At 43.0% G+C, this 144,179-nt stretch overlaps 3 protein-coding genes and 1 pseudogene across 5 annotated transcripts in view; 2 read left to right on the forward strand and 2 right to left on the reverse strand.

The window, feature by feature from the left end:
• Positions 1-1,317, forward strand: part of LOC118400454 (coiled-coil domain-containing protein 63-like) — an 8,606-nt gene extending 7,289 nt beyond the window's left edge. Inside the window, exon 10 of the mRNA XM_035797344.2 lies at positions 1-1,317. This exon is cut by the window's left edge and continues 79 nt beyond it. Within this exon, the coding sequence (XP_035653237.1) occupies positions 1-67 (67 nt within the window). The 3' untranslated portion in view covers positions 68-1,317.
• A 3,712-nt stretch (positions 1,318-5,029) lies between these two features.
• Positions 5,030-93,337, reverse strand: LOC118399893 (citron Rho-interacting kinase-like; annotated as a pseudogene).
• Positions 90,367-96,407, reverse strand: LOC118400456 (cysteinyl leukotriene receptor 2-like). Of its 2 annotated transcripts, XM_035797349.2 has the most exons (4): positions 96,152-96,407; positions 95,394-95,456; positions 95,066-95,189; positions 90,367-94,959 (listed from the first exon to the last, which is right to left on the reverse strand). In XM_035797349.2, the coding sequence occupies exons 1-4, from the start codon at positions 96,168-96,170 to the stop codon at positions 93,831-93,833; spliced, it is 1,335 nt and encodes a 444-aa protein (XP_035653242.1). In that variant the 5' UTR covers positions 96,171-96,407; the 3' UTR covers positions 90,367-93,830. The 2 variants fall into 2 exon arrangements, with proteins under 2 accessions (XP_035653242.1, XP_035653241.1); XM_035797348.2 differs by having other exon boundaries at positions 95,066-95,456.
• Positions 96,408-106,296: 9,889 nt separating this feature from the next.
• On the forward strand, positions 106,297-114,718 carry LOC118400455 (myogenesis-regulating glycosidase-like). Of its 2 annotated transcripts, none has more exons than XM_035797345.2 (3): positions 106,297-106,451; positions 108,557-109,063; positions 109,437-114,718. In XM_035797345.2, exons 2-3 carry the CDS (start codon positions 108,798-108,800, stop codon positions 111,223-111,225), a joined length of 2,055 nt encoding a protein of 684 aa, XP_035653238.1. In that variant the 5' UTR covers positions 106,297-106,451; positions 108,557-108,797; the 3' UTR covers positions 111,226-114,718. The 2 variants fall into 2 exon arrangements, with proteins under 2 accessions (XP_035653238.1, XP_035653240.1); XM_035797347.2 differs by having other exon boundaries at positions 106,336-106,451; positions 108,561-109,063.
• The last annotated feature ends 29,461 nt before the right edge of the window (positions 114,719-144,179 follow it).

The following is a 144,179-nucleotide window of genomic DNA, read 5'->3' on the forward strand; positions in this document are numbered from 1 at the left end:
GCCCAAGGCCCCATCTGCCCCCCTAAGAGGAAAGAAGAAGGTGGGCTTCAACCCCAAGTCTGCCTGAGCAGGAGCCTCTGACGCTCACAAGACATGGTGCTCACATACTGCGTTGTTTTAATGTCAAAGAAACCATTACAGCATTTAGCTTTAGTCCTTGGTCTCAGTAATCTGTTCATTGTTCAACGTGTCCTTTGCCCCCCACCCCCACCACTGCTTTTGAACAGGTTTGTTCTCATTGTTGGAGGAAATAACACAGCTCATCTAGACCCTTATCCCTAGTCTCCCACCCCAGGAAAGATACTTAGTTTTGTGCAATGAAATAACAAATGGTGGGTGGCTCAGGGCTTTGCACCTCTGCGTCAAGGTCTCTCAGCATGGCCAGGCACCACCTCAGTGGAGTAACAACAGGCTTTACGGGGATCACTGGCTGACAGCTTAGTGTCTGCCCTGCCTTTGGAATGCATCATGCGGTGTAACGTTACCCCGTAACCTCATGACATGCACTAAAATGAACACTGGGGCTTTGTCTTTACAAACCAAACCCCATGTTTTGATGGAGAGTGTTAGGCCCCTCTGTACCTTGAAGACCAGTGTGATGCCAGAAGACGGCCATCTCTGCTACATCCCTGGCTCTCATTGCTCCTCTCTAAATACAGAAGGCTACATGCTCTTAGTCTTAGGGGATCCATAATGTTCTCAGCTGCTGGGCAGGACTGCTACCAAAACAAAACAAAAACCCTGAATCAGTTTACAAACCAATAGAAAAGCTCTCCCTCACTGAACAGATAATTTGAACCTCACAAACTCTCCTCTTGGGCTGTTTGTGCGTAAGCAGCATTTTCCTAATACTATTTTCAACCCATACTGATGTCATTAACCTCTGATGTAAACTCCTGCTAGTGATGAAACCTTACAGATTAAAAGGTATTGATTTTGTGTATTACTTATTTACAACACAGTGTGGTGCAACAGTTATGTGATCAACTTGGGCAAAATAATTGAGGGAAGCACACACCCATTGATGCATAGACTTGATTTGTTGAGTTGATATTTGTAAGTCGCTCTGGATAAGAGCGTCTGCTAAATGACTTAAATGTAAATGTAAATGTAATGATACAGGGCACGCTTCTTCACTAAACTGGATCTCAGGAGTGCGTACAACCTGGTGCGTATCAGAGAGGGAGACGAGTAGAAGATTGCATTTAGTACCACCTCAGGGCATTATGAGTACCTCGTCATGCCATACGGGTTGATGAATGCTCCATCAGTCTTTCAATCCTTTGTAGACAAGATTCATTTGCAAATAAATTCATTAAAAATCCTACAATGTGATTTTCTGGATTATTTTTTCTAATTTTGTCTGTCATAGTTGAAGAGTACCTATGATGAAAATTACAGGCCTCTCATCTTTTTAAGTGGGAGAACTTGCACAATTGGTGGCTGACTAAATACTTTTTTTGCCCCACTGTATGTACTTTGGTTTTGGAGTTTTGTTTTACGTTATTAAACTACTCCATTATACCAAGTTTGATTGTCCTGCGCCTGACTTCCCTGCCACCTACAAACACGCCATGACAGAAAGACTGTCCTGTTTGACATAATTGAGTGTGAGAGATCAAACAGTGGAACAGCACAGCACGGGGCAGGCGCTTACCATGGCTGGAGCTGGAGGAGAGAGGAGATGGGTGTGTGATGAGCAGAACAATGGGACTCCCAAAGTGCCACTGAACAATGGAGAGGGATTTGTCTTGTCTTATGTAGCCTACATGTACTCCATTCTACTGGCTGATATAAATAAACCATGCCTTGTTTAGGAAGTGACAGGTAACACACTCAGAGAATACTCCCTTGTGCCCCCTTCCCCAAGGTTCATTCTCAACTCTGAGTGGAATAACCGTGGTTTAGAATAGCAGGACCCTTGCATGCTGAAGGTTAACGGAACCCAATACTTAATCTCCCTTTCCTACCCCTAGAAAGCATGCCCTACCCCCCTAGCTCTCCTACTTTACTTTAAAAGTGCTGCTGACTGCCCGAGTGTGAGTGATGATGCCTCAATCCCCATATTGGGAGGGTAGACAAAACTCGAGGAACTAAAAACCAGCTGTTGAGTTGTCGTGGTTTTAACAGTGGCATAGCCCCAATTACCCAGCCAGCTACACACTTTTCACACTATTGTGCAGACCTGAACCGTACTGGATCTTCTTCACAATGTCCTTTCCAATATAGTTCCAGCAACAATGGTGGATGCGTAACCAGGCCAGCGTAGTACAGCTCAGATCTGTGAAAAAGGTTTTCAGCAGCTACTATGCTATCTTCCTCTAGTAGGGTACTACCGCTACCTCTATTCTCCTGGATGAGTTGGATGTGTGCCTATGCCCTGCCATTGATGTTTGTGTTTGTCTAAGGCCAATAAAACAATCATTTAAAAGATGAAAGGGAGTGTGGGCTTAAGATAGCTTATTAAGCCATTGTTTATTGCCCTGCTGCTGTCAGAGGAGTTTGTCTGGCAGGCTGGGTTAATGATGGAGCAAGCCCAGTCACTTCTCTTCCATGCTTCTCTACATATCACCCACTTACAGTGCACTCCATTTACTCAAGCTATCACCTTTAACTGAGAGGAGACCAGGAAAGGAAGCTGTTCAAAATAATTTACACCCAGAGTTCCACGTTCCAAACTCAGCAGTAGAACATTAGCTAGGTTCCACATACTCAACTAGGACCCTGGTGACACAGAGAACAGCACCTTAAAATGTGCTAATTATATTTAGAGTTCACAAGTTACCCAATACCAGTCTTGTCATGTCATGCTGGCAAGGGAAACTTCTAAAGTGCCAATCAGTGAATAGGAGTTTACGGGCAGGGAGATGAACTCCCAACAGTGTCTGGGGAGGGGCAGATCTATATTAAGGTCCTGAGTCTGACATGCTAAAAGCCTTCTTTACCTCGTCATTGCCATCCTTATCACGTTCAGCCAGGTGTTTAACAACTAGTCAGTGCCTCAATGGCATATGTCACATCACCTCTGTCTCTTCACAGCATGGGAAGGAATCTCTAGTAACTTCTATGAGGTTGAAAAGTCACATCTTTATTACAGCTGTCTGCATCTAAACGTTAAAGATACATGTATGAAGAGTTTGTCTGCCACTCACTCACCCAGAACAATTGTTCCTGGGCAGGCAGCTGTCTTGCTCCTCACAGTTATTCCCAGTTTAATGACAGAAATAGCTGCTGCTGCTCTGCATGCCAGTGGTTGTAGAATGGGATGGCATTGTCACAGTGGGGCTGGGGCTGTTAGTGAATTAGCAGGCTAGTGGGGGCATCAGACTACTATAAATACCCAATGTGCATTGTTATCCCAACACTCTGGACATGGATAAGTCACACACACACATGCACGCACGCACGCACGCACGCACGCACGCACGCACGCACGCACACACACACACACACACACACACACACACACACACAATCTTGTGTAGCGGTCTAACCTCCCGACCACATATGTCCCCTCGGTGACAGAGGTTTGAGCCCTCGCTCAGCCGACTGCCTGTGCCCTTAACCACTTTCTGTACCCCTCTCTATATATCCGTCTCACCATCTGCAGGTACTTACATCTGTCCCATCAAAAACAAGAAAAGTTTACATACCTTAGCCAAATACATTTAAACTCAGTTTTTCACAACTCCTGACATTTAATCCTAGTAACAATTCCCTGTCTTAGGTCAGTTAGGATCACCACTTTATTTTAATAATGTCAATTATCAGAATAATAGTAGAGAATTATTTATTTCAGCTTTTATTTATTTCATCACATTCCCAGTGGGTCAGAAGTTTACATGCTACCGAATACTAATTGAGTGTATTGCCTTTCAATTGCTACAAACTTGGGTCAAACGTTTTGGGTAGCCTTCCACAAGCTTCCCACAATACGTTGGCTGAATTTTGGCCCATTCCTCCTGACAGAGCTGGTGTAACTTGAGTTTTAGTTTATTTTATTTTTACAGGGACAGTGCACATTAATCAACGTTTCAGTAAAAGTGCCGGTTTTATCCAACCGGCTAATTTTCAAACACAGTCTCTGGGCAGGATATTAAAAACAATTACAATATAGACAATCATTGAGCAGTGAGCACACACAGGGCAACATAGGACAAGCAAGACATAGCATACAGACAGAGCAACATAGGACAAGCAAGACGTAGCATACAGACAGAGCAACATAGAACAAAAAGCAGCAAGACAACTGAGTCGGGTTTGTAAGCCTCCTTGCTCGCACATGCCTTTTCAGTTCTGCCCACACATTTTTTATGGGATTGAGGTCAGGGCTTTGTGATGGCCACTCCAATACCTCGACTTTGTTGTCCTTAAGCCATTTTGCCATTAATCAGCCATTAATCTGTCTGTAAACAATTGTTGGAAAAATGACTTGTGTCATGCACAAAGTAGATGTCCTAACTGACTTGCCAAAACTATAGTTTCTTAACAAGAAAGTGGTGAAGTGGTTGAAAAACAAGTTTTATTGACTCCGACCTAAGTGTATGTAAACTTCCGACTTCAAAACAACAGGATACGACAGTAAATAAAGACATTGGTTATGTTTAATATTGTGTGACAAAATCTACAGGGAAAGCTAGTAAATCATTTGTAAGACATCAACATCATCATATCGAGAACAGGGCGACATGTTTCTCGTCTAAACAAAATCCGTAAAATGTCCGCAAAATGCACCGATCTCACATTGGTATTCTGCCGCTAGCAAAGTTTCCAAACAGTGGAAAAGTAGAGGGATGGACTTAGGTAGCAGATGTTAAATTGATAGGCACATATGAAATGAAGTCAATTTACAACCTTGTACACTCCCGCCCAGATGCTGAGTAAAAGATGCATATAGAGGATGTGAGCAAAATGTTTATTTCACATGTAGGCTAACCTGTTCTACAAGAATTTGCTACGTGACCTTTCACTGCTACACTGAATTTTGGTCGTCATGGTCGAATATAAATCATTTGTTTGTGTTTGTGGGGGGCTGATGTTAAGCAAATATAAAGAATAAGTACATAAAAAGTAAGTTGATATATTAAAGTATAAAGAGTAGGCTTATGTGACTGAAAATACCATATGTTCTTGCTGCGTGAGGTGTTCAGCAGTAGGAAAATGTCACCCATAAAATGTCAATTTAATGCAAACTAAAACATGCAAACTAAAACATGTTTAAATATATAATATATATTCTTTCTAGCGCTCGCTTGATGATCTCTCAAGCCGCATGTTTGCTTTTGCGTGTAGAAGTGCATTACATAAGATGGGTCCAAGGCAAAATGCTCACTTGATAAAGGACGTTTTAAAACAATAATATTAATTTGACATTTAAGAAGACACATACATGTAACAATCACTTTTCGCTTTAACAAAAATAGATGTGGCTTTTCCAGCCTTGAGGTTCCCTTTCAGTATCTATAAAAAGCATGGCTCTGTCTGAAATGGTACCCTACTCCCTATATAGAGTACTACTTTTGACCAGATCCCTGTTGGTCCTGGTCAAAGTAGTGCAGTGTATAGGGAGTAGGGTGCCATTTTGGAAGAAACCTAAGTCTGCCTATTTACAGTGTCAATTCGCGTTATGGTTATTTATAAAGGTCCTGTTGCAAGAGTCAGTTGGTCCTGGGGATTGTGGGTAGTGCGGTTTTAGTGTGTTTTAGTGTAGTCATCTAGCTCAGGGATGGACTAATCCTAGAAGGCTGCAGTGTGTGTGTCGACTTTATTCCAGATAAGCTCTAACAAACACCTAATTCCACTTGATCTAAATCGAAGACTTTGATTAGTTGATTATTTGAATGAGGCGTATTAGTGCTGAGCTGTAACAAAAGCCTGCACAAAGTGTGTCCCTCTAGGACTGGAGATGCCCACCACTGATCGAGCTGACATGCACAGGGGAGAGAGAAAATCCAGGAGAACGTTTAGTTGTGTTTCTAAACTCTGAGATTTATCTGTACATTTCCAGGATTTAATTGAGCAGATATTCCAAGCGTTTATCTCAGTGTTTGTGACAAATGTTGTTTAAGGTGTTTTGGTCCTTGCAGACGTCAAATGTTGGATATAAAAAATGATTTGTTACTGTATATCAACATTACATTAACCATTATTTATTCTAGTAAAATCCCACAGTTCTGACATTCAACATTGACAGTGGGTCTTCAACGCTTTAGCTGTGCTTTTCCTATTGGACTCTCTGGGTGATGTAATACTCTAACCAACCTCCTATTCCCTAACCCAGGTAAGAGGATGTCACTCTTCTCTCTCCTCAAACAGATGATTGATCCCACACCTGTACGGAGAGATCAGAGACAGATCTGGTCAGGTGTTAGGGCACTAACACAGATGTTAGGCAGAGGAATTTACATTACTTGGTATCATTAAGGCTTGATCAAAGAAGATTCATCACTGAAATAGGAAAGTCTTACAGAAAAATACATTTTCAAGTAATTCAGCATATCCAAAGAATCTAACAAAATTATGCCATATTGAAAAAGACAGAGCTCTGGTCCAAAGTAGTGCACTAAATAGGGAAAAGGGTTCACAAGTCACCCAATACCACTCATGTTATGTCCTGTAAATCAGGCAAGGGAAATCATTGAATAGGGTATTGGGGCTATTTGGGAAGCATACATAGTCTACTCTCTAACCTTGTTGACTGTGGTGAGGGGCGTGCGTCCGGAGCTGGTGTGGAGTCTCTGACGAACTCCATGCTGCTGCTCCTCGAACCCCCCTCCCGGCGACCTCTCCCTCCTCACATCCCGGTCCATCAACCTCCCTGGGGAGCGACCGAGGCGTAGATCCCCCCCCAAGGCTCTCCCTGGAGACCTGGCCAGACGCGGGTCCATCATCATCCTGCCACTGGGAGACTTTTCCCTCTCCACCGAGTGTGGCCGGCGGCCAGGTGACTTGTCGCGGCGGAACTCGGTGCGCGCCTCGCGGTAGCGGTGTGGCGTGCCCGGGTCACCGTGCAACGCAGGGCTGGCCGCCAGGCGCTTGGTGATGTGCTCGTTGTAGGAGGGCGGCCCACGCTTGTTGGGGCTGTGGATGAAAACTAGGCATTGGAGAGACCCATTGTGGAGATGGAAAGGGCAGGGCAGGGCGCCACAGGATAAAGATGACAGGGTAAACACCATTGCATAGTGTATTGCTGCCCTGATGTGAGGGGGAGTATCTGGATGAAGTTACTGAACAGAACCATGAAACAGCAACTAATGCATTCAGCTTAAAGAAGTGATATTGGTACAAAGTGGTGCATTAAATATATATATATTTATATTAAGCTGATGTCAATCATAACTATGGCTAGTGTAATACTCTCAATAGCTATGTAAAATGAAATCAAGACAGTGGCAAGCAATGGCTTTGGATGTCGAGAAAGCAATTCTCATTGAAATCACTGAAGATTATGCAAACAGCTAATGGGTTAGCCACTGTCACAGTAGGAGACAAAACATGAGCAAGTGTACAGGACAAAAATGAGATATGGTTGATTCTGCCACTGCACATTTGTATCCATCGATGGATTGGAGAGCCAAAGACATTTTGTCATATTGTCACCATGTTCGCTCCAGAAGTAAAATGTCCCATTTTATATTATGGAGGATTATGGAGTCAATCATATGACAACTCCAGCTGGTCACTTTCCTAGCACTTTAACAAACATACATTTTTCTGTCCTAAATTGCACAGAAAGAGTACGATGTATGGATAATGCTGGCCGGTGTGTTTACGGACATATTCAATCAATCCCTATACCAGTCTGCTGTTCCCACATGCTTCAAGAGGGCCACCATTGTTCCTGTTCCCAAGAAAGCTAAGGTAACTGAGCTAAACGACTACCGCCCCGTAGCACTCACTTCCGTCATCATGAAGTGCTTTGAGAGACTAGTCAAGGACCATATCACCTCCACCCTACCTGACACCCTAGATCCACTCCAATTTGCTTACCGCCCAAATAGGTCCACAGACGATGCAATCTCAACCACACTGCACACTGCCCTAACCCTCCTGGACAAGAGGAATACCTATGTGAGAATGCTGTTCATCGACTACAGCTCGGCATTCAACACCATAGCTCGTCATCAAGCTCGAGACCCTGGGTCTCGACCCCGCCCTGTGCAACTGGGTACTGGACTTCCTGACGGGCCGCCCCCAAGTGGTGAGGGTAGGCAACAACATCTCCTCCCCGCTGATCCTCAACACGGGGGCCCCACAAGGGTGCGTTCTGAGCCCTCTCCTATACTCCCTGTTCACCCACGACTGCGTGGCCACGCACGCCTCCAACTCAATCATCAAGTTTGCGGACGACACAACAGTGGTAGGCTTGATTACCAACAACGACGAGACGGCCTACAGGGAGGAGGTGAGGGCCCTCGGAGTGTGGTGTCAGGAAAATAACCTCACACTCAACGTCAACAAAACTAAGGAGATGATTGTGGACTTCAGGAAACAGCAGAGGGAACACCCCCCTATCCACATCGATGGAACAGTAGTGGAGAGGGTAGCAAGTTTTAAGTTCCTCGGCATACACATCACAGACAAACTGAACTGGTCCACTCACACTGACAGCGTCGTGAAGAAGGCGCAGCAGCGCCTCTTCAACCTCAGGAGGCTGAAGAAATTCGGCTCGTCACCAAAAGCACTCACAAACTTCTACAGATGCACAATCGAGAGCATCCTGGCGGGCTGTATCACCGCCTGGTACGGCAACTGCTCCGCCCTCAACCGTAAGGCTCTCCAGAGGGTAGTGAGGTCTGCACAACGCATCACCGGGGCAAACTACCTGCCCTCCAGGACACCTACACCACCCGATGTTACAGGAAGGCCATAAAGATCATCAAGGACATCAACCACCCGAACCACTGCCTGTTCACCCCGCTATCATCCAGAAGGCGAGGTCAGTACAGGTGCATCAAAGCTGGGACCGAGAGACTGAAAAACAGCTTCTATCTCAAGGCCATCAGACTGTTAAACAGCCACCACTAACATTGAGTGGCTGCTGCCAACACATTGTCATTGACACTGACCCAACTCCAGCCACTTTAATCATGGGAATTGATGGGAAATGATGTAAATATATCACTAGCCACTTTAAACAATGCTACCTTATATAATGTTACTTACCCTACATTATTCATCTCATATGCATACGTATATACTGTACTCTACATCATCGACTGCATCCTTATGTAATACATGTATCACTAGCCACTTTAACTATGCCACTTTGTTTACTTTGTCTACATACTCATCTCATATGTATATACTGTACTCGATACCATCTACTGTATGCTGCTCTGTACCATCACTCATTCATATATCCTTATGTACATATTCTTTATCCCCTTACACTGTGTATAAGACAGTAGTTTTGGAATTGTTAGTTAGATTACTTGTTGGTTATCACTGCATTGTCGGAACTTGAAGCACAAGCATTTCGCTACACTCGCATTAACATCTGCTAACCATGTGTATGTGACAAATAACATTTTATTTGATTTGATAATGGCTGAATGACGGTTGACAAATTACATTTTGGATGTCCTGTCTTTTACTATAAATACATTAGAGTACAAACATATTTTTGGTGAAGATGAGAAGAATTGCAATGAACCCTATGCCACTCTTCAACCCTCTCTTCTGTACTTTAAACATAATGAAACCCACAAGGTCAAACTGTATGGGAGGGTGGTTAAAAAAAGCTAACTCTAAGCAAACTGTCACTACAATATTACATTAATGCAGCTGTTTGATTGGTAGATACAGGGAGTCTCAGAAAATACAGTAGTAGTAACCACCCTTTATTTACCATGATGTATTTTACTTATTACTTACAATGTCTAAGTAATGCCATGTTTAAGTAAAAGGCACACTTCCTCCTGCAAAGAATAAACACCAGCATTAATCCAGGTCTCAGATATGCATGGTGTATCAGATGAAAGAATACCATTACCAGAAAGCTCACAAGTTATGTATGTGTCACACCCTGACCATAGTTTGCTTTGTATGTTTCTATGTTTTGGTTGGTCAGGGTGTGATCTGAGTGGGCATTCTATGTTGGATGTCTTGTTTGTCTATATCTATGTCTGGCCTGATATGGTTCTCAATCAGAGGCAGGTGTTAGTCATTGTCTCTGATTGGGAACCATATTTAGGTAGCCTGGGTTTCACTGTGTGTTTGTGGGTGATTGTTCCTGTCTTTGTGTTTGTACCAGATGGGACTGTTTTAGGTTCTCATGTTTTTGTTAGTTATCTCATGTGTAGTTTCTTTATAAATTAAAGAACATGAATAACCACCACACTGCATTTTGGTCCGCCTCTACTTCACCTAAAGAAAGCCGTTACAGTATACCAACCTATGTCACCCGTATGCAGACAGGTGCCACCTAGTATGCCAGACTATGCCACGTGTCTGGCAACTTATGCTATGGAGCAATTTCAGCGGCAACAAAAATTGTATTAGGATATTGAACTTAATATTTTTGCATTTGTTATGCACTAATAAAATAATTGAATTCATAACTGAATTTTCATTTCATGATTTGAAACTGAATTAAATTAATATTGCATGCAGTTTTCAAATTCAGTTCTTTAAATTCAGATTCAAAACCAGACAACATCCTGGCACTTTTCCAGCCAAGAAAGGTAGAGGAGAACAGCTGGAATCAAACACTCTCTGTGGTCAACAGAAGCTTCTGCCGGTTTCTGAAGCCAACGTGACATGTTGGACTTATTTTCTTCCTATGAATTTGGCTTTAGTGTTTGAACCGTTTTGGCTATACTCTATTATAACCCCATTCCTGAAAGCTAAGACTCTCTGGAACATGGACATGTTCTGTTCCCCTCAATTCTGTTTTAACTCATGAAACACAAGTTCAATTTATGAATACAATTTGTGCATTACAAATAAGAAAGCCTCACATTCAAATTTAATATCCTAATACAAATTCAAGATAATGGAATTCAAATTCTGCTGGCACTGAAATCGCTCCATACTATGCCAACTGAATGCCAACCAGTGCCACCAGTGAGAGGCTCCAGTCCACACCACCATCGTGAACACAGTGATTACTGATGGAAATGAATCAATAGCTAAATTAAACCTAGAGAGAGGAGAAATCATAATGAAGTCATACTGTAACCACGACCGGCCCAATTCTGCCTCAACTAACCAGTTGAACCACTAACTAACCCAGCCAACAGAAGATTTAGCCCACCCAACAGAAGATTTAGCCCAGCCAACAGAAGATTTAGCCCAGCCAACAGAAGGTTTAGCCCAGCCAACAGAAGGTTTAGCCCAGCCAACAGAAGGTTTAGCCCAGCCAACAGAAGGTTTAGCCCAGCCAACAGAAGATTTAGCCCAGCCAACAGAAGGTTTAGCCCAGCCAACAGAAGATTTAGCCCACCCAAAAGAAGGTTTAGCCCACCCAACAGAAGGTTTAGCCCAGCCAACAGGGGGTTTAGCCCAGCCAACAGAAGGTTTAGCCCAGCCAACAGAAGGTTTAGCCCAGCCAACAGAAGGTTTAGCCCAGCCAACAGAAGATTTAGCCCAGCCAACAGAAGATTTATCCCAGCCAACAGAAGGTTTAGTGACAAAGAATCCCATTGTTCCTCCAATTCCCAATTGTACCACCACCAAACAAGCAATGATGGACTGTATCTCTATGCATGCAAACCCAAGTGGTGTGTATGCGTGTGTTTCTGTGTGTGTTAGGAAGTGAGTGAGTGAGTGAGTGAGTGAGTGAGTGAGTGAGTGAGTGAGTGAGTGAGTGGATGAGTGAGTGTGTAGTGCTTTTTGTGGTTGGTTTGGTTTGATTATTTTTTTTAAATCCCGGTTTTCTATTTCAATATTTTTTTAATGCACTATGCATTATGTGGGTTGAATGCTGTAACACAGAATAAAACAATGAATGAAAGCCCCATGATGGTAGTGATGGCTCATTACTCACTTATTAACCATCATTAATTCACATTACTTTAATAAAATATCCATGTCATTTTATTTGATGACTTTATTTCATGTGATCATCTCATCTCTATAGAGCTGCTGTCTATGCTCTCTGACAAAATCACAGTTTTAGTAGTTCTTCAAAGTAAATAAGGCATACTTTTATGACTGCTGAATACTGTCACGTTCTGACCATAGTTCTGTTATTTTATTCTTTGTTTTAGTATGGTCAGGGCGTGAGTTGGGGTGGGCAGTCTGTTTGTTTTTCTATGTTGGTTTTTGTGTTCGGCCTAGTATGGCAGGTGTCGTTAGTTGTCTGTGATTGAGAATCTTACTTACGTAGCCTGAGTTTCACTGTTGGGTTGTGGGTGTTTGTTTCCGTGTGATTGTTTGGGCCACATGGTACTGTTTTGGTTTTGTAAATTCACGTCATAGTTTATTGTTTTGATTCAGTGTTCAGTGCTTTCTTTAATTAAAATCATCATGCGCTTTGGTCCGATCCTTACTCCTCCTCAGACGAAGAGGAGGAAATCCGTTACAGAAACACCCACCACCAAAGGACCAAGCAGCGTGGTTACGGGCAGCAGCAGGAGAGGCAGCGATATTTGGAGAACTGGACTTGGGAGGAGATTCTGGACGGCAAAGGACCCTGCGCACAGCCAAAGGGAATATCGCCGCCCCAAAGCAGAGCTGGAGGCAGCGAAAGCAGAGAGGCACCGGTATGAGGAGGCAGCATGGCAGCTCGGCTGGAAGCCCGAGAGGCAGCCCCAAAAATGTATTGGGGGGGGGGACCACATGGGGAGTGTGGTGAAGTCAGGTAGGAGACCTGCGCCAACTTCCCGTGCTTACCGGAGAGCGAGAGGGACCCGGGCAGGCACCTTGATATGCGGTGGAGCGCACGGTGTCCCCGGTGCGTGTGCATAGCCAGGTGTGGTACATTCCAGCTCCTTGTATCGGCCGGGCTAGAGTGGGCATTGAGCCAGGTGCCATGAAGCCGGCTCTACGCATCTGGTCTCCAGTGCGTCTCCTCGGGCCGGCGTACATGGCACCAGCCTTACGCATGGTGTCCCCGGTTCGTAAGCACAGCCCAGTGCGGGCTATTCCACCTCGCCGCACTGACCTGGCTACGGGGAGCATTCAACCAGGTAAGGTTGGGCAGGCTCGGTGCTCAAGAGCTCCAGTGCGCCTGCACGGTCCGGTCTATCCGGTGCCACCTCCACGCACCAGCTCTCCGGTGGCAGCCCCCTGCACCAGGCTGTCTCTCCGTCTTCTTCCTACAGGTGCTCCCGTCTGTCCTGAGCCGCCAGAGTCTCCCGTATGTCCTGAGCCGCCAGAGTCTCCCGTCTGTCCTGAGCCGCCAGAGTCTCCCGTCTGTCCTTTTAAAAACATTTTTTTGTACCTTTATTGAACTAGGCAAGTCAGTTAAGAACAAATTCTTATTTTCAATGACGACCTAGGAACAGTGGGTTAACTGCCTGTTCATGGGCAGAACGACAGATTTGTACCTCATCACCTCGGGGACTTGAACTTGCAACCTTCCGGTTACTAATCCAACGCTCTAACCACTAGGCTACCCTGCCATCCTGAGCCGCCAGAGTCTCCCGTCTGTCCTGAGCTGCCAGAGTCTCCCGTCTGTCCTGATCCGGCAGAGTCTCTCGGTCTGTCCTGAGCTGCCAGAGCCGCCAGTCTGTCCTGAGCCGCCAGAGCTGCCATCCAGCCAGGAGCCGCCAGCCAGGAGCCGCCAGCCAGCCAGGAGCCGCCAGAGCCGTCAGCCAGCCAGGAGCTGCCAGGGCCATCAGTCAGCCAGGAGCCGCCAGGACCGTCAGTCAGCCAGGCGTTGCCAGAATCGCCCTTCACTCCGGCGCTGCCAGAGTCTCCCGCTGCCGGAGTCTCCCGCTGCTGGAGTCTCCCGCCTTCCGGCGCTGCCGGAATCTCCCGTCCATTCGGGACCCGTGGCAAGGGTCCCCAGTCCAAGGTCGGTGGCGAGGGTCGCCGCTCATAAGAGGCCACGGGAGCGGTTGAGGAGGTGGACAAAAACTATGGTGAAGTGAGCTCCACGTCCTGCACAGCAGACAGACGTCCACCCAGACCCTCCCCTATAGGTTCAGGTTTTGCGGCCGGAGTCTGCACCTTTGGGGGGGGGGGGTACTGTCACGTTCTGACCATAGTTCTGTTATTTTATTCTTTGTTTTAGTATGGTCAGGGCGTGAGTTGGGGTGGGCAGTCTGTTTGTTTTTCTATGTTGGTTTTTGTGTTCGGCCTAGTATGGCAGGTGTCGTTAGTTGTCTCTGATTGAGAATCATACTTATGTAGCCTGGGTTTCACTTTTGGTTTGTGGGTGTTTGTTTCCGTGTGATTGTTTGGGCCACATGGTACTGTTTCGGTTTTGTAAATTCACATCATTGTTTATTGTTTTGATTCAGTGTTCAGTGCTTTCTTTAATTAAAATCATCATGAACACTTACCACGCTGCGCTTTGGTCCTCCTCTCTTTCTCCCGAAGACATCCGTTACAAATACAAACTATCAATCATGTATTGTCAGGTACAGATACTGTACCTCGTCAAGCAACTGCTTTCTATCCCTCTTGATCACTTAGTCTCTCTTGTGTCTGCCCGACACTAATCTTATGTAGCAGGTGTAAAAGAAACATACCGGCGCGCAATGGATTTAGTAATTACCATGTTTTCTGAGCTAAACTATGTAGAATTTTGTCCTGTTGGAAACTACAACTCCTTAGTACATCGCATAGTTCGGGCTTGATCTGATTTTTCTCTAGAAATTAAGCAATGTGCGCATTGAGCTCACAGGAAGAAAACGAAGGAGATGGAATTCAGATAACTTAACAAAGGTCTGTCAATTGGTTGTTTAAAAAACAAAACATTTGTACCAACATTTCAGTTAATCGCTCAGCATTGGAGAGGAATGAGTGAGTGAAAGAGAGAAATAAATAAGAAAAAGTAAGAGCCATGTACCTGCGTCCAGAGCCATTCCTCTGCAGCTCCCCCTCCTGTCCCAGGTTCCCCTTACAGCAGATGACCCGGAGCTTGTTCTGGTAGGATGAAGCCAGGTAAATGGCCCCGGAGGAGATGGCTGGGCCCAGGTAGCGCGGGTTGGGGATGTCTAGGTGAGCGTACGAGTGGGCCCTGAACAAGACACAATATCTCCATTGAAAAATCTTACAATGTTATGCTAACTCATTCAGGGTTTCAGTAAACTAAAGGATCAGGGAGGTGGTATTACCCTAGAGCAGAGTGGCCCTGGACCTCAATCACATCCAACGAGTTGAAATAGGTCACAAACAGGTAGGGTTCTCTGTAGGCTGAAATGGAGAGGAGCACTGTGTTATAAGCATGTATGAGCCCTTATAATGTCTTATAACACTTTTCTAAATGGCAATGCTTCAATCCTTCCGAGATGGTCCTTATAGTGGTAAAACATTATTTGACTTACCAAATGAGAGAGGCAAACAGCTCCATTGGATGTCCTCACTTCGACTCCTGCGGCCATGCTCGTCCACAAACACCCCAAACTCTGAACATTGAATCACCACCAAGCAGAAATTAGCAATCATTCTTGCAGGTAAACTGTGTGGAAATTGGTAGTAGCACTTTCACTAATCATAATGACAGCAGAAACTCTCCCTCTCTCACAACCAGCTGCGCACACACACAAACACACACACACACACGGCCTATAGAATGTGTATGAATGTGAAAGAAACATCTGTCTGACCGTGGAAGCAGAGCAGGTACTCGTCTTTCTGCGGTGCCTGGGTGACCTGGATGATGGAGATGGGGAAACTGTGGGAGGAGGCTGCAAAGATGGCCGAGGCCAACGTCACATCATTCTTATCCAGGAACTCTGCAAGAGAGAGGTCCCCACACCAATCAATCAACCAACGATACAAAAATGTATTTTTGGACAAGTCCAGGTAGTCCTTTCCTGTTTCAGTCCATTTAACCCGAGATAAGTGTCTACCATTAACTTGCATCCTGTGTGAGGAGTCATTGACTAACCTTCAAGCATGTAGTGCTTCATCTCGATCTCGTAGAACTTGTTGGTGCCGATGATGATGCTGTAGCCTGTGAAGTGGATACAACTGCAGGGCTCTGACGTCTCAATCTCCTTCTTGATACAGAACTTATTGAGGTTGTCGTTGTAGCGCAGTATGGTGATCTTGTTGGGCATGGCTGCACATATACACGTGCCATTCTCAATCTGCACAAGGGACAAAAGCAAAACAGTCAGACAAGAATCACTCCAGAGATCAATCAGTTGTGTCTACAGTGTCAAGGAATTATCAAAATGTGTGAATAATTTGCTATGCGCTATGGCTATGACTATGACTATGACTATGACTAAGACTAAGACTAAGACTAAGACTCATTATTTGAACAGAAAACAAGGTTGCGTTCTATTCCGATAAGGTGAAAACAATCCATGAAGAGAAACGTAAATTGGTGGCTCACACCTTGCCAGAGGAGAAGAGGTGGCATCCCTTGACTGTCTCAAAGATGTATGGGCTGAGATCTGGCTGGGCCGGGAGGTGGGACTGAGACAGTGACTGCTTCACCTTCTTGATCTCCACCAGACACAGAGCCCGCTCCTCTCCTGGACCAGACATAATCCATCATTAATTTATAAAGCCCTTTTTGCATCAGCAGTTGTCACAAAGTACTTTTACAGTAAGCACAAACACCTACAGTACAAACTGCATACTCCCTCCCACACACAATAACAGATGGGATAATAAACATTACACTGTATTAACATTCTCTATAATCGTGGTATTAATATACTGTAACTGTTTCGGTGAACTACACTTGCATGCTACAGCAACCTTGCGTTGGACACAGTTTGTCCCAAACACTGACCAGTAATTATGAGCAGCTTGTCGTGCTCCTTGAGGATCCGGATCTGGAAGACGGAGGCCAGGCCGGGGATGTGAGTCAGACTGTTTTTAATGACGTTCAGGGCATACAGGCCCTCCTCAGAGCCCACCAACACTATCTATGGAGAGGGAGAGAGAAGGCCACACAGTTCGAATGGGGAAATAGCAACATAACCTATCGCATACATATTTTGTTGTTGAGAATTGAGCAAATAAAGCCATGTTTCTTTCACATTCTTTTGAGTGATCTATTTAGATCGCCAAGTATTATTCCATCCATGATAAAAGGTATACCTCAAGGCCGTAGCATGGTTTAGTTGCAGGTCCTACCTGGTCGGTGAGGGGCAGGGTGCAGTTAATATCCAGCCGGTCGTCTCCCTCCAGCTTCAGCAAAGAATTCCCTAGAAGTTTCTGTCATCATATAGGAGAGGGAAAGCAACAGGTCAGCAGGTTATATGCACAATGGCTGTGACAAGAGGCAAGAGTGTGCCAGGACAGAGCAGGTGACAACACAGACATGACTGTTAGCTGCTGGATATGGACACTTGGGGGGGAAATAAAAAAATCTAAATTAACAACAGACACTTGAAACAACTATAAAGACATAGCAATGGATGGTGAATCTATCAATCCCTAAACAATAGACGAAGCCAATTGATCAATTGTTGGGCTGCATTGTTGGGGCGTAGAGTACATGACCTTTAACATGGAAGTGCATGCATGAAGCCAGGGGACAAAGCTGCACAACAGTGCCATCTCACATACAGGTGCTGCATGAGTTCTGCATGTGTGGGCATGTGGCTGCCTTTCAGGGAGTGAGAGTGTGTGTTTGCTTTTACTGTATGCGTGATAGTGACGTGTAGTTTGTGTGCTTGGATATGTCTGTACATGTATACAGTAAGTGTGTGTCTGCATGCTCTGTTGGCCCAAGCATAAGGCAGGCTCATGCAGATCTTTACCTGGACCAATGGGGAGAGGTTCTTCTGTTTTTTAGGAACAGCTGTCTACAGTGTGGTCAACAACACCTCAGTATATTTACACATACAGTGTAAAATATGCGTAAAATATGTATTCATATATAAAAATCATTGACAACAAACACAGTAGTAGAGGGACAACATGCAGACAAAAAGAGAGGGAAAGGGGTGGGAAGAGGAGAGAAAGATACTATTGAGTGTGAATACACCTGACCCTACTCTCCAGCAAACACCAAGCAAATCTTGCTCTTTCATGTTTGAGTGTGGTTCATTTATAAACTCTACTGCACTAGCAGGAGAACTCAGATGGAGACATTAAAAGTTACAACAATACTTCAAATATCAACTGACTAGAGGTTGAAGATGGCTCTTGAGATATGCACAGACACACACTCACCGCGTCAGCCTCAACCTTGTCCTTGGAGCCCCTGCTGCCAGCTACAACTGACTCCAGGACAGCCACCCAGCGCTGCTTGTCTGGGAAGCTGGGAGCCATGAAGTATAGGGACTGGCCAGGCCAACAGGTGGTGTAGGGGTGAGACTCCAGCTTTAGGATGTATGGGATGTCTGCACAAAGAGTGAAGAAACATGACTTGATCACACACCCACACCTGATTAAGCTACTTAAATGAGTAATATCTGGAGGAGTCATCTATAACTTTTGTTAGGTTTAATGTCGGGACCATTAACTTTGTTTGTTCCAGATGGCGGAATTTTGCAAAAAAACAGAAGTTGAGACAGGTGGACCCGTACCAACACAACCTGTACAAGCACTTTGAGAATTTCTTTTAAAGCCCTTTATAAACTAAACTTATTTTCCCTTCCCTACTCCTCCTTAGACAGGCGCACTGTCACTGTACCTGACTTAGCCGTGTTGATGAGCTCCGAGGCTCCCACAGCTCCATGGATAGTCACCTCTCCATCAGGGAGACACAGTTCAAACTCCTCCTCTGGCTTCAGAGAGTCTGGTAACACACCAGGGTCATATTCATTCGAGAAAACCGCAGCAAAACGTTTTGCAATGCTAAACAAATAATTATCATTTCCTATTGGACAAGTCCCAGCAGACCATGGTCATGAAAACACTGCCAAAACAGTCTGTTGAATAAACACAAAAGGAGAGTCAAGTCAAGGAGCAGTACCTTCTCTGGGTTCAGAGTCATAGATGGACACCTTGGTCCCATCCAGCACCACATACTTCCTCTCCCAGCCTTGCTGGCCCCGCCTGGAGTTCCTGCAGACACACACACTATGAACCAGAATATTCACAGGTGTTACATTTTCCCTGTGAAGCACCATACCCAGAGCTCTTGCCCAAGGAGGAAGAGGAGGAGTAGGGAAGGAAAAACACATTTAGTTTAAAAAGGGCTTTATAATAAATTCTCAAAGTGCTCTACATAAAGCAAGGTAAGGCAGGTAAACAGAAGAATGTCCATAATAAAGTGGTTACTATTGTGACGTGGTAAAGGTTGGACCCAGGTGCAGAGGAGACCAGACAAGGAATCAGTGGTTAAGGATAAACAGTACACTTGAAAAAAAAAATAAACACTAAGTCTCGCAAACTCACTCAGGAAATGAACGCACACGGTAAACTATTCAAGCTTCAGCAAAGAGAAACAGAAAACACACCTCTTTTAAAGGGGAAATCGTAATGAGTAATAGAACACATCTGACTGTCATAATTGTCTCTAGGATGGTCTGTCCAGATGTAGGCAATCATGGCCCAATCGGTGTGGAACGAGGAGGACTGTAGCACGCACAGAGAACACTGAGCAAGGAACCCCTTGCATCCTTCCGGGTGGCCCTCGTACCGCTCGGCGGCTGGGATCTTGTGTTCCTGGTTCAGGTTCCCTGGAGGAACTATGGCGACACCTGTAGCACTGGGCAATGAGACTTCGGTATTGGCTCTTCCTGGGTTAAGGTTCGAATCTGGTTGGAGGGAGTCGGTAAGTGCCCGGAGGGTCTCTGATATTTGGGAGAGTTGTTCATGCTGTCGCCCCAGCAGTGCTCCTTGGTGGGTTACAGCATTCTTGATCTCTGTTGTGTCCATGTTTAGGCAGAAGCTTGCAGTGACGTGGTAAGGTTGGACCCAGGTGCAGAGAAGAGACCAGACGAGGAATCAGTGCTTAACTTCTTATGGGCACTTTTTACGGTAACGTCCCACCTGGCCAACATCCGGTGAAATTGCTGAATGCGAAATTGGACAGAGAGAACTTGTTGCGAAGGGGAGTGCCTCATGATACATCAGAGAGAGTGTACTTTGTTACAAAAAACTTGGCTTGACCACAAACCCAAGGGCTCCTTTAAATGTACCCATTGCAACCTTTGCAGTAATATTGCACAGAAGAAGTATTTTGTTGACACAGCTTCCAAAATGGAGTATTACATCAAGCATTTCATTAACTGTAAAAACCACTCATGTCATCTATAGATTGCAAGTGTTCTACATTGGACGGACAAAGAGACGCCTTCAAGACCACTTAGCGGAACACAATACGCCATACGGGTAGGCAATGAAGACTACCCCATGGCTAAGCACTACAAGTCCCTACACCATGGCAACCCTGCCTCCCTACAAGCTATGGGTATTGATTATATTCCGGCCTCTATTAGAAAAGGGAACCGTCTTAAACAGTTAAACCAAAGGGAAAGTTTTTGGATTTACAAACTACAGGCCACTAAATACCCTGGTTTAAATGAAGATATGGATTTACAAACTACAGGCCACTAAATACCCTGGTTTAAATGAAGATATGGATTTACAAACTACAGGCCACTAAATACCCTGGTTTAAATGAAGATATGGATTTACAAACTACAGGCCACTAAATACCCTGGTTTAAATGAAGATATGGATTTACAAACTACAGGCCACTAAATACCCTGGTTTAAATGAAGATATGGATTTACAAACTACAGGCCACTAAATACCCTGGTTTAAATGAAGATATGGATTTACAAACTACAGGCCACTAAATACCCTGGTTTAAATGAAGATATGGATTTACAAACTACACGCCAATAAAGACCCTGGTTTAAATGAAGATATGGATTTACAAACTACAGGCACCTAAATACCCTGGTTTAAATGAAGATATGGATTTACAAACTACAGGCCACTAAATACCCTGGTTTAAATGAAGATATGGATTTACAAACTACAGGCCACTAAATACCCTGGTTTAAACGAAAATATGGATTTACAAACTACAGGCCACTAAATACCCTGGTTTAAACGAAGATATGGATTTACAAACTACAGGCCACTAAGTACCCTGGTTTAAATGAAGATATGGATTTACAAACTACAGGCCACTAAATACCCTGGTTTAAATGAAGATATGGATTTACAAACTACAGGCCACTAAATACCCTGGTTTAAACGAAGATATGGATTTACAAACTACAGGCCACTAAGTACCCTGGTTTAAACGAAGATATGGATTTACAAACTACAGGCCACTAAATACCCTGGTTTAAACGAAGATATGGATTTACAAACTACAGGCCACTAAATACCCTGGTTTAAACGAAGATATGGATTTACAAACTACAGGCCACTAAATACCCTGGTTTAAACGAAGATATGGATTTACAAACTACAGGCCACTAAATACCCTGGTTTAAATGAAGATATGGATTTACAAACTACAGGCCACTAAATACCCTGGTTTAAATGAAGATATGGATTTACAAACTACAGGCCACTAAATATCCTGGTTTAAACGAAGATATGGATTTCTCACCCTTCCTGTAGGGTCGTGATGGGTCCATTTGCTGTCATCCAATGGACATTTTGCTTAATTTGCCCTCAGCTATGGTTAGACTGTTGTTGTTCATGTTTTGTTGTTCTAGTGTACTATGAAATATATTGCTTTCTTATTCTTGACACTTCTCCTAGTCATATTTAAGGTTAGAACTACCTTTTAGTCTTCTGATACTTCTAGCTTGGAGTTGTATTTTTATGATAACTTAGCTACAGTATTTCACCTTTTAATGTGTATAGTATTGCTTACTAGGTGTGTCCAATCAATTTTGTAATCACTCCCTCTTCCAATTAGGGGTAATTGGAAAAGCTGTCGGTTTAAAAAAAACTTTGTTTCTATTGAACATGCCATACTAATAAAGGCATTTAAATTAATTATATCAAGAGTGCCTTGGTCCTCCTTTCTTTTTGGTTACTAATAAACTTTTCCAAACAATTCAAACAACATTTATAATCAAACCATAGGTACCCTAATAAGTAAATAAACAATCAAATTTAAGACGGAGAATCGTTATTGTCTTTCCCGGAGAAAAATACCAAAGAACTCGCTCTCTTCCACACGCTTGGAAACACTACAGCTCAAATGGGAGCCACCTAGAAAAAATACAATTTCTGGCTCATTTTTCCAAAAACTAGCATGAAACTCTTTCTAAAGACTATTGACATCTAGTGGAAGCCCTAGGAACTGCAATCTGGGAGGATTTCGCCTTATAATAAAAGTGACAGCCATTGAAAACAGTGGTAGGCTGAATTGTTTTTTTTTTGGGGGGGGGTTGTCCTCTGGGTTTCGCCTGCCATATCCGTTCTGTTATACCTCAGACATCATTTGAACAGTTTTAGAAACTTTAGAGTGTTTCCTATCCAAATCTACCAATTATATGCATATCCTAGCTTCTGGGCCTGAGTAACAGGCAGTTGACTTTGGGCACGCTTTACATCCGGATGTGAAAATACTGCCCCGTACCAAAGGGAGGTTCAGGATAAACATAATACTTTACTGAGAAACGGTATCCACAGGATCACAGTACACTTGAAAAAACAACAAACACTAAGTCTCGAAAACTTACTCAGGAAACGAACGCACACGGTAAACAATTCTAGCTTTTGCAAAGAGAAACAGAAAATACATCTCTTTTGAAAGGGGAAAACATAATGAGTAATAGAACACACCTGACTGTCATAATTGGCTCTAGGATGGTCTCTGCCGCCCTCTGGTGACAGGTGGAACCATGACAAATATAAGTACACAGACCTGGGTTGTTTCATCCAGCCCTCCAGGCGTACATGGCCAGCAGCCTCTTTGAGCTGCAGGGGAGGGGAGTTGGCCTTCTCCCGACACAACACCTCTGAGAAATGGGTAGCATACTCCGCCGGCAGGCCGCACGTGGCAGGGAGGCAGGGCGAGCACTTGGGGTGGCACAGGGTGTGGCACTCTACAGTAGACCAGGAAGAGAGAGAAGAAAAGGCATTCATTCTGTAGGATTGATTTTAGAGTTATGGTGGCTGAAAACAAGTACTCTGAGAAGTTGTGTTGTCAATCCATTTTATCTTCATACCTGTATACAAGTGTCAGGTATAATTAAAACATTTTTCATAGAAAATAAGGACCACAAGCTAGAAAAGTTTGATTTCAAGAAAAAGTTGAAATACAGTATGGGCTCCAGACTAACATTTCCCCCTGGTGGCACTGGTTGGTGGCACCAGCTCATTATTTGGTCCCACCATTTTTTTTGCGCAGCGTCACACAATGTGATTTTTTAAAATATCATTTTAGAAAGTCATTCACTGTGCTTTATTACATTTTTTTATAGACTACTGAGATTGTATTCAAGAAATAGGTTGTTTCATCATCTTTTCATGTTGTGATTCTAAATACTTAAATTTGGTTCCTAATCCAGTGATTGTCATCTTGGGTTGACAATTAGGCTTTTGTTATAATTTAGTGTTGCCTTTTTGATTTTGTTCAATAGAGATGAATTTGCCTGCACGAATATCATAGGCTAATTTATTTAGGTCCAATTCATCACTCGAGTAAGTGGAAACTCAAAACACATTAGCTCAATCACTAACTCCAAATATAATATATTCATCTAAAAGTAAATGTAATGTCCCATTTTTTTTGCAGTTGTAGCCTACGGCCCAATGAGATCTATGCAATCGCAATGGCCAATGCACATAATAATTTTGCGCGCTCTGTGTCTCAAAGCTATATCAAATATTTCAGTTGTAAAATAGTTGCTAATCAGCACAGAGTTAAAAAACTGAAATTATAGCTACAAAAAGCTGAGAACCTCCTCTCTCCAGCAATTGGATTTCAAAATGTTATACAATCAGAACACCTTTCTTTCTCCGGGAGCATTTTTGTTCCCCAAGACAGGAGAGCGTGGCTCGATCAAAACATCAGCAAGCCAAAGCAAAAGAGGTATCCGGGCAGGTAGACACAGTCTGGAGCCTTGGTAATGAACATAATGCAGTGGTCTGGGACATTGCTAATGAGTTCAACAGCAGTGCTACCACAACAGTGATGAGGAAGAAAGGCAGTGCAGTACAGTAGGACCTACTAACCTAGGCAGGTGGCGGCCTGCCGTCCAAAGTGCACGGTGTCCAAGCAGACAGCACACTTGGTGGCCCTCATGTTGAGTCCGAAGTTGAAACGATGGGGTATGTTGCTGTGCATCCTCTCCTTCACACGACGCCCATACTCTACAACAAGATGGAGGGACAAAAATTGAGTGAAAATTTGTGAAAGCTAGAATGAATGAGTTTGAAGTGGTCTTGCACATACAGTGAATTCGGAAAGTATTCAGGCCCCTTGACTTTTTCCACATTTTGTTACGTTGCAGCCTTATTCTAAAATGGATTCAACAGTTTTTTCACCCTCATCAATCTAGACACAATACCCCATAATGACAAAGCAAAAACAGGTTTTCATAAAAAAAATGTTTTTAATCAAAAATCAAAAACTGAAATATCCCATAAGTATTTAGACCCTTTACTCAGTACTGTCTTCTTGGGTACGACACTACTGGCTTTGCACACCTGAACTTGTGAAGTTTCTCCCATTCTCCTCTGCAGATCCTCTCAAGCTCTGTCAGGTTGAATGCGGGGCGTCACTGCACAGCTATTTTCAGGTCTCTCCAGAGATGTTTGAATAGGCTCTGGCTGGGCCACTCAAGGACATTCAAAGACTTATTCCAAAGCCACTCCTGTGTTGTCTTGGCTTTGTGCTTAGGGTCATTGTCCTGTTGGAAGGGGAACCTTTGCCCCAGTTGTAGGTCCTGAGCACTCTGGAGCAGGTTTTCATCAAGGATCTCTCTGTACTTTGCTCCGTTCATCTTTCCCTCAATCCTGATTAGTCTCCCAGTCCCTGCTTCTGAAAAAATCCCCACAGCATGATGATGCCAGCACTATTCTTCTCCATATGGATGGTGCCAGGTTTCCTCCAGATGTGAAGCTTGGCATTCAGACCGAAGACTTCAATCTTGGTTTCATCAGACGAGACATTTACATTTACATTTAAGTCATTTAGCAGACGCTCTTATCCAGAGCGACTTACAAATTGGTGCATTCACCTTATGACATCCAGTGGAACAGCCACTTTACAATAGTGCATCTAAATCTTTTAAGGGGGGGTGAGAAGGATTACTTTATCCTATCCTAGGTATTCCATAAAGAGGTGGGGTTTCAGGTGTCTCCGGAAGGTGGTGATTGAGAGAATCTAGTTTTTCATGGTCTGATTGGTGAAGTACTGCAGATATGGTTGTCCTTCTCCCATTTCCACAGAGGAACTCTGGAGCTCTGTCAGAGTGACGTGTTCTTGGTAACCTCCCTGACCAAGGAACATCCACTCTGATTGCTCGGTTTGGTCGGGCAGCCAGCTCGAGGAAGAGTCTTGGTGTTTCCAAACTTCTTCAACTTCAATGCTGCAGAAAGTTTTTGATACCCTTCCCAAGGACTGTGCCTCGACACAATTCTGTCTCGGAGTTCAATGGCCAATTCCTTGGACCTCATGGTTTGGTCTTTGCTCTGACATGCACTGTCAACCATGCACATGTCCAATCAATTGAATTTACCAGAGTCTCAAAGCAAAGGGTCTGGGTAGCCTAGTGGTTAGAGTGTTGGACTAGTAACCGAAAGGTTGCAAGTTCGAATCCCCGAGCTGACAGGGTACAGATCTGTCATTCTGCCCCTGAACAGGCAGTTAACCCACTATTCCTAGGCTGTCATTGAAAATAAGAATTTGTTCTTAACTGACTTGCCTAGTAAAATAAAGGTTAAAAAAAAATACTCATGTAAATGAGGTATTTTTTTTATTTTTATATAGAAAATTGCTAATGTTTCTAAAAACCTGTTTTCACTTTGACATTATGGGGTATTGGGAATGGTCCAAACACACCAAGACAGTAGTGAAGAGGGCCCGACAAAGCTTATTCCCCCTCAGGAAACTAAAAAGATTTGGCATGGGTCCTGAGATCCTCAAAAGGTTCTACAGCTGCAACATCGAGAGCACTGGTTGCATCACTGCCTGGTATGGCAACTGCTTGGCCTCTGACTGTAAGGCACGACAGAGGGTAGTGTGTACGGCCCAGTACATCACTGGGGCTAAGCTGCCTGCCATCCAGGACCTCTACACCAGGCGGTGTCGGAGGAAGGCCCTAAAAATTGTCAAAGACCCCAGCTACCCCAGTCATAGACTGTTCTCTCTACTACCGCATGGCAAGCAGTACCGGAGTGCCAAGTCTCGGACAAAAAGGCTTCTCAACAGTTTTTACCATCAAGCCATAAGACCCCTGAACAGGTAATCAAATAGCTACCTGGACTATTTGCATTGTGTGCCCCCCCAACCCCCTTTTTACACTGCTGCTACTCTCTGTTTATCATATATGCATAGTCACTTTAACTATACATTCATGTACATACTACCTCAATTAGGCTGACCAATCAGTGCTCCCGCACAGTGGCTAACCGGGCCATCTGCATTGTGTCCCACCCACCACCCGCCAACCTCTCTTTTACGCTACTGCTACTCTCTGTTCATCATATATGCATTGTCACTTTAACCATATCTACATGTGCATACTACCTCAATCAGCCTGACTAACCGGTGTCTGTATGTAGCCTTGCTACTTTTATATCCTCACTACTTTTATAGCCTTGCTACTGTATATAGCCTGTTTTTTTTCCTGTTGTTTTATTTCTTTACCTACCTATTGTTCACCTAATACCTTTTTTGCACTATTGGTTAGAGCCTGTAAGTAAGCATTTCACTGTATTCAGCGCACGTGACAAATACATTTTTATTTGATTGTGTGTAGATTAATTAAATGTTTTCCTAATCTATTTTCGAATAAGTCTGTAACTTAACAAAATGTGGAAAAAGTCAAGGGGTCTGAATACTTTCCGAATGCACTTTATACCTTGCAAATTGTTCTTGTCACTTAAATGTTCCTGACATAAGCAGCAGTTTTTTGACAGCAAGATTAAGCAAGTATACAAGGCATAGTATACCCCAAACATTCTCTGCACTTGCATGTTCTCTGTTCTAGTGACATAACCATGACAATGAGTTGGATCATGCAGATGGCAATGTGTGTATGTGTCACGTTCTGACCTTAGTTCTTTTGTTATGTCTTTGTTTTAGTATGGTCAGGGCGTGAGTTGGGTGGGTTGTCTATGTTATTTTTTCTATAATTTGGGATTTCTGTGTTTGGCCTGGTATGGTTCTCAATCAGAGGCAGCTGTCAATCGTTGTCCCTGATTGAGAACCATACTTAGGTAGCCTGGTTGTCCCTGATTGAGAACCATACTTAGGTAGCCTGGTTGTCCCTGATTGAGAACCATACTTAGGTAGCCTGGTTGTCCCTGATTGAGAACCATACTTAGGTAGCCTGGTTGTCCCTGATTGAGAACCATACTTAGGTAGCCTGGTTTCACCTTTGAGTTGTGGGTGATTGTTTCCTGTTGGATGTTTGTTTCACATTTCAGGACTGTTTCGGTTTTCGGTTGTATCATTCACTTTGTTATTTTGTATTCTCTAGTGTTCAGTTTAATAAACTAAAATGGACACTGACCACACAGTACATTAGTCCGATCTCTACTTCTCCTCCTCGTCAGAGGAGGAAGACCGTTACAGTATGAAGACTGTTACAGTATGTATTTACAAAAGATGGCTAATGGTTTCAGATCTACTCAGTTTTGCAAAAAGAAAGGCTGGGTAACCCTTTACACTCATACCTGTATACGGGTTGAAAATGACAGAGTTGGGCAGTGATAAAGACCTAAATTGGAACGCAGTGGCTGTATGCTAACATGCTATAAATGACATCATAGCTCAGCGCCTCACAGCCCTGTATGGGTTTTGACTGACAGCCTTTCTGAACTTGAGCACCGCACATGGCAAGAAGTTGCCCCCATCATCCCTCCCATTAAATGGGCAACTTTTGCACATTTTTTGTTGTCTGAATGAGGGAATTGCTGTACATTATTTCCAAGATGAGATGTTGAGGATTATAATAAATACCGCTTTGATGTCATACAAGCAAGCCAAACAACCGTGAGTCCAAATGTGCACTTCACATTTCCAGATCATAAAGCTCATGTCATATACAGTGTCAATGTTTATGATCACTATGTTTGATGTACAGTTACAAGATGACATGGTGTCATACCCTAGGTTGTTCTGAACAGAATGAGTCTGTTTGTCTATTGTGAAGAGAATTTGCAGCGTTACATGCACCTGAATGCACACGACTACTTTATATGTGCACAAAATATATTTTCTCTGAATTGCCCTGTGAAAGCCTAACACTGTAAGATCGCATTTTATAACTTAGCTAGTCATGTTGGCAATATAAAAAGCTTTGTCCACCTGACCCAGATTGCAATTTATAAAGGGATGTTTTTGGATGGTGTGTGATTGGGTTCCAAACAAAACAACTACAAGTGTGCTTAGTCCAGTTCCTCAACGGCACAGCTAGGAGAGCTCAGAAAATCCCCTTATAGTTGAAGACTGTTCTGAAAGTGCATTGAAATTACTTTGGAGATGTGTGGGGCCACTTGGGGCCACTTGGAGACACCAGTTAGTCCTCTCACTCAAACACTTGTCATTTGTTTTGTCTTATGTTGCACCAACCCCACATTTTACATGAATATTCTTATGTTACTGAATGTATCCAGAGTATTTTCACATTTCCTTATCAACAAGTGCAGCGAACTGTAAACCAGAAGTCCTGAGCCTCACCCTCTTCTATGCGTTTGACAAAGAATCAAATATAACTCAGTGGCAGTTACATTTGCCAAGACCCACCCACATCTTGTTGACCAACTGATGGAGCATTTCCTCAGTGGATTCTGAATCATTCTCTATTTTTTGCCCACTGACACTCTAAAAATTTGTTCCTTCAGCCAATTACCCTGACAGCATCACATCATGGTTTCTTTTTGGAAACTTTGGCACCGGACAATGTGACTGGAAAGATTTCAATACACAGGACATTTGAGAAATGTACCGGACATTCATATATGCATCGGGTGCTTAACGCATTAGGGCGTACACCCAAGGTGCTCAAAATCACATTTCGATTCTTGAAATTCATTTTTACCAGAATATAAATTAGCCTGTAAAGTTTTAATAAAATAAAACAGAACAATGTTCTTATACCAACATGACAAGTTTTATTGAAAAGCAAAACATTGCCAATTGCATCTTCATCCCTGTTATAGATCAATAATAAATATCGAAAAATATACACTACCGTTCAAAAGTTTGGGGTCACTTAGAAATGTCCTTGTTTTTGAAAGAAAAGTCATTTTTTTGTCCATTTAAATAACACTAAATTGATCAGAAATTCAGTATAGACATTGTTAATGTTGTAAATGACTATTGTAGCTGGAAACGGCTGATTTTTTATGGAATATTTACATAGGTGTACTATCAGCAACAATCACTCCTGTGTTCCAATGGCACGTTGTGTTAGCTAATCCAAGTTTATCAAGGCTAATTGATCATTATAAAACCCTTTTGCAATTATGTTAGCACAGCTGAAAACTGTTGTCCTAATTAAAAAAGCAATAAACTTCCTAGAAGGCCAGCATCGCGTAGTTGCCTCTTCACTGTTGTTGTTGAGACGGGTGCTTTGCAGGTACTATTTAATGAAGCTGCCAGTTGAGGAATTGTGAGGCATTTGTTTCTCAAACTAGACACTATAATGCACTTGTCCTCTTGCTCAGTTGTGCACCGGGGCCCCCCACTCCTCTTTCTATTCTGGTTAGAGCCAGTTTGTGCTGTCATGTGAAGGGAGTAGTACACAGCATTGCACGAGATCTTCAGTTTCTTGGCAATTTCTCATATGGAATAGCCTTCATTTCTCAGAACAAGAATAGACTGATGAGTTTCAGAAGAAAGGTCTTTGTTTCTGGCCATTTTGAGCCTATAATCGAACCCACAAATGCTGATGCTCCAGATACTCAACTAGTCTAAAGAAGGCCAGGACAACAGTTTTCAGAAGGCCAGGACAGCTGTGCTAACATAATTGAAAAAGGGTTTTATAATGATCAATTAGTCTTAAAATGATAAACTTGGATTAGCTAACACAACGTGCCATTGGAACACAGGACTGAAGGTTGCTGATAATGGGCCTCTGTTTAACTATGTAGATATTCCATTTTTTTTAATCTGCCATTTCCAGCTACAATAGTCATTTACAACATTAACAATGTTTACACTGTATTTCTGATCAATTTGATGTTATTTTAATGGATAAAAATGTGCTTTTCTTTCAAAAACAAGGACATTTCTAAGTGACCCCAAACCTTTGAACGGTTGTGTATATAAAATTGAATAAATAAATAAATAATAAAACCCAACTTCCAAATATTATATTTATTTAATATAATTTGCGAACAACCCTATAGGCTATTTGTATGAAATTGTGATTAATCTTTCAAATACAATCTAGGCCTCTTTAATTTAATTTAGATTAGTCATGAACATTTGATTTAGGCCTAATAAATAACACAATATGGTTGTCTACAAACACCTGGACCAGTAGGTCATGGCGAGTAGGGATCCAGCATTCATGTCATATTTGACTTTTTGTAGCAGGTTAGGAGAATTTACGCAGCAGGTTAGGAGAATGAATGTAGCAGACTATGATAATTAGGTTAAGGTTAGGTAAAGGGTTGTGGTTAGGGTTAGCTAAAATGTACACACAAAAAAAACTTTTGATGTTTGTTTAACAAAGGCAGGACCTTTCTAGCCATGACCGGGTCGGCCAGTCACACTCTGGCTGCAGTTCAGCACCACAGCAGTGGAAAGAGATATTATCAAACTGATGTTCGACAATCAAATTCGATATGTAAATAAACAAAATTGGTTAAGGCTGGTTCATTGAGAGAAAGCTTATTTTACAATGCTCCTGCGAAACGAGGCCCCCACCATGCCTTTTTCAAGATCACAAAATATCTCCCTCTTACAGTTCTTATGGATGATGTTAATGTTATGCTTATTGTAATTGGAATTATCGCGGGGTCGTGACTTGTGTAATATACGTGGCTTATTGATAACAACTCTGTGCCTGGTGACTTCAAGTCGCTCTGGATAAGAGCGTCTGCTAAATGACTTAAATGTAAATGTAATAGTCGGCAACGATGTATTGTTTCCAAATGTTACTGAATAAGCTCAACTGAAGTGCACCAATTGCGCATGATACACATCATTACTCTAGTCTATCAATCCATTCCAATCTTCATACTATTAACATGCATTGCTGGCCCAAAACCTAATATACTACATGACACAGAGACACATCTTGCTTAGGGTGGCAGTAGAACTTCTAGGATCGGGCCTGACGAATACAAGAATTTCCCACTAATTTACTTGCGTTTGCGGCAGACGATGGCCTGCTCAAAGTGAACCGCTGCTGCTGGGAAGTCAAAACTGTCCAACTCCTTGGAGCACCCTGCGGTGCGCATCAGCCTCGTTACTTTGTCCTCAAGAAGGCGTGATCTTGAGGCAGTCTTTACTCTGTTTTGGAGAAAGAATCCCCTCACACTAGAAACATGGATAATCAACACAATCTTCGTACATGTTTCCCAGTCAGGTACACATAGCTGAAGTCCCTTATGAGGACCTTGTGTCTTTTGTGTGAGTAAACACACACCAGACACTCATTTCCAAGCAGCTTGATGATTTATTAGCCTATGAAGCATATTTGCCTTTGAAGTTGGAGCCCATCTAATGGTATTTCCATCAATTAATAAAAAGCATTATTTTGCAATGGATTATTTTTAAGACAATTTGGCTGGCAACAATTGTATATATTTGCTTTAAAAAAATTGGGGCTAAACGACAGCATTTACCGGCTAATGGAAACCCTGCATCACATGCACCTCAGATGCAGGCTAGCGTTGTAAATGTGCCCCATGAACCAGTTGAAGCGAGGAGATGAACACAAGCACAATGAGGTGGAAGATGGTGACCTCTTCAAATAACATTTTCAAACTGGGAATACACTTACTTTCAAAAGTTACTCTTCGCTTCTCTGTGAGCAGAATAAGAGGGAGAAAAAAAGAGTTCTAAAAGTGGCTAGGTGACAGCAAAAGATAGCAAGAAGAGCAAGAAAATTAGAGCGAGAGAGAGACTTACCCTCGGGCGTGGAGCTCTCCTTGCAGCGGGCAGAGCTGGATGGTGCCAGTAGAATGCTGGGGTTGGGCTGGAGCTCAGGGGACTTGACGGTGGCTGACATGAGTATCTGCTGGCGGGCAGAGGCAGGCGTGGCCGGAGCATGCTCTGAGGCTTTGAAATGGGCCGCTGGGGGGGAAAGGGTAATACCTAATCAGTTGTACAACAATGTGTTCAAAGGAAATGGGTCTTCTGCATCTCTGAATCAGAGAGGTCAGGAGGGCTGTCTTAATCGACATCCACGGCGCCCGGGGAACATTGGGTTAACTGCCTTGCTCAGGGGTAGAACAGCAAATGTTCACCATGTCAGTCCGGGGATTCGATCCAGCAACCTTTCGGTTACGGGTCCAATACTCCTACCCGCCAGGCTACCCGCCACCCCCAGGGAGGAAGGCAGGGGAAATGTTAGCCTTTGGGTACATATCTGGTACACGTCGACACACCAGAAATGTTGCCTCATGTCCCCATCATCAATATACAATGACCGTGTTCAAATACTTCAAAAACGTATTCTCACTTCCCTGAATTAAGACATCTTTCCACTGGACTGCTCTCCCCAATATTATGTTAGATCAGTGAGAAGTTCAACGAAAGGACAGGATACAGTCCAGGATTTGAACCAAACACTATGTCAACCATCAGGGCATATATTCACAAACAACTCACAGTAAGAGTGCTAATCTAGGATCAGTTTTGCCTTTTAGATCATAATGAATAATATAGCATGGACAGGGGGGAATCTGATCCTAGATTAGCACTCCTGCTCTGAGAGGCTTTATGAATATGGGTCTAGATCCTGCAATAGGTTGTTGGCGACACCACTCTTACCCTCTTCTCTTAGTGATCTCAGCTCTATCCTCATCTTCTGCAGAGCCTCCTCCAGGTCTGAGCAGCGTGTCCTCTCCTTCTCCAGGGCCACCTTCATGTCACTGTACTGCATGGGCAGTGCCGGCTGAGCCTGGGCCCCAGATCCCCCAGCTCCATTCCCATTGAGCCCCAGCTCCTCACGACGACGCCCAAAGATACCCTGGCAGGAGAAAGAGAGGGTTAGACGGAGCTTCAGAAAAAGTTAGCGTCACTCTCACACATAGTAACATTACAATGTATTGTCTCTGTTTTCATTCTCATTGACATAACTTACTTTTTATTTTTTACATTTGAGTCATTTAGCAGTTGCTCTTATCCAGAGTGACTTACAGTAGTGAGTGCATACATTTTCAGATTTGTTCCTACTGGTCCCCCATGGGAATCAAACACACAACCCTGGCATTGCAAGGCAAATGCTCTACCAATTGAGCTACACAGGACCACGATAAATGAAAAATCTGTGTGTAGTGAGTGACCTCTCGAAGAAAAAAAAATATCTGCTTCTATACAGACTGCCATTTACCACATTTCCAGCACTAAGTTCTTTCACCTTCTTTTTCTTGGTGGGCAGGTCCATTTTGGCCTGTAGAAAGTCAATCAGTTTGGTCTGCTGAGAAATGGTGCCCTCCATCTTGACTTTCTCATGAGAATAGACAGCCTGTGTGTGGTGGGAGAGGAGCAACATCTCAGAATCAGCCTCAATATAAGAGTACCAGCTAACATCTCAAACTGAACAAGCTGTAGCAGCTGCGTTCCAGCAACTATGGCGGATGTGTGCGTAATCTGGGTCATATTCATTTGGGAACATAACAGAAAACTTTTCAAAGTGTTTTGCCACAGAAAACGAAAATGAACTTTTCTTATTGGACAAGACCACGTAGTCCTTCCCTGTTTCAGTACGTTCAGTGCGTAATGAATACCTCCCAGACCAGGCCAGTACAGCTCAGCTCCGCAGTGTAATAACAGTCTAAGTGGGAGTGAGCGTAATGTCACCTGAATGTTCTCCAGCTGGTACTCCAGGTCAGTCCTCTCAGTCTTCAGCAGGTCAGTCTGGTCCAGAGCATCCTGCAGGCCCTGGGTCAGACGGAAGATGTGGCTCTTCTGTAGGTCCATCTGCTGCTGCAGCTTACCTTGCTGTGGTGGGAAGATCACCACACAAACACACATCATTCCAAGACAAGCTAAAAGCTATTTTGTTAACTCTTTATTTTACAGTCCTATCTCAATGGGGCCCGTCTTCACAAAAGGTTTCAGAGTACAGGTGATCTAGGATCATCAGCCCCCCTATGTCCATGTCACCTTATTCATTATGATTTAAAAGGCTAAACTTATCCTAGATGAGCATTGTGGGGTACTTTCTACCTCATCCATTAGCCTCTGCTTCAGCTCCCTCTCTGTCTCCAGTTTCTGCTGCAGGGTGCGGGCGTTCATCTCCAGCATGGCGTGCTTCTTCTCCAGGTCATTCAGCTGACAATAAACATTCAGATTCAAAATGTGTGTAAAATAATCATAATAATATAACATGCCATTTAGCATACATGTTTATCCAAGTGCCTTACATTGCATATTTATTTTTGTATATTTGACCCCAACAGGAATCAAACCAACAAACCTGGCATTGCTAGTGTCACGCTCTACACAAGACTCACCGTATCAGAGAGACTCTCAGCCTTCAGTCTCTGTTCTTTCAGAGCTTGCTGCAGAGACACGATCTCTGCCTTGTGCTCCCTGACAGCTAGCTCCACTGCCTGGCGAGACTCGGTACTGCGCTGGTCTGCACGCAGCCTGAGCACACAAACATAAAATTCACCATGTGTGCACAGCTGTGTGTTGGTAGGAAGCTATGTTTGTATGATTAGTCTGTGAGATGGCAGTGTGTGTTTTGTGTGCTGGCCTTTGCGAATGTCAATATGACATGAGCACGTGTGTATGTACTATGTATGGGTGTCTGTATGTATGATGGTATGGGTGTGTATGTACTATGTATGGGTGTCTGTATGTATGATGGTATGGGTGTGTATGACACATGTGAATTTGTGTACATATTAACGCTGGTGCGTATAATGCCTGCTCATGTTACATGTGTATGATACCCGGCGTGCGTGTGTGTATCTGCCTGTTCTGCTTCTCGTTGTCCATCAGGCGCTGCATGTCTCGGGTCCTCCTCTCGGCCTGATTCTTCTCGTCCTCCAGGGCTCCCCTCCAGGCCTCCCACTGTCTCTCCTTCTCCAGCAGCTCATCATTCAGACTCTCCAGCTCCACAGCCTGTTCCTCCAGCATGCTGCATGTCGTCTTCAGAGTCTCAATGTTCTACAGGCACACAAGTCACTTGTTTTATTTTGTTTTTATGTAACTAGGTATGCCTTTATGTAACCAGGTAAATCATTGAGAACACAATCTCTTTCGCAATAACGACCTGATTTACTTGTCGCTTCCTATGCTGAGTCTGTATACATCTCAAGCCCAGCTAGGGCTGGGCGGCATACCGTTAATTACTATATACCGGTATTGATGCATGGACCGGTTTGGGTTGTTACTTTACCTTCTATAACGGTTCAATTAAGGTTGTCCCGTTGGGTTCCAAACACCCGGCGTTGAAACAGGTTATGTCATTTCGGCGACAGGTGTTTATGTTTTTAGACTCACCGGAGCAGACGGTACGGGTAGTCAACGGTGTTTTGAGTGTGGGGATGTTGGTCATAATGCTTGCCCGAAAAGGGAGAAGGCAGAGGGAGGGGCGCAGGTGGTCATTGTAACGCCTGGGCCCACTGATGTAGGGAGAGGTGGACAGTGGTAGAGCAGCCAAAAGCACCTGTTGCTGAGGAACAAGTTATCAGTGTTGAGGGCACGGAGTTGCAACTTGTATTAGAGGTAAATGTTATGCAGCAGAAAAATATTGTTGTAGAAGGTAAGGATGTATCTGAAGAGCCAGTTCCTCAGACTGGTGAGCAGGTGCCCAGTACGAGTGCTAGGGTAAAGGAGGGGGTTCTTGTGGAGCTAGGCTCCCAGGGAGTGGAGGAGATGCCCACTACGAGTAATGGGGTAAAGGAGGGGGTTCTTGTGGAGCTAGGCTCCCAGGTAGTGGAGGAGATGCCCACTGCGAGTAATGGGGTACAGGAGGGGGTTCATGTGGAGCTAGGCTCCCAGGGAGTGGAGGAGATGCCCACTGCGAGTAATGGGGTACAGGAGGGGGTTCATGTGGAGCTAGGCTCCAAGGTAGTGGAGGAGTGGGGAGTGTTGAAAGGGATGTGGTAGAGGGGAGTCAGTTGTCTGTGGCCTCAGCTGAGGAGGATCAGGAAAAGGATATGGATATCTCGTTTGATATGATAGCAGCTGGTGAGGACTCAATTTACAATGTAGAGAAGGTAAATGGTTTTCTGGATCAGACTTTTGGTAAATCTGTCAAATTGGCAGATTATTTTGATGTTGATAAGTTTGTGAGGTCAGCTGTGATGTTACAGAAGACGGTGGGGTTAGACCAATTGAGTGAGAAGAAGCGGTTTCGCTTGAGGAAATTTGTTACTGCTGTTGAAGCAGCAAAAGGTGGTGGGAAATGTGGTCAGGTTAATAAGAGAAAATTAAAACAATGATGAGGATCATGCTTCATAGGGTGTCTTTTCTCTTTGGTTTCTCTGTGGTTTCTTCTGCTTTTCTTTTCTCTTTTCTATATGGAGGTACTAAGGGGAGGTTCTCTCAATATTAATGGGGGAAGGGACAGGAATAAGAGGGCTTGGGTATTAGAAGTAATAAAACAGAAAAGGCTTAATGTAGTTTTCCTACAGGAGACACATAGTGATGAAGAAAATGAGGTTTACTGGGGTATGTGGTGGGAGGGGAAGCATATACTCAGTCATGGTACTAATTTCAGTGCTGGAGTGGTAATATTGTTTTCCTCAGATTTAGGGGGGACTGTGGTATCTACAACAGAGATTGTCAAGGGTCAAGTTTTATTGGTCAAGGTGGATGTTATGTTTAAAAAAAAAGTTTTATGTTTATGCTCCTAATGAGGGTACAGAGCGTATTGCTGTATTTGATCAAATAAAGGAAACCTTAAGACAGTGTGATCAAGAGGGGTGTATTGTTTTAGGGGGTGACTGGAACTGTACAGTGGATTTTACTGTTGATCACACCGCTGAAGAACCTCACCTGCGGTCAGCCTGTCTGGCCTATTAACTGAGTTTGAACTTTCTGATGTGTGCAGAGTAAGGAATGCAAAAGTTGGGCAGTACACATGGCTAAAAATTAATGAAGGTCGTGTCAGTGCAGCAAGATGTCATGTTTTGTGAAAAGTTTTTGTTGTTTTGGGAAAAATGGAGGGTTACAAAAGGGAATTTTGAGTTCTTGAGCCAATGGTGGGAGGTTGGGAAGGCCCAAATACGAGTATTTTGTCAACATTATACTGCTCGGTCTCAAATTGAAGTTAAAGAGACTATCAAAGCCCTTGAACAAGTCTACTGAATTGAACCTGCTCACTCAGAACGACCCTGGACTAGTCATGAACTTACAGGACAAGAGACATAAACTGAGGTTGTTTCTGCATGAAAGAGTGAAGGGTGCCTTGATTAGGTCTCGTTTGGCTTCCCTCAAGGATATGGATGCTCCTAGCGCTTAAAAAAGAATCCTAGGACAGTCGACATTGCAACGTAAACAGATGGTCTGCCTTCGTCTCCCTGATGGGAAGGTGACCACAGATGACAGTGAAATGCGAGGATTGTGAATCTCTGTGTACTGAACAATTGTTACACGGTCTTCCTCAATTGGGACCTGAGCAGAGAGTCGCATTGGACTTATTGACATTACACTGCAAGAGCTGTCCAAAGCAGTTATGCAGCTTTCAACAGGCCGAGCCCCTGGCATCGATGGTTTACCATCTGAGTTTTATAAGCACATTTGGGGGTCTATCGGGGAGGATTTTTATGAAGTGGTGTGTGAATCCTTTCATGAGGGTTCTCTTCCTGTATCCTGTCAACGTGCGGTGCTTTCACTGTTGCCAAAAAAGGGGGATTTGGCTCTCATAAAAAATAGGAGAACTGTTGCTTTGCTGTGCGCAGAATACAAAATTGTTTCTAAATGTCTCTCAAACAGGTTGAAAGAGTATCTGGGATTGTTGGTCCACAAGGACCAGTCCTACTGTGTACCTGATCACTCTATCGTTGATAACTTGTTTCTGATAAGAGATGTTTCAGACATTTGTAAACTGTCTGATGTAAATGTGGGTTTACTTTCTTTGGATCAGGAGAAGGCTTTTGATCGTGTGGACCACCAGTACTTCTTTAAAACGATGAAAGCCTTTGGGTTTGGGGATGTTATTTTGTCTTGGATGAATTTACTGTATGCTGGGGCCTCGTGTATGGTGAAAGTGGGGGGTGGTTTGAGTTGCCCCATTCCTGTCCTTAAGGGGCATCAGGCAGGGATGCCCAATTTCAGGGCAGTTATATAGTCTGGCGATTGAACTAATGCTTTGTTTTTTAAGAACGAAGCTTCCTGGTTTCTCTGTGCCAGGTGTAATGAAGGGTCCGACTATAGCACTGTCTGCGTATGCAGATGACGTGACAGTTTTATTACAGGGGGTGAAGATGTTAAGGTTCTCTCAAATGCTTTAAAGGTGTATGAAGGGGCCTCCTCAGCTCGAGTCAATTGGGGAAAGAGTGAAGCGCTGTGGGCAGGTCAGCTTCAGATGGGGTCCGTTCCACAGTTACCAGGGGGGCTTCAGTGGGGCAGAGATGGGATGAAGACTTTTATTTTTCTAGGCTCTGATGTCTGGTTGCTGCCCCAGCTGTCTTATAGGGGAAGGGTACTGGTAGCTAATAATCTTGCTGCCTCTACCCTGTGGCACAGACTAATGGTTTTCCAGCCACCAAAGGGTCTGATACAAGAGCTTCATTCAGAGGACCCTTGTCAATTTCCTCTGGTATGGACAACACTGGATTAAAGCTGCAGCCCTGTACCTGCCACTGCACGAGGGTGGGCAAGGATTGGTGAACATTTCCTCTAGGATCATGGCTTTCCGGCTTCATGCAGCCCAGAGACTGTTGTACAGTGACGGTTCTAGCTGGGTCGACACAGCCTACACACTGATGAGGAGAGCGGGCTATTTGGGATTAGACAAGCACATTTTCCTCTTAAAGCTGGAAGGGGGTGAGTTGCCTGGCCTGACTCCATTTTATCAGTCTGTTATGCAGGCTTAGAGGGTTCTTGTCAAATCCCGTAAGGCCTGCACGCCACCAGGGATGTGGCTTTTGGAAGAGCCTATTTTTTATAACACTGCCATCCAGTCCCGTGCTCTGGGTTCAGCCAGCCTGCATTCATGCCTGTTAATCGTGGTGTGTACCAAGCTGGGTCATCTGATGCGGAGCAGGAGCAGATCGTTGGAGAAACTGGGAGAAAGAGCAGGGATCTGATCATCTCGCCTACTGAGGAAGGTCGTCGCTGAGGTCTGTGACTCCTTGCCAGTACTTCATCTGCAGTTTGTGACTGACACTTCCAAATCTGATCGGTGGAAGGAGGGTATGGATTATACAGTGCCTTGCGAAAGTATTCGGCCCCCTTGAACTTTGCGAACTTTTGCCACATTTCAGGCTTCAAACATAAAGATATAAAACTGTATTTTTTTGTGAAGAATCAACAACAAGTGGGACACAATCATGAAGTGGAACGACATTTATTGGATATTTCAAACTTTTTTAACAAATCAAAAACTGAAAAATTGGGCGTGCAAAATTATTCAGCCCCTTTACTTTCAGTGCAGCAAACTCTCTCCAGAAGTTCAGTGAGGATCTCTGAATGATCCAATGTTGACCTAAATGACTAATGATGATAAATACAATCCATCTGTGTGTAATCAAGTCTCCGTATAAATGCACCTGCACTGTGATAGTCTCAGAGGTCCGTTAAAAGCGCAGAGAGCATCATGAAGAACAAGGAACACACCAGGCAGGTCCGAGATACTGTTGTGAAGAAGTTTAAAGCCGGATTTGTATGCAAAAAGATTTCCCAAGCTTTAAACATCCCAAGGAGCACTGTGCAAGCGATAATATTGAAATGGAAGGAGTATCAGACCACTGCAAATCTACCAAGACCTAGCCGTCTCTCTAAACTTTCAGCTAATACAAGGAGAAGACTGATCAGAGATGCAGCCAAGAGGCCCATGATCACTCTGGATGAACTACAGAGATCTACAGCTGAGGTGGGAGACTCTGTCCATAGTACAACAATCAGTCGTATCTTGCACAAATCTGGCCTTTATGAAAGAGTGGCAAGAAGAAAGCCATTTCTTAAAGATATCCATAAAAAGTGTTGTTTAAAGTTTGCCAAAGCCACCTGGGAGACACACGAAACATGTGGAAGAAGGTGCTCTGGTCAGATGAAACCAAAATTGAACTTTTTGGCAACAATGCAAAACGTTATGTCTGGCGTAAAAGCAACACAGCTCATCACCCTGAACACACCATCCCCACTGTCAAACATGGTGGTGGCAGCATCATGGTTTGGGCCTGCTTTTTTCAGCAGGGACAGGGAAGATGGTTAAAATTGATGGGAAGATGGATGGAGCCAAATACAGGACCATTCTGGAAGAAAACCTGATGGAGTCTGCAAAAGACCTGAGACTGGGACGGAGATTTGTCTTCCAACAAGACAATGATCCAAAACATAACGCAAAATCTACAATGGAATGGTTCAAAAATAAACATATCCAGGTGTTAGAATGGCCAAGTCAAAGTCCAGACCTGAATCCAATCGAGAATCTGTGGAAAGAACTGAAAACTGCTGTTCACAAATGCTCTCCATCCAACCTCACTGAGCTCGAGCTGTTTTGCAAGAAGGAATGGGAAAAAATGTCAGTCTCTCGATGTGCAAAACTGATAGAGACATACCCCAAGTGACTTACAGCTGTAATCGCAGCAAAAGGTGGCGCTACAAAGTATTAACTTAAGGGGGCTGAATAATTTTGCACGCCCAATTTTGCAGTTTTTGATTTGTTAAAAAAGTTTGAAATATCCAATAAATGTCGTTCCACTTCATGATTGTGTCCCACTTGTTGTTGATTCTTCACAAAAAAATACAGTTTTATATCTTTATGTTTGAAGCCTGAAATGTGGCAAAAGGTCGCAAAGTTCAAGGGGGCGGAATACTTTCGCAAGGCACTGTATGTTCCCTGCACTGATTGTTAGTGCTGTGGTGGGGGCATTCGAGGAGGACGCAGGGACGCTGCTTGCCTTCCATACCCCAGAGCTGGGGGAGTTCAAGGAGGTGGGAAAGAAGGCCATGTACAGAATATGTGCAAAGGTGTCCCATGCCTCTTCCCTGGAAGGGGTAAAATCGATGAGGTGGGCGGGTGTGCTTGGTCCAGGTGCCTCCCCAAAAGGATGTTGGCGATCATTATACAAACTGCCTATTGATAAGAGGACAGCTGACCTCCAATGGAGGATAATACATGGAGCCATAGCCACCATCATGCATCTGGTACACCTGGATCCTACTGTTGGGGAAGGGTGTCCATTCTGTGCTGAGTCTGAAACTCTGGCACATCTGTTTTTACAGTGTCCCAGGTTGGTCGGGATGATTGACCTGATTACTAATTGGTTCTCAGTGTTGGGAGAGGTTTTCTCTTCCCAACTGTACATATTCGGACCAAAGTACAGGTTCAGTCAAAAGGGTGTAGTTGTGTTGCTTAATTTTGTGTTAGGGGCAGCAAAATTAGCGATGTGGAAGACCCAAAAGAACAGTATTCGAGGACAGGGGTCTGTGGATGTGGTGGGAATGCTGGAGGGAATGTTGGCAGAGAGACTGAGGGTTGAGTTTGCCTATTAAAAACTTGTCAACAATATTGATCTATTTTTGAGTATATGGGGTATTCAGAGGCTGTTGTGTTTAGTTACTGTGGAGGAGGAATTGGAGTTGTGTTTTTAATTGATGTGTAACTATGGTTTTGTATGAGTATTTATGTGTTGTGGACTCCCAGACCCAATAAAGATGATTTAAAACTCTCTCTCGAGACCGAGTCCCACCCCCTGTCACTCAAGGAGCGCGTTTGTTGTTGCTTGACAACGAGACACTTTCAATCAGTCTGCATGGTCAAAAACATGCAACAATGTTATTTCCAATTTGATCTTATTATAAATCCACAAGCGTTCTATACTTACAATATTAGTTTGTGAGCAAACGTAGTTAGCTAATACGGAACATCACTTTGCTTCCTACCCTATCACAATAACTCGTCCATGGCATTTTCATTAATTCATATGTCAAGCAACACTGTATTCAAAGTGCCCACTATTATTTATATTCTAACTATATAATTATAATAAACATTATATTTCCATGATTCCAAAAGTTCACTCAAGTGTTTTGATCTAAATCGCAATTGCAACATTTGGTTAAAAATAAGGCCTAGTATTTTTGCCCATATCGTGGCAGTGTGGAAATGATCTCAAATGAGTGCAGGAAATGCAGGAAATTATTTCAGGTTGAAGTTGAAGTGAACAGTATAAAACAGTCAGAATGGAGAAAGACCCATTGAAATCACTTAGAATATGTGTTGCCACCCTAGGGTCACGCACTACTCATGAAGTAAATTTAGAACTTTTGTTAATCTAAAACATAAAATACTGTAAAAAATGTGAAAAATACCATGATATGATATTTTGGCCATATCTCCCAGCCCCAGGTACATCTGTTCTTCAGTCATTGAACGTAGTATCACAAACATTCAACAAACATTCAGGAAGTTAGAGAGAACATATGATGAGCAAACGTCTGTCACCTGTTTCTGGTTGTTGAGGTGCATCTCTCGGTCGGCCACCTCGCGGCGGAGGCAGTCCACGTCCTGCCCCAGCTGCAGGCGGTCGTCCGTCTCGTCCGTGGCCTCATCCAGCTGCTTGGATAGGTAAAAGTTCTGTCGGTTCAGCTCGGCGTTCTCCTGGCTTAGCTGGGTCAGCTGCTCCTCTAGGTCTGTTATCACCTGATGGGGGTGGGGGGAACACACACAACTGAACAGAATTCAATAAGTAGTAGTGTTTCATTGCTTTGCTTGAACGCACAAAAAAGTCAACATGCTATACCACCATTTCCTGCATTTAGAATTTGTTGGAATTCCACTTACTGAGCAACTGTCTCTCAGGGCATCAAACTTGCGTTGGATTTCATCTCTGTGAGCCTGAAAAAACAAAAAGGATTATGGGTTCGATTCCTGGGGCCACCCGCGACTGAAATGTACTCACACATGACTAAATCGCTTTGGATAAAAGCATCTGCTAAATGGCATATATTATTATGTATTATTATTCTTGACCTCTGGTGTGATTTACATGAGGCAGGTTGGTTGTGTATGTGCGTGTATGGCTGTGCAGGTTGACTTGTCTGGTTGTCCTGCCAACGTCCTCTCATATCCTCTCCTACCCTGAGGGCGGTGATCTCCTCCTCGGCCTCGGCGGTGGTGTCCTCCAGCTCTGTCTTGGCCTGCTGCAGCTGGCTCTCCAGGGCATGGCGTGCTGCTTGCAGCCCACTGATCTGGGACTCCCGCTCCTGCAACGACAATGTCAGCTCCGTCACCTGACGCTTGATCTCCAGCTTCTGCTCATCATGCTCCAGGCCCATCTAGAACACCAAAGGTTAAAAAGAGTCAGAGGTTAAAGGGTCATCGCTTTGCTTTGGTTTTTATAATACATGGGTGTGGGTCTAATCAGGTATTAATTGTTTCTTTGGAACAGAAAAGTTGCTTGAGGTGATGTATCACTTGAAACAGCAACTGAAGTTGCATGCAAGTAGCTTTGTGTAAATGTCAGCCAAAGTCAACACTTTTAGGGCTGGTTTCTCAGACACTGATTAAGTCTGGTCCTGGCCTAGAAATCACTTTCAATGGAGATGTTCATGGTTTTTAGTCCAGGACTAGGCTTAATCAGTGTCCAATCAGTGTCTAATCAATCACTTTCAATGGAGATGTTCATGGTTTTTAGTCCAGGACTAGGCTTAATCAGTGTCTAGGAAACCAGCCAATAAAGTCTTATTGTTGCACCATACAAGTGGCCCCTTCTCCTTTCCTCTGGATCCTCTCCCATTTATCAAATTTCCCCTCTGGGGATCAATGAAGTTTATTCAATTCATTTCAACTCTGACCTCTCTGAGCCTGGTCTCCATCTCCAGCAGACGGCTCCTCTTGCTCAGCTCCTGCTGGTTCATCTTCTCAAGGTGCTCCTCCAGCTTGGCGTTCTGGGCCTCCAGCTTCCCCGCCTGGGACTCCAGATAGAACTTCTGCTGCCTCAGCTCCGAGATCATCTCCTCCTGGGCTTTCCTGCCACACAGAGAGAGAGAGAGAGATACCATTGAGGTTTCAACCCAAAATGCATTGTTTGGGGGATAATAGTAAACTTATTTGGCATTATATGCAACATTGGTTCTCTAAAGGGATGGCATGAGGGTTTAGTTGGGTGTGGAGTCCCAGTTGAAGGCCACCATACTCACAAATTTTTCTGGGTGTAGATGCTACTGTTAGCGGCTAGCTTGCTGGCCTCGGAGAGCTCGGCGATCCGTTGTTCCAGATTCTTCATCTTGGAGTCCATAGCGTTGATAGTCTGGAAAAGGAAGTGCATCACACTTTGATGTAAATATTTTAAACAATATGTGAAATAAAAAACAAATTTAATGCATTTCTACCTTTCAATTTAAGGGAACATAAATTGAGAACTGGGGCGGGTGTGAAAAATGTCACAAGGCAGCACTGTATCACAATAATTGAGACGTGTATGCAAAGTGATCCTATCTATTTATGAAGCCAAACGCTTTCATCACACACAAAACAATATGTTAATTGTTCATCACTTCCATCAAAACACTGACATTTGAAACTGTTTAAGAAATGGTAGAAGATTGTAGCCAGACCCATATATTCAGACTGGGACTAAATATAAAAGCCATATAAATTAAACATATGGCTCTGATTGTAGCTGCCGTATTGAAACACTAAAATAATAGAATACATAGGCTAAAGCTACATTTAGGTGCAGGCCAGAGTCCCTTTCTGTCCATGTCAAATGTTGTCTGGCCCTGGTCCAAAATCCTATTAGCGGGAGCTAACTCAAGTCTATCACATCAATGAGATTACAGACTTAATCCAGGACTTTGCAGAGTGACCCGGTGTAACAGAATACTCTAAATTATCCCAGCCTTTAACCTCCACAAGATTCCCATTGACAAATTGAGAGTAGCGCCAAAGAAAACAAACAGAAGTTGGCCCATAAACATGTCAGAGAATCTGTCCTCAAACAATCACAAGCCGTAGCAGAGATCTCTGAGGCTCCTGCCTACATGGCCCCTTTTATTCAGCTTGCTCACTTAAATTGGCTTGTTTCTGTTCTATAACATGCAGCTTATGATGCGTCTCATTAATTGTTCTCATCTCCACTTTTATCTACAGTCTCGCGACTGACCGACTTACACACAAGCGAATGAATTCATTATGTTCACTTTGCACAGAATTTTCCTCTCCAAAATGCAAGCACTGTTGCACTACACAGTCTTGCACCTACTGTATGGACAATCAACACAGCTTTGTGCAGAACATTTTTAAATAACTAGATTCAAAGTGCAGTCAGTTAAAAAGTGCAGAGTTCGCTAGTTAAAACTTTTTCGGCAGCGCCTTGTTTCATGTTGGTTTCTTAGCACTGTTTGATCACTGAATTGAACAGGAGAAATAAGGTTGGAGCAGAATTGATGAGATTGAGTTCTACTTCTTTCTCTGACAATGTATTATTTATATACATCTCTGTGAAAATGGTCCTTACTGCTTTCTGTTCACTTAGGAGCTTGCACTTCTCCCGGGCCTCTTCCTGGTGGTGGGCCCGTTTGAACTCCAAGCTCTCCTTGTCTGCCATGTCCACCTTCATCTGGGCCTCAAGGACCTGGGTAGTGTTCAGCAGGGAGAAAAACTGAAACAGTGAATGCGGCGGTACTACCGGACCATAAGAACACAGATTTCTGTTTTTCAGTTGCAAACATTGTTTTGCCACGGTCTACCGTATTGAACATGGCCCCTGGTTGAAGGGGATCAACAAAGCCAGGTGACCAGGTAGCTGACTTATCCACACTTTTCAATATAGAAAGACAGCCTGCTCATCATGCAGGTCGCAAGGATGACTGAAAGTCCACTCTACCTTAATTTTGTCCTCGTAGAGCTTCTCCTTCTGCACCAGGTGAGTCTCCATCCGCTGGGCTGTGGACTGAGTCTCCCTCAGGTTCTCCTCCAGCTCCTGTACCAGCAAACACACACAACTATGAATATCCACAATGTACACAATATAACAAGAAGAAACTACAAAATGAACCTAAAAGGAAACACAGTATGGATAATGAAAGCACAATCCACACTGTCACTAAGTCCATGACAGAGAAACTCGCTTGGAAGAGCTGTTTGTCCATGACACAGTGGTAGTGGTGGCCTTTCATGCTGGAGTGCAGCCCAGCCAGCGTGAATGTGTAAGGAAAGATGTCCCCTGTGTGAGCGGCGGATCTGTGGTGGCTTTTGACAGCAGGCGGGACATCCCAAGAGAAAGAAATGTGTGTGTATGCGTGCCATGGGGCAGCAAGCAGGGTATTCCCTGTGTGTGTGTGTGTGTGTGTGCGTGTGTGTGTGTGTGTGTGTGTGTGTGTGTGTGTGTGTGTGTGTGTGTGTGTGTGTGTGTGTGTGTGTGTGTGTGTGTGTGTGTGTGTGTGTGTGTGTGTGCATCCGACTGTGCAAATTTATACGGCTGTGTGTGTGTGTATGTGCCCACTCTACCCTGTGTTCTGGGATAAGGGGGTAAGGAAGAGAGGGATAGAGGACTGGAGGGGAGTCAGCGTATTAAGAGGAACTTTATCCCTCATCTCTCACCAGGATCTTATTAGCCATCTGCTGGATCTGCTGGGATTTGGTCTGGATATCGTCCTTCAGCTTGTTCTCCCTCCGCTCCACCATCTCCAGACGCTTCACCTGGTTCTCCAGGGTCCTCTTACCCTCCTGCAGGACACACAACATTCAAGTTCTTAATAATACCCACAGGACAGTCAACGACACTGAAATACATGGATTTTACAATGCAAACAATAAAACAAACAATCACAAATATGACTGTCTAGTCTGTACCTCGGTCTCTCTGAGACGTCGTCGGAGGGTGTCGCTGGGGTCGGCCTTGCTTCGCAGGCGCTCCAGCTCCCGCTCCAGACGTTCTTTAGCCTGACGGATGTTCTGCAACAGCTCTGTGGCTTCTGTGCTGGCTTTCACCGCCTGGGGGTCAAGGGTCAAATGAAACAGCGTGTGGAGACAACAAAGCCCCTTAGGCTTCATTACTTTTTAATGTCAAGTTTTCCAACACAGAGCGAGCAAAGGTCATGATTATTGGATTTAATCTTTATTTAACTAGGCAAGTCAGTTAAGAAGAAATTCTTATTTTACAATATCGGCCTACCCCGGCCAAACCCTCCCCTAACCCGGACGACGCTGGGCCAAATGTGTGCCGCCCTATGAGACACCCGATCACGGCCGGTTGTGATACAACCCGGGATCAAACCAGGGTCTGTAGGGACGCCTCTAGCACTGAGATGCAGTGCCACTCGGGAGCATTTCGCCAAGAATAGTTTTTTTTATCACAACTGGTGTCAATTGTGAATGTCAATGACTCATTACATCAAAACTATTCAGCGCTTTGTACCTATTGGACCACAGTGATGACAGCTGATGACTAACTATTAAATTGGGTCCATTAAAGGGATAGGTCAACCTTTTTTGGCAAATATCTAACAACATTTCTAATTATCAGTTGAAGCAATTCCCATAGTGTGTCTCGTCAGAAGAAAACAATAGAAAATGTACCTTTGAAAGTTTGTCTTGGAGTTCCTGGATTTTCACTTGCTGTTCAGCATTGGTCTGAAAAACAGTATGAAAGATTAGCTGACTAATGTCAATGTGTGAAATTGATCTATTAATAATGGGACCCAATCTCTGCATGCTGAAGAAGGCGGAGGCCAAAACGCATCAGTGCAAGGCAATACATACATTTGTGATATTATCCCTTTCATTCCCTATGGACTTTACAAAACGAGGATTCAGAACCCAACCATTTTGAAGAGTATGGGTGAGCACATTGTCTATTATCTCCTCAGCAATACAGTTCATCCATGGACATGACATTAGGACATACCTTCTCCAGTTTGCAAAGAAGCTCCTCTACCTCGGTCTTCCCTTGCTCCTTCGCCTTGAGGAGACATGCAAACATATTAGCATTCACAGTTCACAACAACTGTAGAATACTTTCAGTGACAACACAGGAAAAATCTCCTCTCCTGGCCTACTCAGTTTCTCACACACACACACACACACACACACACACACACACACACACACACACACACACACACACACACACACACACACACACACACACACACACACACACACACACACACACACACACACACACACACACACACACACACACACACACACACACACACACACACACACACACACACACACACACACACACCTTCTGGATTCTCTGCTGGTAGTCCACAGCCTTCCTCTTGAGTTCCTCGCTAGTGTTCCGGGAGTCTCGAAGCTCTGACTCGTACAGGTCACTACGGCGCCGGGCGGCCGACAGGTCCTCTTCCAGCTGTCTGATAGTGACCTGCATTTCCTCCAGCTGGGCATGGTACTCCTGAAGCAGAAGGCAAAGGAAGAGACATAATATACAGTGCTGTGTTCGAGACCACCTAAAGCGAGACCTAATCGAGACCGGAGCGAATCGAGTCAAGACCAAGACCCGGAGAGGGGGGTGAGACCGAGTAAAGACCGAGACCGGGAGGGAGACTAGTGGTCCGAGACCAGAAAATGACAATGGCTGTAAGACCATGACTGTAATTTTGTCAAATCGTTACCACAAGAAGAGTTCAAAATGTGCATTATTTCTGTGTTCATATTTCAGAAAAACATATGGATCTTTTAAACATTCAGAATGGTGAAAAGAAATGCATGCTGAGGGCAAACAGAGCCACTCTACAAATGTTAACTAAACCCAAACACAGAGGGGAACAATAAGAGCCTTCTACACTTTCATAGAAATTCTAAGGATGAATAAAATAATATATTTATGTTCTGATTTAATCTTTTCAGTTTTTGTTAGAAATGTTAACACTGAAGAGAAAAAAAGATCCAATCAGGATTTTCCATTTGTGGTCTCTGGGGAGATACATTTAGCAAGCTACGTCAGCCATTGCTGAGCAGGCCATCAGAAGCTTGGTAGAATGCATCTGCCATTCAAATGTATTAGGGCAACATTTTGGAGTGACAGAAGAATCAACCAATCACATTGACTTGTAATGGTGGGACGGTTTTTACAAAAATGAATGGAAACTTCTGTTTTCATAAAGGCCAACCGGTCACTGTCTGATCATGAGCAGTTCTTTTCCCAAGTTCTAGCTAGCTTTTGTTGTAGGTTAGTTTGCAGTGGCTGCAGCAGGTGTTATTGAAGAGGATGTTGTAGCTTCTCCCTTTTCAAGAATAACTTTCAACAAGAAGTTAAGTTTCAAATGATAATCATCTGGTGGATGGAACTGTGTTTTTTCTATTGCAGCACGCTTGCTGTTGTTAGCCATCTCTTTGAAAATAACTTGTGTGAAACGTTGTTGCATTTAAACCTTAGATTAGTGGTTACTTTGTGTGTTAAACGGGAAATGTTTTTTGCAATGCGTTGTAACAGTGGTACATTTCGATTGGGAAATGCTTTGCCTAATGGTTGTTTTGTATTCTTATGATTGGGCCCTACTGGCTTATTATGTCCGAGTGAATGGACTGCTGTCTTTCAAATCGGCCCTATGCAGTGTTGTAGTGGGTCCTGTGTGAAGGAAAGGAGCCCTGCGTGAAAAATTCTATATTTTCCTATAGATTTTTCCAGATCTTCATACTGATGTCCACAACAATGCTTGAACCACACCAGGAGACCATTTTTGAGGTCTGGGAAAACATATTTTTGGAGGGTGTAGTTGCCTTTTAATTCAATTGAGCAAAACAAATGCCCTCCCCATTGATAAGAGTCTGCATTATATAATTCTGTCAGGTAGGCCTACATTGCAGTCAACATTTAATTGGGAAGGTTTTTGCGGAAAGCCTTTAGAAATGTTAATGCAAACAGTCATGATGACTGAATTGCACGTCGCAAAGACTAAGGACCAAACTTGTTCAATCCCTGGTTTGCATACCCATTGTTGCCTTAGTTAGCATTTACTGGTAGATACACTACATTAGACACAAGTATGTGGACACCCCTTCAAATTAGTGGATTCTGCTATTTCAGTCACACCTGTTGCTGGCAGCTGTATACAATTGAGCACACAGCCATGCAATTGCCATATGCAAACATTGGCAGTAGAATGGTCTTACTGAAGATCTCAGTGACTTTCAATGTGGCACCATCATAGGATGCCACCTTTCCAACAAGTCAGTTAGTCAAATCTCTACCCTTCTACCCTGCTACAGCTCAACTGTAGGTGCTGTTATTGTGAAGTGGAAACATCTAGGAGCAGCAACGGCTCAGCTGCAAAGTGGTAGGGCACACAAGCTCACAGAACGGGACCACCGAGTGCTGAAGCGCGTAAAAATCATCGGTTCTCGGTTGCAACACTCACTAACAAGTTCCAAACTGCCTCTGGAAGCAATGTCAGCACAATAACCGTTCGTCTGAAGCTTTATGAAATTGGTTTCCATGGCTGAGCAGCCGCACACAAGTCTAAGTTCACCATTTGCAATGCCAAGCATCGCCTGGAGTGGTGTAAAGCTCACCGCCATTGGACTCTGGAGCAGTGGAAATGCATTATCTGGAGTGATGAATCATGCTTCAAAATCTGGCGGTCCGACGTCAAATCTGGGTTTGGCGGATGCCAGAAGAATGCTACCTGCCCAAATGCATAGTTCCAGCTGTAAAGTTTGGTGGGGGAGGAATAATTGTATGGGGCTGTTTCTCATGGTTTTGGCTAGACCCCTTAGTTCAAGTGAAGGGAAATCTTAACGCTACAGCATACAATTACATTCTAGACGATTCTGTGCTTCTAACTTTGTAGCAAAAGTTTGGGGAAGGCCCTTTCCTCTTTCAGCATGACAATGCCCCCGTGCACAAAGCGAGGTCCATACAGAAATGTTTTGTCGAGATTGGTGTGGAAGAACTTGACTGGCCTGCACAGAGCCCTGACCTCAACCCCATGGGATGAATTGGAACGTCGACTGCGAGCCAGGCCTAATTGCCCAACCTCACTAATGCTCTTGTAGCCACAACAATGTTCCAACACAATGTTCCAACATCTAGTGGAAAACCTTCCCAGAAGAGTGGAAGCTGTTGTAGCAGCAAAGAGGTGCCCGTGATTTTGGAATGAGATGTTCTTCGAGCAGGTGTCCACATACTTTTGATTGTGTAGTGTATCATAAGTAGAAATACCAACCAGCTACGCTCTTGCTGCCTGCAGATAATATAATGCTGAAACTAGGCTGTGTGTGCTGTGCGCATGTGAATATATTTGACGTGTTTTGCGAATGTGTAGGCCACTTTGTGCATGATTTCGCTATTGTACTACATCATTAATATGTCATATACCTCCACTACACTACTTTGATACACAACAGAAGGGATTAAGAAGTGAGTATACGCAATGCCCACTGAAAGAAAGTGTGTATCGGGCATATACCTGTGTATAGCCACTAGCCCTTTTGTGTTTTACAAAAAGTGCACTCTCCTACATGATTTCTGGAATTACGGTTGCTGTCCTTTTATCATCAAGAGCCGGTCACACACTGAAGGCCTATGTCCAATAGGTTCGCCAACATGTCTATAATAGATCTAAAGACTTTTGTAACAATTTCCCCGTCTCCCCTTACTAATAGTGAGCACACAACTTTCTGAATGGAAGCTGATAATTGAGTTGCTTACTCCGCTGGTCTGGTTACAAGTCCTCACTGTCCAAGACCAAGTAGAAATGTATCTGACACGAGAGACTCAATATGTGGTCTCAGGATCGGACATCTCGAGAACTACAAAACTGTTGATACAGTGCATTTGGAAAGTATTCAGACCCCTTTACTTTTTCCTAATTTTGTTTCACTACAGCCCTATGCTAAAATGTATTAAATAAAAAACTCTGAAATCTACAAACACAATAACCCAAAATGACAAAGTGAAAACAGTTTTTTTTTGCTAATATATAAAAAGTAAAAACAAATCTTGTTTTCATAAATATTCAGACCCTTTGCTATGAGACTGTCCGGTTTACATTGATCATCCGTGAGACATTTCTACAAGTTGATTGGAGTCCACGTGTGGTAAATTAAATTAATTGGACATTATTTTGGAAAGGCACACACCTGTCTATATAAGGTCAACAGTGCATGTCGGATCAAAAACCAAGCCATGAGGTCGAAGGAATTGTCCGTAGAGCTCCGATTTAGGATTGTGTCGAGGCACAGATCTGGGGTAAGGTACCAAAACATTTCTAAAGCATTGAAGTTCCCCAAGAACTCAGTGGCCTCCATCATTCTTAAATGGAAGAAGTTTGGAACCACCCAGACTCTTCCTCGAGCTGGCTGCCTGGCCAAACTGAGCAATCGTGGGAGATTGTGCCTTGGTCAGAGAGATGACCAAGAACCTGATGGTCATTCTGACAGAGCTTTAGAGTTCCTCTGTGGAGATGGGAGAACCTTCCAGAAGGACAACCATCTCTGCAGCACTCCACCAATCAGGCCTTTATGGTAGAGTGGAAGCCACTCCTCAGTAAAAGGCACATTACAGCCCGCTTGGAGTTTGCCAAAAGGCACCTAAAGACTCTGACCATGAGAAACCAGATTCTCTGGTCTGATGAAACCAAGATTGAAGTCTTTGGCCTGAATGTCAAGTGTCACATCTGGGGAAAACCTTGCACCATCCCTACTGTGAAGCATGGTGGTTGCAGCATCATGCTGTGGGGATGTTTTTCAGCGGTAGGGACTGGGAGACGAGTCAGGATCGAGGGAAAAATGAACAGAGCAAAGAACAGAAAGATCCTGGATGAAAACCTTCTCCATAGCACTCAGGACCTCCGACTGGGGCTAATGTTCACTTTCCAACAGGACAACAACCCTAAGCACACAGCCAAGACAACGCAGGAGTGGCTTCGGGACAAGTCTCTGAATGTCTTTGAGTGTCCCAGCCAGAGCCCGGACTTGAACACGATCAAACGTCTCTGGAGAAACCTGAAAATAGCTGTGCAGTGACGCCTGAGAGCTAATTTTAAATTATGAAACATTGCGAGCTACTCATACATTTTACCCTAGCTTTCAAATAGGCTCTCTTTGTATTTTTCTGAATTCTGTTTATCCTGGTTTGGGATTTTTTCAGTTTTTCACTCTCAAAATTACTATTATTTATAGAGAAACAATACAATTGGATGTTCTGAGTCCATGTCCATGCTTAAATTAGAAATGGAAAACCATTTTAAAGGGCTGAAAAAAAATCTCTCTCTCACGAATTGAATGAGACATGCGCACACCACAGACATGCAGGGGCAACGTTGCTGGAAATGATTTGGGAGACTGTGGTACCTTTAACTTTTTAATGCCAATGTTGAATTGACTGGATAGTAGCCGGGAGCTTGAGGTGTCTTATACTTGTGATATTTTTTCATGACATTTTGCGATGGAACACATGAAAAATACATACACTTTCAGAATTGTTTGGTGAGCTACTCATAGGTGGCCTGTGATCGACCTGCTGGAGATCCCTGCTATAATGACATCCAGCCTTCAGGATGGCAAACCGCTTCCTTATAATCAGTATAAGCCAAGGCTTTTGACTCAGGCTTTCGACTCTGTCAATCACAACATTCTTATTGGCAGACTCAACAGCCTTGGTTTCTCAAATGATTGCCTCGCCTGGTTTACCAACTACTTCTCTGATAGAGTTCAGTGTGTCAAATCGGAGGGCCTGTTGTCTGGACCTCTGACAGTCTATGGGTGTGCCACAGGGTTCAATTCTCAGGCCGACTCTCTTTTCTGTATACATCAATGATGTTGCTCTTGCTGCTGGTGATTCTCTGATCCACCTCTACGCAGACAACACCATTCTGTATACGTCTGGCCCCTCCTTAGACACTGTGTTAACTAACCTCCAGACGAGCTTCAATGCCATACAACTCTCCTTCCGTGGCCTCCAACTGCTCTTAAACGCAAGTAAAACTAAATGCATGCTTTTCAGTCGATCGCTGCCCACACCTGCTCGCCCGTCCAGCATCACTGGACGGCTCTGACTTAGAATACGTGCACAACTATAAATACCTGGGTGTCTAGTTAGACTGTAAACTCCCCTTCCAGACTCACATTAAGCATCTCCAATCCAAAATGAAATCTAGAATCGGCATCCTATATTGCATCAAAGCATCCTTCACTCATACTGCCAAACATACCCTCATAAAACTGACCATCCTTCCGATCCTCGACTTCGGTGATGTCATCTACAAAATTGCTTCCAACACTCTACTCAGCAAACTGGATGCAGTTTATCACGGTGCCATCCGTTTTGTCACTAAAGCACCTTATACCACCCACCACTGCGACTTCTATGCTCTAGTCGGCTGGCCCTCGCTACATATTCGTCGCCAGACCCACAGGCTCCAGGTCATCTACAAGTCCATGCTAGGTAAAGCTCCGCCTTATCTCAGTTCACTGGTCACGATGGCAACACCCATCCGTAGCTCGCGCTCCAGCAGGTGTATCTCACTGATCATCCCTAAAGCCAACACCTCATTTGGCCGCCTTTCGTTCCGGTTCTCTGCTGCCTGTGACTGGAACGAATTGCAAAAATCGCTGAAGTTGGAGACTTTTATCTCCCTCACCAACTTCAAACATCTGCTATCTGAGCAGCTAACCGATCGCTGCAGCTGTACATAGTCTATTGGTAAATAGCCCACCCATTTTCACCTACCTCATCCCCATACTGTTTTTATTTATTTACTTTTCTGCTCTTTTGCACACCAATATCTCTACCTATACATGACCATCTGATCATTTATCACTCCAGTGTTAATCTGCAAAATTGTAATTATTCGCCTACCTCCTCATGCCTTTTGCACACAATGTATATAGACTCCCCTTTTTTCTACTGTGTTATTGACTTGTTAATTGTTTACTCCATGTGTAACTCTGTGTTGTCTGTTCACACTGCTATGCTTTATCTTGGCCAGGTCGCAGTTGCAAATGAGAACTTGTTCTCAACTAGCCTACCTGGTTAAATAAAGGTGAAATAAAAAAAATATATATATATATTGTCAAAATAAGTACGCTTTTTCATTTATGATTCACCAACCCATTTCGAATTGATAATATCCGACCAGGGCTGGTTTGTTGTACTAACAGCCGTAGAATGAGCCTCTCATTGAGACGGTGGGGTTAAACGGCTTGTACTAACAGCTGTAGAATTAGCTTCTCATTGAGACAGTGGGTTTATACGGCTTATTGTACTAACAGCCGTAGAATGAGCCTTTCTGCTGCTGGACAGTGTATGATGATGAATCACAGACAAAAAGCCTGATCCCTGCTAAGCCTGATCCCTATGGTGGGTGTGGAACTCTCCCTCTCTCATACTTCTTACTGCCACAGAGGGCATCATCCACTGGCTCCTAGATGTCCTACCACAGAGATTCACACCAGACCAGAGAGATAGACTGCAGAGCTACGCCAGGCTAGTTTCTACAAAGGATTGTGTGTGTGTCCTTGTGTCTATGTTTGAAGGGTCACAGAATTGAGTTATAAGAAAGATAAATACTGTTGTGAGAGGAATTGGTAATGAATGCAATATACTGCATTAAAGTGTATATGCATTGCAAATGTGCAAGAGTTTCCTGTATGATGGATGTTCCAATGATGAACTTATAATACATAATATGAGGCAGAGATGGAAGAGCGGAACAGTAACACTGGACTGGCTAGGCCTAGGCTACACAATGAACTAAAATGGTTCTCATCAACCATTCAGTGATTTCAGGAGTCCTGATCATAGATATACATCATTGGTTCTTACTAGAGTGAATTTGATTTGTTCTGGATTTAGGAACGTCTACAAAATGGCGTTTCCTTTAGAAGAACATCTAACAAGGGGAGACGTCTTGAGTTTTGGACACAACTCAAAGGCAGATGGTTAGTTAGTAGGTTTGGTGCCGTATGTATCAAGTGTCTCAGAGTAGGTGCTGATTTAGGATCCGACTAGCCTTTTACGTCATACGGATAGGCTGAGCTGGATGGACAGAGGGGTCTGATCCTAGATCAGAACTCATACTCTGAGATGCTTGATGCATACGACCCTTGGTGTGAGTTTAGTAAGCATGATGTTCACCATAGGGGAGTATAATTCTACCTGTTCCTTGATCTCCTGCATCTTGTTGCTCTGCTCTCTGATGTCATGCAGCAGCTGCAGAGCCTTGTCATCCTCCTGAGACACCTCCACACGGGCTGCCTCCAGGCTGCTCTTTAAGCTCTGTTCAAATGCATATATCACACACACATACATGCATGCACAAAAAAAACACACAAAACACATGCACACGTGTCACATTGTAATTGAATCACAATGCATTAAAATAAATCACCTCAAGATGTATTTTACTGCAACATTGATGTAACAGTATACACGCTATAAGGTAGTCACACTGAACTCTGATGTACTGTATGTATAGATGTAGATAAGAAACCAACACACTGACATATTTTGAGATCATGCACTATAATAAGGTACTCACGCTGCACTCTGTGATGTAGGTGGCCAGGTCCTGCTCCAGGATGGTCCTCTGGGTCTCAGAGGCCTTAAGCTCCACATCCTTTTGGTGCAGAACTGACTCCAGGTCAGTCATCTTGCGCTGAAACCTAGAGATCTCCTGCTCCATCTAGGGCGTAAGCCACAGGAGACAGCGGAATATTGTACTGTCACTCAAAGGTTTCTCAGAGTTGTGTACAATTTTATCAAAGGAGAAGGGATATTGTCACTCAAAAGGTGCTTATATTTAAAGTTTGCCCCATATCACTGTCAATGTCACAAGATAGGGCAGGCGATATCTGGTAATCAATACATAATTAATTAACTGTTATTGATTGGTTTAAAAGCTGATTCTAGATAAGACTATATTGGTTATAGTTGCACTGAAATCAATACCCAGCTAGAGAGTCTGCCATGTATGCTATGCTGCGCATCATCCACATTCTAACTCCACTACAATCTCCTAATTTCTCTGTGATTTTCAATTAGTTATTAAAATAAATATAAAATGCTCATTAACATGTGGCCAATTTCCAGGGGAAAAAGCAAAAAAAAAAAAGAAGCTGCACATTACCTTGTGACATTTGTCTTGAGTTTCAACTAGTTCTTTGCTTTTTAATATGAAGCTTTTTCTCCATGGAGTTGGTTTTGGCAGGAGAGTTGAGGCCTGAAGCCACTGGCCTAGGAAAAGGCATAAGGGAGAACACATTTAATGCACCATTCTTTGACAAAAATAAATACATTTTCAATTGAACGCAAAGGCATATGCTCCTTGAGTTTGACAAATATGTGTCATTCTTATTGGCACTCAATAGCTTATTTTATGACTGCCATTCAAGCTAAAAAATAATGCATTTATAATACCATTTCATTTAGCTTTGCTTCAAAGCAACTAGGCCTATTTCTTCTCTCAATATAATTTGGTACGGCGTCTATCTATTCTAGACTATGTTGAGTCAATCTGAAAAGTCAAGACCGAGTCGGCAGACATTGAATTTGAAGTCAATCCTCTAATGCTTAGAAGGTTCATTTGTGGTAATTAGATGACTGATTGAGAGGATTAAGATATTAAAGGGAAGGGACAATAAACCCACTGCTTGATGTTGGAGGACGGAACTATCGACTTAAAATAAGACTTTCTTCACTTGTTTTTTTATCATAGGCTTCATTGTTTTGGGGCTTATGCTTTTGTTGTCATAGGAGTAAACAGATGATGTCTAGACCTAACTCTTAAAAAACGAAGACTTATCTTGCTGTCATTCCTTCACCACTACAGATCACAATATATCATAGAAATGAAGCGCTATGTGTAAGCTTAAATCTGACAGGGATCCATTTAGTTTTCTGGCCAGCTCTGATGGAAAACGTGCTTTTATAGATTCAATCAAAAAGGATTATGTTTGAACCATTTTGTATTTTCCCTGACTACTATAAAAATATGTGAATGACATGAATTAATATTTGCATATGCATATAATATAGATTCCACTTTCACCAATATCTATCACAGAGAATCTTGTTTACATAACGACAAATGGCCTGTCAAATTATGAACATACAAACCATGAGAAAATAGTCAAATGTCTAAATAGAAATCTGCCGTGTAAAGACAACAGCACATTTCCTAGAGTTATCAGTACCGCCAACACATTAATACAGATTGAAACTGACTGATACATTGAAATGACAGAAATGGGTACATGCATCCACCAAAATCAGCACCAGTTTTCCTTGAGGGCGTACTGAGCGAGATATATCCCTCATCTCAATGCCCCTGGGAGAGAAGGAGGCTGGCGAACAGCGAACACACGATGGGTATTGCTGCCGGCATCACACTGTGCAGAGGTAATAGATGGATGGTCAGTGCTGGCTACATTGTCTAAGATAGCCAGGACTGATGGCTGGGCAGGTTCTGTGTGGTTACATGTTTGCACAGGTCAGCTACAGGAGATCCCATCTGCTCCAAGTCTGCTAAACAGATGCCCATTTGCATTTTGCCTAGATTGATCTGCATTTTCCCCTCATTGGGCATAACGAGCATTTTAATAAATTCTGCACAGGCAACATAAACTTCTATCTTGATTGAGCTGCTTGTTTGTTATCATTAAAAGAAGAGCAAAAAAGAAAACCAAAAACAGATCACTGTTTGTTAGAGCTCTACAGCACCTTGGGAGAGAAGAAAAATATGTGAATGTAAAAACAGGGAAGAGAGCGGGGGAGAGAGAAAGAAAGGGAGAACAATGGGGGTGGGGACAAATAACATCCCGGTTTCCATAGAAATACATTATCTTCACCAATCTGCATCCCTCCTTTTTCTGACTAGCCCAATCTTGCTTTTTGTTTGGTATTTTTTTGGTCTTTTTTGTCCTCCTGCTCCTCTGTATCTAGCAGCTTCTGCAATTAACCTGCCGCAGGGAACAGTTAGTGCTAGAAATGCAGCTGGTGCATTATTAGGGAATTAGCATTTAGCAAACCCCTAACTAGTTGAGTCAATTACCAACCAAACCACCCCACTGTCAAACTGGCAAAGCCGTTATACACCAAGGGGCAATAACAAAGACAGAGTCCTTTAACATGCACACAACTGGGGAGAAGAGGGAGAGTCTCCTCTACCTCACAGCAGTGCACGACATCGACACACTCACCGGAATACCAACCAGCTCTGTGAGGGTTCAATAATAGAAGAAAGCTACATTCTCCGACCACACAGCTCTGATCGGTCTGATCTCCACAGCTGTCGAAGAGGTAGACAGATGCCAACAAACCACTGGCAGTCCTCTTATTCTCAATCCCAACATGAATTTCTCAATCAGACAGCTGTGTTACAATGGTAAAAACGGTCAGTTAGAATGCATGAAATAGGGGCTTGTCTCCAAGGAGACAGGAGAGAGGGGGGGGGGGATCCCCTCATTCGGTCTGACAGCACATCGCCAACAAGCCATTATAAAGCCACCAGCCAAGCACTGCCACTGCAGGATGAGAAAAAACAGCCAATAGACCCAGGCAGCATATATTGGTTGGAGGATACCTGGAGAGTGTTGCTGTGGAGTTGCTGTGGCAATGCTCAATTTCAACCCACAAGGCAAACCAGCCACCACCTGTGACTGACCCTTATCAAGGGGAGAGGAGAGGGGTTCGACTGACTGACGCAGCTCAAGGTACAGTACTTACTCAGACTTGGCCAGTGCTGTCAACTCCCTGCTGAAGAACCAGCCTAGAAAGGGCAGGTCCTGGCCCTGGAAGCTCTGCCGCACAGGGTCTCGCTAGGCATCCGCTCGCCAGGGCCGAGGCTTCTCCGGAGGCTCCTCAAATTTGGAGGTATCATCTTCGGCATGGAGCGTCGGAAGTAAGGGAGGGAGGGCTGCGTGAGGAAGGAAGGGAGAACGAATGAGGAAGAGAGGGGGAGAGTGTGAGAGAGGTAAGCCGTGAAAGAGGCAACAGATTTTTTTTAAATGGGGGAAGTGATAGAAGAGTGAGGCAGGAGAAGGGATGTAGCACAGCAACTGGCGTACACACACACACACGCACACACAATCTCCTCTGTCTCCCTCCCCCTCTCCCATTAATACATACACTGTAGTGTCTCCCTCTCTCTCTTTCACTGCAGCAGCTCGGGCTAATCAGCTGGAGCCCTATAGCCTAGCACTCTATCTGCTCTGCACTCACTCAATTGTCAACAAACACAGCCCCACAACACACAAACACAAACCAATCACACAATTCTCTGCATTTCAGACACACAGCAATCACACCATCCAATGATAATCTTTAACAGTATTTTATCCTTATGAAGTATTTGGATTCACTAACATTCCTTTGATTATAGCATATTTGACAAATAGCCCATTTAATCTGGGCGGGTGAACAGCCACCCAGGCCACATCTGATATGATAGACAATTAACAGAACATGTCAATTAAACAAAGGATCCTAATACAGTAGCTCTATGATCAAGTGCCTGGACAGGCGACACTCACAACTGAATTTAGCTACAATTTTATTTCAATCAGGGTCAAAACATCAGAGTTCTTTCATGGAAGGAAAGACATTCCAGTAAATCCTCTTATAAAATTTGAATTGCTCACAGTAATTATAATTCCACAGGTTCGTCTATTTACGCTGACAACAATTGTAAATAGTGACCATCAATGAGGAAATTTGCCATATCTGGTCAATTAAAGGCTCTTGCCGTCTTCTAATCACATCTCAGTGCTATTCAGTGATTCTGAACTCTACCACACAAGCTTTTCTCTCATGAACATGTTACCTCATCCTAATGAATAGGCTATACATAGAGTGTGTGTGTGTATATATATATATATAAATATGTATATACAGTGGGGCAAAAAAGTATTTAGTCAGCCACCAATTTTGCAAGTTCTCCCACTTAAAAAGATGAGAGAGGCCTATAATTTTCATCATAGGTACACTTCACCTATGACAGACAAAATGAGAAAAAAAAATCCAGAAAATCACATTGTAGGATTTTTTATGAATTTATTTGCAAATTATGGTGGAAAATAAGTATTTGGTCAATAACAAAAGTTTATCTCAATACTTTGTTATATACCCTTTGTTGGCAATGACAGAGGTCAAACATTTTCTGTAAGTCTTCACAAGGTTTTCACACACTGTTGCTGGTATTTTGGCCCATTCCTCCATGCAGATCTCCTCTAGAGCAGTGATGTTTTGGGGCTGTTGCTGGGCAACACAGACTTTCAACTCCCTCCAAATATTTTCTATGGGATTGAGATCTGGAGACTGGCTAGGCCACTCCAGGACCTTGAAATGCTTCTTACGAAGCCACTCCTTCGTCATGCTGAAAGACCCAGCCACGTTTCATCTTCAATGCCCTTGCTGATGGAAGGAGGTTTTCGCTCAAAATCTCACGATACATGGCCCCATTAATTATTTCCTTTACACGGATCAGTTGTCCTGGTCCCTTTGAAGAAAAGCAGCCCCAAAGCATGATATTTCCACCCCCATGCTTCACAGTAGGTATGGTGTTCTTTGGATGCAACTCAGCATTCTTTGTCCTCCAAACACGACGAGTTGAGTTTTTACCAAAATGTTATATTTTGGTTTCATCTGACCACATGACATTCTCCCAATCTTCTTCTGGATCATCCAAATGCTCTCTAGCAAACTTTAGACGGGCCTGAACATGTACTGGCTTAAGCAAGGGGACACGTCTGGTACTGCAGGATTTGAGTCCCTGGTGGCGTAGTGTGTTACTGATGGTAGGCTTTGTTACTTTGGTCCCAGCTCTCTGCAGGTCATTCACTAGGTCCTGTGTGGTTCTGGGATTTTTGCTCACCATTCTTGTGATCATTTTGACCCCACGGGGTGAGATCTTGCGTGGAGCCCCAGATCGAGGGAGATTATCAGTGGTCTTGTATGTCTTCCATTTCCTAATAATTGCTCCAACAGTTGATTTCTTCAAACCAAGCTGCTTACCTATTGCAGATTCAGTCTTCCCAGCCTGGTGCAGGTCTACAATTTTGTTTCTGGTGTCTTTGGTCTTGGCCATAGTGGAGTTTGGAGTGTGACTATTTGAGGTTGTGGACAGGTGTCTTTTATACTGATAACAAGTTCAAACAGGTGCCATTAATACAGGTAACGAGTGGAGGACAGATGAGCCTCTCAAAGAAGAAGTTACAGGTCTTTGAGAGCCAGAAATCTTGCTTGTTTGTAGGTGACCAAATACTTATTTTCATTTGCAAATAAATTCATTAAAAATCCTACAATGTGATTTTCTGGATTTTTTTCTCATTTTGTCTGTCATAGTTGAAGTGTACCTATGATGAATGTTACAATGTTCTTTGAGAGGCTCATCTGTCCTCCACTCATCTTTTTAAGTGGGAGAACTTGCACAATTGGTGGCTGACTAAATACTTTTTTGCCCCACTGTATATATATATATATATATATATATATATATATATATATATATATATATATATATATATACAGCCTTTTCCTAGCACCTTTTCCTAGGACACCTGAGGATCCCCCACACAGTGATCTGTCATGCCAGACTGTAGTGAATCCTACTACTGCTACTACTACTGTGCGTGTGTGTGTGGATTATGCTATGTACAATATGTTTTCTTTATTCGAAGCACAGTGAGTGGTGGGTCTGTCTATAGTCAAAACACATTTTTTCATGCTCTCTGTAGCAGACATGGTGAGCAATATGTATATAAAATCAAATCGCAACACAATCTCAATATCGAATCATAAAGATTTGTGAGAATCCACATTGTATTGGCACCTAAGTATTGTGATAATATCGTATTGTGAGGTCCCTGGCAATTCAAGCCCTAGTGTATATTGGAAAAGGATCTACCTGGAAGTTCATGATATTGTGGGAGGTCTTGGTGGCGGTGCCATCAGTGAAGGGAGACTTGATGTAGATGATCTCGTAAGCAATGACCCCAGTCACACTCCAGGCCGTAGGTACACTGGGACATCCCCTTTCATAGCTCTCAGCACCTCAGAGGACAGGTAGTACTGTGTCCCAACAGGTACCCTGGGGGTTACCACCTGCAAAATGGACATCAGAGTTACTGTCACCTTAGTCATCATCTCCACATTAATCAATGTTAGTATATGAAAGTTATAACTGCTATTACATTTAAGCAATAAGGACCGAGGAGGTGTGGTATATTGGCCAATATACCACGCCTAAGGGCTGTTCTTATGCACGATGCAAAGTGGAGTACCTGGATACAGCCCTTAGCAGTGGTAATTTGGCCATATATCACAAACCCCAGGTGGTGCCTTATTGCTATTATAAACCAGTTACCAACATAAATATAACAGTAAACATGTAGTTTTAATGTCACGTGCACAAGTACAGTGAAAGGCCTTTCTTGCAAGCTCCAAACCCAACAATGCAGTTGTCAATATCAATGTTGCATTACAAATAACATAAGGTAGAACAAAAACACTCCAGAAATAAGAACATGAGAAAGTAAGAAGATATATACAGGGTCAGTTCCAATTAGGGCTGTGGCGTTCACAAACTTTCGTCAGCTGGTAATTGTCAAGCAAATAACTGCTGGTCTCATGGTAATGGACCATTTTTACTTAACATAAACACATTTAGCATCTCCTGGCTTCCACTGGTGCAAACCTTTGGAACATCTACATTTGAAAAAGTCTAATAAATCCATGTGATACAGCTTACACCTTCCCTATAAATCCATTATTTATTTTAAACAGGTCTAAAGAAACATGATATGAAGAAAATGTGGTCTATTTCAGAAGAACAGAATCGCATAATCCCAGTTGTCCTCATGTTTGGTGCTGATCTGGCTATGTCATATGGCTGTGGTCTGCACTAGTTCATTTAGCAGACAAGATTTGCTTAGAATTCCGTGGCATTATTTTATAGTATGAAGAATACAATTGAACAAAGCTGAATAAAAGCGGTTAACAAAGAAACAGGTACTCCTATATGCTTCATTTAGAGTTATTTATGTAACTTTAGTTGTGATACAAACATTGGGCTATATGTTTAGATTTGTGTTACATTATAAGGCTGCATTGTCACACCCTAATCTGTTTCACTGTCTTTGTGCTTGTCTCCACCCCCTTCCAGGTGTCACCCATCTGCCCCATTATCCCCTGTGTATTTATACCTGTGTTCTCTGTTTGTCTGTTGCCAGTTCGTCCTGTTCAGCCCACCATCGGTTTTGCCATACTCCTGTTTTCTCTCTAGTCCCTGTTTTCTAGTTTTCCAGGTTTTGACCATTCTGCCTGCCCTGACCCTGCCGTTCGGTACCTTGTGACAGTGCCCTGGATTACTGACCTCTGCCTGCTGTTCTGTACCTTTCGGACTCTGCTCTGGATTACTGACCTCTGCCTGCCCTTGACCTGTTGTTTGCCTGCCCGCTGTTTTTGTAATAAACTTTTGTTACCTCGAATTGTCTGTATCCTGGTCTTATCCTGAGGTCTGATAGCATGATGCAACTCTAATGATGATTTAGAAAAAAGTCGCAAGAAAGGGATGAGCTCTGCTTTGTTTTTTTTGCGCTGGCTGTACACACTTCATCATTCTCTCACTCACAATTTGACAAGGACTTGATAATGCCTCGAATTTCCCAGCAGCGTCCCCTTTGCGTGGCTGTAATGCCCCCTAAAAAAAGCCATGCTTTTTGCGGCCAGAGGCCATTGTGACCTTGGGCTGATTATAATAATTATAATTCCCTTCTCCCTGCATGCTGTGTGCTCCGAAACACCTCTCACTCACATGGCTCTCCATCACGTGATTGGGTCTTTCTCACAGGCTACAAGTGAAGACAGACACATTGGGGACACAACTGCACGCATCCTTATCCAATTCTGAGGCGCATGTTGGAAGAACTGTCCACATTTACTTTTTGTCAGCCAACAAGATGAGTAGGCCTAACAAACAGCAAAAGTACTAGCCGATGTCAATCTACTTTCCCCATAGTACAAAAGTTGATGTATTCTATTGTGGGAGAAATAAATATTCCAAACATAGTCTGGGACAGTTGTGGGATGTGATAGATCCCAAATTAATACAACCACTAGCATCAAAAACCTTTATTTATGCAACAAGGCTAACGCAACAGATCAGAACATTTAGCTTAACATGTTGATAAACTATTGATAAACTATTAGGCTATTTCTTCACATTAAAAATGCAGCAATGCACACAACATTTAGCTTAACATGTTGATAAACTATTAGGCTATTTCTTCACATTAAAAATGCAGCAATGCACACACCATAGTAGGCTATAAGCTAAATGTTCCATTTAGCGGGAAAACACCATCAAAAGTGACCAGAAATGTGATTATGCATGTAATGCTTTTATTATCAAAGGTGCATTTTTATGGTGAAGATTATCATCCCTAAACCTGAAACTCATGTACTGCATACAGTTGAAGTTGGAAGTTTACATAAACCTTAGCCAAATACACTTCAACTCAGTTTTTCACAATTCCTGACATTTAATCCTAGTTATTTATTTTTCCTTAATTTTACTAGGCAAGTCAGTTAAGAACAAATTATTATTTTCAATGACGGCGTAGGAACAGTGGGTTCACTGGCTGTTCAGGGGCAGAACGACAGATTTGTACCTTGTCAGCTAGGGGATTCGAACTTGCAACCTTTCGGTTACTAGTCTAACGCTCTAACCACTAGGCCACCCTGCCGCCCCACAGTTAGGATAACCACTTTATTTTAAGAATGTGAAATGTCAGAATAACACTAGAGGGAATGATTTATTTCAGCTTTTATTTCTTTCATCACATTCCCAGTGGGTCAGAAGTTTACATACACTCAATTAGTATTTGGTAGCATTGCCTTTCAATTGCTACAAACTTGGGTCAAACATTTTGGGTAGCCTTCCACACGCTTCCCACAACAAGCTTTTTGTGAATTTCGGCCCATTCCTCCTGACAAAACTAGTGTAACTGAGTCAGGTTTGTAGGCATTCTTGCTCGCCTTCTTTTTCAGTTCTGCTCACAAATGTTCTATGGGATTGAGGTCAGGGCTTTGTGATGGCCACTAAAATACCTTGACTTTGTTGTCCTAAAGCCATTTTGCCACAACTTTGGAAGTATGCTTGGGGTCATTGTCCATTTGGAAGACCCATTTGCGACCAAGCTTTATCTTCCTGACTGATGTCTTGAGATGTTGCTTCAATATATCCACATAATTTTCCTTCCTCATGCAGCCATCTATTTTGTGAAGTTCACCAGTCCCTCCTGCAGCAAAGCACCTGCACAACATGATGCTGCCACCCCCGTGCTTCACAGTTGGGATGGTATTCTTCGGCTTGCAAGCCTCCCCCTTTTTCCTCCAAACATAACTATGGTCATTATGGCCAAACAATTCTATTTTCCTTTCATCAGACCAGAGGACATTTCTTCAAAAAGTATGATCTTTGCCCTCATGTGCAGTTGCACATGCAGTTGCAAACCGCAGTCTGTCTTTTTTATGGCAGTTTTGCAGCAGTGGCTTCTTACTTGCTGAGCGGCCTTTCAGGTTGTGTCGATTTAGGACTCGTTTTACTGTGGATATAGATACTTTTGTACCTGTTTCCTCCAGCATCTTCACAAGGTCCTTTGCTGTTGTTCTGGGATTGATTTGCACTTTTCGCACCCAAGTACCTTCATCTCTAGGAGACAGAACACGTCTCCTTCCTGAGCGGTATTACGGCTGCGTGGTCCCATGGTGTTTATACTTGCGTACTATTGTTTGTACAGATGAATGTGACACCTTCAGGCATTTGGAAACGGCTCCCAAGGATTAGCCAGATTGTGGAGGTCTACAATGTTTTTTCTGAGGTCTTGGCTGATTTCTTTTGATTTTCCCATGATGTCAAGAAAAAAGGAACTAAGTTTCAAGGTAGGCTTTGAAATGCATCCACAGGTACACCTCCAATTGACTCAAATTGTGTCAATTAGCCTATCAGAAGCTTCTAAAACTATGACATTCTGAAATTTTCCAAGCTGTTGAAAGGCATAGTCAACTATGTAAACTTGTGACCCACTGGAATTGTGATACAGTGAAATAATCTGTCTATAAACAAGTGTTGGAAAAATGACTTGTCATGCACAAAGTAGATGTCCTAATCGACTAGCCAAAACTATAGTTTGTTTAACAAAACATTTGTGGAGTGGGTGAAAAACGAGTTTTAATGACTCCAACCTAGGTGTATGCAAACTTCCGACTTCAACTTTATGTATACCAGTTAGGCTCTCCACCCATTGTTAAGCGGATTAATGTGTTCAATTTTAAAAAGTTATTTGGCCACTTTAGTTGTGATACAAACCTTATCAAAACATATAGGCCTATGGGCTAGGTTACATGAGGTGTGCGAATATGATTGATTTTTAAAAAGTCGCAACAAAAAGGCATGCATTGTGTCTTGCCTTATGCTGGGCATCAGTGATAATATATAGTTCAAGAGATAATATTAGCCTATCACCCATCAGACTTTTCTTGATTTAATCTTGTCTTCACATATACTAAATATTATATTTGTGAAAATTGTTTTGATTTAGACTGGACCATTATTAACCGGGGAAACCGGGGCAGGGGAAGAAAATAGATGTTATCTATGCACTTAAATAGCAATTGGAGGATTATTTTCCTGTGGTTCATTTTCATGCCAACCAGGTAGATTATACTCCTGTTGTAAAAGAGAAGCAATGTGCTTAATATTAGCAAAGTTGAGAAATAAATATTGTAGGCCTAGCCTATAGAAAGCTGATGGGATCCTCTATTTAATAGAGGACATCACTGTTTTCTCACACAATTGCATAGCCTATAGAAATCATACTTAACATGAGCTCATGGGCTCTCATGAAGTGTTTGATTAGATTTTTGGTTACATTTGCATTCATGTCAGAGTGATTAGAGGGACAATAGAGTGCTGAGTACCAGGCAGTTAGCAAGTTTAATAATAATATAATAATATATGCCATTTAGCAGACACTTTTATCCAAAGCGACTTACAGTCATGTGTGCATACATTCTACGTATGGGTGGTCCCGGGAATCGAACCCACTACCCTGGCGTTACAAGCGCCATGCTCTACCAACTGAGCTACAGAAGGACCCACAACAGCCCTAGTTCCAATACCATATATACAATGTGCAGGGATACTACGTATAGAGGTAGATATGTATAGGGGTAAGGTGACTAGGCATCAGGATATATGGATATATGATATATATGATATATGATAAACAGAATAGCAGCAGCATAAATTATGATTGTATTTGAGTGTGTGTGGAGTCAGTATAAATGTGTGTGCATGTTTGGGTGCATGTTGGAGTGTCAGTGTGCAGTGAGTGTGTAGAGTCCTGTGAGTGGGCATAGAGATGGTACAACAAGTAGTACAAGGTCAACTCAGATAGTCCCCGTAACCATTCTGTTAGCTATTTAGCAGTCTTATGGCTTTGGGATAGAAGCTGATCAGGAGCCTGTTGATGTCAGTACTGCTTGCCATGTGGAAGCAGAGAGAACAGTCTATGGCTTGGGTGGCTGGAGTCGTTAACGATTTTCCATTGCATTCCGTTTGTGTTTAAAAAAAAATGGGGAACCTTCTCCACACATTAAAAATGAAAAATAAGGAACCATCTTTGGGATATTCATTACCTTTGGTATTTACAATTGTGTCACTATCTGATGTGTGATCATTCAAGGTAAAGATTTTAACTTTTTATTAGCAGTGAGCTTGGCAGCTGAACCAAAGTCTGCTAGCTTGTTGTATCCCATGCAATCAATGAGAACATTCTCTGGTTTGACATCTCTGCAACAGGAAAGAAGTGAGGATGTGAGAGAATGCAGGAGAAAGCAAATGGGAATGGAAGGACAGGGAGGAGCCGAGACCAGAACAAACAATTTCACAACCCAGGTGAGAGATCTAACAAAGAGTGACTATTATTTGGCTCTTATACTTGTAGCAACCTTATTTGAACCTTGACTCTACCAGTCACAATGGTATTCTGGGATTCACATAAGCAGTACACAGGTGTGCAGCACATTTGAGCGTGTTAAAATGCCCATCTGATGCACAGCGTGGAATGGCAGCCCACTTATTCGATCAGGTAAAACTGGGCCATAGCATCATCAAACTGCTCTTCATATCTGTTCATCAGAGCCATCAGGTCTCTCTCTACCCGATGGTACTCAATCGCCTATCAACACATACATGGAAATTAAACACCAACACGCATAGTACCGTGACAATCATATCTCGGGGTGGCAGGGCCCGAGTGTTGGGCCAGTAACCGAAAAGTTCCTGGATCGAATCCCTGAGCTGACAAGGTAAAAATCTGTCCTTCTGCCCCTGAACAAGGCAGTTAACCCACTGTTCCCCTGGTAGGTCGTCATTGTAAATAAGAATTTGTTTTTAACTGACTTGCCTAGTTAAATAAAGGTGGTAAATGTCATATGTTATCAGACCGACTGGAGCCTTGTGTGACCAATGGCTAGGTTTATTTCAAACCAAGCAAAAAGACAAGCATTACCACCACACCCAGAACATACAGTTTCTATGGTCATTGGTCATATATTAAACCACCAAGAGCTCCAAAATGTATCTGTAAAGCAACAATGTCTCTTGTATTCCAGCAGTGCTGCTGTTGGTCCATGCATTCTAAATATAAACAGGAAGCAATGAAGGCAGCAGCTACTAGTCGGGATGTTAATAAAAGTTCTGCGAGGAGAGGCATACAGCAACGCATGAATGGTCGGGAAGTCTGAATGAACAGCAGCATTCTAAAGACGTTACCTAGCAACAGGGTACTGAGAGACACTTTGGAGCAGTCTGACACTTGGATAGAGATGGATTCTTTGTATTTTCACTGGGCTCAGTATGGAAGTGTGGGCAGAGTAGAGCTGGGGGTGGGGACTAACTGAGCTGAAGGAGACATGGAAAATCATTTATTTCTCATTTGAACCACTCAGCTCCCTGATAATATCTATTAGGCTGCAGCAATGCATTGCTCATTTGGCATTTGTATTGGATATTTTACTCCCACTAAATTCTCAGGAACAATCGGATAGAGCGATCCAGCCACAGACGGAGTACAGAGAGGAAAATGCACAATAGTAGGGATGAGGTCAAGTGGGAAAAAACATGTAAACTGACAATTTCAAGGGCCACATTTGGGCTTTAGAAATTGAATGACAGTCCATAACCTTTTAGGACTAGGGCTGATGCAGAATGTTTTTCTATTTATAATGATACACATGGAAATCTACATGTGACTGCAATGCTTTGTCGATTTATATTACTGAAAGGGAGAATTGCCCCGATTTAAAGATAGCTTTTTCACAATGTTCAGCCCTGTGGTTCAAAAAAGACTCCGAAGGAACGGAAGTTAAACCAATGAATGGTACTTGGACAAAACAAACTTTACTCTGGTCTATAGATGCTATTAATGCATTCATTCTGTCTATATACTTGTTTTTGTTATCAAAAACCCTGCAAACATTATTCATAAATAACATGTTTTGAAAATCTGTAGTATCGAGAGTAAATATAACTGTACTGTGTATCTTTGGGGAATCAGCCTGAAACATATGGTATATGGAGCCATCTATTGGATATAGAATGTATTACAATAGAATACAGAGATAGGCAAATTGCATCGAAACCCGGTCTCTCAGGACTGACAAAGCACAATGCAATGATACATAAAATGTACTCTTTACAAGAGGTGCTGGGCCAGATTAAAGTATAAAACAGGCTAGCTAAGGCCAATGTTTCCCTACATCTGTACATCTATAGAGATCCCTAAAATATCTGGAAAAGGATTGGTTCCCAGCCAAATTGCCTGGGCCCGAAATGAATAAAGGTTATTTTTATTTCACCTTTATTTAACGAGGTAGGCCAGTTGAGAACAAATTCTAATTTACAACGGTGACCTGGCCAAGATAAAGCAAAACAGTGCGACAAAAACAACAACGCAGTTACACATAAACAAATGTACAGTCAATAACACAATAGAAACATCTATGTACAGTGTGTGCAAATGTAGAAGAGTAGGGAGTTAAAGCAAAAATAGGCCACAGAGGCGAAATAATTACAATTTAGCATTAACACTAGAGTGATAGATGTGCAGATAATGATGTGCAAGTAGAGATACTCGGGTGCAAGTAGAGATACTGGGGTGCAAGAGAATAAATAACAATATGGGGATGAGGTAGTTGGGTGTGCAATTTTTAGATTGGCCAGGTACAGTGACCTGCTCTGACCGCTGATGCTTAAAGTTAGATAGGGATAAGACTCCAGCTACAGTGATTTTTGCAATTCGTTCCAGTCATTGGCAGCACAGAACTGGAAGGAAAGGCAGCCAAAGAAAATAATGGCTTTGGGAATGACCAGTGAAATACACCTGCTGGAGCGCGCGCTACAGGTGGGTGTTGCTATGGTGACCAGTGAGCTGAGATAAGGCGGGGCTTTACCAAGCAAATACTTATAGATGATCTGGTGCCAGTGGGTTTGGCGACAAATATGTAGTGAGGGCCAGCCAATGAGAGCATACAGGTCGCAGTGATGGGAATTTGGTGACAAAATGGATGGCACTGTGATAGACTACATCTAGTTTGCTGAGTAGAGTGTTGGGGGCTATTTGGTAGATGACATTGCCAAAGTCAAGGATCGGTAGGATAGTCAGTTTTACGAGGGTATGTTTGGCAGCATGAGTGAAGGAGGCGTTGTTGTGAAATAGGAAGCCGATTCTAGATTTAATGTTGGATTAGAGATGCTTAATTTAAAACTGAAAGGAGAGTTTACAGTCAAACCAGACACCTAGAATATGTAAACAACTACAAATACCTAAGTCAGAACCGTCAAGAGTTGTGATACTAGTTGGGCGGGTGCGAGCAACAATCGGTTGAAGAGCATGCATTTAAAAGCTGTTGGAGGTCAAGGAAGGAGTGTTGTATGGCATTGACACTCATTTGGAGGTTTGTTAATAACACAGTGTCCAAAGAAGGGCCAGATGTATACAGAATGGTGTCGTCTGCGTAGAGATGGATCAGAGAATCACTAGCAGCAAGATCAACATCATTGATATAAACAGAGAAAAGAGTCGGCTCGAGAATTGAACCCTGCGGCACCCCCATAGACTGCCAGAGGTTCGGACAGCATGCCCTCCGATTTGACACACTGAACTCTACAGTTGAAGTCGGAAGTTTACATACACCTAGCCAAGTACATTTAAACTCAGTTTTTCACAATTCCTGACATTTAACCATAGTAAAAATTCATAACAGTCTTAGGTCTGTTAGGATCACCACTTTTAATTTTAAGAATTTGAAATGTCAGAATAATAGTAGAGAGAATGAATTATTTCAGTTTTTATTTATTTCATCACATTCCCAGTGGGTCAAAAGTTTACATACACTCAATTAGTATTTGGTAGCATTGCCTTTAAATTGTTTAACTTGGGTCAAACATTATGGGTAGCCTTCCACAAGCTTCCCACAATAAGTTGGGTGAATTTTGGCCCATTCCTACTGACAAAGCTAGTGTAACTGAGTCAGGTTTGTAGGCCTCCTTGCTAGCGCACACTTTTTCAGTTCTGCGCACACATTTTTTACGGGATTGAGGTCAGGGCTTTGTGATGGCCACTCCAATACCTTGACTTTGTTGTCCTTATGACATTTTGCCACAACTTTGAAAGTATGCTTGGGGTCATTGTCCATTTGGAAGACCCATTTGCGACCAAGCTTTAACTTCCTGACTGATATCTTGAGATGTTGCTTCTATATATCCACATAATTTTCAATGCGTATTCCTTCAAAGCTCAGTTGTCCTGAGTCTGCACAACTCTCTCAGGACCTAGGATCAAGAGAGACACTCGTGTTTTAGTACTATATCCCGACACAACGATGAAAATAATTATGGCCTCTAAACCTTCAAGCTGCATACTGGACCCTATTCCAACTAAACTACTGAAAGAGCTGCTTCCTGTGCTTGGCCCTCCTATGTTGAACATAATAAACGGCTCTCTATCCGCCGGATGTTTACCAAACTCACTAAAAGTGGCAGTAATAAAGCCTCTCTTGAAAAGCCAAACCTTGACCCAGAAAATATAAAAAACTATCTGCCAATATCGAATCTTCCATTCCTCTCAATAAAAAATAAAAAAGCTGTTGCGCTGCAACTCACTGCCTTCCTAAAGACAAATAATGTATACGAAATGCTACAGTCTGGTTTTAGACCTCATCATAGCACTAAGACTGCACTTGTGAAGGTGGTAAATTACCTTTTAATGGCATCAGACCAAGGCTCTGCATCTGTCATCGTGCTCCAAGACCTTAGTGCTGCTTTTGATACCATCGATCACCACATTCTTTTGGAGAGATTGGAAACCCAAATTGGTCTACACGTACAAGTTATGGCCTGGTTTATATCTTATCTGTCGGAAAGATATCAGTTTGTCTCTGTGAATGGTTTGTCCTCTGACAAATCAACTGTAAATGTCGGTGTTCCTCAAGGTTCCGTTTTAGGACCACTATTGTTTTCACTATATATTTTACTTCTTGGGGATGTCATTTGAAAACATAATGTTAACTTTCACTGCTATGCGGATGACACACAGCTGTACATTTCAATGAAACATGGTGAAGCCCCAAAATTGCCCTCGCTAGAAGCCTGTGTTTCAGACATAAGGAAGTGGATGGCTGCAAACTTTCTACTTTTATACTAGGACAAAACAGAGATGCTTGTTCTAGGTCCCAAGAAACAAAGAGTTCTTCTGTTGAATCTGACAATTAATCTTGATGGTTGTACAGTCGTCTCAAATAAAACTGTGAAGGACCTTGGCATTACTCTGGACCCTGATCTCTCTTTTGATGAACATATCAAGACTGTTTCAAGGACAGTTTTGTTCCATCTACGTAACATTGCAAAAATCAGAAACTTTCTGTCCAAAAATGATGCAGAAAAATGAATCCATTCTTTTGTTACTTCTAGGTTAGACTACTGCAATGCTCTACTTTCCGGCTACCCAGATAAAGCACTAAATAAACTTCATTTAGTGCTAAATACGGCTGCTAGAATCCTGACTAGAACAAAAAAATGTAATATACATTACTCCAGTACTAGCCTCCCTAAACTGGCTTCCTGTCAAGGCAAGGGCTGATTTCAAGGTTTTACTGCTTACCTACAAAGCATTACATGGGCTTGCTCCTACCTATCTCTCTGATTTGGTCCTGCCGTACATACATACAGGTACACCATGGTCACAAGACGCAGGCCTCCTAATTGTCCCTAGAATTTCTAAGCAAACAGCTGGAGGCAGGGCTTTCTCCTATAGAGCTCCATTTTTATGGAATTGTCTGCCTACCAATGTGAGAGACGTAAACTCGTCCTCAACCTTTAAGTCTTTACTGAAGACTCATCTCTTCAGTGGGTCATATGATTGAGTGTAGTCTGGCCCAGGAGTGTGAAGATGAACGGAAAGGCTCTGGAGCAACGAACCGCCCTTGCTGTCTCTGCCTGGCCGGTTCCCCTCTTTCCACTGGTATTCTCTTCCTCTAACCCTATTACAGGGGCTGAGTCACTTTCTTACTGGTGCTCTTTCATGCCGTCCCTAGGAGGGGTGCATCACTTGAGTAGGTTGAGTCACTGATGTGATCTTCCTGTCTGGGTTGGCGCCCCCCCTTGGGTTGTGCCGTGGCGGAGATCTTTGTGGGCTATACTCGGCCTTGTCTCAGGATGGTAAGTTGGTGGTTGAAGATATCCCTCTAGTGATGTGGAGGCTGTGCTTTGGAAAAGTGGGTGGGGTTATATCCTTCCTGTTTGGCCCTGTCCGGGGGTATCATCGGATGGGGCCACACTGTCTCCTGACCCCTCCTGTCTCAGCCTCCAGTATTTATGCTGCAGTAGTTTATGTGTCGGGGGGGCTAGGGTCAGTTTGTTATATCTGGAGTACTTCTCCTGTCTTATCCGGTGTCCTGTGTGAATTTAAGTATGCTCTCTCAAATTCTCTCTTTCTTTCTCTCTCTCGGAGGACCTGAGCCATAGGACCATGCCTCAGGACTACCTGGCATGGTGACTCCTTGCTGTCCCCAGTCCACCTGGCCGTGCTGCTGCTCCAGTTTCAACTGTTCTGCGTGTGGAATCCTGACCTGTTCCCCAGACATGCTACCTGTCCCAGACCTATTATTTGACCATGCTGGTCATTTATGAACATTTGAACTTATTGGCCATGTTCTGTTATAATCTCCACCCGGCACAGCCAGAAGAGGACTGGCCACCCCTCATAGCCTAGTTCCTCTCTAGGTTTCTTCCTAGGTTTTGGCCTTTCTAGGGAGTTTTTCCGAGCCAACGTGCTTCAACACCCGCATTGCTTGCTGTTTGGGGTTTTAGGCTGGGTTTCAGTACAGCACTTTGAGATATCAGCTGATGTATGAAGGGCTATATAAATACATTTGATTTGATTTGACTTTACTATTTTAAGGCAGTGTATTTACGTTAGCTTCTTTCCAACCATGTGGACACACACACTCTTTTAAGCTTTGGTTACAGATATAGCAAATAGGAGTGGCTATACATTCTGCTACCATTCTCAATAGTTTCCCATCAAGGTTGTCTATACCTTGTGACATATAATTATTGATGGATAACAATAGTTTTTCCACGTCTCCCATCTGACTTGACCAAATTCATCACAGTAATCCTTCTCTTTCATTATTAGAGGGGGTTATGTTCAGGGCATATTCATAGCTTTTAGCTAGCTCCCACAAATTTGGAGGAAAGGGTTTCATTGGCTGGTTAGCTAGTTATTATTAGCTTCAATTTAAATGGTGGTGTCGTCAATAAAGCTAGCCAGTTAGCAAACAAAGCAACACAAGTATCATTTTATGTCATTTCATGAAGCACATTTGATGTTTTTCAAATCCCAAACCCCAGATTTCTCCTTTAACAGTTACAGTTGTTTTGCTATGTGCATCAAACTATTAAGACTACTTAAACCAGGCCTACATAGTGTGAGAGCAAAACAATGTTCTGAATGATGCAAAGGGCCTCCTGGGGTTTGCTGTGACAGTGGATGGTCATTCTCTGTGTGTTGTTCTCACGGGAACAGAGGGACGTGTAATGCTGCTGCGTGCTGGCTACCCTACGCCTCTCTCTGCTTCTGTAAATAGTGAAGCATTTGTGGCCTTGTCAATGAACCCACCGTAACTCTTATGTCATCGCCTGTCTCTCAGCCCCAAGAGTTAGCCTATATTGCCCATTATCATCGCACTTTGCTCAGTTTCCTGCTCTAAGTAGACACTTTCCATAACCATACAGATCTAGGATCATGTACCGGTCTACCCAATAACTTATCCTCATCATCAGGAAGGTATAAAGAATATCTGTCCCTGTGTCAGACAGTGGTGAGGGGTAACTTGTTAGTTTCACTCCTCCTTGGTGACTGACTGCTGCTCCCTCTCCCTTCCACCACAGGGCTGTGCTGTCTGTTGAGGTCCAAACACACAGTGCAAAATCCCTCCTTTTCTCCACATTCTCTCTTCGGCTATTGTGATGCCATAGTTTTTAATTCCCAACTCATCCATAATGATTTCTAACATTATAGAGTGACCGGCTGGATTCCATTTCTAAGTTTTATTTCAGTACAGTTAACACAAGTTAGTCTCCATAAATACAAATAATGAGTACTGGGGTACCGCGAATGTGTTGGCCATTATTGTAAATAAGAATTTGTTCTTAACTGACTTGCCTAGTAAATTAAGGTAAAATAAATGTTTTTAAATTAGAGCTCGGTGAGTAATTGTCTCGCGTTGCCATACCTCCAAAATCACGTTGTTGTCACGCTCCCTTGGAGGTCTGTTTTGCAAAAAATGGAACTATAACATTGATAAGATTCCTACAAAAGGATCTGCTTTTCATAGACAAGTATTCTTAGCATGGTCGTTAATATATAAACATTTTTTCCCTGCATAGTTATTTCATTTGGAACAATAAGGATATTTTGTATAGAAACAAGTCTTACGTTTTAAGAACTGGTTTAATAATCATATCCTGCTGGTGAGGCAACTCTTTTATGTAGAAGGTTTGTTACTCAATTATGAGTTTTTTTTATTGCGTTACAATATCCCTGTTACACAATAGACAGTTCGCCATAGTCTTTGATGCTATTCCACCTGGACCTCTCATGTTGTTTAGAGGTGTAACCAGACCTCACCTTTTTGACATACCCTCGCTTAATCCAGTTGAATCTCCAATAGGAAAAGTGTATTTCTCCTTGCTCCATCAGAACAACAGATCTATATGTGCTTTATTTCAAAGGGATATTGTATCCATACCTTGTCACAACTTACTGGAATTCATTTGTCAATAATATCTGTTGGAAAAAGTCTGGTTATTGCCACACAAATGCCTTTTTGTTAACAAGGTCAGAGTGATCCATAAGTTCGACCCTGAGAATCATTACCTGAAGAAACTCAAAAAAGACATTAACATTAACTGTGCTTTTTGTGTTGAGCATCCAGAAACAGTTTTGCATTTATTTTGGCATTGTCTACATGTAAAGAAATTATGGAAAGATATTCATAGTTTTATATTTGTTCGTATTTTTGATGACTTTTGTTTTTTTTTATGGGAGAATGTGCTGCTTGATTCCTTAACTATAAAAAGGATAAAGAAAAACAATTTCCCCTCTTAAATCTAATTGTGCTACTGGAAAAAAGTAATATTCATAAATGTAAATTCACAAATAAAAAACTCTAACATGTTTTCCATAAGGAATTTGAGTAGTAGATTAAGACCATTCTACATTATTCCAATAAGAAAGCTGTTACAAAATATGTATGCATCTTTTATGTCTTTGTGTAATCTGTCATTTGTTGTACCCCCTAGCATATGTTATCATTGTCTGTTTGCAGGGCCTGCAAACCAATAGACTACAAAGGGAAGCACAGCCAAGAGCTGCCCAGTGACACAAGCTAAATCACTTTTATGCTCGCTTCAAGGCAAGCAACACTGAGGCATGCATGAGAGCATCAGCTGTTCCAGATGACTGTGTGATCACGCTCTCCATATCTGACGTGAGTAAGACCTTTAAACAGGTCAACATTCACAAGGCCGCGGGGCCAGACGGATTACCAGGACGTGTGCTCCGAGCATGTGTTGACCAACTGGCAGGTGTCTTCACTGACATTTTCAACATGTCTCATTTTCAACATGTCCCCTTTGGCAGTTCTATCTTGGCGGAAAATGTTGTAGTTGGGGATGGAAATTTCAGGGCCTGGGTTAACCTTTACATCACCAGATGATCAGAGGAGGAGTAGGATAAGGGTACGGCTAAAGGCTATAAGAAGTGGTTGTTTAGTGCGTTGGGAACAGAGAATAAAAGGAGCAGATTTCTGGGTGTGGTAGAATAGATTCAGGGCATAATGTACAGACAAGGGTATGGTAGGACATTGAGTGACGATGAGAGATGTTTGGTCTCTGGAGGCACCAGTTAAGCCAGGATGAGGTCTCCGCATGTGTGGGGGGTGGGACAAAGCTATCTAAGGGGAAGTTGAGCGGGACTGAGGACTCTACAGTGAAATAAAACAATAAGAACTAGCCGAGACAGCAGTAGACTAGGCATATTGTAGTCAGGGTACGTGACAAATAAACGTTGATTTGATACTTCTTGTAAGTATACTGTTTTTTCTGCAATTAAAATAAAATAATTAGAATTAGAATTATTATTATTGTTATAGTATTGCAAAAACGGTTTGAATGGTCCGCTGGCTCCCAGAGGCAAGATTTTGATTGGATGTTACATTTCAAGAACCCTCCCCCCACACGCCGGTTGAAGGGGGTGGTACGTTTTATGTTCGTCACTGTTTTCCGACCAGGTAGGACACATTTTGTAGAAAGTTGTTCCTTATGCTAGCCAGTTTGCAACATTGCAGAAAAGGGAAGAAAACATGGAGAAATTGCTTGTTTCATTTTGCCTGTCATAGTTGAAGCATACCTACGATGAAAATTACAGGCCTCTCATCTTTTTAAGTGGGAGAACTTGCACAATTGGTGGCTGACTAAATACTTTTTTGCCCCATTGTACGTGGACACACATACTTTGTTAATTGGTAAAAAAACAAACACTTAACATGTTTGACATTAGGGAAGCTTCCAATAAAGAAAGTGCTCTGAGTTCTAGTAGATTGCCATATTGTGGATTTAGAGCGGAGATCGAAAAGCCATAACACATGTTTTTCTCAACTGGTTATGGTCAATAATATCAAAGGCTTCACTGAAATCTAAAAGTACAGCTGCAACAATCTTCTTTATCAGTTTCTTTCAACCAATCATCAGTCATTTGGTCAGTGCATTATATGTTGAGTGCCCTTCTCTATAAGCATGCTGAAAGTCTGTGTGGTTAGTTTGTTTACAGATAAATACTGTAGGATTGTAACTGGACAAACCCATTTTTTCCCCAACAGTTTGCTAAGAGCTGGCAGCAAGCTGATAGGTCTGCTGTTAGAACCAGTAAAGGTGTAACGGCTTTCTTCCTGGGAAGGAGAGGCGGACCAAAACGCAGCGTGGTTGAAGTTCACGGTTGTTTAATAAGAGACACTTAACATGAACAAACTACAAAACAATAAACGTGGCAAAACAAAAATAGCCCTATTTTTTTATTTTTATAAAAATAATGTATTATCTTCAATACCATTCATTCTTTACAACTCATAATTTACATACATACACATTTTATTTTATTTTAAATAAACTAATTAAACTAAAACATAAACCCCAAACAAAACCTCAGGGGAGCATCTTCCCTCCCCGTTACCCTACAAAATACCTCTCCCTATCTCCCCGTCCCTAATCTATCCTCTTACAAATCTAAATGACACCCAGCCCTAAACCCCCCTTCCACCTCTCCCGAGCAGCATGCTGCCCCCACTTCCTCTCCTCCCTCTTCATCCTCCCCCTCAAATCTCCTTCCACCCTCCTCACTATCCCTTCCACCCCCCAATCTCTCCCTGTCTTCACCATGTTCTGCCTTGCTTCCCACAGCCCCCGTTTAAAGAGACTCATAAGAAGCCAGAGCAGAAACCTGTCCCTATCCGTCCCTCTCGCTCTCCCTACACCCCTCTCTAACCTGGCCCACGTCAATACAAAATCCCCCTTTACCAAACCTAACAACACCCGAGCCCTAGCCCATACTACTCCGGCAAAGGCACAGTCCCAAAAGACATGGCGCACAGTCTCCTCCCTGCCACAAGAGGATCTTAGACAGGTGGGGGATTGCACCAAATTATACCGGTACAAGATGGAACGTACCGGCAAACACTTATGAAGGCTCAACCAATTCAGGTCCTTGAGCCTGTTATCCAGACCCCGCGCCTGCACTCCCTCCCAGACCACTTCCGAGATGCCCACTACAGGCGCCGGACTCCCTGCCTTTCTGACCTCCTCGTACAGGTGCCTGTGATCTAAACCTACTCGGGCAACTTCAACCTCAGGGTGCGCACGCAGCCACTTGGCCGCATGACCAAAGTGCCACGGCAGCTGTTCCGCCCGAGGACCCATGTTAGACCACACCATTATGCTTCTCGCCTGATACGAGAAAAACACCCGCAGGAGGTAACCAGACGGGTGTATCACTGGCTGAGCAAGCTCCGTTAACAAGAAAGAAACAAAAATTGAGTCCAGCTTGAGGGGGAAATGTGGTACCCCCCTACCTCCCTCCCCGATGGGACAGATCATGCGTGCCCTGGCGACCCCTCCTCAGACAAGCCGGCAATGGGTAGATGTATGCCAAATACAAAAGAGACGGCAACACATCCACCTTTAGGACCAGTACTTTGCCCATGAAAGACAAATACCTAGCCTTCCACATTGCTAGCTTCCTCTGTACCACTGCGATACGCATGTTCCAGTTTAGCGTCGCTGAGCCGGAGGTCTCAAAATGGACCCCGAGAATCCTCAGGGCCCCCTCACAGAGAGATAACCCCCCAGGCACATCCGTTCTACCGCGCCATCTTACGAAAAACTTGACGGAAGACTTTGCATGGTTCAGAACTGCTCCCGACGCTCGGGTGAAATCCCCAAAGATGGCAAGGGACCTTGTCAGGCACGAGTCCTTGCACAACAGCAAGGAAGTGTCGTCGGCGTACTGCGTCATCTTAACACGCAGCCCACCACTTCCAGGGATCAGCAAACCTTCCACCCCTGTGTCTGCCCTAATGGCAGCCCCCAGAGGCTCCATGTACAGAACGAAGAGGAGAGCCGAGAGTGGGCACCCCTGCCTGACCCCAGACGAGAGGTCAAAAACGTCACCCAAGTGACTATTTATACTAACTCGGCACCCCGCTCCGACATATAATGTACGAATCCATCCTATAAACTTCTCCCCAAATCCTAATTGACCTAACACTCTGAATAAAAAGGATCTATTCACGCGATCGAAGGCTTTCGCCTGATCTAGCGCTGCTACCATTAAAGGAAGACCTCTATCTTCAACCCAAGCGATGGAGTCCCTGATTAACTGTAGGTTCCATCTAATAGAGCGGCCCTCTACCCCGCACGTCTGATCCTCATGAACGACGTAGGGAAGGGCTGTGCGCAACCGGTCTGCTAAAACCTTTGCAAGTAGCTTGTAATCTACACACAGCATGGTCAACGGCCGCCAGTTGCCAAGGTCTGTTACTTCCCCCTTCTTATATAAAAGTGACAGCACACAAACAGCCATTGATCCCCCCGGGACCCCCGTCTCAAGGATGGCCTTCAAGACTTCGAGGACCACTGGACCAAGTATACCCCAAAACGTGAGATAAAACTCAGCCGGCAGCCCATCTATCCCAGGCACCTTACCTTTTCCCATCCTCCTAAGAGCGCTCTCAACCTCTTCTAGTGAGATCTGGGCCTCCATCACTTCTCTAATGTCCTCCGGCAACCGCCTGGACAAGTGTTCTAAAAACACATTTCCCTGCTCTACATCTATTTCCCTTTCCTTAAATAAACCTTAGAAATGATCAGTTGTCACCCTGACCATATCCTCTGGTTCTCTAACTATACTACCACTTTCTTCCCTAACACCATGCATTACCTTCCTACTCTGTCTTGCCCTAACCAACTTAAAGAACATAGCAGAACAAGTCTCATTATGTTCTAGAAAGCCACTATGCGCATGCTCAAGGAAAGCTCGAGCCTTCCGCTCCTGCAACTCCCTGAGCTGCGCCTTTAGGGTTGCGGATCTCTCCCAGTCAAACGACCCGCCGAGGTTGCCTGCCTCATATTCAAGTTCAATTAACCTCTGGATACGATCCACCTCCCTCCTCTCCTCCCTTTTTTTCCTCTTGCAATACCCTATTATAAAAGCCCTAATCCTCACCTTAACTAATTCCCACCACTCTAACACCCCCTCGCACATGGACCGGAGGCCCTCAAGCCTCAAAAAGAAACCATAAAACCCGTCAACAAAAGCCTGCTCCTCCAGCACATCCCGATCTAGCTTCCAGTACCCTCTACCAAAGAGGCAGACTGGCGATCCCACCTGCAGGAGCACCCCGTCGTGATCCGAAAAGAAAACAGGCAACAGCCGCCCAGACAACTTACCCAAAGAGCTGGGTACAAAAATATAGTCGAGCCTCCGCTCAACCCCCCTGGAGTTGTGCCATGTAGGACCGTCCATTTTCGGAGTAGTGTGCAGACCACCATCTACCAGACCATGGCAAGCCATTAGCCTGGCAATGGCGCCCGCACTGCTATCCCCCCCTCTTCCTAAATCTGTATTAAAATCCCCCCCTATCACTAATTTCCTATTTGTGACACACAGGGGCGTCAGACAGTCCACCATCTCCCTCCTGTCTGCCACCACCTGTAGCCCATACACCACCACTAATCTAAATTTACAATCCCTTATCGTGACATCCACCCCCATAACCCTCCCCTGCATTACCACAAAAGAATCCTCCACTTTTACCTCCCTGTGCCCACACAAAATCCCTACCCCCGATGAGTGCACCCCCCCAACACCCCAAACCGACTCCCCCTTGTCCCACTCCCTCTTAAACCTAATAACATCCCCTCCATCCCTCAGGTGAACCTCCTGTAAAAAACAAAAATCAAACCCCACACCCTCCAAATAACTAAAAACCGCCCTCCTCTTAACGCAATCCCTTAAAGCCCTTACATTTAAACTAACAAAAGTAAAATTAGACTCCATAAAATTAAAAAAAAACAACAACATGTAATACACTCAAATTCTAAACCCAGACAGAAAAAGACATAAGCAGGAGACTCACCCGATGCTCCCCTGCTCCATATCTACAGGTGAGAACACCATCCGTAATCCCGAAATCCCCCCCTCTTCCTCCATCACACCATCCCAGGATGCAGGAATAGTGTTTGGCTCCGGGGTGCCCTGCACCCTGGGTCTACCCCCACAATCCCCCCCCTCCCCAGTGTTGCAGCTGGTTTGGAAAAAAATTGGGGAGGCTGAGTCTCCAAACAAAAAACTCCCCACCTCCTCTTGTACCCAGTCCTGAGTCTTGTTATGTGTGTCCCCACCCAACAGAAGTTGAGGGCCTGGGGAAACCAGCAGCAACCCAGAGGTTTCTCCCGCCCCCATCACTCTCTTGGCCATCCCTTCCCCCTCACTGTCGGCCAATCGCCCCCTCCTCTTCATACTCTTCTTTGGTGATGGCGGCAGTGGAGAGATACCACCCCCCCTGCCAGCTCCTCCACCATACCTCTCATCTCTTCCACCAGGGCACTTTCCCCCCAGTCCACTTTCTCTTCCACCGTCTCCTTCTCCACCACTCCTCCCTCACTTTCTTCTCTCTCATGCTCCTCCACTCGGTTGCCTTCTTCCGCCGCTTTTTCTGGTTCTCCTACTCCCGTGCCTTCCGTTTCCTTCTCTCTTCCATCCGCAGCTTCTGGCTCCTCCTCCTTCCTTGTGGCCTTCCCCTCTGGACCTGAACTCTGGTCATGAGGCGTGCTTCCTTTCCCTCCTCTTCTTCCCCCATCACCCGCTCCTGCTCCCCCCCCAGCCGCAGACGCATATGACCTCTGACGGGCCGGGCACCCCCTCCACAGGTGTGCTGACGAGCCACACCCATGGCACGTCTTAGGCTTGTCACAATCCCTCGCCTCGTGATCCTCAGATGCACAAAATCTGCATTTTCTTGCACTGCATGAGGCGAATATGTGACCATAGGCCATACAGCGCCTGCAAAATGGGGGCTGACGTGCATAAAACAACGTCCCCCTGTCAGCCCCTAGGGAGAACATAGCAGGAGGATGGAGGTAGCCACCATGTCCCCTTGGGTCCTCTCTGAGGAGGGCCTGGAAGCCTCTCCTCCCATTCCAAAACCCAAGGGAGTCTTTGAGGTGCCTTGCTGAGGAGACGTTATCCATGTATCTCCTCAGAAAAGCCCTCACCTCTTCGTCCTTAACATAAGGGTTGTAAATGTTGACAGTTACAACCCTAAAGTTATTCTTCGCCAGGCTTGTTATTTCGTAGTGGCACATCGGCCTCTCACCTCCCACCGCTCTTGCCCTTCTCAGGATATCATCGTGCTTTTCCTCTGTATATAGTGCCACGTCGTATGCTCCCTCCAACGAGTTGCCTTGGAAACAAAACACGTCCTTCACCGTCAGCTTTAGAATCCCCATCAATATTATCCTTCCAAACGATTCCCGTCCTAAAGGCTCCATCTCCTTTTCCTTCCAAGCAAACCGAATCGTGTTGGCCAGTCCAATCCCAGGGACCGACCGTGTTGATGTATTTAGCACCATCTCCGCAAGGAGAATGGCGCTCGTACTCTTCTTCCAAAACAAGTGAAAAGAAAAAACCAAGTGACTGAGCCTATCTGGTGCAACTAACACAGAGACAGGAACAAACACCCACAAATCCCAACACAAAACAGGCTACCTAAATATGGTTCCCAATCAGACAATGACTAACACCTGCCTCTGATTGAGAACCATATCAGGCCAAACATAGAAATAGACAAACTAGACACACAACATAGAATGCCCACCCAGCTCACGTCCTGACCAACACTAAAACAAGGAAAACACAAAAGAACTATGGTCAGAACGTGACAAAAGGCCACTTTACCATTCTTGGGTAGAGAAATGACATTGGCTTCCCTCCAGGCCTGAGGACAAAGACTTTCCTCTAGCCTCAGATTAAAGATATGACCGAAATGATTGGTTATAAAGTCAGTTACCATCCTCAGTAGCTTTCTATCTAAGTTATCAATGCCAGGAGGTTTGTGATTATTGATCGATAACAATTGTTTGCATTTCCTGCCTAAGTTGCCCACTTTGTCAATTAAGTAATTATTAACATAATTGGCAAAATGAAGTGGTTTTATGATGAATATGGCCATTTCAAAATGACAGACTGAGATGCCCATTGCAAAATGTTGATTTTTGTTGTCAATTAACAATTTCTTTGGGTGATATTGATTGTGTGACCTCATCATCAAAGAGCTGTAACAGTTCTGAACAAATATTCTGAAATTTCCATCCCCAACTACAACATTTTCCAGCAAGATAGAACTTCCAAAGGGGGCAGAGTTGCAATCTACTGCAGAGATCTGTCATGCTATCCAGGTCTGTGCCCAAACAGTTCGAGCTACTACTTTTAAAAATCCACCTTTCCAGAAATAAGTCTCTCACTGTTGCCGCTTATTATAGACCTCTCTCAGCCCCAAGCTGTGCCCTGGACACCATAAGGTGGGTGTGCTGACGAGCCACACCCATGGCACGTCTTAGGCTTGTCACAATCCTCGCCTCGTGATCCTCAGATGCACAAAATCTGCATTTTCTTGCACTGCATGAGGCGAATATGTGACCATAGGCCATACAGCGCCTGCAAAATGGGGGCTGACGTGCATAAAACAACGTCCCCCTGTCAGCCCCTAGGGAGAACATAGCAGGAGGATGGAGGTAGCCACCATGTCCCCTTGGGTCCTCTCTGAGGAGGGCCTGGAAGCCTCTCCTCCCATTCCAAAACCCAAGGGAGTCTTTGAGGTGCCTTGCTGAGGAGACGTTATCCATGTATCTCCTCAGAAAAGCCCTCACCTCTTCGTCCTTAACATAAGGGTTGTAAATGTTGACAGTTACAACCCTAAAGTTATTCTTCGCCAGGCTTGTTATTTCGTAGTGGCACATCGGCCTCTCACCTCCCACCGCTCTTGCCCTTCTCAGGATATCATCGTGCTTTTCCTCTGTATATAGTGCCACGTCGTATGCTCCCTCCAACGAGTTGCCTTGGAAACAAAACACGTCCTTCACCGTCAGCTTTAGAATCCCCATCAATATTATCCTTCCAAACGATTCCCGTCCTAAAGGCTCCATCTCCTTTTCCTTCCAAGCAAACCGAATCGTGTTGGCCAGTCCAATCCCAGGGACCGACCGTGTTGATGTATTTAGCACCATCTCCGCAAGGAGAATGGCGCTCGTACTCTTCTTCCAAAACAAGTGAAAAGAAAAAACCAAGTGACTGAGCCTATCTGGTGCAACTAACACAGAGACAGGAACAAACACCCACAAATCCCAACACAAAACAGGCTACCTAAATATGGTTCCCAATCAGACAATGACTAACACCTGCCTCTGATTGAGAACCATATCAGGCCAAACATAGAAATAGACAAACTAGACACACAACATAGAATGCCCACCCAGCTCACGTCCTGACCAACACTAAAACAAGGAAAACACAAAAGAACTATGGTCAGAACGTGACAAAAGGCCACTTTACCATTCTTGGGTAGAGAAATGACATTGGCTTCCCTCCAGGCCTGAGGACAAAGACTTTCCTCTAGCCTCAGATTAAAGATATGACCGAAATGATTGGTTATAAAGTCAGTTACCATCCTCAGTAGCTTTCTATCTAAGTTATCAATGCCAGGAGGTTTGTGATTATTGATCGATAACAATTGTTTGCATTTCCTGCCTAAGTTGCCCACTTTGTCAATTAAGTAATTATTAACATAATTGGCAAAATGAAGTGGTTTTATGATGAATATGGCCATTTCAAAATGACAGACTGAGATGCCCATTGCAAAATGTTGATTTTTGTTGTCAATTAACAATTTCTTTGCGGATGATATTGTGTGCTTGGGGTCATTGTCTTGCTGGAAGATCCATTTGTGGCCAGAAGCAACCAGGTTTTTGGCAAACATGTCCTGATACTTGGGGATCATGATGCTGTCGACCTTAACAAGGGCCCCAGGACCAGTGGAAGCAAAACAGTCCCATAACATCAAAGATCCACCACCATATTTTATAGTAGGTATGAGGTTATTTTCTGCATATGCAGAAAGTAGAATGTTAATGCAGATTCTTAGGTGGGTCAATCCCCCCAAAATTGGCATGTTGAACAAAAATCTCTTTATCTTGTACTCGTATAAAATTATACAATTCTCCCATTTGTTTTGCATACAATCTAACTCTGTATTTGTATTTATTTATTTGATCCTCTTTTTGGGGTGCCAATTTGAGGTGTCTATATATAGCCATTGATTCTTGAAGAATAAAACATAAATGCCTCATGAGCTTAGCTCAACTGTCTGACACCATCAGAAACCAAACTATGAGCTTGGGTTACTATCATGTTGATCTCATGGATGGTCAGTCCTTGCATCCATCGGTCTATCTATGAATTTGAACGTGGAGCCGGCTTCACCAAAAAACGTTTCCTGTCAATAAAGGAATGTATAATCTCTAGGAGCTCTACTTTTTATTTATTTATTTTCTTTATTTCACCTTTTATTTAAACAGCTAGGCCAGTTGAGAACAAGTTCTCATTTACAACAGCGACCTGGCCAAGATAACGCAAAGCAGTGCGACAAAAACAACAACACAGAGTTACACATGTCAATAATACAATAGAAAAATCAATATACAGTGTGTGCAAATGTTGTAAGATTAGGGAGGTAAAGGCAATAAATATGCCATAGTTGCAAAATAATTACAATTTAGCATTAACACTGGAGTGATAGATGTGCAGATGATGATGTGCAAGTAGAGATACTGGGGTGCAAAAGAGCAAAAATAAATAACATGGGGATGAGGTAGTTGGGTGGGCTAATTACAGATGGGCTGTGTACAGGTGCAGTGATCTATCTGTAAGCTGCTCTGACAGCTGATGCTTAAAGTTAAAGAGGGATAAGACTCCAGCTTCAGTGAATTTTGCATACAGGTCACAGTGGTGGGCAGTATATGGGCTTTGGTGACAAAACAGATGGCAATGTGATAGAGAGCATCCAATTTGCTGAGTAGAGTGTTGGAGGCTATTTTGTAAATTACATCATCGAAGTAAAGGATCGGTAGGATAGTCAGTTTTACAACGGTAGGTTTATCAGCATGAGTGAAGGAGGCTTTGTTGCAAAATAGGAAGCTGACTCTAGATTTAATGTTGGATTGAAGATGCTTAATGTGAGTCTGGAAGGAGAGTTTACAGTCTAACCAGACACAGGTATTTGTAGTTGTCCACATATTTTAAGTCAAAACCGTCAAGAGTAGTGATGCTAATCGGGCGGGCGGGTGCGGGCAACAATCGGTTGAAGACCATGCATTTAGTTTTACTAGCATTTAAAAGCAGTTGGAGGCCACGGAAGGAGTGTTGTATGGCATTGAAGCTCGTTTGGAGGTTTGTTAACACAGTGTCCAAAGAAGGGCCAGATGTATACAAAATGGCGTCATCTGCGTAGAGATGGATTTGAGAATCACCCGCATTAAGAGCGACATCATTGATATATACAGAGAAAAGAGTCAGCTCGAGAATTGAACCCTGTGGCACCCTCATAGAGACTGCCAGAGGTCCGGACAACAGGCCCTCTGTTTTGACACACTGAACTGTCTGAGAAGTAGTTGGTGAACCAGGCGAGGCAGTCAATTGAGAAACCAAGGGTGTTGAGTCTGCCGATAAGAATGCGGTGATTGACAGCTCTGCGGGGGGTGCAGAGCTGTTGGTAGGGGTAGCCAGGTGGAAAGCATGAAATTCTCGATTATCGTAGATTTATCGGTGGTGACAGTGTTTCTTAGCCTCAGTGCAGTGGTCAGCTGGGAGGAGGTGCTCTTATTCTCCATGGACTTTATAGTGAGAATTTGTGCTACAGGATGCTAATTTCTGTTTGAAAAAGCTAGCCTTTGCTTTCCTAACTGACTGTGTATTGGTTCCCAATTTCCCTGAAAAGTTGCATATCGCAGGGGCTATTCGATGCTAATGCAGTACGCCACAGGATGTTTTTGTGCTGGTCAAGGCCAGTCACGTCTGGAGTGAACCAAGTGTTTTAGGGAGCGTTTGACAGTGATGAGGGGTGCTTGTTTGACCACAGACCCATTACGGACGCAGGCAATTAGGCAGTGATCACTGAGATCCTGGTTGAAGACAGCAGGTTGGTCTGGATGATATCTATGAGGGTGCCCGTGTTTACGGATTTAGGGTTGTACCTAGTAGTTTCCTTGATAATTTGTGTGAGATTGAGGGCATCTAGCTTAGATTGTAGGACGGCCGTGTTGTTAAGTATATCCCAGTTTAGGTCACCTAACAGTACGAACTCTGAAGATGGATGGAGGGCAATCAATTCACCTTATGGTGTCCAGGGCACAGCTTGGGGCTGAGAGAGGTCTATAATAAGCGGCAACAGTGAGAGACTTATTTCTGGAAAGGTGGATTTTTAAAAGTAGTAGCTCGAACTGTTTGGGCACAGACCTGGATAGCATGACAGATCTCTGCAGTAGATTGCAACTCTGCCCCCTTTGGAAGTTCTATCTTGCTGGAAAATGTTGTAGTTGGGGATGGAAATTTCAGAATATTTGTTCAGAACTGTTACAGCTCTTTGATGATGAGGTCACACAATCAATATCACCCAAACATAATGTAACGGCGTTCGTTTGTCGAAAGAGAGTCGGACCAAAATGCAGCGTGGTTGTTACTCATGTTCTTTAATGAATGATCGCGATACATGAAATAACTTATAAATATACAAAAAACCTATACAGCCTGTCTGGTGAACACTAACACGGAGACAGGAACAATCACCCACGAAATACACAGTGAAACCCCGGCTACCTAAATATGCTTCCCAATCAGAGACAACGAGAATCACCTGACTCTGATTGAGAACCGCCTCAGGCAGCCAAACCTATGCTACACCCCTACTCAGCCGCAATCCCAATGCCTACAAAACCCCAATACAAAACACAACATATTAAACCCATGTCACACCCTGGCCTGACCAAATATATAACGAAAACACAAAACACTATGACCAAGGCGTGACACATAACACCTGTGACAATTGTGCTACCTCATGCCATTGCAAGGAGAGGCATGCAGGACAACAATTACATCCAAGACATAGACTGGTCAGTGAAGGGCATCGGCAATAACAGAGAGAGGTATTATTTGACCACACAACTGTTCATGGTAGTGTCTCTGTTTATTGCACATCAGCTAATTAGAGTAAGACTAACAAAATCATTCGGAGCACAATTCCCTTACTCATCATGCTTTGATTATTTGAAACAGCTGTGCACCCCAGATCTAAGGACCGAGTTTGGGAAACCCTGATCTAAAGTATAGAGTGGGCCAAGATGTGACCTGTCACCCATAGTTACTTGTTCCTTAATTTTTCTCCTTCACTTGACTTTAATAAATAATCCAGATTTGGAAACATCAATGCTCAGTGGATTATATGACTATTGTAAATTAATTTGTAATTGCCTTTTTGGATGAAATAAGTAACAAAGTGTACTACTATAAACTTTTAAAGTTGAAAAAGTGAATTGGGAAAAGGCTACGGCAGTTGTGTTACTGCTCTTGCATGGTGTACAAATCATAGCCCATATAACTTATTCCTATATAAAGTCTCAGACAGCAACAACAGGAAGAATATTAACAGTACATAACAAAGTAATTACACAAATAAATGGTAAAAAAAAAGGTACAGGGAATATTTTCAGTTAAAATAATTACACAAATAAATGGTACAAAAAAATGTAACGTAATCAGTAGCGGTGTGTGGATAAAATCACAGGGGAAGCCAAGCCACAAAAAAAGCCATATTACAACCTGTGTTTTGATAATTGTGTTGTTTGCGCTATAACCTGTTAGTTCAAATGCCTTGCACCTGTGATATACAGGCCTAAGGCCAAGACAATTAGAAGATACAGTGGCAGAATAAATTCAACCACACCTTTGTTTCATCACAAAACTGGAGAGGAACCTCTGTCCGGTGAAGTCCACAAAGCATATTGCATGTAACAAACAGTTACCTACAGCATGGTCAAGCAACATTTTCGGACTACTAAACGACTATTGATTTAGAACCATGGAGAGTTAATGCAAGTCACAAAGAAAACAGGAGCTGCCTCCACTATTCAAGCACCATTTCAACATCATCAAATCACCTTAATCTAATACAGTGAATACAACTAAAAGATAGTTCAAACTACGTAAGCCAAATATGATGTGGCTTTCCATGGTTCTGACTTCTCTGTTTGTGTGTGTGTGCGTGCGTCCGTGTAACTAGAAAAAACATGTTGACCCTACTTGTAAAGAAACACCAATGCCGTCCTCCTCGCTTTCATGATGACGAAAGGGCCTATGACTCTGTCATACAGTACAGGCTAACATTTTTTGTTGTCCTAGGCTATCTGACTAAAATGCTTTCTTGCTAGCCTAACTTACTTTCATGGGCAACAATGTGCCAGGCCAGCTAGTTAACATTAGTTACATCTAGCTACATATGGAACTTCCATCCTCTCAGGCACAGCAATGTATGCATTTATGGTTGGATCAGAATTGCCGTTATAATCATCGGCCAATACGGAGAGTTTAAAAAGTCAAAATCCCTGTCTCCATCCATGGCCAATTTAGGAAAATACCAATTTTAGCTAGCTAGCCACTGGAGGACAACAACACAACGAGATGCAACAATTCAAGTTTTTTTTCTGTCAATTACGTTTGGGGTGAAGCCAAATCCTCACTGGCTTCCCTTGACACTTGTTTTGGTGCTCCAGGACTATTCACAGTTGAACTCACTCAGTTTAGCTCAACGCTGATTGGCTATTATTTTATACTTTTTTTTTATCAAAGGAGGCCTCCCTTGCATTAAATGCTACAGGCGGCAACAATGTCATACTCTTTTTGACCAGACAGCATCAGCATCTTTTTGACCAGACACATACAAAGACAGAGGGTGAGAAATATACAGCTTATTTCAAATTGAAGGAAAATTATGAAATACAGAGACGAAAGATAAATTAATATTTTTTTTTGTTGTATTTTTTTTGTGGGCAGCCTGGCTTCCCTTGTCAACCATGAATACACGCCACTGAACATTATAAAAATAAATATACATTTTGTGAGTCTACATTGTCATTGGTTTCAGTACTACTTATTCTTTCCCATTTCTTACATCACTTCTCTAACTGTGGCATTTAAGATAACAATTTCTATTCTAGGGTCTCAGCACTACAGCTGAAATCAACTGTCAACTTTGGGCCTCTGTCTGCGTGTCAAATGAGCAGACAGTTTGTTCTTCTCACAGTGTGATTTCAGTTTGGGGTTGCTGATCCACAACACTAGTTTCTCATAGTCCAATTTGCGCAACAGGTTTATTTGGATGTTCTGGAAGCTTTGGTAAAACCTGACAGGTGTCAAAGTAATCGTGATCAGGTACACACCTGATCAAGAAGCACACTTACTATATGGTTGATATCCTCAGATGTCCTTGGGATTGAGTGCTTTCCAGACTCTGGCTTCAGCCAACAGTCTTTATCAAATCTCTGCATGAGGTCTGGCTGGTCTCCAATGGTCCTGCTAACTTTATATGCAATGTCAAACTGGACAAGAGCCTCTTGATGTTGGATGAGGTCTTTTGTGAGATGCATGTGGTATTCGAAGCTCTTGCATCAAATATAGTTATTCGTTACTTCAATGTCAAGGAAAAAACTAAATATGTATTACGTAGGCAAGAATTGTCAGTCACTATGATCAACTGAAGATATTATTAAATTTAACCTACAAATGTGAGCCTGTGGGACTTGTGCAAACTGTTTTCGACCTATATGATACATCTATGAAGAGTGTAATGATTAACACTGGGATAATAAACAATCAAACAAAAGTAGGCCCGGCACCTGTGGCTGCCGGCCGGGCAGCGGGAATGGAAATAACAGAGAGCACACCCACAAAGTGCCTCGGAAACCTAAAGGTTAGTGTCTCCGTGTGGGTGTGTGTGTGTGTGTGTGGTTCTGGTTCAGGCCTCAGGGCTCCATTTTACATGTGCAGAAAAGTGTCTCTGATTCTGGAGAATGTAGCTAGGTGTTCAGGTCTCAGTGTCTGTAAGTAGGTGGGGTATAGGGCAAATAGGTTTTGAACCCTTTATAGACTGTCTTCCACACGGCTTTGTGTGTCTGGTAGGGACCCAGGAAGGGTTAGGGGTGGAGCGAGGGTTCTGTCTGGTAGCGACCCAGGAAGGGTTAGGGGTGGAGCGAGGTTTGTGTCTGGTAGCGACCCAGGAAGGGTTAGGGGTGGAGCGAGAGTTGTGTCTGGTAGCGACCCAGGAAGGGTTAGGGGTGGAGCAAGGTTTGTGTCTGGTAGCGACCCAGGAAGGGTTAGGGGTGGAGCGAGGTTTGTGTCTGGTCGCGACCCAGGAAGGGTTAGGGGTGGAGCGAGGGGTGTGTCTGGTAGGGACCCAGGAAGGGTTAGGGGTGGAGCGAGGGGTGTGTCTGGTAGGGACCCAGGAAGGGTTAGGGATGGAGCGAGGGGTGAGTCTCGCATTGTTGCTGTTGTAGGCATTGTGGTCTTCTTTCTGCGAGAGAGCAGCAGGCTGCCCTGAGTGAAGGAGGAGGAGAAGGACCGTCGTCGTGACGAGGCGCTGCGTATGACCGCTCTAAAGGTCTCCCCGGAGTAGTAGTACAACAGAGGGTTAACCGCACTGTTGGCCGCCGCTAGACACAGCGTCACCACCAACACCCGCTGCAGTGTCGCCGTAGCAACACAGCCCCACCTGCCCACCACCGCGTGCAGGTGCAGTGAGCGAGCCACGTGATAGGGCAGAAAGCATAGTAGGAATGTGCAGATCACCATGGCGACCAGACGCAGAGACCGGCGCCGGCGCCGACGTCTCCCCTGGTTACGTATCTTGTTCCTGTTCAGGCTACCAGTCAACCCTAATGCTGACGAGACTGTAGCTGTCAGTCGGTGGATGATGCAGCCGTAGCAACCGAGGATGGTGAGGAACGGGATCAGGAAGCCGAATGTCATGCCCACGTAGTTGAGAATGAAGATCATCTTCCAGGAGGCAGGGTTACGTGGCTCGAAGCAGCGTGTTAGTCCCGCCCTCACCCTGGTCCCCGAAAACAGGAATGGGACTGAAGCGCCGCCCACAAACAGCCAAATGCCCAAGCAAGCCAATAAAGCACGAAGGGGCGTGGCCAAGGCTCGATGACGGAGAGGCTTCAGCACGGCCAGCCAACGGAGCACGCTCAGTCCAGTAAGGAAGAGAACGCTGTAGGGAAGAATAGTTAAGACATAGTTTATTAGTTAAGTGTCTTTCTGGGCAACCAGTGTCAACTCACATTCGGATAATTAGGTTGTGTGTGTGTGTTCTGTACCTGGTGTAGAGGTTGAGATAGAAGCAAAACACACACAGTCGGCACAGCCAATCAGGGAGGTCCCAGCGAGCGCCTCTGAAGTAGTAGGCCAATCGCAGCGGCAGGGTGAGGGAGAAGCATGCATCTGATAGGGCGAGATTGGTCATGAGGACAGAGGACGCAGACCGTTTGGGCATCAGTCGCAGGAACACAAACAGCGCTCCAATGTTGCTAAGAAACGCCATAGGGAACACCAGTAGGTAGGTGACAGTGTAGGCTCGGTACTTAAAGATCTCGTCATCACCACTACAGGACTGGTTGCTATTGAATGCTGTCGTGGTGTGGTTACCAAGGTGAATGATCACTGGTGGAAGGGTGTAGTCGAGCGAGTGGGACGTTTCAAGCCACAGAGCTGGGGAGAGACATAGAGGCATCATCATTGGAGTAATTATCACTATCACCATAATCATCTTCATCATCGTTATTATTACCCTCTTTATCAACACTATCACCCCCATTATCATAATCGCTATCACCATTATCACAGTATTCGATATCGTTGGCATCATGACCATTGACCATCCTTTTAATCATAATCATCATCATTATCAGCAGAATCATTTCTATTATGTTGTTTAACTGTTAGGGAAAGGTGGCACTATGACCATGTTGCTTAGACCTGCCTAGGACCTAGGTTTTAAGGGTGGTGGTGTGGTTGTTTCTGGACAGGACCACCATACCCAAAATAGCACTAGGCATTTACATTGGAATGAGGAAGTGTGTCCTCAGGTGAACACGAGTTATGTTGTTCTGCTCGCCTAGGTCTGTTCGCTGATGCAAATGTTACAAACCACAGGAAAATGATCAGTTATACCTGCCAGCCTGAGGCAACGGCTATGTTAACAACAACAAAATCCTATATATACAGTACTACAGTGAAACAGCATTCTGCTGAAAACAAATACTTCAGCCTTATATGTGAGTACAATGACCTCTTCCAAGAGGTCTGGACCTTTATGCCACAGGATGTAGTGTGCTCACATTGTAGTGAGCACACTACAAGTAACTGTTTCAACAGATGTGTGTGAAGCAGCTGCAGTTACTCACTTGTCATTCTGTTGAACATCGTTCGTGGGACAAATAGTGTGTGCCTGTCGACCTTTGCTGTGTTGTTATCAGATACTACAGTACTGGTAGATTAATGTTAGAAGACTCTAACTACACACATCTGGAGTCTTCTGAGTATGTCCAGTCAAAACACCCCAGATAATATAAACTATGTCTTCATAAAAAGTCCCTCTTCTGTTTTCTCCTCTCCTTTCCTCTTCTCTCCTCTCCTCAGATACATCAGGAGTTGTGCTAGTCGGTTTGTTTGAGTCTGAATACTTTGTGCACTCTTTATGCAGAGTTTAAGGGGGGGTTCGTGGTAGAGTTCCATGGAACACAAACGGTATGACGGCTGGGCAGAGTGCCAACTCAACGACCCGCCTCTCTCTATTTCAAGTTTGAAGATTTAGAAGATTCATATGAACAAGTACAGTGAGATGATAAACTTGCGAGCCTTACCCAACAGTGCAGTATTCAATATAATAATAATAATAATAATAATAATAATAATAATAATAATAATAATAATAATAATAATAACCCTGAACAGGCAGTTGACCCACTGTTCCTAGACTGTCATTGTAAATAAGAATTTGTTCTTAACTGACTTGCCTAGTAAAATAAAGGTTAAAAAAATTCAACCACTCCACAAATTTCTTGTTAACAAACTATAGTTTTGCCAAGTCGGTTAGGACATCTACATTGTGCAAGACACAAGTAATTTTTCTAACAATTGTTTACAGGCAGATTATTTCACTTATAATTCACTGTATCACAATTCCAGTGGGACAGAAGTTTAAATACACTAAGTTGACTGTGCCTTCAAACAGCTTGGAAAATTCCAGAAAATGTCATGGCTTCAGAAGCTTCTGATAGGCTAATTGACATCATTTGAGTCAATTGGAGGTGTACCTGTGGATGTATTTCAAGGCCTACCTTCAAACTCAGTGCCTCTTTGCTTGGCATCATGGGGAAAAAAAATCAGCCAAGACCTCAGAAAAAGACATTGTAGACCTCCACAAGTCTGATTCATCCTTGGGAGCAATTTCTAAACAAACACCTGCAAGTATAAACACCATGGGAACACGCAACCGTCATACCGCCCACCAGCTCTGTCAGGAGGAATGGGCCAAAATTCACCCAACTTATTGTGGGAAGCTTGTGGAAGGCTACCCAAAACATTTGACCCAAGTTAAACAATTTAAAGGCAATGATACCAAATACTAATTGAGTGTATGTAAACTTTTGACCCACTGGGAATGTGATGAAAGAAATAAAAGCTGAAATAAATCATTCTCTCTACTGTTATTCTGACATTTTACATTCTTTAAATAAAGTGGTGATCCTAACTGACCTAAGGGTATATTCCTAGGGTATATTTACTGGGATTAAATGTCAGGAATTGTGAAAACTGAGTTTAAATATATTTGGCTAGTGTGTATGTAAACTTCTGTCTTCAACTTTATATACTGTACAGGGTAAATTTACAATGTGCAGGGATACTTGAGTATTTGAGGTAGATATTTACATGTAGGCAGGGATTAGGAAAGGTGACTGGTAGCAGGATAAATAATAATAATTATAATAGTATGGCAGCAGCATAGGAGGTGGGTGGGTGTGTGTGTAGTGGTGCGTGTGTGAGTGTGTGTATGTAAGAGTGTCAGTGTAGGCATGATAGGCGGATATACAGCACATGTAACCAGGGATGAAAAGTGACTGTAGAAATACTTTTAGCTATGTACTAATGGTAATATATACATGTAAACGGGAGCAATAATGACCAGTAGCAGGATAAATAGATAAATACCTATGATAATGGCAATCAATAATAAATGAACAGCAGCGTGGTGGTAGTAATAAATCAAATCAATAATAATTTTAGTAGCAGCGTAAGTATAAGGGGGAGCAGTAGTGGTTAGCTAGCCGTTTAACAGTCTTATGACCAAGGGATAGAAGCTTTTTATGAGTCTGTTGGTCTGAGACTTGATGCACCGGTACTACCTGATGGACGGGAGCATGAAGAACAGTCCATGTCTCAGGTGGCTGGAGTCTTTGACAATTTTTCAGGCCTTTCTCAGACACCTCCTGGCATGTAGGTTCTGTCTTCTCTGTCTTTATCTATGTCACCACATAAGCAAGTATGAAGATAACATATTAGAAATTGTCTGACCTTTTTTTGTCAGATGCAAATGTCAGATGCAAATGTACACAGTGAGGGAGAGAGAGAGTTCACCGGTATTGACTGTCATTCCTGCCTCAAGCCGGCTGGTGGGAAATGTGCCAGCTTTCTTTGGAAAGGAATGTGTTTTGGTATTTATTGAAGGTGAAAATTTGGGCTAAGGGCTGACTATTTGGCCGGGCCCTGTGTCATTGTTATTGAGCAGCCGGCAACAAATAAGAGGTTGTCACGACTCCTACCGAAGGTGGCTCCCCTTCTTGTTCGGGTGGCACTCGGTGGTCGTCGTCACCGGCCTACTAGCTGCCACTGATCCCTTTTCCCCCTTTTCTGTTTATTAGTTGCACCTGTGTTTAGTTAGGATAATTGGTTGGGCTTTATTTACCAGCCGGCCCGCCTGCTGGTTGTGCGGGATTATTTCAGTGTACGGTTGTACACGACTGTAGGTCACGGTTGTCCATGTGTGTGTATTTTGCTGAACTGTTTCAGTTCCACGTGTTTGGGGTGTTTGTTTGGGTTGGCGTCGTTTCACCGGTGTGGTGTATTAAAAGTAGCGCTACCCTGAACTCTCTGCTTCCTGCGCCTGACTTCTTCCTCCACTACACCCTGGGCATTACAGGGGTAATAGGCTTAGGTGAGATGTTGATCAAGATACCCCAGACTTGTAGGCTCCAGTGGGAGATCGGTGCTAGAATGCAAGAGATCGGTGGTCTGTGAGCAGGACTGTGCACGCAAGGACAAATGGTCCATACAAGTGAGGACGAATGAACGGGGGTGCATCTCTCTATATGTAGCCTACTACAGTATATCGCTGTAGAATGTTGGGGTCACTGCACTCATAACCTGGAGTGGATCCTTAAAGGGTACAGTGAGCTGAAATAAGCTAATAAAGGTCCAACAGATTTACCATGACCATCTTCCTTTTAATTGGCTGCCCCGCTCCTGTGACTCTTGGGAAGCTGACCTGACCATACCTTGTCAGGTGGGTAGTGGACCAGTGAAGACACAAAGAGACCCTGCAGCCGCTGGCTCAACAATAGATTAATCTGAGGCACAATGACCAGAGACAGGGGAACCTGGATTGAGATCTAAACACCTCCTCCTCCATGCTTCATGGTGGGAACCACACATGCGGAGATCATCTGTTCATCTACTCTGCATCTCACAAAGACACAGCGGTTGGAACCAAAAATGTGGACTCATCAGACCAAAGGACAGATTTCCACCGGTCTAATGTCCATTGGTCATGTTTTTTGGCCCAAGCAAGTCTCTTCTTCATATTTGTGTCCTTTATTAGTGTTATTTTTTGCAGCAATTCAAAAATGAAGGCCTGATTCACGCAGTCTCCTCTGAACTCTACATTTATTTTGGCTGACATTTCTGAGGCTGGTAGTTCTAATGAACGTATCCTCTGCAGCAGAGGTAACTCTGGGTCTTCCTTTCCTGTGGCAGTCCTCATGAGAGCCAGTTTCATCATAGGGCTTGCTGGTTTTTGTGACTGCATTTGAAGAAACTTTCAAAGTTCTTGAAATTTTCCGTATTGACTGACCTTCATGTCTTAAAGTAATGATTGACTGTTGTTTCTCTTTGCTTATTCTTGCTTTAATATGGATTGATCTTTTACTAAATAGAGCTATCCTCTGTATACCACCCCTACCTTGTCACAGCACAACTGATTGGCTCAAATGCATTAAGAAGGAAAGAAATTCCACAAATTAACTTTTAACAATGCACACCTGTTAATTGAAATGCATTCCAGGTGACTACCTCATGAAGCTGGTTGAGAGAATGCCAAGAGTGTGCAAAGCTGTCATCAAGGCAAAGGGTGGCTACTTTGAAGAACCTCAAATATAACATATATTTAGATTTGTTTACACTTCTTTGGTTACTACATGATTCCATGTGTTATTTCATAGTTCTGATGTCTTCACTATTATTTTACAATGTAGAAAATTGTAAAAAGAAAGAAAACCCTTGAATGAGTAGGTGTGTCCAAACTTTTGACTGATATTGTACATGTTGGTTGTTTTTCTCTAGGATGCCCACACACCTAACAAGATTCATGTGGAGGTCCCCCAGTACCAGTTAAAAACATTTATGGAAGTATATATGAAGACTGTTTAGTGACAAAAATATGGGGTTCAAATACATGTAAAAAAAAAAAAATGAAAGAAATAATGTTTCTTGATCTTTCTTAAATCTCTCAGATAAAGGATAGACGCGTCAGAACGAACTTTCTTTAGATTTAGTTTGAGGGGGGACTATCTGTTGTTCCATGTAGTGAACATTAACGTTATTCAATGCATTTGTATGTGCTAATAGCAGTAAGGTCAAATGCTTTTTTTTCATCAAATATGTTTAAATATATATATATTTTTTGATACTTCAAGGGGTTTTAAAATTAAAAATCAATTAGTAAAATGATCCTTGGTATGACCTTCTTAAAACAATGTCATATAGCTTGGTAGTACCCCCCACCCTCCCCTGGCTTAGACAGGGCTTATACTCTTATGGGTTAAGGTGGGGTAGGAGAGGTGGAGAGTGAGACACAGCTCTGTGTATGAGAGGTACTGTATAGAGACTGGGGAGATCATGGCTCCTCAGCTCAAGCTCAGCATGTACACAGAGGAATCAACCGCACTAGAAATGATCGAGACAGGTGGGAATGAATTATAATATGAATGAGAGACACCAGTCTCTAGTCTATTTTACCATTACCTTATGGGATACCATTACTTTATTATGGAGTTATCAAGAGTGTAATTCTAAGTTGATTAGTTATTCTAATTGGTTAATTTTTTTTATTTAACATGCAATGGTGTTTGTTTTTGAATCACAAAGGAAATAGGATCACATGTTGGCAGGCACTGATAAGGGTGGAGAGATGTGGTTTAGTGAGGAAGGGGGCCGAGGTTAAGGGAGAAGAAACAGTTATTGCCCGCGTCACTTAATTTCCTGCCTAGCAACAAAGATGCAATGTTTAGAGAGAAGGAGGAGATTTCACCCCAAATTGGGGTATATATACTACCACTGGTGGATGACCCAATTAGTGAATAAACTTGGTTTAAGCTTTACTAATTGTCCGTGAGTTTTACTATGTTCATTTAGAACCTAACAAGTGTTACAAAATGCTCTTCTTACACTAGTATTCCCATAAATATCCACAATGCTTTACCTGAGCCTATCAAACCATTCATACATCTTCTGTGCCCAGTGTTGAGGGACAGATGTCTTATTTCCCCTCTTTCCTCATCTGCCCAAACAGGACTTCCTGTAGCTCAGGAAACTACAGATGAGCCACAGGGCCTCCAGGTCAGTGTTCTAGGGGTCAGCTGCTGCTGTAAACAACGGATGCCCACTCTTCCCTCCTGTCCTGCAATTCTCTTTTCAGCATAACCCAGGTACGACTGTCTGTGCTCTATTCTACCAGTTCAACATTGACTTTTCATCTTCTCATCATCTCCCCCTTGTTCTGTGTCTTTCTGTTTCTCTGTGTGTGTGTGCAGCAATGTTCCCTCTAAACTGCGTGCCTGTGTAGCTCTCCCGGGGCTTTGGCGTGGATGAATAATTTCCCCATTAGTTTGAGTTGAGTTTTCCCCATTAGTTAACACTATCAACATTTCGCTTTACTGTTGGAATTGTGATTAAATCAAAGCAATATTAACCCCTTTCAATGTAGACTAAACAAACTATGCAAGACTTACTATGCAAAACTCAGTGGCGTGTATTCATGGATGCCAAGGAAAGCCAGGCTTCCCCCAAAAATGGACCAATACAATTTTTTTATAAAACGTAATGTATTTTTAGTCTCTCCGTGTTTCATAATTTTCCTTCAATTCACAAGAGGCTGAATGTATCTCACAGGAGAAAGCATCTGAGCGAGTGAAACAGCGCCCCTCTGTCTCTCTACATGTAGGCCATCTATCTGATCCTGTCTGGTCCAAACCAGTATGACATTGCTTTTGTTTGCCCATAAATGGTCATATGACCTTTGAAATATTTGAATCCTTCTTGATCTGTAATGTGATTTGTGGATTCAAATAAAGTATTTAAAATGTGTGTCTGTATTTGTTTTGTAGTCCTACATAGGGCCTACTGTTGTGCAGTGTCTTATTATGGCTCTTCTTCCACCAGATAGCAAACGTGCACGCTCTCTGAGTGCAGTGGATACCTCGCATGCCTCCACTCAGCTCATCCAAAACAACACACGTGCTGCCCTCTGCAGGCTGGCTACACAAACCAATAACTGACCTCTCAATCAGAGAACTTCAATCACTCCTGAAAAACATACAGGGGAAGAGTATGAGCTATTAATTTCTTATGTATTTTAGTTTTGGTTCTTTAATTGGACTGTCCAAATCAGTTAACCAGTGCATGTATTACTATAATGACGCACTGCAAGCCTATTGTCAGACCTGAAAATAAAGCAGTGAAGTGTTGCATATACACTTGATTTAAATCAACATTGGGATTCCTAAGAAAGGTGGCTGAGTTTTTCTCTGTGATTCATTCTAATGGAAAAGACTAATAATTAAGATTAATTTGACTTGATGTTGATTACAGTAACATGGATTCCGCCAAGTTCTTACAACAGAGGCCAGATGGCTCCCTGACTGATATCCAGCGTTACCATGGTGACCTCCATCCACGCTCATCACAGGGACTCAGGTAAGAGTCTGACCTCTTAATGTAAAAATTACAAATGGCCTTTGTCAATGTATGAGACCTATAGAAAAAGCATTGTCTCAATCAGTTTTTGACAGATAGAAAATCTTGGTGTATCACCGTTATCAATTTGTACTCCATACAGTACATTCAGCATTCATTCGATAGGGCATATCCAATTTATACAGATTAGTTTGTTGGGAAATTCCAACTGTCTTCGTGTCTGACATGAAAAACTCAGGCCATGAACATCTGAAAAGACTTTGAAATGTCTCTTCAGGACTTGGTCTTTTACCAAATATGGCTATCTTCTGTATATCAACCCTACCTTGTCACAGCACAAATGATTGGCTCAAATGTATTAAGAAGGAAAGAAATTCCACAAATGAACTTTTAACAAGGCACACCTGTTAATTGAAATGCGAGGTGACTACCTCATGAAACTGGTTGAGAGAATGCCAAGAGTGTGCAAAGCTGTCATCAGGGCAAAGGGTGGCTACTGTGAATAATCTCATATAAAATATATATTTGTAACACTTATTTGGTTACTACATTGTTCCATATGTGCTATTTCATAGTTTGCCTTCACTATTATTTTACAATGCAGAAAATAGTAAAAATAAAGAAAACCCTGGAATGAGTAGGTGTGTCCAAACTTTTGACTGGTACCACATATTATTTTAAATGTATATATATTTTATTATTTCCCCCTAACTCGACCACCCCTCGCCTAATTGGTGTAACCTAATGGACAACAGTACTTAGGCTTCCACTTCCAGCTTTTTCATACTACATAACTTTCACGGACAGTATATTTTACATTAGTTTACATTAGTTATCTTTTGTTTGTTTTTAGTCTCAGCCTTCAGCTACCCTAAACCCCACCCACTATCTCTGAAGACCATCCAGTTTCTAGCTGCTATTTATTTTTCTACTGTGCTGTTTCACAAAAGTTCTGAACCTTTCTATTCTCATAATTTCTACAGATTGTAAATGAAAGATAAATACCTTTTCTAAGAAAATGATTGATCAATTGACTAGGACTTTTTAAATCACTCAGCAGTGCTATTTGCAGAGTTGGCTCCAAATAAATATTGCAGCCATTACTTAACCTGCAACCAAAAACAAGCTACATATGGGAAGTACCAAAACAAGTGATCTAATGATTCGGTCTCTTCGCAGCAAAATCTGCAGAGCTGGAATGGTTGTATCCCCCATACACATAACATTATATTGGTTGCAAGCATTTTGTATAATAATTATATTGAAAAACTAAAGTTTTGAATCCGGCGTCGTTTTGTATATCAATTCACAAACCATGTGCCATGGAATCGGTACATCGAAAATCTCCTCCCAACTATTTTGCAACCTGTATGGCAGCTGTCAATTTTTTGTTCCTTAAATTAAACTGTATCACAATTTTCTTTAGCCAGTTTTAGTATTTAATGCAGGGCACATGGTTTGATCTTTTTGTGTCAGTACAATTCATTATGCGAGAAATGTCAGTGGAAACGTTTTATGGGCAAATATTTATATAATAACCATCACATTGAAGTAAACTTGGGAGTCACACGATGACATGTCGTGTGGTCCTCCCACTATGACTCATCAGGAAACCATGCATTTTATTAGTCTACAGAAGAAACTTATGATGAACTTCACAGGAGGTGAAGGTGCAAGGTGATGAGCTTGATGCTCCTTTCCAATAAATATTGAGGTTCTTATTCTGGTGACATGATCACTGATGCTTGGCTGCTGTTTGACAAATAAAAATAATCTTGCTCTTTTATCCATAATAATCTCATCACATAAACTATGTTCGCACTATGTCTGTGAGCTGTTGGCTAGAGCCATTTGCCAACACCAGAGATGGCACACTCATTGTATCACGGAATAACATATTTTGTGAGAAAGCCATCAGTAGAGTTGAACGTGATGGAAACCCATTTAACTTGTATTTTTTATTCGGTACATGGGAATTTAACCACAAAAGACATAGCCTTTTATCCCCAACAAGTCAATTTGATGGAAACTGGAATGGATGAGGAGTGTAGGTTGGATAAAGATTTGTTTCTTGTTGGGCTGCATTTTTAAATAAGGATGTGTATCTGGGAAACCCGTTTGAGGTATCGAAGAAGGTGAAGCATGTTTTGGGAAAAGTGGAATCAATCGGAGTGACCAGGAGTGGGTTTTTGCTGGTTAATTGTGTCACTGAAGAGCAGAAGAAGAATGCATTGGGAATCACAAGAATGTCAAATTCTGAAGAATTATACTTTGAACTGAAGGAGTAGAGCACCTGTTAAAATTCATAGCCGGGGTGTCGATAGAAGTAGATATTGAATTCTTCAAGAGAATCCAAGTTGTGGTTGGTGCTCGTCATCTGAAACGCATGGTGAATGGTTTTTTGATAAAGAGCACATCCCCACACATATAAAGTTAGGTTATGTAAAGTATGCAGTAAGAGCATTTGTCCACAAGCTACTACAATGCAATAACTTTAAAGGATTTGGCCATGTAGCAAATGTTTGCAGGCGGAAGGAGTGTATTGAAAATCAAAGTGAAGAAGGTCAGTGTTGCAACGGTGGTGGGGATCATGATCCAGAGTGATTGGGGTGCCCCGTAAAGGTGACAATAGAATCTCCTACGGGCAGTCGAAATAATTGAGAACGCAAGTGGCGCTAGTGTTGATGATATGGTAGTAAATACGCCCCAACCATTAGTGAATGTTTGTCAAACGAGAATCGTCAGAAAAGTGTTTGGGCCTGAAATAATTCTCAGTGGAAGACCTGCAAGGGGTACTGGCAATGTACCACCCTCCCAGGCCAAAGACTCAATCATGGACACTCTTACTGACAGTTGTGGATGCTTTTAGTGATGTATTGTTGTCTCTACCATCTTGCCCTTTCTGCTGTTGTCTGTGCCCAATAATGTTTGTACCCTGTTTTGTGCTGCTGCCATGTTGTTGTCATGTTGCTACCATGCAATGTTGTTGTCTTAGGTCTGTCTTAATTTAGTGTTGTCTCTTGTCGTGATGTGTGTCCTGTCCTATATTTTTATTTAATTAATTCGAATTTTTAATTCCCCGCAGGAGGCCTCTTGCCTTTTGGTAGCCCGTCATTGTGAATCAGAATTTGTTCTTAACTGACTTTCCTAGTTAAACATTTTATTTTTTATTAACAGAAGTATAATTAATTTTGGTTAGTGTTTTTTTGCGCATATTGTTTTTATAACGATTTTAGAATATTTGAATGAAAATCTGTTTCCAACTGGATCGAAACCTAGCTAATGAGACCAAAGCTTAACGTCTTTTTTTTGTTTGAACGCCACATCTGAAACTACATTTCCCAGGCACCCCATGTAGTATTGTTTTTGCGAGCGCAAGCAATTCGATCAGATTCGACGCAATCACACACCTCCCAAGCGTTGTGTGTGGAACAGGATATTTTGCTACCTTGAACGGTGAGTATTATTGCAATGAATTCTCCTATTAAACACCCATCGTGTTAATATACATATTTTGTTTTCGTTGTAAGTGGCTGGGTGTAATTTGTGGAACGTTCCAACAGGAATCTGTTCCAAAAACTTCGTAAAGTACAAGGTTGCCAACAAACGCATACAAAGTAGCATTATCAATTCAACTAGCTGCCGAATACGCATCAACTCACCACAACTTATTCTTAATGTTTGTCCATAGGCTACCATAGTGAGGAATTTTCGGAATAAACGTTGTGCGTGAACGTTATTAAATAGCCCACACCCGACCCGGTATCTGATTATGGCGCTGTACAACTTTGTATGCGTTGTTTGTTGGCAACCTTGTTATTTACGAAGATTTCTGTTGGAACGTTCCACAAATTATACTCGGCCGTTGTAAAATAGCTACTTAGCACTGTCAATGACTGCCCTGCGTATTGTGTCAAAATAGCAAGGCTGTCAACGCTTTCTCAGAACACAACTCTTCAAGTTAACGGTTTATGCCTGGCTGGAGCGATAAAGCAATCTCTCATGGGTATTACAAAGACTAGTTGGGTTAAAGTTTGTATGGTATAATTAAGCAATAAGGCCCGAGGGGGTGTTGCATATGGCCACATACTGCGGTTAAGGGCAGTTCTAGACACGACGCAACGCGGAGTGCCTGGATACATTCCTTAGTCATGGTATATTGGCCATATATCACAAACTCCTTAGGTGACATTTTGCAATTATAAACTGGTACCAACGTAATTAGAGAAGTACAAATAAATGTTTTGTCCTACCCCTGGTATAGGATCTGATATACCACAGCGTTCAGCCAATCTGCTAAATGACTTAAATGTAAATTTAAATGTTCGAACCACCCAGTTTATAATACATTTTCTTCACTCAACAAGTAGACATTTTATATTTAGGGTGGGGTTACTAAAATAAATACTAACTTCCTTGCTGTTATATCTTGTGAAACATTCATGGTTCCTGTCAGTACTTTGTTTATTTCACACAGACATTTGCACAAGCCTAGCTGATAGCAAATCAGCTGAAATGACAACTAGTAGGCCTGACCTTCACAGACCATTGACCAAAAAACATGATTCATGCATTTTTTGGTATCACCTTGGCTATCACATGTAATTGTAGGCTAGTGCTATGTTGGGTCTGGCAGCCACAGCCTGTTAATGTAAAATCCATTGCTTACCCTTCAAGATTAGTTGCCGTTCACGTTGATGTTAAAATCCATAGCAAGGCTGGTTGAACACAGAATTAGACCATTAGATTGCTAATTAACTACCATTATCGACCCCCCAGCAGCACAGGCAGGCTATGAAGGCATACCAGTTAGGAATACCCGTCAGCACGCAAGAGGTTTCAGAGAGAGGCATAGAACAGATATCACTGGGCCTGGTGCATCTTGAATTGAACTTCTCTCTGGATTTGTCCTGGTAACTAACATCAGCCATGTAATGACCCAGAACCACCCTGTCTGCTTAGTTTTGGCCTACCAGGGAAGGCCCTTGAGGATTTGTGTGTTTGAAGCTTCTATGTGTTTACATATGAGTCAGCCCATTGGCAAGCTCTTAGCTCCTGGTTTGATGATTATTCCCACCTACCCCCATGGCTGAGTGGAGTTGTTGCTTTGGTTACACATTTCCCTTAAGTTGCACTAATGTGTTCAAAGGTTCCGTGACTGGCGTTATATTAACTTAGTGCGACAGGATGTTTTGTATGTGTGCCTCTTGGCTTTCGTGTGGTTTTAGAACAAAAGACTCAGAGTAGGCCTGAATTCGCCCTGCATCGACTCCAAAATCTACCTGATTGCATACAAATTAGGTCTGTGTTTGAACCAAACAAACATTTTGGTATAGCTGCAGGGCAAACTCCGAAAGTGATCGTAGAGAAAGTGAATATCTTCTGTTCTTTGTTTTCTTGATTTCAAACAATTGGTGAGTGGTTTATTTATAGAGGGGGTCAGCAGCAAGTCAACTCTCTCCCTCCCTATTTCTCTTAGATTTTAGATCTGAAGAACTGCTGGGGTGAACTTTGACTTGAGACTTTTGATCTAAAAGCCGGTTATCTTTCTTTTCGTTCAGGCAGGTAAACAGATGAAAATAGTGGGGGAAGAGAGCAACGTCTACTGAAGAAATAACCAAGACACATTCCCTCGGCAGTCTGCAAGGCCATGCCTCATAGAAGTCTCTGCATATAGGAATAACTCTGTTGTGACTGGTGTGTCAATCAGGGGACTCCTGCTTTACTTTTGAAGTCACTTTAACAAATTTAAGGGATTTCTTACAACCCATTTCACTGGGGGACTGTTGAACAATAACCACAATGTACCAAGTGGTACCAGGAGGTGCAGGGGGCACAGTTACCAATGCTACACCTATCAAACAGAAACTAAAAAGGGATGCTCGTCCCCTAGTTGTAGCAAGTGTTTTAGGCTTGGTGCTAGTGATTGCTGCGGTGACCGCATGGTGCTATTACATTGGTTCTCTGCGCAAGGCTGAACTGCTTAAGACAGAACTTCTGGACCTCAACAAGGATGGCTACATCATTCGCAACCAGGCAGGGGCTATTGTCTTCAGGATGTCTTTCAGGTTTGTGATTCACTTCAATATAGGACAGCATCAATCAGTATTCATTAACCAACCGTTACTATTAATCATTATAGAAAGTGTGTTAGGTGTGCTTTGAGAATTTCTTTCTAATTATATAACTGTATCCAATTCAAATTAATCTACTGGGGAATGGAAAGCATGCGTGCCCCCTAATCTGGTACAGTTCCCCTTTAAATCATGTCTAGTTTGGTTATTTTTAATCTCAGAAACAATAAGCTTATTCAGGTATTTATATTTTAAAGTGCCAAATATAATCATAAATCAACTGCTCTAACATGAATATAGCCTGAGACTTGAATGCAAAGTAATGTGCTATGTAACTGATCATTCTTCTCTAAATGTTGAATGACAGGTCTGGCACCCTGGACTTAGACTCATGTTCTAAGGAGGGGGAGATACTGAGCTGTGGGCGCACCAGTGATAGGAAACTCAAGTTTTTCATCCAGACTGTATTTGACAATACAGTCCAATGCTACCGTGTGCGTTGGGAAGAATTGATTCCCAGCCTGCCCGTGGAGCACGCCATGACCTATAACGTCTCGCACTGGTATGGTGGAGCCGAGACTGCCATACAGCATTGGCCTATATCCATCTCCGGGCAGCAGGCACCCAAACCCTTTGTCACCAGTGATATCTACTCAAACCGAAACGGCTTTGGGGGCATCTTGGAACGCTACTGGCTCTCATCCAATGCCACGGCCATTAAGATCAATGACTCTGTGCCGTTTCATCTTGGCTGGAACGACACAGAGAAGACCATGTACTTCCAGGCGAGGTACCATGACACCCCTTACAAGCCAAACCCTGGTGAGGCACCTTGTGCTGAACTCAGCTACAGAGTCTGTGTGGGCTTGGATGTCACATCCATTCACAAGTACATGGTGCGCAGATACTTCAACAAGCCCAACAAGGTGCCTTCCAAAGCCATGTTCCGCCATCCCATCTGGTCCACGTGGGCGCTACACAAGACTGACATAGACCAAGAGAAACTGTTGAAGTTTGCTGCCAACATCCGCAAGCATGGCTTCAACTGTAGCCACCTAGAGCTAGACGATCGCTACACAAACCACTATGGGGAATTTGATTTTGACTTGGCCAAGTTTCCCAACGCTACAGCCATGTTCCAGAAGCTCAAAACAGACGGATTTCTGGTCTCTCTCTGGACACACCCTTTTGTCAACTATGACTCTGAGAATTTTCACACCTGTGTAGAAAGAGGGCTTTTTGTCCGAGAACCTACAGGTCGTCTTCCGGCTTTGGTAAGCTGGTGGAACGGCATCGGGGGCATTCTAGACTTTACCAACCCAGAGGCCCGTGATTGGTTCGCCTCCCACCTGCGGTCTTTACGATCCAAGTACGGAGTATCCTCCTTCAAGCTGGACGCGGGCGAGACAAACTACTTGCCCTGGCAATTCAGCACAAAAACACCCCTTCGTGACCCTAGCACGTTCACCCGTCGCTACACCGAGATGGCTATTCCTTACAATGAGCGAGCCGAGCTGCGTTCAGGCTACCAGTCCCAGAACATCTCCTGCTTCTTCAGGCCCATTGACCGGGACTCTGTTTGGGGCTATGAGCTAGGCCTCAAGTCCCTTATTCCCACCGTGCTCACCATCAGCATTCTCGGCTACCAGTTCATCCTACCGGACATGATCGGTGGCAACGCCTATCTGAACCGCACTGATGGTGAGCGCACTTTACCGGACCGTGAGCTCTACATCCGCTGGCTGGAGCTGTCGGCTTTTATGCCCTCCATGCAGTTCTCCATCCCCCCCTGGGAGTATGACAACGAGGTGGTGGAGATCGCCCGGAAGTACACTGCTATCCATGAGAGTATAGTGGCCCCACGGGTTCTGGAACTTGCTGGGGAGGTGCTGGACACAGGAGACCCCATCATACGACCTCTGTGGTGGATCGCCACTGGCGACGAGACTGCTTATAAGATTGACTCCCAGTTCCTGATAGGGGATGACCTCATGGTGGCTCCAGTACTGGAGCCTGGAAAGCAGGAAAGGGACATCTATCTCCCGGCTGGACACTGGCGGAGCTACAAGGGAGAACGGTTTGATATTAAGGAGCCTCTGCACCTTACAGACTACCCGGTAGATCTTGATGAAATTGCTTACTTTGTCTGGGTTTAGTGAAGAGGGGTACAAGGCTGGACAGCTTAGCGGGTGGGCCTGCATGCATTTGTTTATAGTATTTTCTCTGAAGTCAGGGCTCACAGCACATTTGTGTTCTTGTAAATTTAGAATCACTATTATTGAAGAAATATCAAGGCGAAACCTTTTCTGCTTGCTCAAACATGTGCCCTTGCAATAACCCAGGAATGTAGCAGAGGAGGCAGGTGGGAGGAGCTATAGGAGGACAGGGTCATTGTAATTGCTGGAATGGAATTAATGGAACGGAGTCAAGCCTGGTTTCCATATCTGTGTTTACCGTTCCATTTATGCCATTCCACCCATTACATTGAGCCCATCCTCCTATAGACCCTCCCACCAGCATCCTCTGGAAAGTAGGTATGTTTATGCATTACAATTATGTATCATGAGACATGACCCAAACATTTATTCAGCATGACATAACAGTCGACTATTAACAGAATAGTCATCGGCTGTCTTTTAGACATTTTTAAGGGCTGATATTTGAATGCTTTCATGTCTTATTTATGAGTCAACACACTAAGAAGGGAAGAAGTATATTTTGATGTGAAAATGCCTTGTATACTTACATATATGTTAATGATTTTTTGGTTTTGCTGATATTTTTGTTATTGTGTCAATGCACTTAACAATACAGTGTGTAATTGTTCAGTCAGTGGTTGTTCTGTTAAGGTTCTCGCCACTCTGAAATCAAAAGAAGCTGCACGTGAGATTCTTCACCTGAAGATTTCTCCGGAAGTTGGGTGTCATATTTTCCATGTTGTGTTAACCTTGTCTACTTCCCAAATGGCACCCTATTCCCTATGTAGAAGGCAAAATATTGCACTAAATAGGGAATAGGTTGCCATCTGGGACTAGGACTGTGGCGGTCATAACATTTTGTCAACCGGTTATTGTCATGCAAAAGACTGCTGGTCTCACGGTAACTGACCATTAATTAACAGAAACACGTTTAGCATCTCCAAGCCTCCACTCATACAAGCCGCTCAGACATACGGGGACCCACTTCTTGACATGGAAGTAGGTGATTAGACATGTCTTTTTGAGTGCTTAAAGCTTAATTACTCTTCGTAGTCTTGTAATGTTTTAAGTGACAAACTATCCATTTAATTTGGAGTCACTTTTTAATATTATACCCTCAACCTTTGGCTAAATAGTCTTTACTTTTCAGGCTTCATTGAGAGGACTTGAAATGGGTGCTATTCAATTTTTGTTTAAGCAGGCAATAATGAAATAATCCAATATGTAAGATGCTATGAGATCTGAGTGAACTGAACTTTGAACTGGAATCACTGTGTGACATATGTCAAATATCCATCCAGACTGTCCTAAATGCCGTTTAACAAATAATATACTGCCACATTTTCAGCATGAATTATACTTCTGACAGATATTTGAATGTCACTACTCTTTGTAATTGTTATATTGCAAAATGTTTTTACTGTTTTGTTAGCCAGTCCTTGGAGACCTTAAAGATTGAACCTGTGTACATTCACCATGTCGCAGTAATGTGAACTCTTAGGTCACCTAGGGGTCATTGTTTTTACTGGCAGAAGCTTCTCCATAACATCCCTGCTTATTTATAGCAGTTCTCATATCGACCTTTAGTCTCGACCGTCATCGTCTATGTCTAGCACTATTACCTCACAAGAATAGATCTTTGCTCTCCTGAAAGACTCGCTGGAACTAGCCTAAGTGTTTTCCACTTTGGTACATACAAAACAAGAACATCAAGATGCTGACAGACTTCTCTTTGAATTTCAGAGCACTCTTTACCCATGACAGGAGATTTTGTATGCAAGCCAAAAACATGAGTGAAATAGCAACAGTTTGCCGGGACTGTCATTGCAGATGAAACCGCTTTGATTAATTTTTATATTTAGTACCTTTTTATTATATATTTTTCTAGTGAACAGCATAATATAGTAATTTGGGCCAAAAGCACAATATGCGAAGGCTTGTCAATAGACGTTCAGCATTATGTGACCTGGAACAGATTAGATTGACAAATTACATTGTTTGAATGTGGGAGAGTTATTGTGAGGGTCTCCCACCACCATAAAGTCAAGCAGTCTGATTTGCAGTTGTATTAGCTTGCATCACATTGTTCTCCATGAGATTGTGTGACCAGTGAAGGCTATGGTAAAGCTGGTTTTATAACAATGTGAGGTTCAAAAGAGTAAAGTATCAATGTATTGTTAGTCAGAGAAAGGTACGCACTGATATAGCAATGAATGTATGGCTCATGGCCTCAAAGGATGGATTGGGAAAACTTCTCCACTTTAGCTTTTTTTTTTTTTTTTTTTTCTCGCTTCTTACTGATTTGTGACACTCTTTTACCAATTTGGCAAAAGGCAACGCAAATCTGTAAAGCTACAGAAACGTGAGTTTGTTTCAATGACGTAAGTAAGGACATCTTTGGACCTTCGGTATTATTTTGATGTAGAAAGACATTTTGTCATTCAGTATCTTGCTGAAATGTTGTAAAGTTATATATCCTAATGCTGAATTTCAAGGACCACCACCAGCTTTGTTGAAAATGCTTAGACATGGTTGTGTTCTTTTAATACATTTTTTAAAGGCTAATTTTATTTTAAAGGGTTATGTTATCAGGGACATTGAGTAGGTTTTAATATATACTGAACAAAAATATAAATACAACATGCAACAATTTCAAACATTTTACTGAGTTAGTACATATATGAAAATCAGTCAATTGAAATTAATTTGGGCCCAGCCAATCAGAATGAGTTTTTTCCCCCACAAAATGGCTTTATTTCAGACAGAAATACTCACCACCCCACTCAGACAATCCCGTAGGTGAAGAAGCCGGATGTGGAGGTCCTGGGCTGGCGTGGTTACACGGGATCTGCGGTTGTGAGGCCGGTTGGACGTACTGCCAAATTCTCTAAAACAACGTTGGAGGCAGTTTATGGTAGAGCAATTAACATTAAATTCTCTGCCAGCAGTTCTGGTGGACATTTCTGCAGTCAGCATGCCAATTGCACACTCCCTCAACTTGAGACATCTGTGCCATTGTGTTGTGACAACATATGCTTTTTGTGTGTATGGAACAACTCGGGGATTATTCTTTTTCAGCTGATGAAACATGGGACCAACACTTTACATGTTGCATTTATATTTTTGTTCAGTGTTGTTGCCATGGTGATAATCTACACATATGACTGAAGTACAGTATTGCCACAGTTGCATTTCATTGTGATGTTGACATGTCACACTAACTCAGGTTTTTGTGATTAGTAACTACTCCAATTTAACCTGTATTTCTAGGAACAATACAAGGAAGTCATGTTGCCTTTGTCTTCAATGCATAGCCTGGATTGTGTTTATTCATATGACTAAAATGTACAATGATAATCTTTAATTTGCTTGAATTGTATAACTGTCTGTTGTTGTTTTCCCCCTTGTGTTTACGTTGTGGCAAATAATATAAACATTTCATGATTGTCAATTATCTGCCTTTGTATTTGAATGGTACAGTAATACATGTCCAGTGTCAGAAACGTGTGTCTGTTGCTTCGCCAACAGAATGATCAAACCTCCAATCTTCTGCAACCTTAGAAGAATTGGCCGCAGAAGCAGATTTCTCCACCATTCCCCGTTGAATAAGATCCCCTTAGGGAGACACCTTTTGTAGCTTGCAGTGACCCAGCCCATCATGGGCTGATAATGGCAAAGCAATGAAGCAATTCTACAGGTTACATGGAGGCTACCTCGGATCAATACATCATCTCGTAGTTTGGGATTGGAGGGGAGGGCCACGGAGTGAGGGGATGGGAAAGATGGCTGGAAAGGGTAACCACAATAAGAGAATCTTAGATAAACAGGCTGACATAATATACAAAAGCATCTGGTAAACGTCAAATTATATTTAATTGATAACTGATCTTTTATTACCCAAATTTGGGAAGTGAAGGTGATGGTACATTTGCTCTTTAGACTTACAAACATACTGACCACTTATGATGGTAATGGTCTGGTTTGATGGTAAATTCACCATAGTCCACACCGCTGAACGCACCTTGGAGCGACTTTGTTTGTCAATGACTCCTCTCTGAAATGTAACTCGTCTCACGGCCTGCGCTGAGGAGACACATCGATTTGCTGTCTGTACGTTAAAGGAAATCAATACTATTGTAAGTTTGCTTTTCTGCAATGATTGTTTTGTTCATTTTTTTTAATAGGACAAAAGATAAGCAATTTTACTTTTGAATGAGGGTTGACGGTGGAAGATCAAATGTTGCTTTAAAAGAGGACCTCCAGGCCTATGTAATGTGGCCTATGGATGTGTGAATATCCATATTTAATGTGAAGGCAATCAAATTGGTGGAAAGAAGCACTTCTTACAAATTGAAAAGTGTGTATACAAGTATCTATTCTATGATTTATAATAACCCTGTGCCTCCATGCTCCAGGAGCATAAAAAAGTAACTGGACCATGATACACACCACTATAAATACATTATAAATGATGCATATAGCCAACTCTCCCACAAGTAGTAACACCTGTTGTATTTGCTGCATTTTAAACAATCAAATATTAAACATTCACTCAAACCTTAGTTCAAATGTAATCTTCTAAATCAAAACAGAAGATAAAAACAACATTTATCAATCACTACGTTTGTGGCACCTCCTGTGTTGTCCACTGGAGTGCAGTGTAGATTCATATTACAGCCTCAGAAAGGAAGACAGTGAGCGGACCACAGTCCAGATGTGACCAGCAACAAGGCAACAGAAAACACGTGAAACACACGGAGCAGCACGGAGAACAAAATCTGGCAAGGGCCCCTACCCTCCCTCCCCCACCTGTGTGTCCATCTGCGGAGGAGAGGTGCCAGTTCTGATCGTGGGCAAGTGTCTCTCAACTCAAGCACCACCCCACCAAACTCCCCTTTCGGGTTCTGTCTGTCCTACTGTGAAATCCATAGCCGTTGCCCATAGACCGTGTTTGCTCCTGGTTTCATGTTAAAAGCCATGGATCGGACCGGCCCACTCCAAGAGGTCTGTAGCCATAACAACACAACAATTTGAAATAGTTTGGGTGGGTTGAACAGTAGTCATCTTGGCTCTGTGGTGTTTGCACTTGTGTGACAGGAATAGCATGTAATTCACCATCTATAGCAACATAATTCAGGTTGATATAAATGGAAATGAAGCCTTTGTAGAAAGTAGGTATACAGTAGTCATTTTCACAGTAATAACGAACAAAAATTGTCAATGAAAAAGTTAGGTTTTAAGACTGTAATCACTCTAAACTTCATTGATTAAATTAAACCTGGATATCCATTCATAATACTAGATTACCATGCAAATGTGTGGGATTGATTACTTTTCTGTGAGCACCCCCAAACTCACTTAAATCAAAGTCAAGTTGGCCATGCTTTCTAAACCCGGACTAAAGAGCCAGGGGTAACGAGACAAACACTCCCATATTTTTTTCTGAATATCTAATTATTTAGTTATTATCAACCTAGATCTGAACAACACACTGCATTTAGTGCCCTTAGTGATTGCAGAGAGCTTAAAGTAGTGATGTCGGGTGGGCTGAGTCATTGGGTTAGTGAGGCTAGGTAAGACCAGAACTGGATTCCAATACTCTTATAAAAATTTCAAATACTTTAGCTGTGTTTGATTGAGCTTACCTGTTTCAATGGAATCAATAGACAATTGTAAACCCAGTCCAACCTGGCACTCCAGGCAGGGTAAAGCTAACGCTCAAAGTATTTGAAGGATTTAAAATAGTATTTAGTCCTCAGTTGTCCTGAGTCTGCACAACTCTGCCAGGACCTAGGATCAAGAGAGACACTCAAGTGTTTTAGTACTCTATCTCTTGACACAATGATGAAAATAATCATGGCCTCTAAACCTTCAAGCTGCATACTGGACCCTATTCCAACTAAACTACTGAAAGAGCTGCTTCCTGTGCTTGGCCCTCCTATGTTGAACATAATAAACGGCTCTCTATCCACTGGATGTGTACCAAACTCACTAAAAGTGGCAGTAATAAAGCCTCTCTTGAAAAAGCCAAACCTTGACCCAGAAAATATAAAAAACTATCGGCCTATATCGAATCTTCCATTCCTCTCAAAATTTTTAGAAAAGGCTGTTGCGCAGCAACTCACTGCCTTCCTGAAGACAAACAATGTATACGAAATGCTTCAGTCTGGTTTCAGACCCCATCATAGCACTGAGATGGCACTTGTGAAGTTGGTAAATTACATTTTAATGGCATCGGACCGAGGCTCTGCATCTGTCCTCGTGCTCCTAGACCTTAGTGCTGCTTTTGATACCATCGATCACCACATTCTTTTGGAGAGATTGGAAACCCAAATTGGTCTACACAGACATGTTCTGGCCTGGTTTAGATCTTGTTTGTCTCTGTGAATGGTTTGTCCTCTGACAAATCATCTGTAAATTTCGGTGTTCCTCAAGGTTCTGTTTTAGGACCACTATTGTTTTCACTATACATTTTACCTCTTGGGGATGTTATTCGAAAACATAATGTTAACTTTCACTGCTATGCGGATGACACACAGCTGTACATTTCAATGAAACATGGTGAAGCCCCAAAATTGCCCTCGCTAGAAGCATGTGTTTCAGACATAAGGAAGTGGATGGCTGCGAACTTTCTACTATTAAACTCGGACAAAACAGAGATGCTTGTTCTAGGTCCCAAGAAACAAAGAGATCTTCTGTTGAATCTGACAATTAATCTTAATGGGTGTACAGTCGTCTCAAATAAAACTGTGAAGGACCTCGGCGTTACTCTGGACCCTGATCTCTCTTTTGAAGAACATATCAAGACCATTTCGAGGACAGCTTTTTTCCATCTACGTAATATTGCAAAAATCAGAAACTTTCTGTCCATGCTTTTGTCACTTCCAGGTTAGACTACTGCAATGCTCTACTTTCCGGCTACCCGGATAAAGCACTAAATAAACTTCAGTTAGTGCTAAATACGGCTGCTAGAATCCTGACGAGAACCAAAAAATTTGATCATATTACTCCAGTGCTAGCCTCTCTACACTGGCTTCCTGTCAAAGCAAGGGCTGATTTCAAGGTTTTACTGCTAACCTACAAAGCATTACATGGGCTTGCTCCTACCTACTCTGATTTGGTCCTGCCGTAATAATATATGCCATTTGACGCTTTTTGACTTACAGTCAGTCATGTGTGCATACATTCTACGTATGGGTGATCCTGGGAATCGAACCCACTACCCTGGCGTTACAAGCGCCATGCTCACCAACTGTGACAGAAGGACCACATACCGTACCTACACTTACGGTCACAAGACGCAGGCCTCCTTAATTGTCCCTAGAATTTCTAAGCAAACAGCTGGAGGCAGGGCTTTCTCCTATAGAGCTCAATTTTTATGGAACTGTCTGCCTACCCATGTCAGAGACGCAAACTCGGTCTCAACCTTTAAGTCTTTACTGAAGACTCATCTCTTCAGTGGGTCATATGATTGAGTGTAGTCTGGCCCAGGAGTGGGAAGGTGAACGGAAAGGCGCTGGAGCAACGAACCGCCCTTGCTGTCTCTGCCTGGCCGGTTCCCCTCTTTCCACTGGGATTCTCTGCCTCTAACCCTATTACAGGGGCTGATTCACTGGCTTACTTTTACTCTTTCATGCCGTCCCTAGGAGGGGTGCGTCACCTGAGTGGGTTGATTCACTGTTGTGGTCATCCTGTCTGGGTTGGCGCCCCCCCCTTGGGTTGTGCCGTGGCGGAGATCTTTGTGGGCTATACTCAGCCTTGTCTCATGATGGTAAGTTGGTGGTTGAAGATATCCCTCTAGTGGTGTGGGGGCTGTGCTTTGGCAAAGTGGGTGGGGTTATATCCTTCCTGCTTGGCTCTGTCCGGGGGTGTCCTCGGATGGGGCCACAGTGTCTCCTGACCCCTCCTGTCTCAGCCTCCAGTATTTATGCTGCAGTAGTTTGTGTCGGGGGGCTAGGGTCAGTTTGTTATATCTGGAGTACTTCTCCTGTCCTATTCGGTGTCCTGTGTGAATCTAAGTGTGCGTTCTCTAATTCTCTCCTTCTTTCTTTCTCTCTCTCTGAGGACCTGAGCCCTAGGACCATGCCCCAGGACTACCTGACATGATGACTCCTTGCTGTCCCCAGTCCACCTGACTGTGCTGCTGCTCCAGTTTCAACTGTTCTGCCTTGTTATTATTCGACCATGCTGGTCATTTATGAACATTTGAACATCTTGGCGATGTTCTGTTATAATCTCCACCCGGCACAGCCAGAAGAGGACTGGCCACCCCACATAGCCTGGTTCCTCTCTAGGTTTCTTCCTAGGTTTTGGCCTTTCTAGGGAGTTTTTCCTAGCCACCGTGCTTCTACACCTGCATTGCTTGTTGTTTGGGGTTTTAGGCTGGGTTTCTGTACAGCACTTTGAGATATCAGCTGATGTACGAAGGGCTATATAAATAAAATTTGATTTGATTTGATGATGATTTAAATTCTGTATATACAGTTGAAGTCGGAAGTTTACATACACTTAGGTTGGAGTCATTAAAACACATTTTTCAAACTCTCCACAAATTTCTTGGAACAAACTATAGTTTTGGCAAGTCAGGACATCTACCTTGTGCTTGACACAAGTAATTTTTCCAACAATTGTTTACACACAGATTATTTCACTTATAATTCACTGTATCACAATTCCAGTGGGGTCAGAACACTAAGTTTACTGTGCATTTATAAACAGCTTGGAAAATACCAGAAGAGATGTCATAGCTTTAGAAGCTTCTGATAGGCTAATTGACATAATTTGAGTCAATTGGAGGTGTACCTGTGGATGTATGTCAAGGCCTTCCTTCAAACTCAGTGCCTCTTTGCCTGACATCATGGAAAAATCAAAAGAAATCAGACAAGACCTCAGAAAAAAAAATATTTTAAAGCTCCACAAGTCTGGTTCATCATTGGGAGCAATTTCTAAACGCCTGAAGGTACCACGTTCATCTGTACAAACAATAGTACGCAAGTATAAACACCATTGGACCACGCAACCGTCATACCGCTCAGGAAGGAGACGCGTTCGGTCTCCTAGAGATGAAGGTACTTTGGTGTGAAAAGTGCAAATCAATCCCAGAACAATAGCAAAGGACCTTGTGAAGATGCTGGAGGAAACAGGTATAAAAGTATCTACAGTGGGGCAAAAAAGTATTTAGTCACCAATTGTGCAAGTTCTCCTACTTAAAAGATGAGAGAGGCCTGTAATTTTCATCATAGGTACACTTCAACTATGACAGACAAAAAAAAAATCCAGAAAATCACATTGTAGGATTATTAATGAATTTATTTGCAAATTATGGTGGAAAATAAGTATTTGGTCACCTACAAACAAGCAAAATTTCTGGCTCTCACAGACCTGTAACTTCTTCTTTAAGAGGCTCCTCTGTCCTCCACTCGTTACCTGTATTAATGGCACCTGTTTGAACTTGTTATCAGTATAAAAGACACCTGTCCACAACCTCAAACAGTCACACTCCAAACTCCACTATGGCCAGGACCAAAGAGCTGTCAAAGGACACCAGAAACAAAATTCTGACGCACTGGGAATGTGATGAAAGAAATAAAAGCTGAAGTAAATAATTCTCTCAAGTATTATTCTGACATTTCACATTCTTAAAATAAAGTGGTGATCCTTACTGACCTAAAACAGGGAATTTTTACTAGGATTAAATGTCAGGAATGATGAAAAACGGAGTTTAATTGTATTGGCTAAGGTGTATGTAAACTTCTGACATCAACTGTATGAGGTTTATGCAAGACTCGTTGATCAAATCTAGTTAGGCTAATCCATAGCGATGGCTATAGTATGATAGTAAAACTCACCTAATGAATTGCATAGATGGTGGAGACGTTTGGTTCAGTATGATGGAATGCTTCCTGTGATGTTCAAACCAGTTCTGTCCGGTAATGTGGATGTTCATGGTACCAGACATGCATGAGGGATGCAACCAGTTGGTTCCATAGAGGGGTTTCTGATCTGGTTGCTGTTGTTGTCTGTATTCATAGTCAGTTTTTCTGTTGATATGGGACCTGGTCCTTATCCATCATCCCTACAAGTTACATGGTCCTGTGTGGCTCAGTTGGTAGAGCATGGCGATTGCAATTCCAGGGTTGTTTGTTTGATTCCCACAGGTGACCAGTACGAACATAATGTATGCACTCACTACTGTAAGTCACTCTGGATAAGAGTGTCTGCTAAATGTCAAAACATTTAAACAAATACACATTTAAGAGGAAAAGGGCACTTGAGAGTGAAGAATTTTACTGAAGACTTGAGTCCTTTCAGTGAAATATCTAATGTAGCATATCAAATGACTGCTCCTGTTGTGTTAAATAATTACTGTATACAAAATCTGAAAATAGAGTCAGCATCACATTTGGCTAATTTCATAAAAGAAAACAGAAGACAGTGGAAAAACTGACATAAAGGAGGAGTGTCAGAGAGAAGAGTTCAAAAGAGCAACAGTTCTTGGATAAGTCTTGTGAGTGCTTAGGTGTATTGGCTACTTCGGACGCGCCACAAGGGAAATAAAAGCCCACAGCCAAGAAAGTCTTTATCCTTAAACCAAGGTTTTTATTCTGCCACGGGACTGACCTCCCATCTGGTGCTGCTGTGGCCCTGTCTGATGGGAATATGTCTGTCCTTCCAGGTAACAAATGAACCTGACACACTGGAGACCGTGGGCTCGCATCTGTTTATCTCTTCTATCCACTTGCCTGTCTGTCTCCGACCCACTGCAGCAGACCGACAAAGCCCCGGCCGGGCCGGACTCTACGGATCTCAAACCATGCCTTTCAGATACAGCCATGCACTGTGGTGTGGAAGACAGCCTTTTTGGACGACCGCAGTATCTGTCCACTCGGAGGTTGGTGTGACGTGTGGCACATTGGGGTAAGGAAGGGAGGATCGTGTTGTAGACCAGACAGGGTGATCGAAGTGGAGAAAACAGTGAATCAAACAATGAAATTGGATTATAAAGAAGGCACTTCGGTGATAAGAGGGTTGGAGACTCTCCTCTGACTAGTCCAAGAAGGTATAATTGAAACATTGTGCTGCGGCGGTGTGGGATTTGGTGTGATTGATACCGTTTTGGAATACTCCTGTCCTCTCGTACACAGGGGATTTACCTGTGGAGGAAAGAGGGGGCTGTGTGTGTGTTCGGGGGGGGGGTGTTCCTCAGGTGGCTCATCTGGGTTTGGAGTAAAATTGGTGCCATCCATCAAACTCTACATTTAACACATGCCCAAGTCAGGCTGCCCAACATAGGATTCTTATTTAAGGCGAACTGGGAAACGTGTGGGGGGCAGGGACTAGTGAGGGTCAATCAATCAGCCAGTCAGCACCTTCATTTAACAAGCGAGGGCACGAACCCTGGGGCAACACTGTGGCGTATTCTGGCTTGTTGGGCATGTAGTATTCTGCTGGAAGGAAGAAAAAGAAGGAGGGGAAATTATTTAGAAAGAAAGAAAGAAAGAAAGAAAGAAAGAAAGAAAGAAAGAAAGAAAGAAAGAGGGACATGAAGAGGCATGTGTCAGGATTTGGCTGTATCTGTCCAATTGCGCGTTGGCGCACAGGCCTGGAACTGGGACTTGATGGGATTTTCAGCCTTGTGGCCTCCACGCTCCCCAGCAGCCACCTGGAGAGCTGCCACCTGCCGCCGTGACCCAGCAGAGACTCTCAGCCACAATTTCCCATAGACCTGAGACCTGCTGTGCTCTGCTCAGTGGATGGATCTGTGTCCCAAATGCCACCATATTCCCTTATTAGTGCACTACTTAAAAGGAATAAAGTGCCATTTGGGATGTATCCTGTACACACACTCAGATCCACCCTCCCCTGTTGGGGACACACACTGATCTCAGGTCTGCCGTATGCTGTTTGCTCACTGGAGGGGTGACATGCTCAGCAAGGCAGTTCACAGTCCCATCGAATCACTGACTGACTCCTCGATCTTAGATAACTGAAGAAGAACTGGGCTTAGCTATTCAGAGACACTAATGGTGTGTGGAGAGAGAGAAAGAGACAGAGAGACAGAGAGACAGAGAGAGAGAGAGAGAGAGAGACAGAGAGAGAGAGAGAGACAGAGAGAGAGAGAGAGAGAGAGAGAGAGAGAGAGAGAGAGAGAGACAGAGAGAGAGACAGAGAGACAGAGAGAGAGAGAGAGAGAGAGACAGAGAGAGAGAGAGAGAGACAGAGAGAGAGAGAGAGAGAGAGAGAGAGACAGAGAGACAGAGAGAGAGAGAGAGAGAGAGAGAGAGAGAGAGCATGAGCCATTTTGTCCAGCATGGACAACACACGACGACCTAGCAACTGAAGTCACCATTTCTTAATGGGGAGATTCTTTTAGTATACTGAATAAAAATATAAATGCAACATGCAACAATTTCAAAGATTTTACTGAGTTACAGTTCATATAAGGAAAGCAGTCAATTGAAATAAATTCACTGGGCAATAATCTATGGATTTCACATTACTGGGAATACAGATATGCGTTTGTTGGTCACAGATACCTAAAAAGAGTAGGGGCGTGGATCAGAAAAACCAGTCAGTATCCCCTTACACATCTCCTTTGCATAGAGTTGATCAGGCTGTTGATTCTGGTCTGTGGAATGTTGTCCCACTCCTCTTCAATGGCTGTGCGAAGTTGCTGGATATTGGCGGGAACTGGAACACACTGTCGTACACATCGATCAAGAGCATCCCAAAAATGCTCAATGAGTGACATGTCTGTTGAGTATGCAGGCCATGGAAGAACTGGGACATTTTCAGCTTCCAGGAATTGTGCACACATCCTTGCGACATGGGGCCGTTTATCATGCTGAAACATGAGGTGATGGTGGTGGATGAATGACATGACAATTGGCCTCAGGATCTCATCACTGTATCTCTGCGCATTCAAATTACCATCCATAAAATGCAATTGTGTTCGTTGTCTGTAGATTATGCCTGCCCATACCATAACTCCACCGCCACCATGGGGCACTTTGTTCACAACATTGACATCAGCTAATCGCTCACCCACACAATGTCATAAACATGGTCTGCGGTTGTGAGGCAGGTTAGACGTAGTGCCAGATTGTCTAAAATGACATTGGAGGTGGCATATGGTAGAGGACTGAACATTCAATTATCTGGCAACAGGTCTGGTGGACATTCCTGCAGTCAGCATGCAAATTCCACACTCCCTCAAAACATGAGACATGGCATTGTGTTGTGTGACAAAACTGCACATTTTAGAGTGGCCTTTTATTGTCCCCAGCACACGGGGGGACAATAAATTATCGTAATTATCTTTTTTTTTTTTATCAGCTTCTTGATATGGGGCGGCAGGGTAGCCTAGTGGTTAGAGCGTTGGACTAGTAACTGGAAGGTTGCAAGTTCAAACCCCCGAGCTGACAAGGTACAAATCTGTCGTTCTGCCCCTGAACAGGCAGGTAACCCACTGTTCCAAGGCCATCATTGAGGAGAGACAGATGCTGGAGCATGCACAGACACAGAATCGATGCTGATCAATGTTTTATATCACCAAGTCACTCCTTTCCCTCGACCTGCCCCATCTCAGAAAGAACCTCCCCAATCGCATACCTTAGAAGCAGGCATTCACTCCATATCACTACCAGGAGTTCAATAAGATACTCTCCCTCAATGTCAGATGAAAACCACATAACAATGACATTGTTAATTTCATTAGTAAAATGATGGACAATGGGAAAGATTTTATATTATTTATTGTTAAAACATCATGGTAAATCAATATTTCATGATGCAATGGTATTACCCACAATGCTATAAATCTACTTTTTCTCCGAAGGCATTATTTAAAATATCTTTGTTATATTAGGCTTAAAAGAGTTTGGTATTCTCAGTATTAAATACTAAGCAGGACTATTGGAAAATAAAAAAATAAAAAGGACCATGTTTCTGTGGAACTAGATTCTCTAGAAGGTGTTTGAAGGGTGCGTTGAGAATGATAAGTTAGGAAGATAAACAAGATAAATAGAGAGAGAACGCTCAAAATATACTTTATCCATATTAAATTCCCCAAATTCCCCCCCCCTCCCTCCCTACCCTCCCTCACAACAACAAACCAACCAGGAAGAGGAGACAAGCAAATTTAATCCAGAGTTTATTTGAAAGGCTTGTGTGGATCAATACCTCAATCCCTTGGATATTCTGAGCGTTACTAAAGTGACGACAACAGATTCTCCAGAAAAAAAGCAACTGTCAGAATACACCTGCACATGAGCTCTGGTGTCGGCTCAGTCTAATTAATTTGAGCCAAAATGGAGACAAAGTGAGCCAGAGTTTCAGTTCTGAGCCTGATACTATGCATACCCCTATCTACGCTTGCCTTAATATGCTTTTTAGTTGGAGAGTTGGAGAATTTTCTATCGGCACTAGTCGAGCCCAAATGTTGATGTTATGGCACCCTGAACTGCGGCCATGGCAAATGCATTGCAGATGGTTCTGTACTTTTGAGATATCAACCTAGGCTGGCTGAGCTAGGCCTACATAGCTGCTAGACAGGAAGGGAGAATGTTATTTGCCTGATAGGCAACCACATCACACTAGCATGCTGCTGTGTTCTTTCCTGTGCTGTCTGATCTGCTGATGGGATGCTCTCACACAACAATTGGAACAGGGGAAAGTGGCGGGGTGGAAACAGAGGCACAGTTAGTGATGGACTTAAAACATTTAGGAGCCTATTCGAAAGGACAGTGGTGGGCAGCCAGGAGACTCCAGAGCATTTTAATTAGAAAAAATTAAATACAACACATACAATACTATAAAGAAAAAGGCAAAAACAATATAGCTAAGAAGTCAAATGTAAAATGAAATATTTGCAAGACAAAGTGAAATGCACGTGCATTTGCAATATGATTCAACAGTGAAAAAACATCACCAAATGGACATGATGAAATCAACACAACGAGCGATGGAGTGTTCATCAGGCCATTCAATTTTGCATTTCTGCAGTATTTTTGAGCATGTCAAATTCGTGATGGTACATGGCAAATGGACATAACGTCCTGATTTGGCATTTTCAAATCTGCATTTGGACATTTCTTATGGCATATGGCCAAAAAAAGTGACTTTTGACTTCCTATGAAGTCATATTGCAAATGGACAAACCTTATGCACAAGTAAAACAATTGATGACAATACATTTTGACAAAAGTATATTCATACAGTTCTTACACATGATTAATTGACCAAAAAATTTAAAACATTTCGAAAAACGGTCCAGAAAGCACTTTTTTAAGGGATTGATACGTTTTTGAAAAAAAGTTTTCGACTTTTGACTTCCTATGAAATCATATTGCAAATGGACAAAACATATTCCTTATGCACAAGTAAAAATATGATAATAAAATATGACTAAAGTATGTTGATACAGTTCTTATACATGTGTAATTGACACAAAATTCAAAAGAATTTCGAAAAACGGTCCAGAAAGCACTTTTTTAAACACACTGTCATCTCAGATTTTCAAAATATGCTTTACAGCCAATGCTAGACAAGCATTTGTGTACGTTTATCATGGCGTAATGCTATGCTACCAGCAGGTAACATTTTCACGAAAAAAAGAAAAGCAATCAAATTAAATAATTTACCTTTGAAGAACTTCGGATGTTTTCACTCAGGAGACTCCCAGTTAGATAGCAAATTATTTGTGTAGGCGAAATAGCTCCGTTTGTTCTCTATGTTTGGCTGAGAAATTGACCGGAAAATGCAGTCACTACAACGCCAAACTTTTTTCCAAATTAGCTCCATAATATCGACAGAAACATGGAAAACGTTGTTTAGAATCAATCCCCAAGGTGTTTTTCACATATCTATTCGATACAAGTAAAAAATTAAAAATAAAATGATGATAATAAAATATGACTAAAGTATGTTGATACATTTCTTATACATGTTTAATTGACACGAAAATCAAAACAATTTCGAAAAACGGTCCAGAAACCACTTTTTTTAAGGGTGTGATAAGTTTTCAAAATGTTTGCTTTTTTTGACTTTTGACTTTTCACTTCCCATGAAATCATATTGCAAATGGACAAAACATATGCCTTATGCACAAGTAAAAAAATTAAATTGGACAAAAGTATATTCATACAGTTCTTCTTACACATGTGTAATTGACAAAAAAAATCTAAAGAATTTTGAAAAATGGTCCAGAAAGCACTTTTTTAAGGGGGTGATAAGTTTTTGAAAATTTTTTCAGTTTTTCAAAATTGTACTTTTGGATGTTGACTTGTGTTACATTTGCAATATAAAAAACCATGGTGGAGCGCACTCGCCATCTGATGGATTTTTAAAGTGTTACACTTGGCATTTGCCATATGGCATCTGCAATCAACTTTGAATGAAACAACGCCAAATTGAGTGGTATTGGACACCGTGTATATGGTTTGTCCAGTGCCAATGACTTCCCATTCATTTTTGTACATTTCAGGGGGGTGTTCTCTTACCCTATGCTCCCCTTCTCTGTCCTGGCCGACGGGGATGCCTTCTCCACTCCTGATTCCCCCCCGTCGACCACCTTACCCCTATCCCTGGATGCAGGAACGGCACCCGGCACCTGCGGAACCCGCATCAAATGCCTCACGCCAAAATCCACCACCCTACCTCCCTCCGGGCTCTTTACTGAGGACCCCGTGTCACCAAACAGGAAACTTGGACCCCCCTCCGTTGCCCAACTCTGGGCCATACCTGGGAGGTCTATCTCCGACAGGAGTGAAAGAGAAGGCAAAGAGGGGGCCACCCAGGGCCCCGGAACTTCTCCCTCCCCCATTTCCAGCCTTTCCACCCACTTTGCCAAAGCACAGCCCCCACACCACTAGAGGGATATCTTCAACCACCAACTTAACATCCTGAGACAAGGCCGAGTATAGCCCACAAAGATCTCCGCCACGGCACAACCCAAGGGGGGGCGCCAACCCAGACAGGAAGATCACATAAGTGACTCAACAAACTCAAGAGACGCACCCCTCCTAGGGACGGCATGAAAGAGCCCCAGTAAGCCAGTGACTCAGCCCCTGTAATAGGGTTAGAGGCAGAGAATCACAGTGGAAAGAGGGGAACCGGCCAGGCAGAGACAGCGAGGGCGGTTCGTTCTCCCAGAGCCTTTCCGTTCACCTTCACACTCCTGGGCCAGACTACACTCAATCATATGACCCACTGAAGAGATGAGTCTTCAGTAAAGACTTAAAGGTTGAGACCAAGTTTACGTCTCTCACATTGGTAGGCAGACCATTCCATAAAAACGGAGCTCTATAGGAGAAAGCCCTGCCTCCAGCTGTTTGCTTAGAAATTCTAGGGACAATTAGGAGGCCTGCATTTGTGACCGTAGCGTAGTGTGGGTATGTAGGGCAGGACCAAATCAGAGAGATAGGTAGGAGCAAGCCCATGTAAGCCCTTTGTAGGTTAGTATTTAAACCTTAAAATCACTCTCTACACTCACCAGTTTTAGCACCTCGTGATCAATTAGATCACTTATTAACGTTTACTAATACCTAAAGTTGCATTACAAAAGTATTTCGAAGTGTTTTGTGAAAGTTTATCGTCCACTTTTTTAATTAAAAAAAATGACGTTACAAGACGCTATTTTTTTTCGTTTATCACACAGTCTTCATAGATCGATATCTAGGCTATATATGGACCGATTTAAATCGGAAAAAAGACCCAATAGTGATTATGGGACATCTAGGAGTGCCAACAAAGAAGATGGTCAAAGGTAATGAATGTTTTATATTTTATTTGTGCGGTTTGTGTAGCACCGACTATGCTAATTATTTTGTTTACGTCCCCTGCGGGTCTTTTGGGGTGTTACATGCTATCAGATAATAGCTTCTCATGCTTTCACCGAAAAGCATTTTAAAAATCTGACTTGTTGCCTGGATTCACAACGAGTGTAGCTTTAATTCAATACCCTGCATGTGTATTTTAATGAACGTTTGAGTTTTAACTAGTACTATTAGCATTTAGCATAGCGCATTTGCATTTCCAGATGTCTAGATGGGACGCCTGCGTGTCAGGTAGGAGCAAGAGGTTAATGTGGTTTCTATTCAACATTACGTTCAATTGGCGCATGGATATATTTTCCCATTTTCAGTGATCAGATTTTCCTGCGCTTTTCGATGAAACGCACGTTCTGTTATAGTCACAGCCGTGATTTAACCAGTTTTATAAATGTCTGAGTGTGTTCTAACCACACATACTAATCATATGCATATACTATATTCCTGGCATGAGTAGCAGGGCGCTGAAATGTTGCACGATTTTTAACAGAATGTTCGAAAAAGTAGGGGGTAGGAGTAAGAGGTTAATGGGGAAAACCGGTTGAAAGTTTCTGTCGGCTGAATGAGCGACACCGGTGGAGCATTCCTACAGCATTTCCCTCCAGAAACCGTGAGAAAGTTGTCCGGCGGGGACCTTGCGAGGGGATTTATACTAACTTTACTATCTGTACTTACTGGTGGCACAGACACTGTTTCATCCTTTCCTACACTGAAATTACCCTTGCCTAACGATTACGTCTGAAGCTGGGCTTGTAGCACAGCTATCCTCGGCGTAAGGCGATCGTTCTCCTGTATATTATGAGTACAGCGACTGCAATTAGAAGGCATCATGTTAATGTTACTACTTAGCTTTGGCTGTTGGAGGTCCTGACGAACCATGTTCAGATAAAGCGTCCGGAGTGAAAAAGTTTAATGAAAAAAAGTTGAGTGAGGGAAAAACTAAAAATATAAACGGTAATTAAAAAGTAAAAACCGTGAAGTTGTCAGGTAGCAAAGTAAGGTTTTAGAAACTTCAGAGTGTTTTCTATCCAATACTACTAATACTATGCATATATTAGCATCTGGGACAGAGTAGCAGGCAGTTTACTCTGGGCACCTTATTCATTCATGTAAGGGTTCTCGTCATCCTCTTCTGAGGAGGAGTGGAGAGAAGGATTGGAGGACCAATGCGCAGCGTGGTAAGTGTCCATAATGTTTTTTAATAAAGACAATAGAACACTCGAACAAAACAACAAACGATGACGTGAAACAAACAAAACCGAAAACAGTACCTACAACCCAAAAGTGAAACCCAGGCTACCTAAGTATGATTCTCAATCAGGGACAACAATTGACAGCTGCCTCTGATTGAGAACCATACTAGGCCGAACTAAAAAAAACAACATAGAAAAACAAACATAGACTGCCCACCCAACTCACACTCTGACCATACTAAAACAAAGATATAATAACAGAACTAAGGCCAGAACGTGACAATTCAAGCTACTCAATACTGCCCCCCTGTCACCAAGAAGTTTTAAGGTCTACTTATATGTTTTCGGCTTTTCTTCTGTGGACTACTTTCCTTTGGCTTATTACACAGACCTAACTGGTAAAATCAATGCTTATGTAATTTCTTGCTGCTGGATTATTATGGTTTCTTGCTATATTTTGGGACTTCAGGTTGTGAAAAGTTAAGTCAACTGTTATGACATGGTTTTGACTGGGATATAAGGTGTTATACAGTGTTATGATGCTATGATTCAAATAAAGTGTTACTCTTATGTCAAGTTTACAGCACTACTAGTAATGTATTTGTGCAATGTGCATGGGTACGCTCCAGCACATAATACTATGCAACGTAGAACATCAATAGTTGATGGAGGGGGAGAGAAGCCAAGGTGGTTGGGTTGAGATGAAACCCAATCAGTGTTCAGCTCCTCTCCTCGGAGACAGCGGGTGGGCAGTCCACTGACCATCTTGCCGATAATAGCACAGGCCAAGGTGCCATGTTGCGGTGATAAGACCTGCATGCCGGTGGCTGTCACTCGTCTCTTAATGTGTGTGTGTGCCAGCTAGTGCTCTCTCTCTCTCTGTCTATCTGTCTGGCAACCTGCCTCGGACATGTCTCTTCTATCTATCTCCCCCAGAATGTCCCATCTGTGCGGGAATTCTCCCAGGGCATCTCAGACCTAGTGTACTGTAGGGGAGAATCTTGATTTGCGATGGTCAACTCACTCCTTTTGCAGAATTCATGCAAAAAAATAAAAAATCAGACCGAAAATAGCTAAGGTTATCTCACTGTTCCCCCAGCTACCTTTCTGTACTGTGTGCAAGACATACACCCACACATATAGTTTGATATATAATACATGTCTTACCTCATTAGACCAAACAATCCTTAGGCTAACAAACGGTTGCTTCTGGGTGTAAAGAGGTGCGCCCTTTAACAATACAACCGCTGGTTTTCTCAGCATAGCAGCTAGAGAACAGTGTCGGGTGTCCCCTTTGAGATGCATCTGCTGTGTTATTATCAACCTAAATAAATACCATTGTAAAAAGTACTGCAGCATGTATTTTAGTTTTTATTGCTATAAAAACACTAGAATTTATTACATTTTATCAGAGTTGATTAGTAGTAAGTAATATAATGCAGTAACAGGTTTTCTTTTTAAGTTCATCTTAAATTTGGTGATTTAAAAATTCTGTCAACTGAGCAATGTAAAATAAAAATATTTAAGAAAAGTCAGAGAAGAAACAGGACATCAACGAATCTCATCACAGACAACTTTAGCTAATTAGCTACTTTGTAACTACTTAGCATGTTAGCTAACCCTAACCTTAACCCTTTAAGCTAACCCCAACCTTAACCCTTTAACCAAACTCCTAAACATAACCCTAACCCCTAGCCTAGCTAACGTTAGCCAGCTTGCTAATGTTAACCACCTAGCTATGTATGTTTTTCAAATTCGTATTATATATTACGATTTGTAATTTGTAACATATCATATGGAATGGATGACGGACATCCAGAAATGAATAGATACCATATGAAACATAGCATATCATACTAAATGGAATGTCTCTGATTTACATAGAGAATCATATGAAATGGTCTAAGATCAGGTCACACATCAATATTCCCACTGTACATTGTACCATGAATGTGACAATTCAATTACCATGTTGTGCATGTTTTTTGTGTGTTTTACTGAAACTTGTAGGGATTCTAAACCACTCTTCAGCACCTTATGAAGATGCTTATGATTGCGTTTTATAATCTTACTGTAGGGTGCCTAAACAAATGTGTTACTAGTTGCTTTTCATGTACGTTGAAAACTACAAAAGGATCATCATTTGTCCTGTACATATTATATTATTTACTCTCCCACCCTGATATTCAGAGTGCTTTTCTCTGACAGTGTTTTCTCTTTGCATCAGAGCGTAGAGTTCAGCGAGAGAGCTTGGGAACAGGAATGTGATTAGTGATGAGAATATAGTGGCTCACAACTGTATTCCAAATTGGGCTCCTGCTAACAAGCAGAAAGTCCCTCCCTCCAGCCCTCCTGTTGCTTCCCTTCTGTATCAGGTTCAGCGGCCCGTTCCCCAGCTGCCTCCCCTCCCATCACACTTCATTAGCCATCCTCTGATACTTAAACATGTAGCTCATAATCAACAAGCACCCAAAACAGAACAGGACCCCAGGAGGACCTTCTGAAGGGCCTGTCCAAAATGTCTGGGTCAATAGGCCCAAACAGGAATCACAGAATTAGATTTACTGCTGTTGTTCTGTTGTTCTCTGTTGTTCACTGTTTTCTTTCTCTGCAGACAAGGGTTCTTTGTTATATGTTCTGAAAGTGTTTGGTTTTGACTTTGCGGAGTAACTGACAAATGTTGCCTTGTTTAATGTTTAAAGTAAGCTTCTGGATAGAGAACACAAAGAAAAAACAACCAAACACATTTACAGGTTGGCGGCAGATGGCTAAAGTGAACAAAGGTCTAAGGCCAGCTCGTGGAAAGGGCAGGAAATTAATCCAGGTGTTTCAAGGTTAATGGCCACATTAAACAAAATGGATTCAATATTGACGGCCATCTGACAGGTGGTTTGACTTGAGTGAGTGTGTGCCATCAATCTCAGCCTGGCACCTTTGCCGCTCTCAGCCTGGCACCTTTGCCGCTCTCAGCCTGGCACCTTTGACGCTCTCTTTGACGCTGTGACCTGCACAGGTCTCCGGATGCCTCCATGCTGTCAGGCTCAAAATCCTAAAGCATTTGGAATTGCTCTGCATAGAGGCATAAATAACTCCAATCACTTCAATCTCTTCAGGTTCTTTGGTTACATTTAGAAGAGCCAACAATGGTAGTCGAGGCAGATTGTTGTTGTTGTTCATTTCTGTAAGTAGGAAGTTACCCCACTGTGTATGATGATGTCACATACAGTGCCTTCAGAAAGTATTCAAACCCCTTGACTTTTTCCAAATTTTGTTGTGTTACAGCCTGAATTTTAAATGGATTAAATGCCACTGGCCTACACACAATACACCATAATGTTAAAGTGGAATTATGTTTTTCGAAATGTTTACAAATTAATTATAAATGAAAGCTGAAATGTCTTGAGTCAATAAGAATTCAAGTAAATAAGTCTAAGTAAATAAGGAGTAGAAACGTGCTTTATTTTTTTATTTAACTAGGCATGTCAGTTAATTGAGAACAAATTATTATACAGTTGAAGTCGGACGTTTACATACACTTAGGTTGCAGTCATTAACTTGTTTTTCAACCACTCCACAAATTTCTTGTTAACAAACTATAGTTTTGGCAAGTCAGTTAGGACATCTACCTTGTGCATGACACAAGTAATTTTTCCAACAGTTGCTTACAGACACATTTATTTCACTTATAATTCACTGTATCACAATTCCAGTGGGTCAGAAGTTTAAATACACTAAGTTGACTGTGCCTTTAAACAGCTTGGACAATTCCAGAAAAATGTGTCATGGCTTCTGATAGGCTAATTGACATATTTTGAGTCAATTGGAGGTGCACTTGAGGATATATTTCAAGGCCTTCCTTCAAACTTAGTGCCTTTTTGCTTGACATCATGGGAAAATCAAATGAAATCAGCCGAGACCTCAGATTTCAGCAATTTCCTGAACAAACAATAGTACGCAAGTATAAACACCATGGGATCACGCAGCCGTCATACCTCTTAGGAAGGAGACGCGTTCTGTCTCCTAGAGATGAACGTACTTTGCGAAAAGTGCAAATACATCCCAGAACAACAGAAAAGGACCCTGTGAAGATGCTGGAGGAAACAGGTACAAAAGTATCTCTATCCACAGAAAAACGAGTCCTATATCGACATAACCTGAAAGGCCACTCAGCAAGGAAGAAGCCTCTGTTCCAAAACCGCCATAAAAAAGCCAGACTGCACATGGGGACAAAGACCAAACTTTTTGGAGAAATGTCCTCAGTCTGATGAAACAAAAAAATAACTGTTTGGCCATAATCACCATCGTTATGTTTGGAGGACAAAGGGGGAGGATTTCAAACCGAAGACACCATCCCAACCGTGAAGCACAGGGGTGGCAGAATCATGTTGTGGGGGTGCTTTGCTGCAGGAGGGACTGGTGCACTTCACAAAATAGATGGCATCATGAGGAATGAACATTATGTGGATATATTGAAGCAACATCTCAAGATATCAATCAGGACGTTAAAGCTTGGTCGCAAATGGGTCTTGACCCCAAGCATACTTCCAAAGTTGTGGCAAAATGGCTTAAGGACAACAAAGTCAACGTATTGGAGTGGCCATGACAAAGCCCTGACCTCAACCCTGTAGAAATTTTGTGGGCAGAACGGAAAAAGCATGTGTGAGCAAGGAGGCCTACAAGCCTGACTCAGTTACACCAGGTCTGTCAAATTCACCCAAATAATTGTGGGAAGCTTGTGTAAGTATACACAAAATGTTTGACCCAAGTTAAACAATTTAAAGGCAAATACTAATTGAGTGTCTGTAAACTTTTGACCCACTGGGAATGATGAAAGAAATAAAAACTTAAATAAATAATTCTCTCCAATATTATTCTGACATTTCACATTCTTAAAATAAAGTGGTCATCCTAACTGACCTTTGACAGGGACTTCTTACTCGGATTAAATGACAGGAATTGTGAAAAATTAGTTTAATTATATTTGGCTAAGGTGTATGTAAAACTGTATATAATGACGGCCTAACCCAGGCCAAACCTGGACGATGCTGGGCCAATAGTGCGCTGCCTTATGGAACTCCCAATCACAGCTGGATGTGATACAGCCTGGATTCAAACCAGGGACTATAGTGACACCTCTAGCAATGAGAAGCAGTACCATAGACCGCTGCGCCACTTAATAAGTTGCGACACTCTGTGTGCAATAATAGTGTTTAACATTATTTTTGAATGACTACCTAATCTTTGTACCCCACACATATGTAAGGTTCCTCAGTCGAGCCGTGAATTTCAAACACAGATTCAACCACAAAGACCAGGAAGGTTTTCCAATGCCTCACAAAGAAGGGCACCTATTGGTAGATGGGTAAAAATAAGGGAAATTGAATATCCTTTTGAGAATGGTGAAGTTATTACTTATCCTTTGGATGGTGTATCAATACAACCAGTCACTAAAAGATACAGGCGTCCTTCCTAATTCAGTTGCTGGAGAGGAAGGAAACAGCTCAGGGATTTCACCATGAGGCCAATGGTAACTTTAAAACAGTCTCAAGAGTTTAATGGCTTTGATAGGAGAAAACTGAGGATGGATCAACTACATTGTAGTTACTCCACAATACTAACCTAATTGACAGAGGGGAAAGCCTGTACAGAATAAACATTTTCCAAAACATGCATCCTGTTTGCAACAAGGCACTAAAGTAATATTGCTGGAAATGTAGCAAAGCAATTCACTTTATGTCCAGAATACAAAGTCTTATGTTTGGTGCAAATCCAATACAACACATTAATGAGTACCACTCTCCATATTTTCAAGCATATTGATGGCTGTATCCTGTTATGGAAATGCTTGTAATCGTTAAGGACCGGAGAGTTTCTCAGGATAAAGAAGAAACTGAATTTTATTATATTTTTCTATTTCACCTTTATTTAACCAGGTAGGCCAGTTGAGAACACGTTCTCATTCACAACTGCGACTTGGCCAAGATAAAGCAAAGCAGTGCAACACAAACAACATAGAGTTACACGTAGAATAAACAAACGTACAGTCAATAACACAATAGAAAAGTCTATATACAGTGTGTGCACAAATGACGTAAGATTAGGGACGTAAGGCAATAAATAGGCTGTAGTGGCGAAATAATTACAATTGAGCAATTAAACACTGGAGTGATAGATGTGCAGAAGATGAATGTGCAAGTAGAGATACTGGGGTGCAAAGGAGCAAAATGTTAAATAACAATATGGGGATGAGGTAGTTGGGTGGGCTAATTACAGATGGGCAATTTACAGGTGCAATGATCTGTAAGCTGCTCTGTCTGCTGATGCTTAAAGTTAGTGAGGGAGATATGAGTCTCCAGCTTCAGGGATTTTTGCAATTCGTTCCAGTCATTGGCAACAGAGAACTGGAAGGAAAGGCGGCCAAAGGAGGAGTTGGCTTTGGGGGTGACCAGTAAAATATACCTGCTGGAGCGCGTACTATGAGTGGGTGCTGCTATGGTGACCAGTGAGCTGAGATAAGGCGGGGCTTTACCTAGCAAAGACTTATAGATGACCTGGAGCCAGTGGGTTTGGCGAAGAATATGAAGTGAGGGCCAGCTAACGAGAGCATACAGGTCGCAGTGGTGGGTAGTATATGGGGCTTTGGTGACAAAACGGATGGCCCTGTGATAGATTACATCCAATTTGCTGAGTAGAGTGTTGGAGGCTATTTTGTAAATGACATCGCCAAAGTCAAGGATCGGTAGGACAGTCAGTACTACAAGGGTATGTTTGGCAGCATGAGTGAAGGATGCTTTGTTTGCGAAATAGGAAGCAGATTCTAGATTTCATTTTGGATTGCTTAATATCTGGAAGGTGAGTTTACAGTCTAACCAGACACCTAGGTATTTGTAGTTGTCCACATATTCTAAGTCAGAACCGTCCAGAGTAGTGATGCTGGACAGGCAGGTGCGGACAGCGATCTGTTGAAGAGCATGCATTTAGTTTTACTTGCATTTAAGAGCAGTTTGAGGCCACAGAAGGAGAGTTGTATGGCATTGAAGCTTGTCTGGAGGTTGTTAACACAGTGTCCAAAGAAGGGCCAGAAGAATACAGAATGGTGTCATCTGCGTAGAGGTCGATCAGAGAATCATCAGCAGCAAGAGCGACATCATTGATGTATACAGAGAAAAGAGTCGGCCTGAGAATTGAACCCTGTATCACCCCCATAGAGACTGCCAGAGGTACGGACAATAGGCCCTCCGATTTGAACTCTGTCTGAGAAGTAGTTGGTGAACCAGGCGAGGCAGTAAACCAAGAGTGTTGAGTCTGCCAATAAGAATGCGGTGATTGACAGAGTTGAAAGCCTTGGCCAGGTCGATGAATACGGCTGCACAGTACTGTCTTTTATCGATTTTTACTTGCACCTACAGTCCATACCATTTTCACTTCACTGAGAGTTTAGTTGTAGCAGGGTGTTGTGTTCCCTCTTCATAGAGGCGTGCGTAACATAATGGGGGCTCGTCCGGGATTTTTCCATTAAACCCACCGGACCCTGCTGCTCTGAGCTCTCTGTGGTTAGTGATTGAGGTGTGATGGTAGGTTGTGATTTTGGATGACTTGTTTAGTTAGTGTGTTCAGGAGACTGCATTGTATAAGATGGCTGCCTCATGAAGCGCCCTCTATTGATTGTTTAGGTAGGTTTTGTAAAGTAGACCTTATAGCTGACCATTATGGATTTGTTGTCCCTGAGAAAGTCCTAAAGGCTGAGCTTTTGGTGCTAGTCAGGGAGGGTTTAGTGAGAGAACGGATTCTCTCATTGCAAGGAGAGGAGACGGGTAGACCTTCTGATGCCAAGTCGGAGGACAGGGCGGAGGAAGGGGTTCCTCGTACCTCTTTTACATTGCCCCGATTCAATCCTTTATCTTCTGCTTCGGGTCGTTCAGATGGGACTGCTAGGCTGAAGGTGAGGCTGGCTCTGTTAGAAATGGAGCAAAAAGATAGAGACAGATGAATTTTGAACTTGAAATTAGGAAAATAGAAGCTGACAAGGAGGTGAGGATCCGACAACTGGAGCTAGATGCTGGCTCCAGTGCGACTCCACAAGCTGCTCATCATCAAGCCCACTTTGATGTGAGTAAAAACATAGCTTTAGTCCCTCCATTCCGAGAGTCGGAAGTTGATTCTTATTTCTCTGCGTTTGAGCGTGTGGCCGCTGCGCTGCATTGGCCACTCGAGGTTTGGCCGCTTCTGTTACAATGTAAATGGTCTGGGAAAGCCCAGGAAGTAGTAGCTGCTCTCTCCCTGGAAGACAGTTTACACTACAATACAGTTAAAACTACTGTGTTGCGTGCTTATGAGTTGGTGCCTGAAGCTTATAGGCAGCGCTTCAGGAACCACAAAAAAACATCTCACCGTACATTTGTTGAATTTGCTAGGGATAAAGAGTCTCTGTTTAGTCGCTGGTGTTCAGCCAGCAAAGCTAACACTTTTGCTGATATTCCGGAGATGATGCTGTTGGATGACTTTAAAAGCAACCTCCCAGATAGAATTGTAGTTCATTTAAATGAACAGAAAGTGGTGACATTGGCCCAAGCAGCAGTGTTGGCAGATGAGTACACTTTGACACACAAGACTGTCTTTGATGCACCACGTTTTGAAGGCCGGACGATTACGTCATCAGTTCCTCGTTTAGGTCGCTTTTCTTCTAACAACCCTAAGCCTTTTCATGAAATCCGTGAATGTTTTTACTGTCACCAAAAGGGTCACGTGATTGCGGACTGCCCAGTTTTGAAAAATAAACCGCAACAGTCCCAGTCACCGTCCCCAAAAATGAAAAGTTTGGGTTTAGTCAAGTCTTTGGCTCGTCCATTGGATCGAGTTATTAATTCAGCATTTGAGAAACCGGATCCTGTCTATGCTCCGTTTATCTCTGCCGGTTGTGTTTCCTTAACAGGAGAACAAGCTGATCAAAAGCCTATCCAAATCCTACGAGACACCGGGGCGGCGCAGTCAGTAATCGTTACTGATACATTACCCTGGTCTCCTGAAACTTATTGTGGCTCGCATGTCATATTACAGGGGATAGAGACAAAAACCGTACCTGTACCATTACACTGTCCACTTAGTGTCAGACTTGGTATCAGGACGTTTCCGTGTTGGTGTAGTGTCTACACTGCCAGTAAAAGGAGTCACATTGCTACTAGGGAATGATATTGCTGGTGGTAATGTCACTCCTGTGTTAGAGGTAGTAGACAATCCAGAAATCAGAACTACAGATGAAAAATTGGTTCAAGAATTTCCACATGTTTTTCCTGCTTGTGTGTTAACGAGGGCACAATCTCGCAAGCTAGGTGATGTGGTGGATTTGGCTAGTTCCATTTTTGAGAACGTTGAAGTAGAAGACAATGCACCGAGTATGCCTTCTGCAATGCCGACAGTTTTTACCCCCGTAAAAACTAAGGCAGGGGAAAACGAAATTGCTCCCCAATTACATGACATTCTTTTGTCTGTCACCCCTGAGAAGGTGATTGAATGTCAAAAAGAAGACACCAGTCTTCGCAAGTGTTTTGCTTCAGTAATTTCCATTGAGGAAGCTGAAACTAGAGAGACCGCCTACTTTATGGAAGCAGGAGTTTTGATGCGTAAATGGGCATCTCATGACACCATTAATGACTGGAGTGAAGTGTGTCAAGTGGTTGTTCCTACACCGTTCCGACAGCAGGTGCTGTCACTCGCCCATGACCAGGCGTGGTCTGGACACTTGGGGATCACAAAGACTTATAACCGGGTCCTTCGTCATTTCTTCTGGCCAGGTTTGAAGTCTGACGTGGTCCAATTTTGTAAAACATGTCACATATGTCAACTCACTGGGAAAGTGAATCAAACAGTTCCACGAGCGCCACTCTGCCCGATTCCTGTGGTGGGGGAACCGTTTGAAAGAGTGATAATTGATTGTGTAGGTCCATTGCCGAAAACCAGGTCAGGTAACCAGTTCCTACTAACAATAATGTGCAGTGCTACTCGATACCCAGAGGCTATTCCTCTCTGTACTATAATGGCTAAGACTGTGGTGAAGGCACGAGTGAAGTTCTTCTTTACGTTTGGGCTCCCTAAAGTAATCCAAACTGATCAGGGATCCAACTTAATGTCTAAACTGTTTTCAAATGTGTTAAAGACATTGTGTATTTCCCATCAGGTCTCCAGTCCGTATCATCCAGAGAGTCAAGGGGCTCTAGAACGCTGGCATCAGACACTGAAGGCAATGCTACGCAAGTATTGTATGGATACCAGTACTGATTTGTCCTATTTGCTATAAGGGAAACGATACAAGAGTCCTTAGGGTTCAGCCCTGCTGACCTTGTGTTTGGACACACCCCACGGGGTCCGCTGAAAGTTTTTAAGGAGCATATCTTATCTCCTACACCCAGTAGCGCCCCTAAAAATGTGCTGGATTATGTCAGTAAGATGCGGGAGAGACTGTACGCCGCATGTGCGTTAGCCCAAAAGTCTCTCTCCTCGTCTCAAAAACGCATGAAGTTGCATTATGACAAAAAGGCTGTTGGCCGTTCATTTGCATCAGGGGATCAAGTTTTAGTTTTGTTGTCAATCCCTGGCTCATCTCTGTCAGCACGTTTTTGTGGACCATATCTGGTGGAAAAGAAACTCAATGACACCAATTATGTGATAGACACCAGATCGAAGGCGTTCTTCCCGTGTGTGTCATGTTAACATGCTGAAAACATATTATGTGCGTGATTCTCCCGACAGCTCCTCAAGTAAGCCGGTCCAGCCCGCCGTCTCCAGTGTGGCTGCGGTGGTGCTGAAGCCTGGCTGGGACCTAGATGAGGATAAGGAGGACAGGTTGGAGTTACGCCATACGTTACAGCAAGGTGAACGCCTATGTAATTCAGAGATGCTGAAGAAGTTACCCTCTCAAATGGAACATTTGGATAATGATCAAACTAAGGATCTTATCCTATTGATAAACAGTTTTCTCAGTGTGTTTCAGGACATTCCAAGTCGCACATCCATCTTGGAACATGACGTGGATGTGGGGAACGCTGTTCCTATACGTCAGCATCCGTACCGGGTTAATGCTAAGAAAAGGGAAGTAATGAAAAGTGAGGTAGCTTATTTATTACAGAATGACATGGCAAAACCCAGTAACAGCTCCTGGAGTTCCCCATGTATTCTTGTTCCTAAGCCTGACGGTACGTCCCGCTTATGTACGGACTATCGTCGCGTAAATGCAGTTACAAAGTCTGATTCTTTTCCTCTACCTCGCTTAGATGACTGTATTGATAGAATAGGCTCTGCTACTTACGTTAGTAAGTTAGATTTGCTAAAAGGTTATTGGCAGGTGCCTCTGACCTCTCGAGCTTCTGACATATCGGCTTTTGTTACGCCAGATAACTTTGTACAATACACTGTGATGCCCTTTGGCATGTGTAATGCACCTGCTACTTTTCAGCGGCTAGTTAACATTGTGTTTGCAGATGTGCCAAATTGTACTGCTTACCTTGACGATGTGGTGATTCATTCGTCTACTTGGTCTGATCATCTCTCCACTTTGAAAAGTGTGTTTCAGCGGTTGGAGAAGGCTTCTTTAACCCTCAATTTGGCCAAGTGTGAGTTTGGGAAGGCTACAGTGACTTACTTAGGGAAACAAGTGGGACGAGGTCAAGTGCGTCCAGTAACTGGCAAAGTGGAAGCAATTGTTGCTTTTCCTGCTCCCACTACTTGCTGCCAGTTGCGCAGATTCCTGGGGATGGTAGGGTACTATCGTACCTTCTGTAAGAATTTCTCAACGGTAGTAGCTCCCCTTACATCTCTGCTTAGTCCCAAGGTACCGTTCAAGTGGTCCAAGGACTGTAACTACGCTTTTGAGTCCGCTAAAGCGCTACTTTGTAGTGCCCCAGTGCTTGCCGCCCCCAACTTTGAAAAACCTTTTAAGTTGGAGGTAGATGCTAGTGTAGTGGGGGTGGGTGCGGTTCTCTTACAGGAAGATGAAGACGTAGTGGATCGGCCCGTCAGTTTCTTCTCCCGTAAGTTCAACTCGTGTCAGTCAAGGTACTCTACAATTGAACAAGAGACGTTGGCTTTATTGCTTGCCTTACAGTTCTTTGAGGTATATGTGGGCTCCAGTGCCTTGCCTGTAATGGTCTTCACGGACCATAATCCATTGGTGTTCTTGAAACAAATGTACAACCAGAACCGCCGCCTTATGCGGTGGGCTCTGATTGTACAAGGATATAATGTACAGATAGCTTATGTGAAGGGCTCGGCGAATGTGGTTGCTGACGCTCTATCACGGGTTTACTAACTGGGGATGCGTTGGCTTTTGTTATTGCAAAACTAGGTTTGCAATTTTTGTGGTGGGCGTGTTACGTTCCCCAGTTTGTGTTGTAGTTTGTGTATTTGCATGTGTTTATTTCAGGAAATGGCTTCCTGAAATCCCTCAAGCAGCTGATTGGTCGACTCCATGGCTAATTGGAGAGCTGACCCCGCCCCCTCGTCAAGACACAGCTGTCTCCAATTACCCATTCATTCTGAAGCTATATAAATGCCAGTGTTCTGTTCAGGAGGGAGGAGTTTTGCTGGGATGTCATTGCAGAGATTTTGCTAGAGAGATTTGCTGGGAGGTCATTGCAGAGATTTTGCTAGAGATTTTGCTAGGGGTTGATATTGATGGGAGTTCATTGCTGGGAAGTTGGTATGTTTTGTGAGTTTGTTGCTCAGATAGAGCTTATTTGATGTCCTTAGATTCTTAGTTTGTTTGTGAAATTGTTTAATATTCTGTTTCATTTGTTCCCAGGGGGGAAGGGGAAGGCACCTAGGGAGTGCTTAGGCAAGAGGCCCCCGGGCATACAAATACCCGTAGCATATTCGCTGTCTAGGCACACTAGGTAAGACCTGGATGGACCACCCCCTGTATTTTGGTTAGGGCACCAGGTGGTGCTAAATTAGGTAAGTAGTGGGTAGGCAGGTAAGATAGGAGAGGGGGGGCTTTGAGATTTACTTTCTTTGTTTTGGTTCCGTCCAGACCCTTTTCCACATATTACCGTGTGAAGGAATAAAGTCCTTGTAAACGGTACCACATTCTGCCTGTTGTCATTCTTACTTGCACCTACAGTCCATACCTATTTCACTTCAAGGTGAGTTTAGTTGTAGCAGGGTGTTGCGTTCCCTCTTCATAGAGGCGTGCGTAACATTGACATCTAGTGGAAGCCCTAGGAACTGCAATTGGGGAGGATTTAGCCTTATAATAAAAGTGCCAGCCATTGAAATCAGTGGTAGGATTGTCCTTGGGGTTTTGCCTGCCATTTCAGTTCTGTTATACTCACATTATTTTAACAGTTTTAGAAACTTTAGAGTTTTCTCTGTATGCATATCCTAGCTTCTGGGCCTGAGTAACAGGCAGTTTACTTTGGGCACGCTTTTCATCCGGACGTGAAAATAGTGCCCCCTAGCCCAAAGTGGTTATTAATAAATCAATTAACATCAGGAAGAAAAGACGTGGCACTTTGGTACTTCAGCCTCTGAGAGCAGGACTTGAATAGCCCTACAAGTTATTATTTTATGGCTTTGACAGAATACTCTACCCTACTGATGACTTTCCTTATATGTATTTCTGACAACTTTCATTGTGTGTGCGTGCGTGTATGTTTTAAAACGATGATCTACACTCTGAACGAATAGTTAGGTATTTTTCTACATAACCAGCTCTCTGTAAAGGGTGTTAGGCTTGATGGTTTGTGTATGTGTGTCCATTCTTCTTTGAGCCCTAGAAGGTTCCCTAGAGGGTTGTGCTTCTTGTTTAAACCTGACACAAATTCCCTGTCACAATGCTGGGGCGGCCACGCTTGTAGACACAAGCAAATATTTCCTTTTCTGATCGCAGCCAATCCCTTCA

This window comes from Oncorhynchus keta, chromosome 21 (assembly GCF_023373465.1).
Source record: "Oncorhynchus keta strain PuntledgeMale-10-30-2019 chromosome 21, Oket_V2, whole genome shotgun sequence".
Lineage (NCBI taxonomy): Eukaryota > Metazoa > Chordata > Actinopteri > Salmoniformes > Salmonidae > Oncorhynchus > Oncorhynchus keta.

What these genes read in the sequence shown, in the direction of transcription:
- LOC118400455 (XM_035797345.2), top strand. Translation starts at nt 108,798, where the DNA reads ATGTACCAAGTGGTACCAGGAGGTGCAGGGGGCACAGTTACCAATGCT. An exon ending in GTCTTCAGGATGTCTTTCAG is followed by an intron (nt 109,064 to 109,436) that starts GTTTGTGATTCA and finishes GTTGAATGACAG; the next exon opens with GTCTGGCACCCTGGACTTAG.
- LOC118400456 (XM_035797348.2), bottom strand. An exon ending in TATCTCAACCTCTACACCAG is followed by an intron (nt 94,960 to 95,065) that starts GTACAGAACACA and finishes TCTTCCCTACAG; the next exon opens with CGTTCTCTTCCTTACTGGAC.